The sequence below is a fragment of the Papilio machaon genome, chromosome 3 (assembly GCF_912999745.1).
Source record: "Papilio machaon chromosome 3, ilPapMach1.1, whole genome shotgun sequence".
In the NCBI taxonomy this organism is placed as follows: Eukaryota; Metazoa; Arthropoda; class Insecta; order Lepidoptera; family Papilionidae; genus Papilio; species Papilio machaon.
Window position 1 is genome coordinate 7,065,096 of NC_059988.1, and position 140,601 is coordinate 7,205,696.

The 140,601-nt window shown below is 32.9% G+C and overlaps 12 protein-coding genes across 18 annotated transcripts; 10 read left to right on the plus strand and 2 right to left on the minus strand.

Moving 5' to 3' along the window:
• The first annotated feature begins 912 nt into the window (after positions 1-912).
• On the plus strand, positions 913-2,268 carry LOC106719573. The gene is made up of 2 exons (XM_014513935.2): positions 913-1,029; positions 1,859-2,268. The coding sequence occupies exons 1-2, from the start codon at positions 990-992 to the stop codon at positions 2,266-2,268; spliced, it is 450 nt and encodes a 149-aa protein (XP_014369421.2). The 5' UTR covers positions 913-989.
• Positions 2,269-2,532: 264 nt separating this feature from the next.
• Positions 2,533-6,578, plus strand: LOC106719696 (ATP synthase subunit g, mitochondrial-like). The gene is made up of 4 exons (XM_045686639.1): positions 2,533-2,602; positions 4,448-4,531; positions 4,743-4,846; positions 6,408-6,578. Exons 1-4 carry the CDS (start codon positions 2,533-2,535, stop codon positions 6,576-6,578), a joined length of 429 nt encoding a protein of 142 aa, XP_045542595.1.
• A 659-nt stretch (positions 6,579-7,237) lies between these two features.
• On the plus strand, positions 7,238-16,335 carry LOC106719670 (carbohydrate sulfotransferase 4). Its single transcript, XM_045686451.1, has 5 exons — positions 7,238-7,986; positions 9,316-9,495; positions 14,703-14,919; positions 15,720-15,897; positions 16,139-16,335. The coding sequence occupies exons 1-4, from the start codon at positions 7,265-7,267 to the stop codon at positions 15,828-15,830; spliced, it is 1,230 nt and encodes a 409-aa protein (XP_045542407.1). The 5' UTR covers positions 7,238-7,264; the 3' UTR covers positions 15,831-15,897; positions 16,139-16,335.
• A 5,626-nt stretch (positions 16,336-21,961) lies between these two features.
• Positions 21,962-22,639, minus strand: LOC106719697. Its single transcript, XM_045686640.1, has 3 exons — positions 22,575-22,639; positions 22,377-22,480; positions 21,962-22,140 (listed from the first exon to the last, which is right to left on the minus strand). The coding sequence occupies exons 1-3, from the start codon at positions 22,595-22,597 to the stop codon at positions 21,962-21,964; spliced, it is 306 nt and encodes a 101-aa protein (XP_045542596.1). The 5' UTR covers positions 22,598-22,639.
• A 1,514-nt stretch (positions 22,640-24,153) lies between these two features.
• On the plus strand, positions 24,154-40,991 carry LOC106719646 (kynurenine formamidase). 6 transcript variants are annotated; one of them, XM_014514028.2, is made up of 5 exons: positions 24,154-24,363; positions 37,123-37,255; positions 37,700-37,801; positions 39,408-39,621; positions 40,449-40,989. In XM_014514028.2, exons 2-5 carry the CDS (start codon positions 37,138-37,140, stop codon positions 40,906-40,908), a joined length of 894 nt encoding a protein of 297 aa, XP_014369514.2. In that variant the 5' UTR covers positions 24,154-24,363; positions 37,123-37,137; the 3' UTR covers positions 40,909-40,989. The 6 variants fall into 6 exon arrangements, with proteins under 6 accessions (XP_014369514.2, XP_014369513.2, XP_014369516.2 ...); XM_014514027.2 differs by lacking the exon at positions 24,154-24,363 and adding an exon at positions 30,517-30,565 and having other exon boundaries at positions 40,449-40,990; XM_014514030.2 differs by lacking the exon at positions 24,154-24,363 and adding an exon at positions 31,770-31,791.
• Positions 40,992-47,009: 6,018 nt separating this feature from the next.
• On the plus strand, positions 47,010-70,370 carry LOC106719693. Its single transcript, XM_014514090.2, has 3 exons — positions 47,010-47,201; positions 68,192-68,963; positions 70,085-70,370. Exons 1-3 carry the CDS (start codon positions 47,193-47,195, stop codon positions 70,291-70,293), a joined length of 990 nt encoding a protein of 329 aa, XP_014369576.2. The 5' UTR covers positions 47,010-47,192; the 3' UTR covers positions 70,294-70,370.
• A 1,423-nt stretch (positions 70,371-71,793) lies between these two features.
• On the plus strand, positions 71,794-76,832 carry LOC106719616 (probable maleylacetoacetate isomerase 1). Of its 2 annotated transcripts, XM_014513991.2 has the most exons (5): positions 71,794-71,888; positions 72,991-73,174; positions 75,200-75,318; positions 75,589-75,806; positions 76,699-76,832. In XM_014513991.2, exons 1-5 carry the CDS (start codon positions 71,883-71,885, stop codon positions 76,820-76,822), a joined length of 651 nt encoding a protein of 216 aa, XP_014369477.2. In that variant the 5' UTR covers positions 71,794-71,882; the 3' UTR covers positions 76,823-76,832. The 2 variants fall into 2 exon arrangements, with proteins under 2 accessions (XP_014369477.2, XP_045542333.1); XM_045686377.1 differs by lacking the exons at positions 71,794-71,888; positions 72,991-73,174 and adding an exon at positions 73,727-74,570.
• Positions 76,833-80,448: 3,616 nt separating this feature from the next.
• LOC106719595 (collagen alpha-1(III) chain) lies at positions 80,449-90,667 on the plus strand. Its single transcript, XM_045686641.1, has 30 exons — positions 80,449-80,711; positions 81,023-81,241; positions 82,444-82,603; positions 82,852-83,014; positions 83,129-83,504; positions 83,635-83,741; positions 83,810-83,941; positions 84,103-84,300; positions 84,376-84,450; positions 84,621-84,731; positions 84,824-85,084; positions 85,215-85,412; positions 85,487-85,603; positions 85,719-85,809; positions 85,930-86,027; positions 86,191-86,352; positions 86,577-86,621; positions 86,706-86,912; positions 87,125-87,376; positions 87,594-87,774; positions 87,883-88,025; positions 88,115-88,331; positions 88,478-88,638; positions 88,772-89,041; positions 89,118-89,279; positions 89,389-89,604; positions 89,708-89,966; positions 90,077-90,226; positions 90,315-90,481; positions 90,659-90,667. Exons 1-30 carry the CDS (start codon positions 80,645-80,647, stop codon positions 90,665-90,667), a joined length of 4,974 nt encoding a protein of 1,657 aa, XP_045542597.1. The 5' UTR covers positions 80,449-80,644.
• A 19-nt stretch (positions 90,668-90,686) lies between these two features.
• LOC123723507 (collagen alpha-2(I) chain-like) lies at positions 90,687-91,614 on the plus strand. Its single transcript, XM_045686306.1, has 3 exons — positions 90,687-90,799; positions 90,884-90,986; positions 91,393-91,614. Exons 1-3 carry the CDS (start codon positions 90,786-90,788, stop codon positions 91,528-91,530), a joined length of 255 nt encoding a protein of 84 aa, XP_045542262.1. The 5' UTR covers positions 90,687-90,785; the 3' UTR covers positions 91,531-91,614.
• A 2,069-nt stretch (positions 91,615-93,683) lies between these two features.
• LOC106719596 lies at positions 93,684-102,058 on the minus strand. The gene is made up of 7 exons (XM_014513958.2): positions 101,760-102,058; positions 100,190-101,675; positions 97,634-97,793; positions 97,191-97,453; positions 96,919-97,102; positions 94,618-96,739; positions 93,684-94,113 (listed from the first exon to the last, which is right to left on the minus strand). Exons 1-7 carry the CDS (start codon positions 101,826-101,828, stop codon positions 94,105-94,107), a joined length of 4,293 nt encoding a protein of 1,430 aa, XP_014369444.2. The 5' UTR covers positions 101,829-102,058; the 3' UTR covers positions 93,684-94,104.
• Positions 102,059-102,379: 321 nt separating this feature from the next.
• Positions 102,380-104,580, plus strand: LOC106719631 (NEDD8-conjugating enzyme Ubc12). Its single transcript, XM_045686474.1, has 4 exons — positions 102,380-102,594; positions 102,685-102,818; positions 103,641-103,808; positions 104,276-104,580. Exons 1-4 carry the CDS (start codon positions 102,486-102,488, stop codon positions 104,414-104,416), a joined length of 552 nt encoding a protein of 183 aa, XP_045542430.1. The 5' UTR covers positions 102,380-102,485; the 3' UTR covers positions 104,417-104,580.
• Positions 104,581-105,092: 512 nt separating this feature from the next.
• On the plus strand, positions 105,093-128,724 carry LOC106719629 (2-oxoglutarate-dependent dioxygenase htyE). Its single transcript, XM_045686403.1, has 6 exons — positions 105,093-105,878; positions 124,698-124,819; positions 125,636-125,770; positions 126,463-126,616; positions 127,554-127,765; positions 128,215-128,724. The coding sequence occupies exons 1-6, from the start codon at positions 105,809-105,811 to the stop codon at positions 128,557-128,559; spliced, it is 1,038 nt and encodes a 345-aa protein (XP_045542359.1). The 5' UTR covers positions 105,093-105,808; the 3' UTR covers positions 128,560-128,724.
• Positions 128,725-140,601: the final 11,877 nt, after the last annotated feature.

The window sequence follows — 140,601 nt, forward strand, 5'->3', positions numbered from 1 at the left end:
TATTCGTAGACGTTTACGTACTGTTATCTAGAATATCCATATGTGTTTTTAATACTATTATATGAAACATGGACGCTAAATACAAACAAAATATTGAATAAACAATGTTCTTTTTTTACGGCTACTGCGCGGGCCAAATCAATCCAATCTTAGCATAAATATAAATTCATATTGAAACAGGTTCAACAATCAAGGTATGTTCAAAGATGTAATGTCGTCGACCGAAAATTTGGTAAAAATGCATTAAAACATATCGTTTGTAAAATGCCGCACGTAGTTAGGTAGGTACTTATTTTATTGTTGGAAATGATTTCGAGTTAACAGTTACTTAAGGTTTTTTTTTTAATGATAAAACGGATTCCAAACCATTTCGGGAAAAAGATGGTTCAACCATGCATGCCTTGGTTGGGGGCACTGCCGCGCCAACAGGTATTAACATTGCTTACAATATTGAGTTTAAGAATGTAGCGAAAGATAATGATTATCTTCTCATAGTTACATCTGATTCTTTCTCAATATTTTATTTTTTTATCTATGGTTAAAATTACAAAATTCTTCAAAGACTATAATTTTGGCGCCAAACTTTAAACGTCATTAAATTGCATACAAATAATTTTTTTTTGTTTAAATTCCTGCAAGCCCTCGTTTGGCACTGACTTAACATTGTTTCAAATCGAGTTTGTAACGGGATTACAAATTCCAATCTTTTAAACATGCTGGTGGAATTCTTAAAGAGATATTCATGTTTTTTTTTTTATTATTAAAGTAAAAGATATTCACGAAATGAAAATTCTTTCAGCAGTATTTAAACAATTATAATAAAACCTTAATTTGTTTTTTTTTAAATCCATGACATTAAAACACATCTAGATAATATTATTTGAAGTAAAGAAAATGTCATAATTATTGACAAAGTAAAAACAATTATTTTTACATCTTTTTTAAATCAAAGACTTCTAAGGAATTAGAATTAAAGAATTTTCGAATAAATGGCAAGAATTACAAGAATAGCGTTAGACTTCGCATTGAGTACGTATTTTTGTAGTATTTAATATTTTATTTGATGAACAATCCAAACGAACTAAAGAAATACTGCAACAGCGAAAAGCAATCTTATAAGACCCAAGAATTCCATAAACATGTCATATTTACAGAAATCTAAAGTGATAATTTCAATAAGAATGTAATAAATTAAGTTAGACGACTAATTGTGAGAGAAATGTATTGGTATCGTATGTCTTTTTGAATCAAACAAGGATTTAAAAAGAAACTGCAGCAAATGAAATCATAGTATAATGTATTCCTACAAACCTGTACTAAAAATCGCTATATCTATATAAATCGTTGATCCGTTTGTTACAGTTTCTATTAAAACTATTCGACCAGCAGTAACTAGATTATGGAGAGGATCAAAAAGTTATATCCTTGAAACATCAGTCAAACGTCTCGTAGACAATAATTTAGTGACAAGGGCTGAATATGCGCTCCATGACGTCACAGAGAATTTACAAACAAAATTAACTACACTTCGAGATAACCAGCTACCTAAAGAAATCGAATATCTCGAAAAAGAATTACAAAAAGCGAAGGAGAAAATGAAAAATGATAAAGTATGTTAGGCCACAGTTGCTTTTTGAGATTTTAATATATTTTAGGCTAGTCAGTTACTAGTACTAGTAATACATTACTCGTTAAGCTTTTTTTAATTAAGTTTGTAAGTACACGAACTCCTCAACAACATACAAAACGTAAACTAGCACACATTTCACCCGTCGACAAAGTTATTGTATCACGCATGCCACGCTGTCAGTTACTGTAGCTTTGACCGATAATACTTACAAATTCTATACAATTTTAGTAACTGCTAAAGCCGTCAAGCCTGCCATTGGTACAGCGTGGCAATATGCAAAAATAGAAATGGCACCGCCGTTAACTGTTGCATATTTTGCCGGACGAGGTGGTCGTAAAATAGAAGAGCTTGCATCCAAAACAGCAAATAACTTAATCGCTAGCTTAGAAACTATGATACGTGATATGGAAGCAGAAAAATTAAGGCAAATAAAACTTAAGGAGGAAGCTGTGAAAGCGGCACAAGAGAAATTAAAAGAAGAAGCCAGGATTGCAAAAGAAAAGGCTGAAAAAGCTCTGTCAAAATCAAAGGTAATTAAAAAAAGAGCGATAAAAGTTGATACCAAGCCAAAGGTTAAAAAAGAAAGAAGAGGAAAATCAAAAGGTGAAAAGGGGCCCAAACGAAGAGGCAAAATGTGAAAATCAAACAATCATACTTACTAATTCATATTTGAATAATTTGTTGAGTATATGAGTGTTATTGGTGACATTTAAATTTTGATTGATAAAGTATTATTTTAAGACGTGTGTATTATATGCATCTGATTCTTGTCAGGTCCCTTATTCGAATGAATAAAAATAAATTCTTGTCCGTATTGAATGTGTTTTATTTATTGGTCGATAAGTATTATTTCTATATAGGGTAGTCTCGCCACTTTTGTTGGGACCGTCGGTAGATATAATATGAGCTGGTACAAAGGGCTGCGGATGAGTGACAAAAATGGAAGCCATAGAAATCTCACCCAAGGCGCTGGTAGAGCTGAAACCATTATTGAGATGATACAAAAGTTGTCTACTCTCTATCATTAAACGAAATATCAAAAATAATTTCAGAACAATGTACAATATATAATATTACTAGCTTTTACCCGCGACTCCGTCCGCGCGGAATAAAAAATAGAAAACGGGGTAAAAATTATCCTATGTCCGTTTCCTGGTTCTAAGCTACCTGCCCACCAATTTTCAGTCAAATCGATTCAGCCGTTCTTGAGTTATAAATAATGTAACTAACACGACTTTCTTTTATATATATAGATATCTTAGTACAGGCCGTTTAACTGTTTCTCATCGCCACTATCTCTGAAATAAAATAATCTTAATTTAATGACAATTACCGTCAGTGTCAACATTTGCTAAACTGTATTAAATTGTTTAATAAAACTTTCGCGACTGTTCGTTATTCTTTAAATTGTATAGAAAATGAATATTTCAAAGGTGACAAATAATCTAAAGCGTAAGTAATTCAAATTTAATTTCGAGGTGTAAATTTGGATATAACCTAAATTCACAGGTGGGCACAGTTAATCGAAAAGTTAACTTCGTTAATCGTTAATTCGTTAATTAAAAAATTAACTTCGTTAATCGTTAAAGCGTTAAATTCTCGAAAATTTAACGCAAGTTAAAGTTAATCGTTAACAGTTAACCATACCAAAATTATACACACTAATTTCACACTTATTGTGGCGACACTTGTTTAAAATAGTAATTTGATTGTATATTCTATAACACATTTGTATTAGAGACAAGTATGAATGCATTATAGTATATTTCATTACGAGTGTGGAAAGCCTGTCATTGCAAAGAGTTCCGACAAATGTCTACCCGAGCCGAGGCGCAGCAGAAGGTGAGGGTTGACAGTCGGAACAAGTGGTAATGACAGTTCCGCATGTGTACTAAACAACTATTTTTAATACAGTTGCGAAAAAATAAAGCAATTTAATATAATAATAAAAACACAATAAACTCAACAAACTAAAATGTTTGAAAAATGGTGCCAACCGTAAAAGAATACAAACAGAGATTTTTTTTTGTTTTCTTCACCCATTCTGGGTAGGCAAAGGGAACTATGCCTATGAAATGAAATTTAATGAGATGAAATAAAATGAAACCAACCTAATTCATTGAATCAAATCATTAAATCTGATATTGTAACACATTAGAAGCTTCTTTTTAGAAATTATTTGCTTATTTGCATGAATCATAAAAACTTTTTTGATTTTTTTTGTGAAAACTTCGTGGTTGGTTTTTTCTTTTTAATAGACATTATATTGACAGTTGGGAAAGAGAACGCACGAGTAAAAAAGTGTTTTAATACAGTTGCTCAAAAAGTGGCGTATTGCAGGGACGAAGAGCGTTCGAAATGTGGGCTATTACATACTCTTGCTTTTATATACTCGTAATGAAATATACTATTTTGAACCTTCTTTTAATTTTGTCCTGTTGGTCACGTCTTTCCCGGACGCTCTGACGCATCACACTTGCACGCGAACTTCACATATATCAATTATCAACTCGTTCTTTCACCATTCGAGTCGCCGACAGTCGCTCAACATAGTTGAACTTACGAGCGTGGCGTGGCGCGTAATTTAAACAAAATGACAGCACGTCTCCAAGTTTCTAATTTAACGATTAACGGACTTTTATTAACGGAAGTTGAGTTTAACGGAAGTTAACAAAAGCGTTAACACTTTTTGCAGTTAACTTAAAAGTTAATCCGTTAAGCAAAATGTTAACTTCGTTAATTAACGATTAACGGATTAACGAGTTAATGCCCAGCTCTGCCTAAATTAATCTACAATACTTGTTACGTTTTTAACAGGCGTGAGATTATTGCAAACTGTAGCTGGTCCATATGAGTTAACTCTGAACAAGAATAAAGAGAGATTGTCGAAGATCATTTTAGGTAAAAATTACTTTTGATTTTTTGCACTATCAATGATATCCATGTTACTTCTCATAATCCAAAAAAATGTTTTAATCCCTCTCACTTTACCTGAAAAAAAAAAGAAAAATATTTCTTAAAATTCAGTCTTAATGATACCACAATTACAGAACTTTTGTAACAATTTTCTTGCCAAATTTCACAATGAGAGTGTTTATTTTTACACCTACAGAGAAATCAAATCGGGTGATGCAGTCAGACTTGGCAGATAAAATGAGAATTGCTAGGCGTTATTTTACTTTAGAAATGAGTCCGCCCTCGAGGTATGAGTTAAAGGTAATTTTTGTAACCCAAAAAAACATACCCTGATGTTAGTGGGGCGACAATAGACACATATGTAAGTAAATAATACAAATTCCATATGTACCACAATGATATGTACTTAGGCTAAGAGAAAAATACAATAAGAATCACGTGATAGTTTTTTTTTAATTTAAAAGCAACAGTCATCAAGTTTAGGCATCATCGCCGCAATGCAGTGTATTTATTGATCGTTGATGCTTACTTAGATATGAAACACATGTACATTTACAGCCTCCTGCAATAGACATCGTATTTAGTCGTGTATGACTTCTTCAATGCACCATATATTTACCTTGTATTGTCATTGGTAAATACTATTTAAAGGTAAAATTGATTTCCGCCTTTTTTCTAATTACTAGCAGTCGGCCGCGACTCCGTCTATGCGGAATTACAAAGAAAACGTAATGTTGCCTATGTGTTCTAGACTATGCTCTACATCTATGCTAAATTTTACCGAGATCCGTTGAGCCGGTTTAGAGATACCTTATAACAAACAAACATCCATCCATCTAAATATTCGCCACTACCACTACCATACCAATATTACTAATATTATAAATGCGAATTTCTAGATGGATAGATAAATGTTTGTTTGAAGGTATCTCCAAAACGGCTCAACGGATCTTGATGAAATTTGGCACAGACTTAGAACAAAGCGAAGAATACATTTTTTTTAATTACGCGCGGACGGAGTTGCGGGCGACAGCTAGTATTATATAATATACAATATATATATAATATTATATAATATATTATATAATATAATATATTATATAATATTATTATATAATATACAATCGATCAATCACGTCAATTTAAAATTTTTGCGGCATCGAGAGATCATTTTTTTGACTCGTCTTTTTGTTGATTTACAAAAATTTTAATGAGTTTTCACATGTTATTGAATGATAATTATGAAAATGTTAAAAAAAATAATGAAAGGGTTACTTCATCATCTATTCACCCTGAAGTATAATCCCTAGGGGTAATAGATATCCAAGTATTCCTCTTATGAAATAATATTATAAGGTCAACGTATTGTCATCTTTACTATCAGTTATAAAAGTGGTTATTTTTTAAACGATAAATCTTTTACAATGAACGACAACTCGCGGCTCTGTTTTCTCATGATGTTAATCTTCTTAATAATAAGTGTTGTCGCCGCGATTGTACAAAATTACAAAGGTTGTTAGAATTTTCACACTGAGAATACTTGGACATCTATAACCCCTTTTTTTTTTTTTTTTTTTTTTTTAACGTCAGGAAATGCATTTACGCACCCCTACGCCGGGCTGTGCAATAGCGTAGGGAGTGTGGGACTCGCCGGCCTCAGAAGGCGACCGGAATACCCACTAAAACCTGACTGCCCTCCGACGCATTATGGCGGGGCCACGGGAACGCGTGAGCTTACTTCCGTGACCCCGCCTGCGACATCTATAACCCCTAAGAGTTATATTTAACGGCGAATTGATGGACTAACCATAAAGAAATAACCATGAGACGGGTTTAAATATTAATTGTATTTACTTTTCAGACTTTGCAAGAAGATATAAACCTGGTAAGAGAGTTTATTCAAAATAAATGCTTCAAATATTTGACCGTTAAGCAAGCTTTCCTATTGTTTTTGGTGTGCACCGAAGTAGGTTTATGGTTCTTCATGGGAGAAACCATTGGTAAAATGCATTTCGTTGGTTACAAAGTGTAAAATTACTGTTAAGACTACTGTAATAATACTTGAATAATAAAATGATGTCTTAGAATTATATTTTCAGGTTTCATTTTTTTGTACCGGTGTGTGTTTTCTGTTTCAATAAAAAAATGGACTACCAACTATTCAATGAATTGTTACCTTTACAAATAACTGAAATAAATCACAAAATTATTTTCTTATCTTGGCAAATCACAAACAGGCAGAGTATAGGATTCGCCGGTGACAAATCCATTGAAAGAAACGTTCTCTCGCAACACGAGATTTGATTTTATTTGAGTTTATAATAGTGTAAGATTTACAAAAAGTATGAAATATTTTGTAGTAGATTTTAGAAAATTATGTATTTATAGAATAACCGTGAAGTGTTTGTAAATTATTGTCTTTTAAATTTAATTTCTGAACGAATAGTAAATAAATGTGACAGTACCATGACAGCTGCTAAAGTTGAGTTTGACATTGACACATAAACGTCATTCCAGCAAGATGGTAGTGAAGGTGCAATGCTAAGGGGTGCAATGCGGTGTTTCCGCGGAAACGTTAGGACGAAAATCATGATTGTGAAACATAAAAAAACTTTATAAAAATGACGTTAAATGTGTGTTGTTAGTATTTGTGTTTAAAAAATACTCTGTCTTTAATATTCCTTGCTGTTTTAAAATTTAATAATTTTTTTGTTAGTAATGTTGCGGCGAGTAAATTTTTATTCAATATGTATCGCGTTTGGTCTCAGTGTTCTATTAATTCTTGCTGGAAGTCGATATACAGATAACACAAATTACCGTCCGTCCTCTGAAAATAGAAGAAATATTAAAAATATTCAGAAAGTTGAAGATGGGGAAGAGTTACTCCAGCCACTACCAACGAATCCAGACGACGGTTCTCCAGATATTGAAAAAATTATTGAAAAAACAAGGTCAAAAATTAAATTTGAGTTGTGGAATTATAACTACACTGCATCTGGAGTTAATAATCTTGAAAATCTTCTAATGGAATCTGGCGGCCGACCAATAAGAAGTCTAATAATTTCCACTTGGAGATCAGGCACAACCTTTCTCGGTGAGATTTTAAATGCAATGCCGGGAAATTTTTATCATTATGAGCCGCTTTTGAAATATAAAATTATACAAATAAGGGGTCCTCCACATGCTGATAAAGCTTTAAAAACAATAAAAAATATGCTTAGGTGTAATTTTGATGGAATGGAAGATTATTTCGAGTATGGAAAAGGGCATTTGCACCAATTTAGTCACAACGGTAGATTATGGGACCACTGTAAATATAAGAAAGAATTGTGTTTTGATTCTGAATTTACTGCAAGATTTTGTAAGCAGTTCCCCTTCCAAAGTATGAAAGTTGTTCGTGTCAGATTACGTCTTATTCAAGAGATATTGCAGGATAAAGAGTGAGTATTGTTCAAAAGACCATAAATTTTAAAATATGTAGTTACCTATTATTAATCACACTGGTCTATGCATAAAAACTCTGTCTACTTTTTCACACTTCATAATTTTAATACACTTTAAGGTTAAAATTCAACAAAAAAAGCTCAAATTTTATCTATTTTCCTTTCAATAAAAACAACATTAAAAGTCTCAAATAACATCCTTTTATTTAACATCCTTTTATATTTGAAACAATTGTTGCACAAAGTCTACACTTCAAGTTCACACTTTAGCCTAAAATTAATTCTTATTTGTTTTAGACCGATTGAAGTTATAAGAACTTTCTACTTAAAACAGTACATAACATTGGCTTGTGCACTAAAGATTAATATTTAGAAAATAAATATTATACAACACTTATTAAAATACTAGCTTTCGCCCACAACTCTGTCTGCGGAATTAAAAAAAACTTAGTAGCCTATGTGTTCTTCCAGACTGAGTTCTACATCTATACCAATTCTTAAATTCACACATGAGTATTATAGATATTTAAAATATGACAGTTTGTTAAGTGTAAAATGATAAAACATGTCTGAACCAATTGAATATAAAAGAAAAAAATGTATGAAATAACAGAAATGCTTGTTCCCCATCCACCTAAGTTTTCAATATTGAACACTAGCTTTTGCGGAATAAAAAATAGAAAACGGGGTAAAAATTATCCTATGTCCGTTTTCTGGTTCTAAGCTACCTGCCCACCAATTTTCAGTCAAATCGATTCAGCCGTTCTTGAGTTATAAATAGTGTAACTAACACGACATTCTTTTATATATATAGATTATCCCTTTTTAAAGAAAAAGCCAACAATTCATTTAAGTCTTGACTTAACCTTTGTATCAGATATACCTGATTAATACATCAAATTATAATTCTACCACTAAAACTCAAGTTTACAGGCACAGCGGATTAACTCCAACACATCTTTGATTTAATTGATTCTTAGTGGACACTTACTGTCGCTCGCTGCTCCGTTCGTGTGTGTATAAAGTTAATTAGTAAGCTATGTGTTCTTTCATTGAGATACCTTCTAACATCCATCCATCCATCAATAGTAAGAATAATATTAATAAGATGTATCAGTTGATTATGATAGTTGATTTATAGACTGACAAACTTTCTGACCTGGAAGGCATAACTGGAATAAAATTACTAAAGCTCTTTAGTCAAAAAATGTATCACAAGATAGCCTAGGTTTTATACATTTTATGATTTCTGAATACTAACCAGTGTCTCTTACTGGGCCAGATATTTTTGTCGTACTGTATATTAATTTGCATATAATTTTACAGGCTTAATGTAAAAGTGATATTGTTAATCCGTGACCCGCGCGGGGTGATGCAGTCGCGGCAGCACCGCAACTTCTGTCAGCCGGCGCCCGATTGTTGGCAGCCGGAGTTACTTTGTGCAGACATGATCAGCGACTATGTTGCTGCAGGCAGGCTGCTGAACCAGTACCCAGACAGACTCATGTGAGTTGTTTCATATTATTTTGTAATCGTACTTTATAAGACACGATGTTCTTGTTAGCGCAATTAAAGAAAGAAAAAAAATGGAACTAATAATTAGAAAGGAGACAGACATCGTGTCGTATAAAGACGTCAGAGTGGCAGTCAGTACATCAATGAAAAATACTGCACCGATAAGGAAAGGACAGAACAGGACTATTGAAATGACTGGTTTACCAAATGCCTGTAAGTCAGTCCCCTGAACAGGCTTCTAGATGCTTCTGATTTTATATAAGAAGAACCACGCATCAAACCTTTAAATTCTAACATAAGTGGGAATACGAAAAACTGGGGTTTTCCTTTTCTTCTCTCTGTATCTGTTTGGCCAAAACAAAGGTTTGCTTGCATCTTGGTGTTGTCGCGAAATTGATCCGAGCGAAACCGACCATTCATAGCTAGTTTGAAAGAGGAAACAAAATACTTCTTAGTAACTCATCAAATTTTATGCAGCATGTCATATTGTCCGTAATTAACCGTAATTTGTGTCACTCTACACTTGACAGACAATTTAGCAAAGAACAAGTTATTTGATACTGTGTTTTATTAAACTCACTACGTTTTAATTTCATGTGAACTATTTTGACTGAAACAAAAGTAAAACGTCTAAAATATTTAAACAATTTTTAATCGAAGAACCATTTAGGTGAAAAAGTTAAATACTAGTTTTTGCCCGCTCGTCCGCGCGGAATTAAAAAAACCTAAAAGTACCTTACCTAAGTAAACTGTGTGCAAAATTTCATCAAGATCCGTTTAACCGTTTGGGAGTTACCTGCTAATAAACATCCGTCCGTAAAAAACTTACTCGTTTATAATATTAGTAAAATGAATAGCGGATTCAGAACAATAGTAAGAAAATACACGCTAAATGTATTTATTCATCGTATAATCATGTCTTGGTATGGCGATGTGGTATCTTACTGTAATTCAATGATTCAATTTTTTTTCTTAACAATTCCACATTTATACGTCATCTGGAGCGTATATTTCACAGCTTGCCAATTATTTTTATATAGTAACTAGCATATGTCCGCTTCTTCGTTAGCGAGGAATAAAAAAAGGAATAGCCTCTGCGTTGTTCCCAATAATCTATCACTGTTCCAATTTTCATCCAGATTCGTTTACCCGTTTTGTAATTGCTTAAAACTTTCGCATCTACAATATTAGTAAGATAGTAATTTAATTGTATAAGTGTATAAACGGTGAAAGTAAGTTCTGTAAAGCTTTTAATTTTATTAATTTAAAAATGTAATTTGCAAGCTAACTGGTACGTGAAAGTGTGCATATAAGTAGGCTCTAAATGCCGTTCACTTGTCCGGTTACCAACCTCCGATTCAAGACTCGTTAAGACAGACAGACATTGAGTTGACATATAAAATGATATTTTTTATATTGTAACGAAAAAAGCAATGTAACATATAGTTAACATTATTTAATTGTGTAAATCAGTGATTTCCAAAGTTTCCCAGACGGAGGCGTACCATGGCTGGAATTAATTAGAGAGTTTTAACATGTATATTTTGAAGAAGATCTACGATAAAAAAGTTTGAAAATCTATGGTGCGATTGAACGAGGGTAGTAGTTATTCTCTTAGAACGTGTGCGCTAAAAATGGAGGGAATAAAAATAAACTGATACATCGTACGCATGGTTGCGTTTACCGGATATAAAGTTTATATAGTGTTAATCCAGTTTATAACCTTGATTCATATGATATGGATATGTTAACCTCAACTATGTTGTTCCTGTCTCGTTTACTTGTAGGTAACAAAAAAATTATAGGCGTTTTTAATAAAGAATACATTTCATTGAACATCATTTTTCAAGAAACATAAAAATCTTTTGCTGATCCAAAATAGTGCTTTGAAAAATACCATAATCTGGTATATAATTAAAACAGTCATAATTTATATAATCTTACTTCTTATTTCTTATCACACTAATATTATAAATGGGAATGTTTAGATGGATGGATGTTTGTTTTAAGGTATCTCCGGAACGGCTCAACAGATATTGATGAAATTTGGCACAGATATAGAACATAGTCTGGAAGAAAACATAGGCTAAAAGGCTAAGCCTTCTATTCAAAAATTGCAGTAAGTTTTTTTTTGTAAAAAAATATCAGTTCAGTGGTACAATTCCCCCAATATTTAAAGTACAATTAAAGTGCGGCTTACTGCCGCACTCAGAGGCTTTTAAATGTTATTTGAACACTCGCTTAGTGTAGATTTCTCATATCAAATTTTAAGAGTCCCATAAGAGTTAATACAATTTTTTTTCAAATGCGAATTCAACAATACATTTTGACAGTTAACATTGCTTATTCTGACTACCCACTTAGCTAGCTATATGTTCGTGAAAGCTTTTTGTAATACTTTACATCTAGATTAATTAAAAATCTAGGTCAATGTCGTTATAAGAAAAGAAAGCAATCACGGATATGTATTTTTCAAGTCTATTGTAGTTAGTGGGGAAAAAAATGAAACACTTGATTGGCGCTGGCTGATGAAAACTCATTGTGAACAACTGTATTCATGAATTTTAAATTAAATCTACCATACGGTACTCAAAAAAAAAAAAACAATTTAATGAAATTTGGACAACAAGTGACATTTGATTAAAATAAACAATTATATTAATATATTTGTATAAACCGACTAGCTGTCGCCCGCGACTCCGTCCACGTGGAATTAAAAAAAAACTTAATAAGTAGCCTATGTGTTCTTCCAGATTATGTTCTACATCTGTGCCAAATTTCATCAAGATCCGTTAAACCGTTTCGGAGATACCTTCAAAAAAACATACATCCATCCATCTAAACATTCGCATTTATAATATTAGTAAGATTGAATTTTTAACGACTGAACTATGAATCTAGATGAAAACCAATTGGCCTAATTAAAATGCAACCAATTAAATTATTACTCATTTGTGCCTTTTCATAAAAAGTTCTTTCATAAAATGTTCATATTAAAATAATATCGTAATTACAAATAAATGCTTTAATAGGTTACGTAATTGATCATTCAATCTATATTTGTTTGGTATTATTTCATATTCGATTGCACAAGATGATACAAGCATTACGCAAACAAATTTTATGAATAACTCCGTTGTAAATTTAATTTTAATTTTTTAATCAATATTTCTAATTTATAAACAGTCGTCTATTGAATAACAGAAATATCTGAACAGCACAATACAAATGGTTCGACAATTTGTTATAAAACCGTACATGCCCACAAAATTACAGCTCCTATGGAGATACTTTACTGTATATAATACACGATCGTAAATGGGTAGCGAATTTAATTCTTTGTCTGTAGATAAAACGCATAACGTTGCACAATGTTACATGTGTTAAAACATTCCTCGCTACTCAGTTATATCTTAAAATACATAGAAAGTAATAGATTTTATCTTTCGTTTTTGTTCGATTCGGATAAGAGTTTGACATATGAAGTTAGTAGAAAATATTACAGCGCTCACTTCAGCGCGTAAGTTACGGTTTGCACGTAACAGAACACCACAAGTAAAGTGCGTCGACCTCGACTGGGAATTGGCAGTCGTGCTACTTATCAATTGGCTGCACCACGAATGGCTAAACCATCTGAATCGTTTGTCTAAATAAAAAATGAAAAAGTGTGTCACGACATACAAGTAGGGTCTATTTTAAGTAAATTTTATTAAATTTGAGCTTAGTAGGTAAGCTTTACATAAATAGAACTTTGTTTATCAACGCTGTATTTACTGGATATATATTTAAACAAATTCGTGTAAATAAAAAAAAGCTTAGAGGGTTCTTTGCAGGACCAAAGTACACCGTATTCGTTTATGTTATGTAATTTGTAAACAATATCACCTTCGCCGTGTTTAAATCCCTTTCAACATTTTGCCAAGTTCTACGGTTAGCTTGCCGCAAATATTGTAGGTAAAAAAAATAATTAATTCTTTTGCCCCATGTTTGGACCATAGCCAAGAAATAAAATGCTCGCGCCAAAATACTGCAATGTTTAATTATTGTTATTTACATAGAAGTATTTCTAAAACAACATACATGATCGTGTCCGTAGAGAATAACATGACTTGCGTGTTAATATTTCACAATATTATAGCAACACGTTGTCTCCGTTTAATTTATATTTTTCAACCTTTACCTTTTTAAATTATACATTCAATGTACGTAAGTCAATTACACTTTTTTGTGTTTAGCGTAGCTCACCTATTCGTAAGCGTAAAAACTTTGTTACACAACCACTACAACAATTTAGTTGGCCTTGCAAGTAAGACCTCTAGAACATTCGTACCGGTTTAAATATGATAATAACTAGTAAAATACAATAATTATATCCAATTAAACAATTTCTCACAATATGATTAACTTTAAATATTAAATACTAGCAGTTGCACTCGGCTTCGTCCGCGCGGAGTAAAAAAACTTATTAATAAATATAGTCTGATACACACAATAGGTAGGAGTCACAAATGTGACCAGCTGTGACGAGGGCGGAGGAGGTTCAAAAATCGTGTGACGTAATTAATGGGCCCTTAGCCAAAAAGTTAAATATCAAAAGGTTCAGAATGTGTCATGGTCACCCTACCCGCTAACTGGGTTAAGTCTACTTGTGAATATTGCAAATTCCTCAAATATTTCCACAATGGCTGGCGCTCGCAGCACTCCTCATACTTCTTTTGTTAAACTCTTGTCGACAAGCGAAACCTTGTTAAAACTTTCGAGGTATTTTATAGGTACCATAATATATATTTTACAACAACTTATTTACTGCTAGGTGTATGTAATATCAATTTAAACTCTAAAATACTATTAATAAATCATTGTGTTACATCTTTGATGGCTGAGATGACAATATATATATGTATCTACTACACTTTATACTTATATATATGTGTTAATAAAATTGGATTATTTGAATGTAATATCAAAAAAACACATAGTTCGTTACGAAAAACCAATATTAAAATATTTGTTTATTTAACGCGTAATCTCCGGAACAACTGGATCGATTTTGACGGGAAGTTAGCTGATGCACGCGGGAATATTATATGCAACTTTTTTTTTATTCTGCACTGACGAAGTGGCGGGCGACCGCTAGTATTGCATGTAATTGTTTTGACTCTCAAACGTACTTTAAGAAGTCCTGTACATATTTCCAGGGTTTTGCGTTACGAGGATCTAGCGTTGAATCCAAACGCGACCACGTACAAACTGTTCAAGTTCCTTGGCTTGAGCGTGACGCCGTCGGTAACAGAGTTCCTACGATCTCACACCAGTGTGGAAGTAGCCGGCGTCAGTTCGACCTTCCGAGTCTCGAGAGATGTGCCTTTCAGGTGGAAGAATGTCCTCAAGTTTGATTACGTTGAAGATATACAGGTGAGTCAGAAAACTGTATACTTGCAAAGAAATAATATTTTAAATAAAGTCTTACAATAGATTTATTTTTAAACATCTTCCAGTGTTATATTTTTTTATATTTATAAATTTTATAACCGTTCCAATGATATTGTATCTGTTATTTTGTAATCTCTTAATCAGGTAGAACTGTTTGACTTCCTAAAGTCATTAGACAGTCTGGGGGCTAGACAAAGTAACACTCGATAACTGAAGTCGCTAATCGAAAAGTGAAAAATGTATGGAAGTGACAATAACTTTCAATATGTCACGTATTTTTCCTCATTTTGACACATTGTTGTATTCTACTAGTGAAAGGAAATCAAATGTTACATCGACTAGATCAGGGATCCCCAAAACTATTTTGGACAAGTGAACCCTTTTCCAAATTGCATTGTTACCTCAGAGCCTCTTGGCCAAATTAAGTACTTTTAAGATCAATTATTATTATTCATTCTGACTTAGGTCAATAGAAGAAGACAGAGTAAGAATTAGCAATGCTTTTAATGCGTGCAGCGCTTTGCGTAGTCCACGCATTGATGATGATTGAAAAACACTGTCTTGTCTGGACGACCACGCGTGGAGACAGGTTATAAAATAATGTTTAATTATTATTGTACTAGGTATTGTTAAGTACAAAGTGTAACCGTAGGTTTCTGAGACCAAAATCCCCTTTTAAAACATATTCTTATCTTTATTTTGTCAATAATTATGACAGGGATGACGATATGTTTTATACAGATTTTGTTCTCAAAAACCAACGGTAAATCGTTCGTTTTCAGATAACGTGTAAAGAAGCAATGAGCCTGTGGGGTTATAAAATGGCGCACAACACATCTCATATGCTCAGCAAAGATTTCTATCCTATCGAATCATACTCACTCGTGCAATGAAACATTCTGTGATACATATTGGTCTCAAAATATTCACGCGATGGAGTGTCCATACAAATAATAACGCGTAAGTGATTTTCTTTTTAATTTTTTTTTCTGTTTTTAATCCGTATTCCGTTTATTAGCCACACATACTTCTAGACTTTTGTCAGAAATCATTGTATTACCATTGTTATCCAATTGTTTTTGCATCACCACGTATTCTCACTGAATAAATACTTGTAAAAAAAATTTAAATCCCCTCGTTCTTTTTCTTGAAGTTATTTATCGTGTTTTTAAATTTATTATACGTTTTCTTTTTTTTTCAGATTTTTATATCTTCGCATAGCACAAATCGCATGTTGGCGACATATTAAATTTCATAATTTTTAAGTACATTTGACAACATTTTTTTACAAAATAATCTATGACATCGAATTATATTCATAATTGTAACATTATACTCAACGAAACTATAATTATGTTATCGTAGCTATAATACAAATTAGATTTTAATTTTATTCTTACAGAACATTAATATCGAAGTATAACTCATTTCAATAACTACCCACTGTTAAAAAAATCATAAAAGGGTAAATTAATAAGACAAATCAGTATTGACAGTTCTTTTTAAACTATGTTATAAAATAATGGAATAAGATCTAAATAATGTATTGAAAATTGTTTTGATCTCTGCCATTATTTCACTTAAGAATCTAAAGAAAAACATCGTATTTGTTCTATTCATTGAATGTTTTTATACTATGGCAAGGGGATGTAGAGTTAAAAAGAGTAGGTTGTGTGAAAAGTGTTATATCAAATCGTAAAAGATGGACCATTATTATTAAGGTTGAAATCCCTTGAATAAAGTTAGATGTTTTTTAAATGGATGAATCTCATTAGTTGGTCGTAATGTATGGAATGTTCAAGCGATTTTGATCTTTAAAGTCTTCGCGTTTTAGTTGATAAGCTTAGGTACGAATACTTAATAATTTAGCACTCACGGAATTGACGAATTGTTGATGCTTCCAATATAGACAACACGTTTTTATAGTTTAGATATATACTCATTGCACTGGTTATATACATGCATATACATATATATACATATATATAAATATTTAATATACAAATATCATTACTTTGGCTATCCATAATTTTAGGAGCCGACTGTACATGTATATTTGGCTTATAGTATACATTTTATGTAATAAATATGATATTACGATGTTTTTTTACAATATTAAATCGCCCAATATCAAATGAAATTGTAACACCAATACGCCAATATTATATACATTTTAACTAGTTATATTTGTAACAATTTGCCGAACATTTGCCCAAACTTGTGGAATATAACAAATGTTTGTATTACGTCATTGTATTGAATATTAGTTGGATCTCCGTCCATGAGGTAAATTGTAAGTGTGACACAAACAGTGACAATGTACCGATTCCTATCACAATGTTGTGAGGTCAACTGTTCAATATGTAACATACAACGTTTAGATTTTCGGATTTAAGAAAAAAGCGCATTGACTTAGTATTAGATCTGAGCTTTTCAACCATAAACCGTGGCTGGTTTGAAAAAAAAAAATACTTTCGAAATACAATTTAACAATATTCGGTGCAAAATCTTATTATTGAAAAAAAGTTATGTTATTTCACCTTAGTAAGTATTTGCTAAATCAATAATGTTGTACTTTTTAAATTATTACCATTCATTAAAATTTTAATTTTCGTATGGTCGCAGCCGCATTAAATTGTTTAGTGTCGTTTATTTCTCAATTATAATCGATTAAAATAAAATTGATATTCATATAGCATATCGTAAAGCCACAATAAAAATCGGCTGAAAAAAAGTATACGTCTATAAAAGTTGTCTGGCATTAGTCACTTTGTCATACATTTATATGATGAATGGCAGACCTCAAGGGAAAACCGACTTTATTTAATTAGGAATAAGGTCGCTATTATTCTAACAAACGAAACTATGAATGTAGTGAGAAGTCATAAAAGTGCACTTGATTGTAAGAAATTATTTAGAAAGAGGTAAAAGTTATTAAGAAAATTGTATCATTAATATTAGGCTTAAAAATGTGTGGTAGTCTTAACTTATGTGATTCTGATCATACTCGAATTGTTTGATGTCGTGATGATTTATTTTTGGCATTGTAAACTTTTTGATGTAATAATTTGTATTTTACATGTATTTATTCGCTTCAATATTTTAAATGTACTCATATTGGCTAGTTTATTTTTTTTATATTTACATGTGTCCTGTTGGGCGACTAATTTGTGACGTCATTTATATGTTAGTTTTAAAAAAGACAATTAACTGAACAAATCACTTTAAATATAACAAGATGAGATTTTTTTTAATGCGGTGGCTTAGATAAAATAATCAATTAAATGGACAGTAACTCATTGGAAAGTAGTATTTCCTGAATGTTGCCATCTCAAAATACACTTACATCTTAAATGGGTGAAATCGATTTAATCAAATTGTCCATTTCAATTCTTTTCATCAATTTTTAATTGTAATAAAATAATTAAAAAAAAATTGCGACTTCGGTGAGATGCAACTAAACCTTCATATTTATTAGTGGCAACATAAAAAAAGAATTAAATCTAACAAATTATAATTTATAATTAAAATCTACATGACATTTACTTTAATTGTTTAAGTATCAACTTAATAGATTTTATTTTTAATCTAGAATTTAATTAAACTCTCAAAGTTCTAACTCTTAAGAGGCAAATCTCTTAATAATATCTAGTTTAGTAAGTATTATGTTAAATATTATCTATTATTATGGCAATACATTAAAAATGTTGCCATATTCTGTATGGTAATATTTACTAAGTTTTTAATATGCTTACAAAATATACACTTAATGTCAATGAAAAGCCATCAATTACTATTTAAGATACAATGCTTCCTGATAGATCTGACAATATATTATTCAGTTATGCCTTAAAATACTGGTAGTGATATAGTTAAGAATATATTATAAACTGCATGTTAGTTAATATACATATATACATGATAGTTTTTATTTGTATTAAATTGTATTGACCTTCTATTATAAAAATTAAAAAGAATTTTCTGGAAGGATTAATTTTAAAATACATAATCTGTACAATTTTTTCAAGGTTATGTCAAAATATAAACGTCAGTCTGACATTTGAGTGTCAAAATTTGACAGCGATTGTGTTATTTTTTCTTTGTTGTATAAAAGATGCTATTAGCTTCATCAAGGAAACCTAAAGAAATGACAAAATGTTTTAAACAGTTAAAATTTTCAGATTATTGGAAATTCGTCATAATTGTGTTGACATTTTGATCAAACATGGCCGCTGAGACTGGCTGGAAAAAATGTAGATTTTCTATCATATCATTAGCATATCATAAGATAAATACAACTAACATATTATATTTGCTTATGCTTGTAAAAACATACGAGATGATTTTTTTTAATTTTAATATTCTGATTTTATAAATATTATTTCATTTTTTATTTTATTTTATAATACTATTTTTTTGGATTTATTTTTTATACGTAAAGTTAAATTCTTTATATGTCAATTAATAAACACAATTTGTAACATGTAATAATTTTATTTAATGTATGACTAATACTCGTAAAAAATGTGAGTATTAAAATAATTTAAAGATGACTCACCAGGGTTCCTTCTTCAGTATATTTTTACTACATTATAAAGCAATATAATCGGTTTACTTATCATAGGTTTCTGAGACCAAATTCTTAGTTTAAAACATTGTTATTTCTGTTTTGTCAAAGATAATGATAGGAATGTTGATATGTTTTATATAGAGATTTTGGTCTCAGAAACCAACGGTTATTAATAAATAACAGTAAGTAGAGTTGATTAAATTATAAGCATTTAAGAAAGTGCTAGAAGTATTAAAACTGAGTTGTATTAAAATTAACTTTATTTTTTATTAACACTTGTATAAAAATCTTGATTTTTTTTTATTTTTCTTTTCCATTATCTAATTTTTTGTACACAATATTTTTTTGTCATATTTATCACTCAATTTTTTGGAGATGGTAAATATGTAACAAGTGTTACAACAGTGGAAGACAACGGTTAAAATATCTTGTTCTTTCTCACTTCTGTTGACTTTTGTACAATGTTTTACTCAATTTTTTATCACTTGACTCAGAAGAGGGTAATGTTTTTTATTGTGTAATTTTGTTTTAATGTATGTGGATTTGTGTGTATTAGTGATGTAACGAATATTCGCATTCGCATTCGCATTCGCCAATATTCGCATATTTTTCGATATTCGCATTCGCATTCCTATTCGCAAAAAACGATGCGAATATTTAGCGAATGTATTTAACAAACAAAAAGGAAATTATTATATGGTTGCATATGAAATGATAACACAACTGATAAGATTTATATATTTTTATTTAACCATACTTGAATTAAAAAAAAATATTATGGAACAGTCTTGGTAAGCAACTAAATTAGAAACACTTTCTCTTTTGTTCTTGTTAGTCTAATTAAAATATTAACAAAATCACAACTTAACTCCACCACAGAAAAAATAATGAATGTCCATGCCTTACATATATATTTTGAAAAAATCTAATTCTAAATTCAAGTATCTTTTGTGAAAACAGAACTTCAGAGATCCAATCAAATCTAAGTATAATATTAATTTATAACCTTTTTGGCTTTAATTATATATTTTTCCATCCCACTATATATTTTCTAAGAATTAAATATGATAATGAAATATAAACTTAAAAAATCAAATAATGAATACTTGACTATTTGTAAATAAGCTTTTTACAAAAACAAAAATATTTATTTCTATTTAAAATTGGGTTAAATTTGGGAAATGCAATAACACCAAAATAACCTCAAATCAAAACAATACTTTTCGAATGAACTTTCTGTGACTAACTTCGTTCATTCAACCTGTATCGGCTCGGCTATGTTCAATTTAAACATGGCCGACACGAAATGTCAAAATTTTGCGCGCGCTTTATTTGAAATTTAACATTCGCATTCGCATTCGCGAATATTGAAGATGAATATTCGCATTCGCATTCGCATTCGCGAATGTGAAAAATCCAACATTCGTTACATCACTAGTGTGTATGTAAAATCCTATAAGATGTTTTGCCTAGAGCCTAAACAGCTAGACCCTTTTTGACGACTGAAGTGTTTTCAGTTTCAGTTTGTATTTTTCTCCAGAGAGATATAGGCAAATATTACATCACCACAAAACACATATTTTGGTAGTTGTTGAAAATATTTTAGATTTTTTTACATTCTTATCTTTTTTTTATATCACTGACTAAGAAAAAGTAACTTATAACATTATTTTGTTTAATTCGAATTATAAAAAAAAATCTTTGTTTTAAAATACTGACAATAGATATCTCATTCATTGGAGTCTCATGCAGTCTAGTTTTCTTTTTCTAGTTTAGGTTAGGTTATTTCAAATTATTTTATGGTATACTCATGTATTTGGAAATTATTTTTATTTAATAAAATTCGTATCATCCTATATAGTTATATGCATGTAGTATTAGGCATTCAGGAATTGTAAAACGTCCTATATATCGCAAAGGCGGGAAAATGAAGCAATAATTAAAGAAATAATTTGCGTAAAGCCATTTTATATTTACAAAAGGTTGTAGCGTTTAAGGGTAGCCTTATTAGTGTTAAAGAGGATTTAAGGGATTTGATTATCTGTAGACGACTATAGGACGGCCAGTTGATATTACATACATTGTATTATATTTTTCATTTGAAATTAAATAAAGTTACAAATCTAGGTTGAGAAGATGATTTTTATTTACTAAAATCCTTTTTTTTTTTTTTTGCTCCATTAATAGTTTTACTGCTTTGATACAATAATAGTAATGGAGAGAAAAACTGCCTTTTACTCACTTTAAAAAAAAAAAATCCAGCTGAGGATCCATTTGGCTCATCAATAAAGAATACTTTTTTTATAACGTTTAAAAATAACAGATTACAGCCAACTCTTGATGCTGACGCTACCTACTTAGAGCTTTAAGTTCTTATTCCCATTTAGTACGAGGCGTAAAGCAAACCTTTCTATACTTCGACCCAGCAGAATTACTGCTAAGTACTTACAATATCTACATTCCAACGCCACTTGTAATATCTTCGAATGGGTATTGCTCAATATCCGCCAAGTCCCAGAACCTATCGATGATATCCGCACGATTTATAATGGACGATCCATTCGGATTACTGTTGAAGTTAACTATATAATTCCTTATCACCGGCGATGTGTCAGGTTCCACCAGAATTATACCTGTGAATAAAAATAGTGATTCTGTGTCTAGTTTCTCAAATTCAAGAAATTAAGTAGCATGGGGTTCATCAAGAGTAGCAAAATTTTGTATTATGGAAAAGGGAAAGAATAAAAAATTTGGCAATCACCACTAATATTTAACTTGTAATGTTAAATGCTCTATAACTCCTGAACTAATTTCAAGACATCTGTCACATTTAAAATACTCATATAGTTTAGTATAGATAATGACTAACCAAGTGCCCACAAGATAAGTATAATTATGAAAATCAATGTCCCAATAACTCCAATTATATTCAACATCAGCATTATATAAACTCGTTTGGAAATTCTAGGTTCACTGTAACAATACAAAAATATTTAAACTAGAAAACACAATGTCCAAATTGAAAATTAAGGTTTAAAAATGAGATACAAAATAAATTAACAGTTACCTTATTAGAATATTTTGATCCATAGGTAAACGTTATTATTAATAGGCTTATAATGAATTTTAACCCGTATAAAGGCTTTCAATTAACAACAGATAACTTAAAAGTGTAATTTAATGATATGAACATGTGTCACAAATGACATTTTATATTTATTTTTCTACTAAAGGTATCTAAAGATTTATAATAAAATATTTTTGATCAATCGAACTATATATTCGTACACAATAATTTAAGTTTTAATGACAATGACGTCTTAACGACAAGTTTCTGCAATTACAAGTTACAAAACATTTTATGCGTCATTTCATTTCAATTATTTCTTTAATTATTTTGTTCAATTATTTCAAATTTGATGTCAATTATTTCTCTTTTGTCGAAGATTAGTAAGAATATAATAAACGGTTCAAGAAATTCGCAATCACATTGGAGCATTGAATTATTATCTTTTTTCCTCAGTATATCGTCTTCGTGTGTTTGCTAACTTGGAAGATAAGGGTCAGTATTTATTACTAACTTATTCCTTACATTCCTTATTCCTTTTTTTATCGTACAACATAATGTATGATTGTTGTACAATGCACATCGTTGTCATGGGTTCAATGACCAGCTTGCTTTGTGATTTATCTTCAATTGATTACTCATTGCATAGCATTTTAAATAAAATACACAATGTATTTCTGCCTACTAGTTGTCAGGTATTACGGAGATAACATAGAAGTCGCTTTAAATTGCATACTTTTTTTTTTATAAGAGAAGGGGGCAAACGAGCAGCGGGAACACCAAGGTGTTCATCGACGCCCATGGACTTCTGCAATACCAGAGGAATCGCAAATGCGTTGCCGGCCTTTGAGATGGTGATACGCTCGCTTCTTGAAGGACCCTAAGTCGTACTGGTTTGGAAATACCGCCGAGGACAGACTTACGATTTTACTTAAATATACGGCAAAGTTGTATAAGTAAATTTAGTGCTAAAAACATTAAAATAATAATTTTTACATTCTTTTTAAAACCTATTTTCCCTTCCCTAGTTCCACTAACTGAAGTTAATTATTTGAACATTAAAAGTATGTTTTTGTAACAAAAACAACAGCTATTTCCTTTTGAGCAACCTACTTTTGAAGTAAAAAAATACGTACATGCAAAAACCCACGTAAACAGTAAGTTATTTCAAATTAAACTTTCATACCTTTCTATTTAAGTTTTATTTCATTATGCGTACCCTAAACCCTAACTTTGATAACATTGTTAAGAAATAACGACTCTCATTTTGCAGATATCGAAATTCATGTTCATCGGGCCCTTAATAAAATGCTGCTGTCATATTACCGAATTTAGCTGTGAGTTTAGCCGTTGTTTAAATGCCGCAAGATTGTTTTTTTTTCTTATATCTTAAACTTTTATATCTACGTACGGAAGACAAAGCAAAATGAAAAATGATCTTTTCATCTACCTAACCGCGAAGTAATATTGATAAAAATGCATCCTGTTCACAAGATGCAAACACAGATGCACCTTTATCATTTACCGCTGAACCGGCCGGTGTTTATCATTAACCAGTTCAAGTTAAAATTAGATATGCGTGGTTGTTAAAGTGTCGCTCAGTTTGTGCGCTGGTCGCGGGCGTGGTGGCGTGCTGTGTCTCACGTTGACAGATCGAGCGCTAGTGTGCATTGCGCATGCGGGGAACGCGTCATCGCCTTTGTTTACAAACAACTTTACATTATCTGACCTGACCTTAAACAATTTAAGATTTTTTTATTGAAATCGGAGGAGAATCACAACATAATCGGTGAGTCTAAATTTATTTTGTGCTTCAAGTTAACAGAAAAAAATGTACGTTTAAATATATGTTAAAGTTGTCAAAATTACTTAGATGATTATAATCTATTTTTCTTTATTTTTTAATTTGGCATCACGCTGTTATTATATTCTATTGTGAGATCACTAGTGTATGATAATTTGATTTTTATCGCCAATCCTGACATATTAATATTATACTGCCTAAAATACCTACGCAGATTTGTAGTTTAGGTGTTACCAATGGTTATTTGGTTTATTTTATTTATTATAATTTTACATCGCCCATAAAATTACGCAATTATGTACAATCGGTAATCAAATATCACTAAATTCCTAATAAATAATGAAATACATAGCAAGTTATTCATTATTTTTAGAAGCATTGTACATATTTATACATACGAGTATAAATCATAAATAAGTATATGAATGTAACGAAATACAAAAAAAAAGTTTATTTATATTATGGTCAACATACGCTCATTAATTACTAAGATTAGCTTGACGTATTTATAACAAAAATATCATCTAATTTTAACATTAATAATTATTATAAAAGATTTATGTTTTACATATCGCAATTAATTAATTAATTACTATATAAAGGTTATTTATATATTACAGGCTGTAAGTAACTTAAAATTACCGTTTAAATATAACTTGTTTCAACTTTCTCGTGGTTACTGGTTGTTTGACCAGTTTTGTTGCCTTGTTTGTACCGCTGCACAGATTGTAAATAGTATAAAAAGGTTCGATATAAAGTTTGCCGGTTCATCTAAAATAAAATACGAAAAGGAAGTTCAGAATTTGATCATTAACATGTACCTTATTCCTTTTAATTATAAGATCTAAATAAGTTATGACAACTATGTAACCTTTCTTAAAAAATCTTTTGTCCACGATGTTTTTAATGATATAATATTTTGAATCATTAACGTCAGTCGAATCAAAAACGGGTTAATTTCAGTTTATTTGATGTAAAAACTTAACAATGAATTTCAACTGTCGTAACAACTGTTTAAAAACATTATCTTTATCTCTTTTTTTATAAGAAGAAAATGAGTGGGATGATATTTTTGTTACAACTATTATGTTAGTGGAAACTGACAGTTACACCGGACGTCTGATTTACGGACGGTTACATTACTATACGCATCTAAACCTCTTAAAAAGTTCATTAATAAAACAATCTATATTTGTTTGCAATGGCTGGTTTTAATTTTAAATATAGTTATAATAAAAGAAGAAAAAAATGTAAGGACAAGTTCTCACAAAATTTACAACCTGTCATGATTTCGATTACATAAATATAACATTTAAGAGGAAAAAAGTATACATTTTCATTTGCATAAATATTTTGGTGTTTGTTAAATTTACTGAGATTAAGATTTATGAATGACATAAATATACATATTCTAAACAGGTAGATTCAGAGCCCATATTGTAAAATAGTACCTAGTACGAATTTATATTAACTTATTTTCATAGATTTCTTACCGACTTTTGAACATTGTCCTAAGGAATTATTTCAATCTAGATAGAACAAGAAAGTCTTGTTAGTTCAGCTATTTATAACTCAAGAACAGCTGAACCGATTTGACTGAATATTGATAGGAAGGTACCTTAGAACTAGAAGACGGACATAGGATACTTTTTACACCGTTTCCGAATGACGTGACATAAAAAGTTTTGTTTTTAATTCAGCGCGGACGGAATCGTGGGCAAAAGCCAGTTAAATATAATGATTTTCAAATCTACGATGGAAATTGATACGTGATCTGATATTTAAAAAAAAATAAATTAATATATCATATCCAATTCAAATTATATATTTACTCGTATTAGAATTTGGAATACAATTTATAGAATGTACGTATTAATCCCTCGCCATGTAATGTTGATTGAAAATATAAGATTATGCGGATTGAAATTACAAAATTTCCATTAGCGTAGGACTGATCAGACTCCTTATATACTTACATAGAAACCGGTCGTTCGTGCGGCAGTAAATTTATTTCAATATTTTAATGAATATCATTCTTGTTAAGGTATTATCGTTTCGGAATATTTTTTATAATTTCAGTGAGTGTCAAACTAAAATTTGAACTTGAATAGTACTCTTTTAACATAGTTAAATTAAGTGATTTGATAAAAAAAACTAATTAATGTTTTTAGTAAGTGTTTTGTTTTATAAAAAATTGAGAATTATAATAATATTTTATGACTATAATTTGATATCACGAGCGCACTGTTAGGATGGCGTCCGTGGGTCCTTTTTACATAAAAAGAAAACGCACTTTACTAACTGCTAATTATCGGAATAACGGAATCGACTTATGAATTAAAAAGATTGGACTGTTCGCGGTATTACCGCGAGTTGGACAATCAATACTTTAAGTGTTATCAATGACGTTCTGGGGGCTACTGCAGACTTGACATTTATGTAACAAAAAATATTAATCTAATATATAAAATTCTCGTGTCACAGTTTTCGTTCCCGTACTCCTCCGAAACGGCTTGACCGATTCTCATGAAATTTTGTGAGCATATTCAGTAGGTCTGAGAATCGGCCAACATCTATTTTTCATTTTGTTTTTTTTTTTTAACTGCGTGCGGACGGAGTCGCGGGCGACAGCTAGTATCAATATAAAATTAAAATTAGATTTTTACTTAATTCAGAAGAATTCTCATTTAAAAAATGTCGGTCCTAGATTGAAATATACATCGCTTTATGATTCTTCATTGTAAAGACATTGCTGAACATAACAATGATTAGGAATTTTATCGCTAGTAGCAGAGCTGGGCATTAACTCGTTAATCCGTTAATCGTTAATTAACGAAGTTAACATTTTGCTTAACGGATTAACTTTTAAGTTAACTTCAAAAAGTGTTAACGCTTTTGTTAACTTCCGTTAAACTCAACTTCCGTTAATAAAAGTCCGTTAATCGTTAAATTAGAAACTTGTAGACGTGCTGTCATTTTGTTTAAATTACGCAACACGCCACCCTCGTAAGTTCAGCTATGTTGGGCGACTGACGGCAACTCGAATGGTTAACGAACGAGTTGATAATTGATATATGTGAAGTTCAAGCGAAGAAGTCAGAGCGTTCGGGAAAGACGTGACCAACAGGACAAAATCAAAAGAAGGTTCGAAATAGTATATTTCATTACGAGTATATAAAAGCACGAGTATGTAATAGCCCACATTCAAAACGCTCTTCGTCCCTGCAATACGCCACTTTTTGAGCAACTGTATTAAAACACTTTTTTACTCATGCTTATTCTTTGGCTTTTCCAAACTCGTGCGTTCTCTTTCCCAACTGTCAAATTATTGTCTGTTAAAAAGAAAAACCAACCATCAAGTTCTTACAAAAAAAAAATTATTGATGTTTTATGATTCATGCAAATGTTTCTAAAAAGAAGCTACTAATTTGTTACAATATGAGATTTAGTGATTTGATTCAATGAATTAGGTTAGGTTTCATTTTATTTCATCTCATTAAATTTCATTTTCACTTCATATCAATAAAAATAATCTACTGAAGACTTAGCTGTTTGGGCATAGTCCCCTTTGCCTACCCAGAATGGGTGAAGAAAACAAAAAAAATCTCTGCTTGTATTCTTTTACGGTTGGCGCCATTTTCCAAACAGTTTAGTTAGATGAGTTTATTGTGTTTTTATTATTCTATTAAATTGCTTCCTTTTTTAGCAACTGTATCAAAAATAGTTATTTAGTACACGTGCGAAACTGTCATTACAATTTGTTCCAACTGTCAACCCTCACCTTCGGCTCGGGTAGACATTTGTCGGAACATTTGCAATGACAGGCTTTCCGCACCCGTAATGAAATATACTATAATGCATTAATACTTGTCTCTAATAATAATGTGTTATAGAATTTATAGTCAAATTACTATTTTAAATAAGTGTCGCCACATAGGTGTGAAATTAGTATGTATAATTTTGGTATGGTTAACTGTTAACGATTAACTTTAACTTGCGTTAAATTTTCGAGAATGTAACGCTTTAACGATTAACGAAGTTAATTTTTTAATTAACGAATTAACGATTAACGAAGTTAACTTTTCGATTAACTGTGCCCACCTGTGGCTAGTAGATATAAATCAGACGGTTTCAAATAATGCCTTAGAATGTATCTTTATACGAAATATGAAGGTCGATTTTTTAGATGTTTGACCTTGAGTCTATTTTAATGTTTACACCGAGACACTCTAATAATCTAATACATGCTCTAGTATAGGTACAAATAGAATAAAACAGTGTGCATATTAATCTTTTTTAATTTATCATTAAATACATTTGTATATATTTATGTACGAAAAAGTATTTATTTAGTGTGTCATCTAAATCTTTTGGCCTTTGATAACTTATTCATATGAATTTCAAATTATTTTTATAAGAGAAAACTAAATTTCTATATTTTTTCTATAAGTTTTACTATTAAAAAAAACATTCAAAAGTGATTACAATGGAATTAAAAGGACCGTTGAGATTTATTAGTTATAACCGACCATCTTTGTTACCGATATGGCGTTGTTTATAAGTCCGCGGTTCACAACCGATATAAAAAATACTTCTACATAATACTAGTGTATTGTGTATTTCCTTTATCGTATTTCACAGTGAAAACAATTAAACGACAATAACAAAATTACTTTATTAGCGATATTTAATTTGTGTTTTAAAGGTAATTAAAATCGTGTACAATTGAAAAGTTGTAATCAAAGTTAAATTTTGAAAAACACCATAACTTGTTTATTTAATTTTATTCAACTTTAAACCGATATTAAATTGTTATTTTTTTTATTCCTCAATATATTGTTATGTTACTTAGTTATGTTGTTATTCCTCTGGTTTCCAATTAAATGTTTAAAAAGTAAATTAATTGATTATTATACAATTATCAAACATAAATAATATGATACCATTAAACAGAAAAAAAATATTGTTCACAACATGAACTTAATCTGGAATTACACAATTAAATTATCAACACTGTTTATACCATGACTATAAATAATATATATATATATATAAAATTAAGCGTTACGACAATGCGAGAATTTAAGTCTGCATGTTGATAATGAAATCGATTAAAATCCATGCTACTTCAGAAATAAAACCTACTAGCTGTCGCCCGCGACTCCTTCCGCGCGGATTTAAAAAACAAACTCAATAGCCTATGTATTCTTCTAGATTATGTTCTAATTATGTGCATTTCATCCAGATCTGTTGAGACATCCCGAAGATACCTCCTAACAAACATCCATCTAAACATTCGCATTTATACTATTAGTAAAATGTAAATCTATAGTTCGTATCAATTAATACTTACTTTTAAAGAGTAAGTGCGTACTGTTTTTTCTAGCTTTTTCAACCTCTTTACTATAAATGGTTATCACAAATTCACAAGTTTCAAATAGTTGCCATTACGTTATTAAGCTTTGTTTTGTTCTGCCGAAAGTGCGAACTAACTACGTTTTAAAAAATATAATATACGATCCTTCGTATATTATATTTTGTACTGCTGTACAACTTTATAACTCGTTACCTTCATCCATTAAAATATAAAGTTCATATAATCAATTTAAATAAAAGCTAGCTCAATACATTTTAGATTGTTGTTAAAAGGAAAATTGACAACTAAAACGGCGACCATATTGTATTATGTTTGTGGGACGTAGTTGTATTTCCAAGGTTAACACGTTGTATTATAAATAAATAAATAAACAATATGTATATTGTGCGATATTGTTCCCATGTAAGTGACTTTTTCTTTGTCTTTTTTTAGAATAAATTCTTTAAACCTAAACCTAACATAGCGTGTCTTTATACTAGGTTAATAGCGGTGACATATTTTATTTTCCAATAAACAACAATTTGTAACAATTAAAATTGTAAATCTATCGATTATTATAACTTTGTACAGGTTTTTCCAACAATTAACTATACAGTACTAGGAAAAATCTTATAGTTTAAGTTATTTCGAAATTGTTTACAATACTTTATTCAAAGTCAGTTGATCGAAGGTTGTGAAGCGTAGAGACTGGATATTGAGAAGATATTGTGCTATCAAGTTATACAGGTGTAAAGTTACTAAGCTAAAAACACTTTATATGAATACGTAATATTGTAGAAAAATTTGCATATACTTTATACTATGGCATCTGTAAGTATTTTTAAATATTTCTATGTAAATTATATTCTTCACCTTCCTCCAAGTTATTGGGTACTTAGTGCACTCAGACCAAATCTCTACACGTAGTGTATGCAATTTATGCTAGTTATTATAGATTTGTTACAAAGATGGAAGTCACTTTAATAATATTTATAATAATTATTTTATTTCTAATTAACAATACGTTTTTGAAGCAAATAGATAATTTACTGGTAGAATAATCCGCCAAAGAAATAACTGTACATTATTTTTTATGTATCACAATGTTACTCGTTATGTAATAAGATAAATCTTAAATTAATTTGCGAGGTGACGTTATTCTTAAAAATAAGAGAAACATTATATCATATTTGCACACTTTTTTAAACAAACAAAACACAGATAATGTTCTGTGATAACATTCTGTTATATAATTACTCAATCATTGTAAAAGACGAATATATCTCCTTACTTTTTTAGGTTCAAGCTAAAATACTAAATGATCAGCCACTTTGAAATACATCAAAACTGTTGTGGTAATTAATTATTTATCAACCACTAAAAAACTATATGCGGTCAGTTACAAGATGGTAAAAATAATTAATGTTATATCAACTTAATTACTCTAAAAATGTATTATTTGTTAATGTATTGGTTGAAATCTTCGTTTCGCTTTGTTCATTTTTTCTTATTTTTTAGTTAACAGTAAGTACAACAAATTAGTTTATTTATTGACTAGTTTTCCTGCGCGGTTTAAAAAAACGTAATACATAGCCTGTGTGTTCTTACAGACTGTACATCTGTGCCAAATTTCATCAAGATCCGTTCAACCGTTCCTAAGATACCTTCAAACAAACATCCATCCATCTATTCTTTGCATTTATAATATAAGTAAGATTTGAAATTTAAGTTAACGTTTTATACAACGAACTGTCACTAACTTATTTTGTACGGAGACGAGACGGTATGAGTATTAAAGATAACTAACGTTGATACTGGGGCTTGGCGGTGATTATTTATAACGTTATGCGGACTTGTTTAATTATACACATATTTTAAATAGAAAAATGTCAATATAAAAAAGTAATAGTGCAAGTTGACGTCGTAAATTTAAATTATATAAGTAATAATACAATTGATGTGTTTTAAAATAGCTGTTTTTAAATATCATCGTTCTTATTCTTGTTGTTCATTTAGTATCTTTGTAGAGGTCGAATACCATCTGAGGTCAACGTTTGGTAACTATCAAATTCTTGCTTCTTTTTTTTAAATAAGTCGCAAGCCGATAATGTGATTGTGTCCTTCGAAGTTTTTTTTACGTTATATAAGTTTATTTTTTGTTATTAGTATGTTAGTAGTGATGTGTTAATATTTATAAGCTTTGCATTTTATATTCTGGGTTCAATTCTCAGTCGAAACAATAATTTTGGATTTGGTAAATTCTGTTGGTAAGTAATTAATGTACTATTTATTACTATTTTCCAGTAAGTCGATGATCCAATTTAATCTTGAAAGGTCGAAGAATCTATTGATCGTTTATTTGCACCAATTCAGAACGAAATTACGATAAACATAAGTAAGAAAAAAAAACTTTAAAACCTAACCTTAAATATAGAACGTATAAAATAGAATAATAATAAGGTTTTCATTACACTTAACATAATCTGAAGATTTTAGTCAAAGATGGCAAATGGGATTTCTTTTTCATCGTTTTCTAATGATTTTTCGTCGGAACTCTATAATTCGTTTTTCATTGAAGATAAATGAGGTTAACGTGTCAATCAATGTAAAGGTGTGACCACACTAGTTCGCAATAATACTTCTTACTAATATTATAAATGCGAATGTTTAGATGGATGGATGGATGGATGTTTGTCAGAAAGTATCTCCGGAATCATATCCGAAAGTATATCCGAAATCAACGGATGTTGATGAAATTTTACATGGATGCGGAACATAGTCTGGACACATAGGCTACTTATAAAGTTTTATTTTTAATTCCGCACGGACGGAGTTGCAAGCGACAGCTATTATTTATAGTTAAAAAGCATCCCTCAATTATTCTAATAGTGCATATCTTATAAAAATTTATACTGATTGCGTTTACTTTGAACTTTTTATATTATGTTATGTTTTATTTTTAGTCATTGAATGCTCCGTTACATCGATCGTCTGCATCGAACCATCAGATCTCAAATTGTTTCGCTTTAAATTTAATAAAAATTCCAATGCAATGTTTCTTAATTGTCTGGTTTTTTAGTGAAAATGGGTCTTGCAATCGGACAGAAATTATTTTAATATGTCACTTTCAATATTTAAACCTTTTAGACAAACCAAATATTACGTAACAGTCTAGTGTAACCGCACCCTATAAAGACGAATATTCTTTTCGATTATTAAACGGACTCTCATAATTGAATCAGTAATGAAAAGTCGCTTTGCTATTTATTAATCAATCAAGTGATAATGACGGAGAAGAATTTTAATTCTTATTTGATTAACATTCAATTTAATACTGCTCTAATTTTTAGTTACATTTAGATCATAACGTACCAAAAAAAACATATTTAATCACACTAAAGTGACATCACAAAGTGAGAATCGATCAGCTGGTCGATTCGAAAATTTTTCCTTTCTAACCGGACTACCAAATGTTGTTATATCATATCTATTAAATAATATTTTCACAGGTTTGAAATCATTTTATCTTTCTTTCTGAACGTCGATATTTGTATCGACGACAACAAAAGCAATCTCGTTACAATGACGGTTTAATTTTGCGAAATCCTTGTGGAAACTTACAATTTACAAAGCCTTAAGCATCGTAAGCGTGTTCCTATTTATTTAGGAATTTTTTTCTAAGCTTTATAAAAAACATATATATCAAGAAGTTGCCTCGAATAAATAGCAACAATCTATGCAAAAGGCATTATAAGTTTATTTATAAAAGAAAAACAAATTTTCTAAATAAGTAGAAAAATGCAAGCATAATTATGTATTGGATAATTTTGTATTGTTGAAATATTGCTTGTATTTATAACTTAGATAAAATATCTTACTTCTTACTAATATTATAAATGCGCTTGAATGGGTGGATGTTTGGTTGAATGTGTATCCAGAACGGCTCAACGGATCTCGTTGAAATTTGGCATAGATTTAGATCACAATCTGGAATAAAATAGGCTAATATGTTTTTTTAATTTCGCGCAGACGGAGTCACGGGTGAAGGTTAGTTGTAATATAAAAGATGAATGTTTATAATCTAATATGATTTGTTGAAGCTATTATAGACACGATAATGTAATAAAATAAAGAATTATGTATTAAAAATATTATTCAAGATGTTATGAATTAGGTACGTCTACGTTATTGTGGAAGTATACATATTTTCTACTAGAATATAGCAGAATATTGCATCGATACATAAACTTGTGACCCATTTTTAACTACGGTTCATATTGACTAATGTTGAAGATACTTTATTATGTAGGCTCCTTGTACTCTATAAAAACACTGACTAAATAAAAAAAAAATTATTTTGAACTGAATTAATTCACAAAACATTCCGTTGCATACAACATAGTTAATTTTAATTTTCTTATCTATATTGATATTTTGTGACTTTCACAAGTGCATTTCGCTCAAAGATAGTTATGTTTGTATGTCAATATGTACTGGTTTTACAGCATTAATGCGGTTTTACGACCTCGTTAACGACAATGTTGTAATGGACTAGATAACAACTCTACTGCAAAACAATATTCATACTGTACGAGCGACTAGTTTTTGTCCGCGATTTCGTCCGTGAGAAATTAAAAAAAAACATCAGGATGAATAGTAGTAGTACTATGTGTTATTTGAGACTATATTCTATACCCGCGTCAAATTTCATTAAGATATATCGAACCTTTTCAGAGTTATCGAGTAAATATGAGAATCAAAGTATCCTTCGGGAACTGTATACATTTTCGCAATCATAACCTATGTGTTTTTTCCAGACTGCGTTCTACATCTATACCAAATTTCATCGAGATCCGTTTAGCTGTTCTGGAGATATACGTAGTAACAAACATTCATTCAAACATTCGCATTTATAATATTAGTAAGATAGTTTGTGATCTAAAGAAATTATTTTTCAATTTAGGCAAAAGGTAAAATATTATTAAAAAGTTATATCATCGCCGACGGAGATAAGGCAAAATTCTTATTTTTTACTCTTAGGGCTGCGACGAAAATATATGTAGTAGAGTTTTTGTTAAACATTAGATTAAAAATTTATAATAATCCTACAACAATAATAGCTAAATAATCTTTGCCTAATCTTGTAGATTTACAATTCCACCGCAAAAATCGCAAGATCATATAACAAAAAAAAATAACTTAAGCGCAATTTCTTCTTTGACTATGAAAATATAAATAAATCAATTAATTATTAGGTAGATATGAAGTAGGTACCATAAGAATATTTCGGCAACATTATTATAAAATATGGTAGTAAAATATTTAAAGTATTTCCGACCCAATAAATTTGGTAGTGAGTGTATAGACAGTGTCTCTGTCTTAAAAAAATCTTTGTACTATAAATACTAAATTATTATTACTAGATAACAATATCAAATTCAACGCGCGATCGTAAATTCTATAGATTTGAAAGACACTGATAGCCTTTGGTTATATAATTCTAAATTTATAATGTTTTATCTAGACCCAAATACTAGAGTTTCACAAATAAATCAAATATAAAGACGTTGAGAGACGGTTATTTTCGTAAAAAAAGATGTACATTAATTCTAATTTGTTAAACAGGTTTAACTTTATTTAATATATCTTATTAATTACCAAAGATGTTTGACAAATAATTATAATTAAATATAAACAGCTTGTTATTATCAGGCCTAATTTAAAATGCAAAGCCAAGTAATTTTGCTGTGTGTGTAACTGCTGATTTGTTAGTATTCGTATTTCTGCATTGAAGCACGCGTTATGTTCATTTTTAGTGGAACAGTGCATTTGATACGCATGATTTGTCTGTCCGTCTGAGTTATAGTAAAAAAAAAAAAACATTAATTAAACTCATAACATCATCATAATATAAAGATTAGATTAGCTTTACCCGTCAAACAGTTTTAAACAACGGAGATATTTTTATGGACTGTAAAGAAATACTTTAGTTTTTATCTTATCTGTGGTGTGTTAAGTGTTGTTGTGGAAAAAAGTAACGGAATATTCACAAGAAAAAAATATATTTACAATGGTAAAAAGCAATACGGGATCAATTTTATTGAAGTTGTTTACGAAGTGGATCAGTGATCCTAACACATCGACAACCGCCGAGAGCAATAAGGTTTGAAGTCAGAATTTATTAAATCTGTTTATAAAAACTTGACCCTTACGCTAGTTTCACACAAAGATCGGATAGTACGGCAGAGCAGTGGACATTATAGTACTGCGATTGTTATAAAGCTTAAATGGAATGGAAAGATTTTACTTTACCGTAGGCCGAAACATACTAACATAGTCATCCCTTTTATTCACATTAAGAAAACTGAGATATAATACTATCGCCTACTATATCTCTATGGGTGGTTACACAGATCGTTTTCCTACGATACAGTCACGGTACATCTCTGTAGCTTCCATATATGTGGATACCGCCTTTCTTTAGTTGACTTTAGTGACATAATCTAGAAGATAAAATATTCAACGGAATTTACGTATAGTGCGCCAGTGAATCAACAGAGGTGAACAAGGTTGAATTTATTTGTTCCAATAGATACTACAAACACTAAAGTATAAAGCGAAAGAAACAATAAATTCACCTAATTACTGAACGGTTTTGTCACATATTACCTGTTCTAAATCACGTACGCACTTCGTCTACAAAATTGCAAGGCCATATGCAAACAATTTGCTGATTCGATATCAATACATTGGTAAGAATATGCAGAACATAAAAAGTGATGTTTGCATTTCACGATAACGTTGAATATACAAGTACAGAGTTTTGCACTAAGTGTATTGTAAACCATTCGCCATACAAATGTAAGTTTCGTATTCGAATGCCACAAATAATTTTCTGGAAGAAAAAATTTACAGATTTTATTGTTCAGATTTATTTCAGTCATTTAGGCAGTGCCTCAGTGTAGATGTTTAATAATAATCTACACAACACATTACACACAAACTATTGCCGTATTCGATTTCCGAATACGTTTTTCGTATTCGAAAACCCGAATGAAAGCAATCAATATGAAATAGTTACGCACACATTAGCTTTTCCAAATGGAATAAAATCTGTACGTACGTTTCGAAAGCACAAAAAAGAACGTTTGCGCTAGTCCCGCCGAATTCCCTATTACGGAAAACGTATTCGGAAATCGAATACGGAAATTGTGTGTGTGCTGCCGGCCTTAATGACGACCCAATACGAAAGCTAAGGCGAAGGCTGTTTATACGGAATTAAAAAACATCTAATTAAGGACAACAACTTTTTGTAATTGATGTACTCCTACAAAATAATTCTTAATTATTCTCAATGAGTGTCAATTGAATGTGTTTCATTGTTGCAGGTGTCAAACGCCAACATGTCTGTGATAACAGATTCCATAGACCTGGAGAGAGAATACTCTCCCAGCAGATGGTCGACGAGGTTCGCGACCGCCGGAGAAGTTTTACAACATCACGTGCAATTTGTCATAGCTGGTAATACTTATTGTTATTTAAATATTACGCAATCACAACAGCTATTAATAAATCAGATTGTACAAAATAAAAATAAAAAGTATGTGAGTTATTAGCACGATAGCATCAGGTGCGGTGGGGGAAAGTGTGTTCAAGTGTGGGCCACGGCCCACTTCACTTTTTGCCTTCCATATAAATAAAAATGTTTAAGTTTTTAAATTTTGATGTGGACATAATAATTGTTCTACTACCCTGGAAATATTCACAAATAATATAAAACTGCTAAAACTCTTAAGATCACTAAATAGAATGCCTGCTTCTTTTTAACTATGAGATTTATATTTGTTGCGTAATTTATCCGCAGATCTTTTTCTCTCACATTAATGTCGAAATTGACACTGTAATTTACGTCAAAGGAAACTGGAGACGATGAGCGATGACAAATAAATGTTTGTTTCGTTCCAGCGAGCGACAAAGCCACCAATAATGTGCCACATAAATTGGAAATAGAATACGGCTCTACTCCAGGACAAAAATTGGACATATTGGGAACAGATCTTCCAGACGGTGAGTTCATTTAAAATACTCTATTCTAATTATATGTACCCGATTGACAGGTACGTAATAATTTTTATTTGCATCAGTTCTGTTGCGACCCCCAATAGCGAAGGCTAGGCGGCTACAAGGAGTTGAGTTGAAGGGGTCATTAGATTTATCTTTTTCAACGGAGTATCGTGACTGATTGTCAGTTGGATGTATTGCTTTTTAGATTAATTACTAGATCATGCATGTGATCTTCAGAATAAGTGTGATAAAACTACGCGAAACAGCGATCTCTACAGACCAAGAAAGAAAGTTATGAGTGTTTTTTTTTTATCCATAAAGTGCATTTTAATAAACTTCAATAATAAAAATGATTTATGCATCTCTTTATACATTTATCAGAATTTATAAATTTGTCTTCAATTACCTCTACATTTGGATTTCGTTATCTCGGAGGGACTTTTAGTGCCAAATTATGTCAACGTCCTTTTTTATATTTTTATAAATAACACGTTGAAGAACTTTCCTTTGCTCAATAAGTGGTATTTAGACCTTTTCTTAAAGCCTTGTACTTTCGAAAAATTCGTGTAAGCTACTAGGGTTTTAAATAAAGATTGTATTAATTTCAACACACTTTTTTTAATTCACCATCATCTGTATACGTCCCCACCGAGAGGCTTGGAACCTACCCCAAGTTAAGGGTGACTAGGTCATAATCAACCACGCTGGCACAGTGCCGGTTAGTTGACTTCACACATATCATTAAATTTCTTCGTCGTTTTCGTTCACAAGTCACCTTGGCAAAGCCTCCAATTTAATCTTTTAAATGAAAGTACTTAAACATCTTTATCAAATTTTAAAAGATAAAGCGTACTTAGATCGATAGCCAGATGCGAATTTTTTAACCTTTAAATTGAAAACACATTTAACTTGTTAATTCGGATTACAGATTAAGCGATAATTTGTTAAAATTTATCAGGTGTTTTTATTAAGTAATAGGACCAACGCAGCCTTCTTCTCTTTCACTCTGCTACAGAGGGTATCGCTAAATAATTTTATACGTTAAGGGGTCGCAATGTATGAAGGGTCAAAAATCATTGCTTTAAAACAGCAAACGTAATTAAGACCTTAGTGATCGTTGTGGTCTCATTACGCGTATTTACAACTCGTAATAGATGATTGATAGATCAATAATAATGACATTAAATAAATATTTTGTTAAGAGATTGTTTTGATAGTACTAACCTACAGTTATCTTTGTCGTTTATATAAACAATGTTATTCTAAAACATCTGTCCTAGGACAAATCTCAAAGATAACATCTATATTGGCTCATTAAATTTAATAACAATCTTTGTTTATTTTCATACAATTACATGAGAATAAATTACTGATTTTAAACACCAACTTACATAAGGATGATTTTTTTTGTCCAACCGACAGACAGTAAACTTAACCATTCCGGTGATTAAGTTTTTATTGGATCACCATACCTAGTTCTAATATGTATCATATTGAATAGAAAAACAGGACTGAAATTAAGCATCCGGCACCTCAAGCAACGCTAAAAAAGTATTACTTGTTTCCACTAATACTGACTAATTAGTACTGCTACTAATATGTTTTGCAGATTCTCCGATCCTGGTATACATTCACGGTGGATACTGGCAGGAGTTATCCAGGGAGTTATCGCGCTATCCCGCTGAGCCGCTGCACCGCTCTCGCATCAAGACCATAGTGGTGGGATACGATCTTTGTCCCGCTTATACACTGCCCGAGATCGTACATCAGATAGAGAACGCTGCAAGATTTGTATTCGAGTATGCAGAGAAAATGGGTTCGAGGTACTGCTTACAATTGTTAAATACTAGGGTAACAGAATGATAAAGTAGCTATATAATAATTCATATGGAATCTTAGTAGAAACTTCCAGAAAGCCCTATCTTTGGGTTATTTTTTTATAACAATTGACGCGACAGCATCAACTGGATTCCACTTTTTGCTTTGTCACTGATTTGTGCACAATAAAAACTGCGTAGGTACAGACAAAAAGCGAAAGGTCTGTTCTCCGTGTTTAGTATGTAATTGTCCTTCACAGAAATACTGGTATTCGTAAAAAGCAAACCGGAACTGTATGGTTTACTATATTAATATAACTTAATATTAATATAATATTTGTATATGGCACTTACCTTCAATAATAGTAATTTGTCGGTAGATTTATTAACTTTATACTCATTAAATTAAATACTTTTCATGGTCAGTTCTTGCTTATTAAATTCCAAAATTTTTGTACTCTAAAATATTATATGGTCTAGGTCATTAAAATTGAAATATAGCCACAAAACACAGCTCTAGTCCGGATAAACTTTGCTTAAATTAAGTACCGGAAAATTAGGTTGACCTGATTAACCATTATGTTTAAAAGGTTGTTAGCGTTTGACATTTCACTATAGAAATCGAAAAGATTCATTAGCATTTAGAATCTTTTAGACAGGGACTAATTAAGTTAACGTTTTGGCGTTACGTTTTCTTTAACCTAGAAATACATTTACAGCCCAATAAAAATAATGCATCAGTGAAACGAGAATAAATAAAAAAACTACAACTATTATAAAAATATCACAAAATACCAACATATATATAATAAAAATATGTTTCGTCTTTCCAGAGGTGTGTACTTCGCGGGTCATTCAGCGGGTGCACATTTGGTCGCCAAATTATTGAGTAACGCTGACTTCTTTGAGAATAATCCTGGTGTTCATCGTCTGCAAGGCGCTTTTCTTATATCTGGCGTATACGATCTTCGGGAACTCGTCCACACATCGGTTAACGATGCTGTACAACTTCCCGAAGAATGGGCGGTACCTTTATCACCGTTATTCGATTGTTTCACACATCTACAAGCGAGAAGAACAAGAATCTACATCTTAGCTGCACAAAACGACAGTCCGACATTTAAAAAGCAATCTAGAGAGTTCTACGAGTTACTCCATAATACATGTTTGATGCAAAATATGTATTTAGAAATCAAAGATGATCTAGATCATTTCGACATTGTCGAATGTCTCGCTGAAAATGATAATTATCTTAAAAATTTAATGGTACATGATGTACGGAAACATTTGTAAACTGTTTGAATCCCACTGCTTTCCAATATAATTAAGTTCAATATCCATTATGTATAGTTTCTTAAAAGACATAGGTTAGAAAAGATTTTTTTTAATCTAAAACATAAGAAAAACTTTATTTAAAACCAAATATTTTCTATGTTTTTTTAATAAAAGTTATATTTTGTAACATTTTAAATATTTTGTCTTTTCGGTCACTTTTTAATCTGATCCAGGAATTTAAAACACTTTATTCTTAACTAAGATAGGTTTAGAATTAAAATATTTTGATGTATGAGTAACAAACCAGAAATTCTGTTAGAGTAAAACTAAAATGTAACATATTTGTATATGTAATATTTTGGAACGTTATCAAATAAATTAGTCGATGTAATAATGTCAAAATATTTAAGTCCTGTTTTCTTTTATCTTTTAGTGATCCTGATAATTACACATTAATACAATACCAAATTAACTAAATGTAAATAATACAGAAACCTAAACATGAAGCTATATCTTTAACCTGAAATCAATTTAAATTGTAATCAAAATAAATCTTTTTGCAAAAGTAATTCGTTCAAAGTAAACACCTTCCATTAATAACCTTTCCGTTTGATAATGATCATCGACCGCAAACAAACGAGACCAATAATTGGAATGTCTACGCGACTGTTGAAATCAAATAACATGAATAAATAATTCAACCATAAATTAAAAAATACAACGATAAAAAGCAATCTTCTAGATGTCTATTTAATTTATGTACATACTAGCCGCCTCCCGCGACTCTGTCCACGCGGCACTAAAAACAAACTTAATAAGTAGCCTATGTGTTCTTCCAGACTATTCTACAACTGTGCACAAATTTCATCAAGATCCATTGAACCGATCCGGAGATACCTCAAAACAAACGATCATCCATCCATCCATCCATCTAAACATAAAAACAACATAAAATAAAAATGCGAATCATCTATATATATAAAAGAAAGTCGTGTTAGTTACACCATTTATAACTCAAGAACGGCTGAATCGATTTGACTGAAAATTGGTGGGCACGTAGCTTAGAACCAGGAAACGGACATAGTATAATTTTTACCCCGTTTTCTATTTTTTTTTTTATTCCGCGCGGACGGAGTCGCGGGAAAAAGCTAGTCTATATATATAAAAGAAAGTTGTGTTAGTTACACCATTTATAACTCAAGAACGGCTGAATCGATTTGACTGAAAATTGGTGGGCAGGTAGCTTAGAACCAGGAAACGGACATAGGATAATTTTTACCCCGTTTTCTATTATTATTTTTTTTATTCCGCGCGGGCGGAGTCGCGGGTAAAAGCTAGTTTATAATATTAGTAAGATATCCCATATTGAACAGAAACGTGTTCGAGCTTGGTTAAATAAGGGATGGAGAGGTCTCAGAGCGGGTTGGATGACTTCATGTACATATTTGAATTTCTTCGCAGATTTGTGCAGGTTGTATCACGATGTTTTCCTTCGCCGTAAGAACGTCGGATAAATGTACATATCTGTGAAATACGAAAATCCTAAAACGTGGCGAGGATCAAACTCTTATGTTATGAAGAGTCTTTAAGAATAAATAAACATTAATAATGCAAGGCGTGAGTCTAAAACAATATATGTCGCTTTTTGCTGCCTTTTGTTTTACAAGAACGATTGGTTTTGATACAAATGTCTTTGAATGGTCCAAAGATATCAAGTGACAAAAATAAAGCTTCAAATGTCAATTTCACGGACAGGATATTATACCCATATCAAAAACAAAGTAGTTTCGTTTCACCAAAATCAAAAGCACATAATATGTTGAAGCACAAGGCAAATCTTTATTTAAAACCGTGTTATTCTTGACATTTTCCGACCCTAATTTATCATGGAAGCTTTCTTCTAACTTCAACTTTTTGCTGCAAGAAATTATTGCTGTATTTAACGTCTTGTAATTAAATGAGTATATCAAAATTTTGTAAATAAACATTATTTTTTCTATTTTTTTTAAAGAGAAGAGAACAACGAGGTTATCATTGACGCTCGTGTACCAGACGCTACGGACCCGCAACAAAAATGGCTTCATTTTTAATAGCTTCGTGAATGAAGTAGTTGGAAGGTTATAGTTACTATAAAATTATACATTAAGGTCATCCTATCACCGTTACAGTTTTGGTGTCTTTTTGTCTAAGCGTTATCAAAGGAAAATCCCTCACTGTAATCTATAGAGTGGAATAATTTGAACCCAAGCTCTCAAGTTGACATGCATGCCCCTAATTAGAGGTTGAACGGACGTCGCGTGAATTCGACTAGCACTCAACATCTTATGTCTACGTCGTTTGAGCCTATTTAGTTAAGAGACCGGGAAATAAAAATACAAAGACATACTTAACTAGATGCATTCTAATGATCCGATTCTTTCGGTTGATATACTTGTACTATTTATAACCGACTCATTCAGGAGAGTAAATATTTATTTAATATATAATATAACTGGGTTTGTATATAAGTAAATTCCAATGTGACCGCCTGAAGCCTAAACAAATGACTGAATCGTATTTTACAAGAGGTGTCGTCGAATTTGAATTTGACTGGTATTCTTACCACACCTTAGACAAAGGGTATTCGCTCCGAAGCTAACTTTAACTAACTCTAACTAAAAGCTTAGCACTAACTTTCGATAAGACACGTGATTGTCACGTGTTAGTTCTATACATTTTTGAAATTCGTTATGGAATCGCTTTGTAGCGAATGCGCTTTTTGTATATTTTATTCTTAATAGCAACCTAACGAATACCTATTATAGGGATAATGGAAAGGTTTCCTCTAAATCACTCTATTGGTAAATAGCATGAAAATTCTTTCTTTACCTCTGATTTTACATAAAATCATATTTAGTCGACTTTTAATACTTTTTTACAGCCTGTAAAAATGTAATAAAACAAAAGCATAATTCTCATTTCATCGTCTTCGTGATTTATACGTTTAATAATCAATGACCCAAAAACAAAATGGGCATAGACATTCATAAATTTCAACGACGTGATCCACATTTTCCGTAGCAATTAATTCTCTGAGGTATTCATTTTGCACCACCGTTAATTTAATCAATGGCAATTAAATGAGAATAAGGGGCAATTCCACTGTTTATTATAGTACGAAAATGTTAAGTTACACGATTAATTTGTAATTTTAAATAAAAAAAATAAATGCAATTTTTTTAAGTAGTTTAATGTCGGACATCTAGTTTATTTATTTTGTTACGTTTTATATTTTTTCTTTCAAAAATATTTCGTATATTCATGTGTCAAAACCGTTCAATACAGGAACGACCACGCCATACTTTTATTTACTTGTCCCAGTTTCCGTGATCATAACGAAAGATTTTCCAATATACCCTATCCGCATCTTTACGTGCACACGGCGCGCTCAATAAATCCGTTCGCAGGCCGAATCCCGATAGTCACTTCTTGGGATTTAGGAACACATTTGTACAACCAACTCTATAGACAAAAATTAAGCTTTGTATATTTTCTCAATGCATTCTTTAACTACTCTAAAGATTGTGATGAAACTTTCGTGGGATGTTCTGAATACGACAGAGAAGGGTTTGGCCCAAAAAAAATAAAGTCTATCAGGATTAATTCAACATTGCTCGCACTTTGATATTGTTTCGGACTTAATTTGCAACTCATATCGGGTTATGGTATGTAAATGAGAACGTTGCAGAATGAACAAATTCTATTACCTCTGTTTATAACGAATGAAATATAAAGGCTAGTTGTAAAAATTATTGAGGTCATAAAGTATAACATGATATAAAACGCATCTGGCCCCGATCCTTACTGCCGACCTGACAGCCTCAATAAAACCACGCCAATAAACCCACGGCTGCTGTGATTTTATAATTTTATTTGATTCATAATACATGTGTACGTGATGGAAAATATTAATCTATACGTAGTTTTAAATGTATAGATCTAAACTTTGTCAACAAAATCTTACAGCTAAGGTTCACAAATAGTAAAATTTTCTCACAATCTTATACAACAATATATGTTACAACAATTCTCAAAGGCAAAGGATGTTACAATAAGCATGTTTTCCTTTCGAACTGAAAGAGTGACGCCACCTATCCTCCACTAAGTTAAACTTAGTAAAGATGGATAGAGATGGCAAAAATCTCAGCAGCAAGAAAATTGGATGTCGCATTGATGACGTATCAATAACATCAGCTATGCCGATGACATGGTGCTGCCGAGCCCAACAATCAGGGCAATAAGGGACTTACTGGCTTGTGAGTACGCTCTGACGCATGGCCTAATATATAATGTGGCAAAAAGTGAATACTTGGTCTTTGGGGCAGGTGGTGGTAAATATCCTGTGGTGGACGTACCTGTAATTAAACAATGGTACAGAACGCGTCTATCAGTTTAAATATCTAGGTAACTATGTGACTGCCGACCTTATGGATCAAGTGGATATAGAAAAGGAAACGTAGGGCGCTGGCAGTCCGATGTAATATGGTGGCGCGAAGGTTTGCTCGTTGTAGCAAGTAACAGTAACGCTTTTAAAGCTTATTGTCAAGTGCTCTGTTCTGTTCTGTTCTGTTCTCTTATCTTCTCTTTTCTTCTCTTCTCTCCTCTTCTCTTCTCTCATCATTTCATTTAATTTCATTTCATTTCATTTCATTTCATTTCATTTCATTTCATTTCATTTCATTTCATTTCATTTCATTTCATTTCATTTCATTTCATTTCATTTCATTTCATTTCATTTCATTTCATTTCATTTCATTTCATTTCATTTCATTTCATTTCATTTCATTCCATTTCATTCCATTTCATTCCATTTCATTCCATTCCATTCCATTCCATTCCATTTAATTCCATTTCATTCCATTCCATTCCATTCCATTCCATTCCATTCCGTTACGTTCCGTTCCATTCCGTTCCATTCCATTTCATTTCAATTCATTTCATTTTGTCAATCAATTAACAGCGTCGCTTTGTCAATTCTCGCGTTCTAGCGTCAAAATTCTGTATTGCACACCTTTATGATGAAGCATTCTAACCAATGCTACCAAATTATATATTGAACGTACATAATTACATTGATAAATTATATAAGTAAATAATTCCCAAACTATTCTACAATACTGAACCAATATTACAGTTAATTCATTTTATATATTATGTATCAAAGATATCGTATCATCTATGAAATGGAATAATCCGTCCCCTAGTTCAATACAACGTACAACCGAATACAATTTTGATGTGAATAGTCAACCATAATAACACAACATTGAATACTAACCAAATAGTAAAGGCCACAAATAAACCGACTTAAACAAGATTACATTTTTATTTGACATTTATACTATATTAATTAATTAAATTACTCAATTTCTAACGATATTAATGAAAAATTTTTACTAATTCTACTTTTCAGGATTTGTAAGCTTATATTTATATTTTCGTGTTGTGAATTAAATGTATACAAAACAAACAGAAATTTTAAATATACATGCACAGCAATTAAAAACTTTAATTAATCTGTATTTATTTTATATAGTTTAAATTTACATTTCATTTAAATTTACAAGTTGTTGGTAAGAAAGATTAAAAGACAAATAATTCATGGATAAAATTACTATTTTATATATAAAAAGAAAAAATGACTGACTGATTTGTTTACACACAATCTAAGCTCATCATAGGCTTAGGACTTGAACATTTACAGAGATTTTTGATACTGCGAGCATTAAGAAAGGATCCAAAAGACATCTAAAGAATCTAAAGTGGGATGAAAGTTTGTATGGGAAAATATTTTTTTTTCCGTACAATTATCTGAAAATTAACATAAACAATTTTCAGTAGCAATAATTAAGTATCAAGTATTTGTTCTTCAAGCGGACGGCGGCGCGGGCAACAGCTAGTATTCAAACGTGCTCTATCTATACTCGAATAAACAAGTTTACATAGCGTGCGTAAGTAGCGAAGTTTTTGTGTACGCAACTCAAAGTTGGGCAGTGCAAGTAACGCTAGCTTGGGGCGGGCGGCTATAACATCAGACCGCCTTGCGCCGTCGACCAGGCTGCACACGCGCACACCATGTGAGCAAAGTGACGCGATCGCTAAAATGTCGCTTAACTAACATATAAAAGAAAAAATCCTACCCAATTCAAAGGCTCTAAAGCAATACGTAGTGCTTAGAAGTAGTTTAAGCAACTTAAAAAAATAAATATTAATAGTATCTTATTTTTCGCTTAGTTTCCGCACGCGTTGCTGTCGCGTCTGCGATGCTAAAGGTAAGTTTTAAATACAATTTAATTTACCTGTAATTTATTTATTTTTTTATGAAACTTCTACCTTTTTAAATATTAAAATTAAAAAAAAAACAGAGTAGCCGCAACAATCGTAATAAATACATAAAAAATTATAAAACGTTTGCACAATTCGTAGTAGCGATTAAAATTTACATAGAGTTTACACAGCCAACTAGTATTAGATAGTTGGTAATTAAAAAAAAACAGTTAAAGAAAACTGGGAATAAAAATTTGGTCATGACTGTACTCTTTGTCTTTAACTAATTAAATATAAATAATTACACGAATTAAACAAAGGTATTATTTTACAAACATAATTGCACAAATTAGAGATTGTGGAATCAAAAAACATAAAACTGCTGTGAAAGTGAAGCATAAAGAAGCGTTAATTTAACATTAAATTTATTTTAGTTAATTAACTTGAATAAATTATAAAGGTAGACTTTAACTCTTTTAATCGAAATTTTCTTTTTAAATATTAAAACGAACTTTTTTCTGCCTGAGAAAGTTTATTCTTAGTCATAAAAAAACTTCATTCTCTATTTACCAAGTACTATCGACCCTTGGATAATTTTAACACGTCCCTAAAAGGCTTAAAGCAACCTTAAATAAACGACCTTACCCTTTAAGGGTAATAAAGCAATCAGAATCTGTCAATTCCTGAAGAGTCGAAACGTCAATCATCAGTGTGTTGGCGCGAACTACGTGAAGCCTACGGATTTTTGATTAGGGAAACGACACTTCTTCAACAAACGGCAGACCTAAGACGTGTCAATGCAATCTACAGACAATAATTGGTTCATTTACCCTAATTCATTTAAGGCCATAATTACCTCTGGGTCGTTTTAATATAGCAATTACTATTGGAAATAATTTACTACGTAATACTTCTTTAAACCATTTCAATCAAGATTAAAACATTGATCTAGTGATATTTTAACCTGCAACCTCGTAATCGGATGTCCCTACAAGAACTATTTCAGGGTATTTAATAGATTTAGAAATCATTGTATTTTTCTCTCGGTCTAAATACATTTTTAGTCAAACAGGTAGAAGGGTAATATTTAACACAAATTTATATGTTTTTGGCCAATTTAGCATAACTGAGGTTATAGTGTTGCCACATACTCAACCAAGTATATTAACCTCATCTAGCGATAACACAAATTGCCCGCCAACTCGCGGTTGCACTGTCATATGCTAGATTTAGATTTCACTATATTGGTATAAGTACCATTAATTTAATTATTAACTCAATTGGTATCACAATTTAAGGCCGTCGTCCGGTTATTTTAATTAAAAACTAGTACATTGTTGTAATTAATTTACTCATATTTATTGTAACCAGTCGGAATTAGCTTGAAACTTGTACTAGAATATAGTTTACAATAGAAGTCGCATGAGAATCGATTCCACGGCCGCAAAATGTGTTGTCCGTACTATTAACCATTAGGTGTTTGTGAAACCTTAAACATTTAATGAATCAAATTTTAGAAGTAGCTGAAAAATTATTTCTAATCCTTAATATGAATATTGCTTCGAGCAAACATACAAATGTTGATATTTATTTATATAGATGAACAAATACTATTTCATTTTTGTAATCATCGTTCTATAAAGAAATCTGCTTTAAAAGTAGAGTAACAAGGAATTATTTAAAATTAAATGATAATGAAACGAGTCATATCAATTTAGTGTCAAAGCAATAAAGTAGGAAGTAATTTATTATAAGAAATTGATTAAAACAATTCTCGTTAAGTTGCTAAAAGTCACATTAACAATTTCGCTAGTTAACTAGTGAAATTTTCTTTCGTATTTCAATTTCACAAAAAAGTTATAATTACTGTACATTACGTTTATAAAGAATTTTGATTAAATGTTGCACAAAAGACACATTTAGGCACATTAAAGTAATTTTTCGTCAGCCATGGAAGGTTACATTGTAGACATGCCTCAGCAAATGTAATTACTTCTACGACGCTGACTCACACGGCCAACGTTGCCTTTAATTACACATTTAAAAATGTCACCGACACGCGTTCTTCAGTTAAATAAACTTGCATTCCTTACGACGTGTAAAAAGAAATGTTGTACTTTAACAATTCTTCCTTCTTTTATTTTATTCTTCTTTCTAAAGTTATTTTTTTAATCTGTTACACGCATTCATCGTTTTTTGTGTACTTAAGGTACATTTTATATGTTTGGTGTATTTTAGAAGTAATTTTGAAATATTTAGCTTATATTATATTTAATTTTAAGAAATTCCTCCCAAGTAGGGTTGGCGACAGGCAGGCGGCCGGCCGTAAAAACTTAAGCCAAAACTTAAGGTTTATAAAACCTTGTGTGCCGACCCCAGGGAGATGATGAAACCAATGACTAGTAATGTAAATACTATTAATAAATATTTTTCCAAAGTCAATGTATTAAAATTATTATTTGTAGATTAAAAAAACTGGCTGCTTTAATCGAATATATTTAAAAAAAAAAAAAACAGTTTATACAGAGAACATTATTTACACAATTAAAAAAATCCGTTATTTTATTACCCTTTTAATTTGACCTTTGTTAAACTTGTATTTACCGTGCTACTTAACTTAGGGTAAAATAATTGTTATGTCCCGCATAAATTATAAACCCAAAATACAACTCTCTTTTGCTTCATTAACATCATAGCATTAAAAGTTGTTTCAAGTTAAGCCATTTTAAGGTAAGAATATAAAGAACATTTTAAAATCCGTGTCCGGTCTTCAGCTCTATAATAAATTAATAAGTGGATAATCCATTTAGCAATTTCCGAACCTTCTAAATCTAAGAAATAGGCTAATTAAAAATTATAATATATTTCAAACTTCGTATACTACAAGTCTTGCGATAAATTTGCATAGGTCGTAGCTCCATCTAGTGGCGAGGTGCTACCTTTGTCGCCTATTCCTCTTAAAAACCTTTCACCCCCTTCAGTTATTGGTTCTATGAGCTATTAAGCTGACGCATAACCGCTCCTTGTTGACCCCTTTTTATATCCTACTAAACGATGAAACGATCAAACAATACGGTTTTTTGCGTACCCTTAAGGGATAATGTTTGCATACCCACACATGAAAGAGCCATTAGTTTCTTTACTGCTATTTAATATGACCCTTAGTTTTTCCGTTGTTTTCCGAATAGATTTTGTGGTTAGAATCAACGATTAACTTATTAAAACTTTCGTAAGACATTATACTAAACTTATTAAAAACCATGGCTTCTCTCACGTATACTTCGGTGTAGGTACCGACTAGTTCCAGACCCGTCGGGGGTCCTTCGTCAGGATAATCCACTCAGAATTAACGGACTATATTCGCAGTGGCGTTACGCCGGTCACTAGTTGCCGTGATTTTTAATTATTTCAAAATTAACGATGTTTTTGCTTGGATTTGTCGGAAATTGTCAAACGTGAAAATAAACTTTCGCACATTTTTTTTTACATTGCCTTTTTCTGTCCGTAGAAAAATGTTCATAGGTGTATTTCTGGCAGTTAAGATTTCCAAACAGGTTTTTTTTAAGTTTAGCGTACAAAAAAGAGAGATTTTTAATTTTATTTAAAATAAAAATAATTACAGACAGCACTTACTTAAATTCCATCATTCCCTTCCACACTCGTCTGTGGAAAGGCTCTTCGCCATTATTTCCGAGTACCCTCACTTCATTAACAGACATAAACTTAAGCACTCTTCGCACATAGACATTCTCACCTTAATGAATAAACGTTTAATTTATTTCATCTTTTTCTAAATTCAACATCAATTCAAACTATTATGTATATTTCCACTTACGAATGAATTAAAAACTATAATATGATAATATCTTGTATTTAACTAATAAAACGAAAGTTTTTAAAGATAAAACTAAATTATTAATGTTTTATAAAACTAAACTAAATTAAAGAAAAATGAACATTTAGAACATTGCTGATAAACCAGAATAAAAAATCTCAGAGACCTTCGTAGACATCCGTAGACTGTCGTAGATTTTCGTAGCCTTTTATACGTAACAAAACGTGACAACAACGCATAAACAAGATTTTTTTGCTTTTTTATTTTTATACAATGTAAGGATATCCCATTTTTATAATCAGATTTACATCGCCTAACAGAAAAGTCCCTTTCGTTAAATTTCAGTAAAATCTACGTATCACATATACAAGATCACGAGAGAATAAGAACATTTTTACACATTTACTGTTTCGGAAAGTAACGACTTACATATAGCAAGAAAGTTATGAATTGTTGCTTGGTTTTGTTACATTATTACATACTGGATTGTAGTAAGTGCAATAATAGCGTCGTTATACGATTGATCTCAGTCTAGTGTTTATTTGGTTTGCTTTAAAATAGAACCCCACCGTTAAATTAATATTCAAACATTTAACTATTGAGATATGAGAGCTATAAGATTCATAATTGTGTTAATAACACAAAAGAGATGCATTAAAGTTATCCCGGCTTCCTAAGTGCGTATAATTAAATCGTAAATTAATTTGAGTGTTCTCTTTAACAGCAATTATACTATCTACTTAAATATAAAACGACAGACGAAATACAACTAAGATGATATTAAAACGTAGAAGTGAATACATTTATAGTTCTTGTCCGCTACTTCTTCCGCGCAGATTTTGAAAAATCTAGTAATATTAGCCTATGTCACCCCAGTGGTAGTGTAGCTTCTCAATAGTAAAAGAAATTTTTAAATCAGTCCAGTAGTTTATCTTTTCAATGCAAAAATCAAATCTTTCCTCTTTATATTATTAATACAGATAATAAATTTGTACGCTTTTAATTTAAAAAAAAATGTATTGTATTGTAATGTATTGTGCTAGAAACGGTTAATTAAAGATATTATTTTGATACGAGTTTTATAGGCCACTCTAAGCCTATTATATAAATCTAGGTTATCTAATATAAAACATCACAAATAAATTAAAAAAAAAACCTTTCAATTCATATTCTTTCCGATAGTACTCTAAATGCCACAATATTAATATAAAACTGGCCGTAAAATCCGCTCTCATCGATAGATTGGAACGTAAAATAATAAAAAAATAAACTGAGTTCAAATAGGCCTCTTAAAAGTCCAAGCCGAGAAACGAGACGGCGAGCACAAATAAGTTAGATTGTCCGATGAGATTTTCCGACGTCTGATTGAGTGAGAGATTGCGTCTAACTGCATTTGTATGAAGATGCCCTCAACCGCGACATTTATAAATATAACCGACCTCGTCTATATTTATAAAAGAAAAAGCTAAGTATCAACACACAACTATGGGACTATATTTTTAAAATTTTGTATAGAAAATTATATTATCTCCTGGAGGAGTGCTCAGAAAGGATCTTTCCAAATTCATCCCCTGAAGTTCTTAATTAGGCTAAGAAAATTTACAATTTTTTTCCTTGGCAGTATCAGCCACTTGAAAATTTATTAAAACTATTTTTATACAAATAATTATCGCGACGTCACGGGCGACAGATAGTGTAGCTATGAATTTTTTATTGGCTACTTAGTTTACCATGATGCAGCATGCGAAGGAAATTTTATATTTCTCGTCCTACTTTACATTTACGATGTGTATTATGACCCTGGTTATGGTTTAGTAAAAGATAATTGCCTCTAAAAATGATCACTTATTTCTTTCCTGTAAGCGATTTATATATCATACAGAATGGTTTTTACCTTTATGGTGCAAAATTATACACCTAAGGTGCCGCGTAAAATGCTTAATGCGATAAAATGAGGGCGACAGTAAAATTACCCACAACGACTGACATGTATAACTGTGGATTTAGTTTATTTTTGGAGACAAGATATAAGGTATTTAAAAATATAAATATGAATAAACAACAACCAAAGACTAAGCATAGATCGTAGACTTTCTATTAAAGAACCAGAATATAGTTAAAAAACAGACGAATGAAAATAACAAATGTAAAATATTTTTTTTTTAATCGGCATAGATGTAACTAATAATTTCCGGTTATTGAGGCACCAGTTAGTCTCGCAGGTGTGTGTGGCGGTTGTAACGACATTTAAAGGAGCTCGTAGGCCGATCGACTATTGATTATGTAGTGATGCATTAAAATTTCACAGCTGGTCGAATGGTCACCGAGCGAACTATATCGATTTCACCATCATTGAAGAAATACCGAACGCATTTAACGTAGGACTTTAGCTACACCTTTTTTCAAGAAATAAATACAAAAATTACTGGACCCTTTCATTTTTTACTAGTTTGCCCTTACCTTATCGCCACATAAAATAGGTTCCAAAGTGAAACAAAGCGTCGACGCCAAAAATTCAAAACAAATGAATTTCTTGTTCACCGGCGCGGCGTAGCAAAGTTAAATTGAGCGTTTGTGAAATATAGATTTCTACTATACGAAATATTTAAGTTGACAACTTTATAAAGTTCGAAATGAAATTTAAAATTTAAGTTATATTTAATTTGCAGAAACTCTTTTTGGAACCTACTCACTACTGTTACGTAGTGTGTGTCAATTTTTCCTTAACATGTTTAAAGTTATTTTTGATTTGTTGTCATTTAACAAAAGAAAGAGCCATTCAATAGTAAACTAAATAAGCTCTTGAACTATTATTCATCAAAAAGAAGATGGAAACCGAAATCAGAAAACTTATTACTTACAAGAAAAACAGAAACTGTACTTTTCATTCCTTTTTTGATCATATTTGACAAAGGACTCTTATTGATTTTCCATTACCACTAGTCTTATTTTTTTAAGAACGATAGCTTCCAGTCCATTTTTAATTTTATTGTTTTAATATTGAGATCATTAGAGTCTAAAAAAAAGATACCATCTCCTCATTATCATCACGTGGCCTTAACCCATTGACGTGGGGTCAGCGCACAAGGTTTTATGAACCCTAAAGTTTTGGCTTAATTTTTTTTTTCGGCCGGCCGCCTGCCTTTCCCCAATCCTACGTGAGAGGAATATCTTATATTGAAATATAATATAAACTAAATATTTACCAAAAATTAAAAAAGATACCATCTATTAGATGCCTTCTGTATGTAAATATGCTATTATAGCTCATTTCAGATGAACGCGATTAATATTGCAGTTTTGTGTCCAAATGTTAATAGACATTGTAGTCACGAGCTAGACATATTGTTCTGACGACTAAGGGTCGTTGTAACGCGTACACCTTTGTTATAAATCTCATATCTTACTAATATGGCAGCAAATATTATTTTTTCCACTAAAAAAAAAACACTAAACATGAATATTTATCCTTCAAAATGTCTATAATACTATGCATTTAAATAAGAATGATCTTTATCTGTCAAGATCTGTTAATAAGGGCATTAACCAATGACACACTTAGTACAGTTTAATAGTCACATAAGCAATACATAAATAACCGTTAAAAGAGTGTATGTGGCAGGTTCCAATCCTAATTGGGCCAATCAACTTACCGATCAATCGGCCCAGTGGAAGACACTCAGTGTGGCAGTAAGTTTAGTTTTCGATATTCTTTAATTACATTCAAATGTATTAAAGCCGTTAAATTCCTTTTTTAAATATTCAACAAATGTTCGTTCAGTAATGTAAAATCGCTGTAATCCCGTTTCAAAGATACAATTCAGTTGTTTGTGTCAAGCGATTGCGTTGTTAAGTAAATATTACAAATATTTAAGTAGATCCATTTAGATATCAAAGGAAATCAATTTTCTTTTACTAAAGATTCAAGTACAATTTCCGCCTGTCTCTTTTTTTTCCAAAAAGCTACAGTTTATTAAAAAATCTTAACGGAGCTTTTTCGGATAAGCTCTGACCCCGGCTACGGCTTACGGACAATGACACTCTGCAACACGCAAAGTTTATTTTAAGCTTAAAAACGTTTGCAACGTTTTCATATCTCTTCTATAAATACTGCACAATCTTTATTATCAAAAATTCTATTTACTGTTGAGTTATACATTGTCAGTAATGAAATGGTGGATAGTGAGAACTTGTTTATAATGTTGTGCTAACAAATCTAATCAAAACTGGGCACGCTCAAATATTTCTTCATCGGTAATTCAATTTCTAATAAAATTATTATCAAATTAATTCTATATTTCTGACATAAAGATGTTGATATAATTAATTATGATTCAGTCAGTCTAGATCTGTTTTTCAAAATAATTTTAATGTTTTAAAACACCGTACACAATTTTGTATAAATATTGTAGTAAATGAAACATTGGACAAAAAGAACTTTACCTATTTACAAATATTCTGATAATATGTAAGCAGATAACTAGTTGGTCGAAGTTGCTTACAAGAGAAGATAGAATTGGCTACGTGTCTTATCTTAGTGGGCGAGAATCTGCGGCGTAGAATAGACAGGATCCTTCAAACTTATTCTGATGCCAAGTTTTAACAAGACAAGGCAGGGGCGTGTCAATAAGTAACATTTTTGTACTTATATATATAATATTGCTAACAGAAATGCCTTTATTTAACGAAAAGTTAACATAAATTAAGAGTTCAATGTTCAATATTGGCTAGATCTCAGTTACATGTGTTATGTTCACTTACATCTTACAATTGCTTCATTCTTTAGAAGCAATTTTTTTTTTTTACCTTTTAATTATTTGCCAAAATGCTTAAATTTTACGGTAAAATGAAGCTTTTAATGAAGCACATCAAGCTTTTTATTATTAGAAAGAAATATTAAAAATTTATATTTCGCCAACATCTTGTTACAAACAAGAAGCCATTTTTTATTATTTACATTTGCATTAAGCAAACACATTATAGATAAGCTAGATTAACTAACCACAACATCAAATTAACTACAACCACTAGTTATGGAATATTAAAATAAACAACATAGGAACGCACAAACCAGAAGACCCATTTACACGAGGCAAGTTACTTGCCTTACTTATATTTAAAGCAACCAGTAAATAAATGGTACGCGTAATACAAGTCTGTGTTTACTCAAGAAAAACTTGTAAACAATAATTTTCTTAACATTGTATTGCTGGTTTTCTTTAATTTTTAAATTTTAAATTACCATTAAATTCTGGATTCTTCGGATTTTTTTGGAATCTAATGAATATTAATAATTTAAGTGGATTCAAATAATCCGATTAAATTCAAATGAGCCTAATGTTGCGCATAATTTTACAATATTACAACAGATTGCCTCTGAAAAGAACGGCGTTTACTAAACGTTTATTTTTATATTCTAATTTTATATTATAATAAAAAATATGACATTATAAAGGATTCTTTGACTTTCAAAAAACGCCTATTCTACAAAATACCTTTTATTTCCTAATTTTCGACGTTCAATATGCCTAAAAACTAACAAATATAACTTGAAATCTTTTAATATGGCGGAAATTGAGAATTACATCACTTGTTTTTATTACAAAACACCTAAACAAAAAGGTTAAAAAAATATAACTTTCCGAAAGTTATAACAAAGCAATCAAACTTTCAGAACAATTCATCCTAGACTTTACTTTTTTCACGTCACTCATAAATTCAGCAGGGACTTGCTTTCTTGCTGATATTGTTTTAACTGTTACATGCTTTGTTTTTTTTAACTGATTACATAAAATCAGCCTAACGGGAAACATTCGTAAAAATGATAATTCGTTACGTACGTACGTACGTTCACTAATCTACTATGCAACATATCATAATTTTATTTTTATTTTAAAATCTACGTCGTAGTTTAGCTTTCTAAATTATATAAACATCCTAAACTTAATTTAGATTAAAAAATAATTATCTTAGTCCTGTTGCCCGCGACTTCGTCCGCGCGGAATTAAAAAAAAAACATTATAAGTAGCCTATGTGTCCTTCTAGACTATGATCTGTATGAAATTTGGCATATATGCCAAGATCCGTAGAGTCGCTCAGGAGATACCATCAAACAAACATCCATCCATCCAAACATTCGTATTTATATTAGTAAGATAAAGATTAACGCGTTTCTTTTGTCAACTTCATTTCCAACTCAAAACAATAAAGGTGCGTTACTTGTGTTGTTAGGCTTTAGCATTTTGGTTTCGAAAACTTTGTTGGAATTAACAAAGTAAGAAAGGGTTTGGTAGCATTGCAATAAGTAATATGTAAATACATCAAATTTATAAAATGATCAATACAAAAAACCCAAAACATTTTTTTACTTCAGGCTGGTTTCGTACACAAGCATCCTATCAATATCTGTTCTGAATTTTTAAATATACATTTCTAACCAGAAGTCCATTCATTCATTGCAAATAAGTTTATTGCATTAAAAACTTGGAACAAATAAACTCCCATTTTGATTTCAATTCTAACGCAAGGTTAACAAATATATGTCGCTTATTTTATTTAATTCTCAAGTGCGCCAGTACTTTATCCCTCTCGACTTATTTGATACTCAAATCGTTCTTAAACAGTCTCTGAAACATGTCAATTTATTTATCAAACACCTGAAACACGGTCTTTACGATTAATATTTAACAAACACCTGAGATTTGTCAATTGTTTTATTAACTTAATCTGTTGTCATATTTTCTTTTATTGTCTCTAACTTAAAAGAAAAAAGATGTCATCAAATCAATAAAGATTACAAAAGAACAGTTGACGCCTCAAAAACTTATGAGTTTCAAAGATACAAAATGTTAGCTAGAATATTTTTTCAGATTAGTGTTTTTATTATCATTTGTTTTAAAATTTAAGCAGTACCTTGTATTAAAATTAATACTAAAATATCTGGCGTAAAGTGCACCTAAATTCTCATACTAATGTTATAGATTCGAAAATTTAGATGGATGAATGTTTATTTCAAGGTATCTCCAGAACGGCTACATAGATCTCGCTGAAATTTCGTATAGATGTAGTACACATAGTACACACACATTTTTGCTATCTCTATTTTATTTTACTAAAATAGAGATAGCAAAAATGTAAAATGATAGATAGTAGTGGCCGCGTGGGTAGGCCTCCTGCAAGATGGACCGATGACCTGGTCAAGGTTGCGGGAGTGCACTGGATGCGGGCGGCACAGGACCGAGCATTGTGGCAATCGATGGAGGAGGCCTACGTCCAGCAGTGGACAAACTCAGGCTGATAATGATGATGATGATGATTTCAGTAGTGAAAACAAGGCAACTTCCAATAGCTATAAACTATACTTTTTACTATATTTAACATGAGAAACAACTATCAAATAGTTTCAAACCTCGGAAGACAAATTTCAAGCTCCCATAGAATATATTCTATTCTGCTTCATCGAGTGTTATGACATAGAAAAATAGAGGACGCGCCTACTTTTATCTTAAAATGGCTGTCGATGATAAAAATAAGCTTATTTTTAATATTAGCTAGTAGATAGAAAATACATGAAATGCGAGAGAATTGTTAAAGGAGTGAACTTCACAATACTTCTCGATTTATCTATTCTAATATTTGAATTATAAAGACAACATTTAATTACTAACTAATATTAAGTAAATTCTTTAATAATCAAGCCGATTTCAATATTTGTTTTACCATTAAAAATGTACCTTTCAGTTTTTTGCAAATACTTTAGCTAGTATAAAGTAACCTTTTAAGAAATATTCAATTTAATATTTTTCGAAATATAATCGACAATGAAAGGACGAGAGCAAATTGGATATTTAGTACTATCACTTCCTATAATCTCGGGTACTTTAACAAAATTGGCTAAAGGTCAGCCGGAGTGTCGATTTCACCGCCTTACATGTTAACATTTACAAAAGGGTGCTAGAATTGGTTAAAGACATTATTACCCAAGATAAGATGTTGGTCCTACCAAATATCAATGAAAGCTTTTCAAAGGCTTTGAGTAAATTAAATTTGTTGACTAATGTTTAGGTGTCAGCCAGTTAAATGTAATATACATTTTGTAGAACGATAATAGACAGAACATCGAACACAATTTATTACTATACGAAAAATATCGTACATTTTGTACCGTTTAAATTGATTTCAGAATGTTATTTATTCAATTACAAAACAAACGTTAAAAAACGTAATAAGTAGCCTATGAGTTCTTCCAAACTATGTTCTACACTTGTGCCAAATTTCATCAAGATCCATTGAGCCGTTCCGGAGTTACCTTCAAACAAACATCCATCCATCCAGCCATCTAAATTCTAAACATTCGCATTTATAATATTAGTAAGATTAGAAGGATAAGATAGTAAGATAGTAAGATGTAGGAACCGTATTTCATGAAAGATTTTAGTACTATTGAAAAAATTCTATCCATGTTATGCATATTTTCAATCTAATCTTAAACTATATAATCTTAATCCTAATATAAGATCGTGCTAAAAAAATGAGATCATTATAAAAAAGAAACCAGTAAATCATGTTTTCAGTTAGGGTTTCGTGTTACCGCCATATTACTTACTGAACGATAAATCGTCATATCCGACACCTATTATTTACTGTGATAACTATTTAAATAAAATAACAAGGATTATGTTATCGATTCCGACTGTCATTAGATACAGGTTACTTAAAAAAAAAGAAAAACAAAGACGAATTCATAAAATTTAATTGATAAAAAAATTAAAAATATATTCCTAAATAAGCGAACTATATGAAATTATTTACTAAGAAAATATTCTTGTAGTTCACCAAGAAATTTCATCTGTTTTCTTTTAGCATGTTCTGCTGACTGTACCATAATAATAGCGTCCTCGATAGCACTCATTTAATCCCCATGGAAATCTCAAGGCATTGGCTTATCTTCTATCATTGATTACTGTTATAAAACTGTGTCATCGTATTTGCAATTTTGAATTACATATAAAAGAGAAAAATGTAGAAGAAATAAAAGTCCAAAGTTCTGAAAATTGTATAAGTAAAATAATTATAAATTAATTCTTCAAAGTTGTTTTTGATTAGTTACCACGGAAAAGCCAGTATGATTTACCTTTGGAAACTTAGTTCTGAAACATTAAAATTATAACAATCCTTTAACTTCGAGACAATACATTTTTAATATATAAAAATAAAAACAAATAGGTTTTTAATGACTTGATATTACTCGTGTTTTGCCTCTAACAAATGAACCGCGTTTGGAATGTAGGTTAATGATACAATATAAATTATTGGAATACAAGTCGTGGTGGCGATTTGCTGCTTGTATTTTAAGAGCTACTTTTAAAAGCCATGACAATTTTTGGCTTTAATGAACTAAAAAAAATTAAATTATCATAAATAATCTTTTCCTTAGTACATCACAGTTAAGTAAATTTAAAATAATTAAGAAATAATCTTTCAGTAAATCAAAGTTTAGTAAAAGTAAATTATATTCTACATTTGCTAAACACATTTCTTATCGTCACTTCTGGCGTCGTATGTCGCTTCATCAATCATTCATACTTTAAATTCTCGCACTGTTGTGCATAAATCTCGGAATATCAAAGTCTTAAGTTGTTTTAATATCCAATTTAGAAAACGTAATTGCTTACTTATTTGGGAAGCCGCAGCTATTTATAAATTTAATATTGACATGGCACTAATTATAAAAGTTTCTTAAGTCATTTAAAAGCTAAATAAACAATAAAGTACAGAATGCCGAAATGAAATAAATAATTTCAGCTGGTAATCAAAGCCAAAGCATTTATGCAAAATAAAGAAATAACGTATTTACTTGCGTAAATAACCCCGTAATTTGCCTTCAAGTAGAATCAATATCCAGTCCCCTTTTAAAAATAGCTATGATCCACACAAATAAAAATATCTCGCACATTTTCCTTTAAATGACACAGTTAAATGAAAATGAATGACATGACAAGGCGCAGTGTTCCAAACGAACGAACTCATTTAAAGCCCGCTATACACGTTGGTCGAGGCTTGCTGAGAGATGGTGAATACCAACGTATAGACAATTGCTAGCTATTTCTCGGCGTCGCTCGCACCAACATTTGCGCGCTCAAGCACAAGCACAAGCGCTGACTTGTACAGAGCTAATTTGGCGTAGTTTGTCATGACTCGCAGGCGCTCGCGACTTGCCTAACTTCGAAGCGGTGTCGGTTTTTCTGCACAAATTAAATGCCCTCGCACGCGCTTGTCCAATGGTGTCTTCACGTTTGTCCGTGCGCCAGTACAAATTAATCACTTGTCTAAATTGGCACTTAAATAGATTTGCCAAACACATAGACAGTAAGTAGCACTTAATGTGTATTAATTTGCCTAAGCTCGTGTTGGCCTTCACTCGGCAAGCTTTGGCAAACGTGTATATCTGGCTTAACAAACGCTTGTAATCCTCGATGTTTGGTCAAAATAATTAAAACAAATTATTTTGTACCATAATATTAATTTTATTCTTTACGAGACAACTTTATGACTCCAATTGATCAATTTTTGAGATTAACTGTTATTAGTGTTCTTTTAACTAATGTTACCCGTAAAATTATATGTCGATCGATTTCATAACTGATATATAATATTATTAGAACTTATAAATCATTATTTCAGAAAAATCTAACTTGAATGACAGAATATGTGATCCTTAACAAAACGTAACAAGATAAAGAATTGGACATCATTAGTAAATGTATAATGCCAACCAAACTTTATGCAGGCTCGGAATATCGTAGCGAACGTTGTATAGACCACATTTCAGTAATGGTATTGGCGGGAAGTAAAGAAACCGGGGGTGGAGCAGCCGTGAGTTGCGCTTTTCACCTTTCGTACTTTCGGGCTTGACTCCTTCGATAATATGTACTCAAACCTACGAGCCGGTATAAAGTTTGAATGTAATAATACATACTTTATACGGATCATTAATTTCGATCGCGAACTTCCTAATAAGGTTAACTGCTACGCAAAGTGATCTACATTAGTCACGCACGCAACATTGTTCTATCCCACTGTTGAATTAACTTCGTTATCTAAAGCTTTGTTAATAACAATGCGTTTAACTCCTAGCGGATCAACTATGACTTCAACGATTGAACATTAAGTGGAAAAAAGTATGAACCGACGATTATTCACATTACGAAACCCAAATAATAAGAATTTATATTCCAATTTTTTTTTTGCTTTCTTTAAAGTCGGTTACGAAATAAACGCTATGTTGCTGTTGAATCCCATAGTTTTTCTGTCATTTATTCTATAATACTGATTATTAAGTAAATAATATGTTTATTTAACACTAAATACTTATAAGGGCTATATTTTCTTTATATGAAAGTCTTAAGTTAAAAATCAATTAGTTGTTAAGAACTTAGATATAATTTAGTCTAAGTTAAACTATAAACAAGTAGTTTATGCCTCTAAGCTCACACTCTTAGAGCAATAACAACCTAACTATATCAGAGGCTGAATAATGCCCGTAATATATCATCACATCTAATCCCAGTTAAGGACGGTTTCCACTGCGAGCCACCTGAGTTACGGGATTATTGAGTTGAAATTTATATTAAAGTAAGACTAGATGACTAATATGTGATTTAATGAAAATTGTATTTTAATACTATTTGTTAAAATTAAATGTAGAACACTTGTTACAATATATAAATCTTAAATACATTTTTAAAACATTCCCGGCGATACTCGTGTGCATTCCAAAACATTTCAGTAATAAAAAATAGCATCATATTTGAAAAAGGATAATAACGAGTTACTACAATTAATTGGCAGCTAATAAAAACCATTAAAAAACATGTACGAGTACAATATTAGTTTGCAAACTTTAAATATTAAAAACACATTTTCTTATTTAAGTTCATAAAATTCTTAAAAATCCAATATTGAGTTTGCGTGAAAAATTTGAAATCGACCGTAAAATTAAATAACTACCCGTCGCTCGTAAGAATATTCTATCACCTAATTAAGCCTTCATGCAGCTTCAAATACAATGGTATTTGTTACAATAAATGTACTATATTATCGAAAAAACAGGTTAAAAAGTATTAATATTTTATGACCCCGAATATATTCTATTTAAGAATTGGTACTTTTTTTAATACTAGTACCTACTTATGTACAAGAAGAAATACAATGCTTATAGTCTTACTAACATTATACGAAAGTTTATATGGATATGATATGATAGATGGATGTTTGTTAGAAGATATCTCCAGAACGGTTCAACGGTTCTTTTGAAATTTGGCACACATGTAGAATATAGTCTGAAAGAACACGTAGGTTACGTACCTACTAAGTTTTTTTTAATACCGGCGGGCGAAGTCGCGGGCAATAGCTATTTGGTCGTAAAACTGCTCGAATATCCTATAAAACTTTAAACATAATTTAATTAAAACATTTTCATCCTTCTCACTCTCTTTGAAAAAAAAAACAGATATAACGATATGTTTAACCACTTCGGCGTAGCACCTAATCTGTTTACTTCAGCAACTTTTAATCCGTTATTTGAGTTAAATTAGTTTACCTCTCATTAAGAATACAGACTGTGTGCGAAACATCAGCTGCAACTGAAACTTCTAAGTGTTTAATTTAATATTATTTAAAGTTTAAGACGAATTTAAACTTGTACTTATCGACGCAATATGTTCACAACAAATACAAACTTTGCATACGAGTATACCATCACTTTCGAACTCATATAAACTTAATGTAAATTTGATTTCACTTTCAATATTTATTTACGATCAAATAAAAGACAAGAATGTATAACCATGCTACTTATGAAAAATAGAATTTTGTGGGAAATTTAGTTTAATAAAGAAATAAAAATAGGTATTAATTGATTCGTATTGGATGATAAACTGTTCTGAAGACAAACTACGTACATATATACCTTATAAAACGTTTTGGTTACTATTTGAGAATAAAGATCAATGAAAAATTAACTTTATTTACTTCACTTTATATTGAATTTGTGGTTAACTAAATACGCTTTGCAATGTACTTTATACAAAAAAGTTAAGACTTGTGCCCTTTTCAAAGCTGATTTCGTTTCAAAGGCGACAAAGTGTCGCCGACAAAATCGAATCTCAAGCATCGTATTGGTCGGTTCAAAGTTTTCGAACAAATGGCGGCGTACTTAAAACCTCTTAGGGCGCCATTAAAACATAAACGCGCTTGCTTTTCGCTATAATGTCAACTGCAGCTTTCGAACATTAAAAAGTTTTTCTTTTGACTCATTAGTACAAATTAAATGAATAGAAATAGTAACTTTATATGGTTCTATTTTCGCGTCCTAATAGTAGTAAATTTACAAAAGAAAGATTTGCCTGCGGTAACTCTATAAAATACATTGTAAGCTTCTAAGTACGAATTCAAAATATATTTCACATGAAAAATAATAAATACATCTTGTCGTTTCCTCTGAAGCGTCTGTCGTGCCTTGCAGTCGAGCGTAAAATAAATAAGATTAAAGGCAGACAGCGTGATTTTGTTCGTCTACCATTACCAATGGTAGACGAACAAAATCACGCTCAGATGAACGGCAATCAATTATCACTTCAGTAACCTACACGACGTGCTGTGAATATAATTTTAAGGGAACTATTTATAAAAATATTTTGATTATATTTTATACATTGACACAAAATATCTACTTAACTATCTAAGGCTAATTAGCCCACCAGTTTGTTATATTATGCCCGATTTACATTATGCCAGTACGCTAGAATAGCACCACTGTCTGGCAGGGACTGTATGGCCTACTGGCGCCAGTTACTTTTTGTATACGAGTCGTATGGTAGCCAAATGTAAAACAAGTTGAAGTTACCTGAAGATCACACAGTCCAAAGTAAAACGTTATTGTGCCAAAAAAAATCCTTTTATATTTTCATAAATGTCATAACGCGGCATATGAATCAAATCGTACCGAAAACGAGTAACAAATTCAAACTCCGAGTCACTAATAAGTCTCAAATATATCACAAGAACAATGGGAACTAGTAACCGCAGTAAGTTACCTTAACGACTGCGGCGGCGGTTTAATTAAATGTAACGAACAGGTACATCCTAATAAATAAGTTTATAGAACTTGTTGAGGTATTTCATTTATTACTAGAGATAAACTATATGTTGTTAGTTATGTATTATTGATATTTAAAATCTCCAAAATTTACCCAGTATGAAATACTAATATATAATATAAAATATAAAAATTATCAAACTTACTTTATCATTTCTTGGTATGGTTGCTTATTGTCTATAACTGACTTTCACTCATCATCATCTCCCTGGCCTTTTCGGCACTCAAGGTTTTTATAAAACCTTAAAGTTTTGGCTTAAGTTTTCACAGCCGGCCGCCTGCCTGGTGCCAACCCTACTTGTAAATGACTTTCACTGTTCCTAGAATATCAATTTGCCTTCCTTCCTTGAAATTACAAGATTAATCTTACTAATATTATAAATGCGAATGTTTAGATGGATGGATAGATGGACGGATGTTTGTTAGAGGGTATATAAGGAACGGCTAAACGGATCTTGATGAAATTTGGCACAAATGTAGAACATTGTCTGGAAGAACACATAGGCTACTTTTTAAGTATTTTTAATTCCACCTGGACGGAGTTGCGGGCGACAGCTAGTAAATAAATAATGTGAAAATTTCATTTAAAGAGAAATTACTTATTAGTTATTTTTCTGCAAGATATTTTTACTTCTTTATATAACATAACTCAGTACTCGTGTATTGGACGTGGCTTTGACATTACTGACAATCAAATTATAACAGAAATAGATTCAAATTTCAAAACGAATGATATTTTGATTAAAACCACAACAATCTGTTTAGGAATCTGTCATAAAGTAAATCTAAGTTATTCCAGGCTTAAGGAAATGAAATACTTTGGCGCAAAACATGTTATGTTATGTTTGTGCCATAGTAACACTTATTCCCTTTGTAGTGTTATACAGTTTCACTCGTATAACGACCCGAGGGAAAAATAACGTTTGTACTCAAAGTGAAAGAAACAAATGCGTACAAGTGTGGAAGACATTCAAAGTAATTTTACAACTCTTTATTTTTGCTCAATTTATACGTGCATTAAATAACTTTAGATAAATCTGTAAATAACTAAGTTTCATCATCATCAACCCACAGTACCCACTCGAGGATTGTCGGGGTTCGAAGCCTACCTTAAGTAATGTGACTAGGCCACATTCAACCACACTGGCCCAGTGCGGTTTATTTGATTTCACAAATATCTTTGAATTCCTTCGCCGATATGTGCAGGTTGCATCAAGATATGTAATCGAAGAACGGCGGAACGGAAGTACATGGCCGCATTCGAACCCAGGGCCTGCATATTACAAGATTCATCAATTAATCATCGCTAGGTATAAACTATTCTGAACAACGCGAAACTTATAAAGAATCCTTCAAAGGGAAGAATTTTCATTTATTCGACATCCAAATGGAATGTTTTAATCAAACTCTTCAGTCTTCATGTCATGTCTTTATACGGTTTGATACATGCATGATATGTGCAGCAATGAATAGATCGTCTAATTCTACAATAACATGTACAAAGGATTTGGTCATCCTTGTTGAATTTATTAAATATTTTATCCACTTACTAGTATATTGCACATACCAAAGTATCACAAAGCAAATACTACAATATACATACAAAATACTACAACTCCTTGATATTTGCCGCTTTTGTGGTTCACCTAAAGGGTGAGTAAGTAGAAAAGTGGTCAGTTTATAATTAAGCTATTGAACCCTTATTTTATCCAACTGACTCAATAGGGTAATGTTTTCGTGCGTATTTTTTTAACCGATTAACTCAGAATAATGTTATTCGCGCGTATGTATGTGAGTTTTATGTACATATATTTAATTTACCTTCTATAGCCTAAGCTATTGAAGCTATTTTGAAGACTTAGCTGTCATCAAGTTCATATTCTTTTAGTATTTTTTTTTTTGAGTTTTCATTTATGTGCTTTGTATTTTGTTAAAACGAAGTATTCTCTTATTATATTCAAAAATAGAAAATCATCAAATTGCAGACTGTTCTAAATGCTGTTTTCATAGGCCATTTTTCTTGTGGGCAGGCGACAGCAGTCGTTAATAATGAACCTTACAAAGGTCATTAATAACTCTCACTACAGTACAATTGGAACGTCAAGACGCCTCGTGTACGACGTACAAACAGACCAAACGATAAACGTAATTACTCGTACAATAGAATAATAATATTACTAATGATAGTATAAATATATATAGGCACAAGGGAATTTTAAGTAAAGGTCTGTAGCGGACTTTAATTGAAAAACCTCGAAATGCCTAAAATTTTGGTAAAGATTATGTTAAATTATTAGACAAGTCAAGGCTCAAATGTTCCAGCTTTTGCTAAGAATCTAGAAGTTACAAGCTCATCATTAATTCCTTTTGCTGTTTTTCGACACAAACGTATATTAACATATACAGTCAAAACCGTTTATAGCGACACCGTTTAGAACAACATACCGGTTAAATTGACCAAAATCAAAGGTCCTGGCTGAATGTTATTACATATCTTTCCTATTAATACCTGTCACCGGTTGTTACAACTATCGGTTTTTACGACTCAATATGAGTAGTCCCTTCGATGTCGTTATAACAGATTTTGACTGTAGTCACTTAGTTTACAAGTACAATTAATAAATAACTTTACCCAATACACATACTTCCATTGTGAAACTAAATGAAAGTGATACAAAGTGAACAAAGCCGCTTTAAAGTTATTAACGTCGGTGTTGTTCAATAATTTTACACAGATTAAAATTTTCTTTCACTGTACATGTTTAAGCTTTAAGAGGCCCGTGGAATATTAATTCTAGTTTATTAATAAAGCTGCAAATTTTTTAATGTTTAACATTTTAACATTAACACGTTAATTTAACTAAAATATTAAGTCTTGTTTGGGTAGAATTCTTGATTATTGCGATGCCTTAAAATTAAATTTTATTTTTTATCTATAAATCAATTCAATTTATTGTGATTTTTCTTTATATTATCACACAAATAATGTTCATTTGTTTCAGATGGGCCGATCTATGCTTCCTATATTAATACTAACAACGGTAGCACTCTCTTCGAGCGATGTTCTTCCAATATTATTTAACAAAGACTACATACAGCTGTATAACGTAGACACCCAGGATGACAATACATATAATGATAGATATCAACATAGTGATACAACCAATGATATAATACATAACAAAAGAACATCGCAAGATTACTTAGCTCTACCAAACAAAGAAATAAAGGCGATGTACCCCGATATCTATAATAGAGACATAAAAGATAACAGCGATAGTGCAAACAAAGAGCAAAACTATGACGACGAAGGATTCCGGAAAGAACAGTGGCATAATTATCCAAGACAATTGGATCGACTCCACAGTACACGTTACAAAGAAGTAGAAGCCGATAAACTAAAGTCTGAAAAAGACGACGCCCAAACTATAAATGGCGACATTGACGATTTAACAACTGACGAAATCATATTTGATACTGGAGATGGCAACCGTAATATTTATGACACTATAATAGCAGCAACTAACCCATTTTTAATTCTGAAAGTACAACTAAGTTACTTACGAGATGATAATAAAAAGGAAAATAATGAAGATTTCAACCTTCCACAATTTCTTTCTGATTACAATGAAGAGAGGAAAGAAACGGATTATAACAAAGCTCTTTCGGTAGTTCCTGAACCTGTCGCTAACGTTGTAAAAGTAAAAAGAGAAAAACCTCTCAAAAATAAAAATAATGAAATTTCCGATGAAGAATTATTTGTAACTGAAAATGGTAAGTCAATTCTTTTTAAATATTACGTTCAATTTTGTTATATTAAAATCAATTACGTAGCACTAAATACTAAGCAAAATATTTCTCACAACTATCACTTTGAAATCAACACATCAAAAAGAAAGAGCTACACAATTCGTCTGTATATTTTTGGAACGAAGTTCCTTATCGCGCGTTGTGAAAGGGGGCTAGACGGAAAAAAGACAATATTACGATAATATTGTCTTTTAAAATATACGATAAGATAATATACGAAAATTCATAGAAATAAAATGTACTTCTTGTGAAGACTTAAGTTTTTTATTCATAGAATAAACATTGGTTCCTTCACTAATTAATTGAAAGGAACTTCGTTCCATCCGAGTGTCCCTTGACACCCCTCAAGTTTTTTAAATGATTTTAAATGTCTCTGTTGTGCAACACGCACAATTTTGATCATCATATACTAATAATGCAAGTTGCATAATTAAATGAGGCCCTGAACAGGATCTAAATATCCATAAATAAAGCTATCAAATAATAATGTTGCGTGATGACATCAGTAATAGTGTCACTAATGTAATAGACAGTTAATATGTACATCAAATGGAATTTATCGTTCCATGTTACTTATATGATTCGAAAGAAAATTATATCAGCGCCGTCTCTAAATTGACTACAATTCAATTGAATATTTTCAATACACGAAATTGCAAACAAATTGGCAATCGTATATATTATATATAATATTTAAATCTTGTAACATTCATATAAGTTCAAAATTAGGTAACGTCATTTCTATGATACTATTTGTCTACTTATTTTTTTTAAAGAAGGTTAATAAAGTATGAGAAATGAAATACCTCAATGTCATTTAATTTCTCATACTTACTAATAAACAATTTTAGGATAAGCATAAGAAAGGAGTAAATTCAGATATGACGGTTAATAGGAAATGATGAAAGAGTAGGCATACTATGTTAACTCATGCCATTTTCAACTCTCCGGAGAGTAAACTTCGGAGGACAAGATGATTATGACTAATCGTTTACACTAAGGGACTTATTAAGTGACTTATTGCTAACTTATTTAGATTACTTTTGTGGCAGTAAAAAATTATAACCACTATTAACATTATTCAGGTAACTCGGATAGGCGGACGGTTAAAAAGCGTATATTCTCACTATGGAGCCGACTACAGAGTCTATCTCACAGGGGACACGAACTGCACCACAGGCGACATCTGCACGCGTTCTACGGATCTCCAGATAGCAATAGAAACGGTATCGTAACCGCACAGACAAGAGCCACGTTTGTACGACCACCGGGCTCACCACTACGATGGGGCTAATCACATGTAGTCACAAGTAAAACTTAATTATAAACACCCGACACAAAGAAATCAAGAAGTACATAATAGCTAACGTTGAAGGCCATATAGAAATCTTCATTTAATATAGCTTTGAATTATCTCAAAGACATCTATGGAACGGAAAATTCACACCAAAATTGATACAGAACCATATGGTTAAGTTGGCACGTCGAGCAATAGAGATCTGTTATTATCGATGTGCCAAATAAAATTACAAGTACTTAATTTCGTTACATAGATAATGTCGGACAACGTTATTTATAATATTTTTTTTTTGTGTCGGGAGTTAAAAAAGGAACAATAATACTAACGTTACTCGCTATCCCAATAAATTTAATAAAACAGTACAATAATTTTGACCAATTTCAATACACTCAATGTAGATCCTATTAAGTCATGTTAATTTTAGGCAATAATAAAATTAATAATGCTAAAATTAGTCATAAAAAAGTATTATTAGTAGTATCTTTGTATTTGGAAAGCGTTTTATTGTATACAGTTATGGATGATTTATTGTCCGTTATTAAGAAAGTATGATAAATGTTTCCTGATATTATTTTAAGTCTAGTAAATAACATCTGGATTAAATATGATTGATAATAATTTGTTTTATGAAAAAAGCAATAAACAGAAAGGCTAAGAAAGGTATTTTAAGAAAAATAACGTACTTGTATATCATTCACGAGATCGTAGATGTTTAACCTAATAACAAAACCGAAACAAGGACAAAGAATAAACAAACTTAAAATATAATTTAAATTAAATACGAAAATATATATGATTTTATATATAATTTTTCATAAAAATTGTCATTCATTTAATGTATTATTTTATTCAGTTTATCTAAATTTTTATTGTTTCAAGAAATACCTACGCGATATTCATTTTACTTTTTTTATTCATAAAATGTTTTAGTGCGACTATTCAAACCTCAACAGATTTCACAATGTTTCTAATAAGTACTCATTTTATTCTTTAGTTTCGCTTCTACGATCTAGTTATTAAATGATATCCAAATAATCTTTTTACACAAACACAACACAAACTTACGAATATCGAAGTGATATACAAGATGAAATTAAAATTGTGTGTATGTTGTAATTCTTGCTGTAGGTATATTGTAATTTATAACAATATAACAGGCATAGATACTTAACGCTTTCCTAATCTGGTTTATGTCTTAATAATTAGTGGTATCTGCATGAATTAGTCAGTTACTGTATTGTTAGAAGTATAGCAGTAAATATATTTTAGAGTTTTATGTCCTAATATGTTATGTAAATAAACGAAATGTATATCAGCATCATGGCGTATTTTTATTCCTTTCCATCATTTCTGTTTATAATTTACTTTTTAGAAAAAGCGCCATCTCTTGTCACGACGATACATTGCAATGACTACACAAAAGACAAACAAGTTTATGTTTATCAGCAAATTGTATCAGCGTCAGTAACACCTGACAGTTACAAAATTGTTTTTAGTAAATAAATGAATAAATCAATTTATAGTAGTGACTACTGTGATAAATTTCATTTTAGTTTACATTACACTACATTTTTTAAGGAACAATGGTGGTAAGTACTCTTAAATTTATAAAGTAGTATAAATATATCTACGTTTAAACCAAATTATACAAAATAAGATACATGTTATTAAAATTGATACAGTGCTTGTCAATCGTAAAGGTTAATGTCTGTTAATACATCAACTTGGCGGTGTTTTTATTATTATCTAAACAAAACAAAATGCTGCATATTATATATTCTAACCTAACTTTTTAGTTTAATTTACCTACGTTTCTTTTTATTCGATTGATATTATATTAATTTAATTACTGTAATCACACATAATATTAATCTACTCGTATTTCAATTGCTAATTAAGTGAAAAGTTTAGATATAGGTAAGTAGGTATATAACAACTGATTATTCAATTTATGTTTTTTTTTTCCAAAATAAAAAAGAAAACATTATATTTCATTTAAAGTGAACTAAATATGCCTACCAGTATAACTTGTAAAACCATCCAGCCAGTATTTTTTAGTTTTAAATTGAATTTTGTTGCCAAGCTACAATAAAAATTAATGCCTGACAAATACTAAGAATAACAATTTAATTAAAAAAAACCTTCAAGTTTAATTATCAATCCTACCCAAGACGGTACAGCCGTACAAACGATAAGACTTGAGTAAGCACAATTGAAAACCGCAAATGGTCAACCGCTAACTTTGTTCGAAAGCATTTTCGTGTCGCTTAAAGGTGGTTTCTTCCCGAGACAATAACGATCTCGCCCTTTTATAGATTTTTTTGTTGTTACCTCTTTTAAATAAGCTTTCTATAACTGTAAACGTAGACTGACGTAAAACGACTACTTGTCGATGTTTGACTGCTAAGCAAATGAAGAAAGAAGATATTGACGGCCTAAGAGTGTGCAGAAGGCTTAGTTCTAGTCCTCTTCCCCTTTCCTTTCAGAAAATAGGAAAAGAACTTGGTATTTAGGGGGGGGGGGGCTATATCCTCTCTCCATTGAAGGTAGGCGACGTATCAGCAACCCTGCAACTTGTACCAGATTTCAATAAGTCACTTCAATTTCGGGAAATCAGGAGTCCCCTTGTTCGTTTGCCATCTTATTCTATAAATAAAAAAGTTAAGCAAGTTTCCACTAATTTAACACCAGGCTGAACGAGCCGTATTGTACGCGTACTGGCTATCCTCATGTTCGTGGCGAGTTCGCGCTGCCCTACACCTCAAGCGTATACCATACGACGAGAAGACTGTAGACATCGTGCGAGAGCAGAGTCATCTCACGGACCAGTATCGCGCCATCAACCCCTCGCAGAAGGTTCCCGCCCTTGTTATTGGTAAGATAATAAAATTGTCTATCTAGTTATTCAGTATTGATTTTCGATTCCCACAAGCGAATTAAAGAGACAATTACTCCTCTGTGTACACGACTTAGCGACGTTAACAGTTTGCGAAACTCGAACGACCCAAAATGGCTTATAACATGATTTATTTTGTTTTTATTAGCTGGCAATATAAGCTTTGTTTTTTTTAAATATTGACCATTTAAAATACAAAAATAAATAAGTAAATAAATAATGATATTCATAACATTTCTGTGTACAACCTTATCACATCAATTTATTATGACGTCACATATTCACAAATAACTTCTTTGTGGTTCGAAACGTGTAAACATGCCCTCAGGGCAAGTAATTCCCCAAGCCCTATTATATCACGAATATTAAATGTTCTAAAGCAAAAACAACTGACGACAAAATATGATTTAATGTAAAATGTATGAAAACAATATTGGCTGTTATTTGGCTTTGATATTTTTTCGTAAAATACTTACAATAAATATGAAGGTTATTAAATCGCTAAATTCTTATGTTCACATCTCGATAAAAGCTTTGATGTATACTTTAAGATAACATTCTCGGACTATGTTCCGGAATTTTCGATCAACGCTGTGTATCCCATAATGCCTTCCTTTACCATGAACTTTTGTCCGAATTACGTTCGCTTCCTTGTAACGTGTGACCTCCTAACTTCGGAAGCATATCGTCAAATGATACGGAGTGAAAGAGCACTCTACAAAATCCAATTTTTTCCCCGACACAGTCCCCCTTCACGGCGATAACTTGAATTGGGAAACCAATCCGATTTAAATTGATTGGAAATTCACAATCACGCCGTGAACTTTGATTTTCGCTTTGAATAACAATGTCGTCTCGGCATTATTGAGTGGGCTATCATTTTGAAGTGTTTGCTGAATTGGTTTCAGGTTCTTTGTTAATACCGCACGCAAAACCCCTCATAAATTTCCATTACTCATTCAATTTAATGCCGCTTTTTTCTTAGAGATAAATTTTTCATAACCAACTATGCCATTGAATTGACACTACGGTATTGCACAATAGATAACACATAAACTCAGACTCGAGGAAAGGCACAAAATGTCAATCACCAATTTTTTTATACCCTACCAGTAGATATAATAGCACTATGTCATTTATTATTTAACACGTGCAGTAATTAGGGTATAACAAAAGGTCGTCTGGTATTGCGTGATTTAGTACTGCTGACGTCATTGTCGTCATCGAGTCACAATGGGCCATAGTCGCAGCGCCTACGGGTCACAATGAACCATCATCGCATCGCCCATCGGTAGTACAATGGTCCGTATGATAAGCGCCACTCCACGCTCGCTATTAACAACGTCATTAGCAGTCCCATTTCAACTGAAATTCAGTAAGTACAAACTAACGCACATTTTTGACTGAGATGTCTGAAATCACAATACAAAAGGGATACTTGATGAGATTTTGACGTTCTTTTTACGCTATGTCCCTTCTTGCTTTGAAGTAACGCTTATAAAAGGAACTTCGTAGTATTTTTGCGTCTTTTTTGGTTGATTACAGATACGTCTTAACAAAAGTATATTGTGTTATGTTATGCTCGGTCAAATTCGTATTATACGGTTTACGGTTTGAAATTTGGTAAAAGATAACCTTAAATATACTTTTATGCTTACATTCCAAAGCCATCTATCTCTCAGACAATCGTGTTTGATTTGAATGGACGTCGCCAATACGCCAAATGGATCGGTCAATAACTCCAGCGTTTAACGAACATGTCGCCACTTAATGAATCGTAGAAAAAGCCACGCTGAATTGTTCGCTATTTAGGTCACCGATTGTACAATGAATTGTAATAACTTTACATTTTTCAGTACATGTCTACTTCGTGTTTATCTTGATTTCTGACATTTCATAATGATAGACGTAAAAAATCTGCAATTTAATATTTACACTTATTTTAGTATATTTATAACATACTTATGATGCGTTCTAATATTAATTTACATTTAAAAATATCAGATGGAGCAACTATTGTGGAGTCAATGGCAATTCTTCAATATTTGGAAGATACGCGACCGGATCCAACACTGACACCTAAAACTCCTTTACTAAGAGCTAGGATGACGGAAATATGCGAGGTTTGGTTAACTTACTTTATCCACTTCGATAAGTCTTCAAAGTAAAAAAATCTAGCTATAGGTTTCATCTTCTTTAATTGGCGAGGTCGTAAAGTTATGTTTTATCTCTCTTATAAACTTATTAATCTGTAATGCAGATAAATTACTTAAAATCCGATTCATTACATAAAAGGCTAAACTTTAATAAAGATTCAGTCTTCTAGAAAACCTATTGTTGTATTGTTTATAGATGTTTGTTTTAATATTAACGCACAGACTTCTGTTCCTTAGACTATAGTATCGGGGATCCAACCGCTACAAAACATAGGACTAAGAAGTCACTTCGATAGCAAGGAGAAGTTCCAGTCCTTCGCAAAGTACTGGACGGAGCGAGGTCTTAGGACAGTCGAGGATCAGCTACAATCGACCGCTGGCAAGTACTGTGTTAGAGATCAGCTGACTATGGCCGACCTGTGTCTTGTGCCGCAAGTCTATAATGGTGTGAACAGGTAATTCGTATTTTCTTAATTATTTAATACGAGTAATTTATTTCTCTTTATTTTTGAATATAAAAGAAACCCATGTTCTATCACAAATTCATCAAAATAAATCATAATCTTTGATTCATCCACGCATTAACTGATTAGAGCAAGAGGTCTTTTACCATTAATGGTCTCGTTAGTAGTAGGTTTCTCATATTAAATCGAATGATTTCTCTAAACGACTATTAGTAAGTGTCAATAACATTTTACAAGAAGGTAACTTGTCCTCAACATTACGTAGTGAGAATTTGATTATTCTACACCCTCCGACAATCTTTGGCAAGCTTTCGCAATGTATGTTATGTTCGTAATTTAATAAAGTACTCCATATCCTCGAGGGAAATTTACGAAGGAATTTTATTAATATGCATTAAAAGATATCAAGTTTCAATTTGAGATATCGACAGCCAGGAAATGACCACAATAAAACTTCTACATGATACACATATTATTTGTGGATAAAATACAACGTTATTTTTAACCTTCAACATGTACAAATTTATATATTTTTTATATTACAAGGTGGCAAACGAGCAAGCGGCCACAATAATTCGCCGAAATGGCGAACGACCGTTGGTCATAGACATCCGCAATTGCAGATGCGTTGCCTATCCTCAATCGAAGGAGGAGACGCACAATAAGAGAATATTTAACCTTCCTATGCATCTCCTCCTCCATCAAATCCACCTCTTCCCATCCTTTTCTTATTAGAAAATGGTGAGAAGGAAAAGAGGAATAAAATTGGGCCTCCGGCACCACACTCATCAAACGAAACGCTGAATTGCTTCCATTTCACGCCCGTCTTCTGTGATACGTAATCTTTGCTATCTCAAATTATTTTTTTAATATATATTTTCAGGTACGCTATAGAATTGAACAAATACCCGATACTTCACAAAATCTACAAAAGTCTGTTAGAGGAAGATATTTTCAAGAAAACTCATCCAGATGTTGTAAAATCTGAAATAGTAATAGAAAAATAAATAATAATATATTCACAGTATTTTATTTGCAGAAATTTTTCATATCCTTGCAAACATGCTGATTACATTATCAAAACATTTAACTATTGTGGGACTAACACTAATATTTACAATAAGCGCCTTCGTATCGTCATCATCAATTATCTCAAAATTTATAGTATGAGATTTTGGTGTACTTTACGCCTATGTAGATTTTGTCTAGCGCTACAGAAATTTTAATATAAATTTTATCGATAACGATACGATGGCGTTTGTCACAAATATTCGTACTAGGCGCACTGAACAACAAATTCTGTATTTAATTAGAATGTTCACATTGTAAAACGAAAAACGTTTGGCATTTTGAGTCAATACGGAATTGGTTTGTGCAAGCCGTCTACCTCTAGCTAATCCTCCTCTGACTTACCAACTTCTTTTTACTTTATTACAAATTAAAACGTAACGGTAACGAAACCCGTACATTCAATTCGGTAAGTAGTTTATGACCACAACAGAATTATATAGTACATACTTGCATAAGGTGATATGATGGTGATCAATCGAAACTGATGTAGTAAGTACCCTTTGCTTTGTACAGTTAAAAGCAAGGGGTAAAAGTAAAAAATTAAAGATAAAGTAAGTACTAGCACATGCTAAATACTGCATTCTTGTAAGCAAAATCAGTAAGTCAAATTTAAAGTGAGCTTAATTTTTTATGATACTCGCTAGTGGATATACAAAACAAGACGAAACAAAAGTCGAACTGTTCGAATACAAATAGCGAGTTTATGTTTATTCGGCTGGCACAAACTAGATCGTTTTAGGTCCGTTAGTCGGCGTGTCAAGGTTGACCTAGTTTTAGGTAACTACGTGCTTAACATCCTAACACTTTGTTATTGTAATTGATTTAGCCGGCAAGATGGTGCGAACTAACGATCCAAGTTCGCCACTTCCACGCAACTTGCGCCTACCCTCTGATAACATTTAGCAATTCTGTGCAATTAGCTCCACTAAGACAGTATCCATTAAGGAAGGTCAGAATATATATAGTGGTGTAGACTGTAAGTTCCAAAACACGGTAAAAATAAGTTTCAATGTTCAGTTTTGTAATCATTTGGGTGTAAACCAGCTTTAGCCTAATGCCCGCTATACACATTGGCCGAGGCTTGCCGAGTTAAAGCGAATACCAACGAATAGACAGCACCTTTACCTTGCGTGCTATCACTCGCACCAACGTTTGCACGCTCAAGCATATGCACAAGCGCCAAAGTGTGCAGGGCTCATTTGGCGTAGCTTGTCACTTGTCTACATTGGCCACTTGCATAGACTTGCCAACTTGTCTATACGACAGTAGCACTTAACTTTGCCCTCACTCGTGTTGGCCTCCTCTCGGCAAGCTACGGTCAATGTAAATAGCTAGCTTAACGAAAGTAAGCTTGTGAATTTTACAGTCTTACTCGTAATAAGTGGACCTTAAACATACATCCATACACTAACTTTGGTGACATAAATTCTTATCAGTTAAATGTATGTATGGATTTTATGTTTATTGAAGCAGTAAGTTCTGTGAGCTTATGTTTTTATTTTAATAAAACAATTTCACAATTCCATCATTTAATAATAAACGCGCAATAATTTATTTGGAACGGGAGCAATCTCGCCCGTGCTCGTAATGAAAACGAATGTGTTTATGACTTGTGTGATGCGTGGAATTAGATACGTCCAGCATTTAGAAATCTGGCGTGGACAACATTTTCATAAATTAATTCTAGCAACGCTTCAGTGAAGACTTGAATTGTAGAAAATTTAATATCAAAATATAAAAATGTAAAAAAACATAGAGTTCAAGTTATTCACATTTTTGATTTAGATACGGACAAGTTTGACTAAAATGGCTGTACAAAATAAACACTAAGTTTAAAAATTAGCATTTGTGAATTTGTGTGATCTATAAAGTAATGATTTTGTCTTTAAAATAGTAGTGACCAAGCAGGAAACATTATAAAAGAATTATTCAAACTTTCGTGAGACATTATCACTAACTTATATAGAAACGGCTAAAACACTCACGTATATATATCCGGTGTCGTCACCGACTAGTTTCGAGCCCTACGGGGGCTCTTCATCAGGGTGAGTGGGATTGGTATTATTTCGCGGACGCGGCCCGTCGCTCACTCACCCTCACTCACTCACGTGACGACACCGGATATATATACGTGAGTGTTTTAGCCGTTTCTATATATTAGGTCCTTACATATGAAATTGGCGTTTTTCGTACTGGCCACTTTAATCACGAATGTCTCCTCTTTGGTAAGGAATTCGAAATTCAAATTTGTAGAGCTATAGACTCATGTATTTGTGGTTCGATGACCGTCATTAATTTGTTTTTTTTCTTCTGTTTTTTTCTGTTTGCGTCACTCATTTTACAAAATGGAAAACTTAAAATATCGCATTATTTACGAGTACGAGTTCCGCCGTGGCACTAGTGCTGCGGAAACGACTCGAAGGGTGAATGATGTGTATGGCGGTCGTGTTGCAAAAGAAAACACAGTTCGTTTTTGGTTCCAACGTTTTCGTTCTGGAAATTTCGATCTGCAGAACAAGCCCCGTGGACGGCCTGAGACTCAAGTTGATAATGAAGAGTTGAAGGCTATTATGGAAGCGGATCCATCGCAAACCACGTCCGAGTTAGCTGCAGGCTGCGATGTTAGTGATAAAACTGTTTTAATTCACTTGAAGCAAATTGGAAAGATTAAAAAGCTTGAAAGGTGGGTACCTCACGAATTGACTGAAGCAAACCGGCAAACGCGCGTCGACTGTTGCGTTACATTACTAAACCGGCACAATAATGAAGGTATTTTAAACCGAATCATTACCTGTGATGAAAAATGGGTTCTTTACGATAATCGGAAGCGCTCAGCGCAATGGTTGGATCCTGGCCAGCCAGCCAAATCCTGCCCCAAGCGAAAATTAACCCCAAAAAAGTTACTTGTAAGCGTTTGGTGGACTAGTGCCGGTATTGTTCATTACAGTTTTCTCAAATCTGGCCAGACTATTACGGCTGATGTCTATTGTCAGCAATTGCAAACCATGATGGAAAAGCTAGTGGCTAAACAACCTAGGCTGGTCAATCGCTCCACGCCACTGCTGCTTCACGACAACGCTAGACCACACACTGCGCAACAGACGGCTACTAAATTAGAAGAGCTTCAATTGGAAAGTCTAAGACATCCTCCGTACTCCCCGGACCTTGCTCCAACAGATTACCATTTTTTTCGAAATTTGGATAACTTCTTGCAAGGGAAAAAATTCAATTCCGATGGGGCAGTCCAAATCGCCTTCAAAGATTTTATTGATTCCCGACCGACTGTTTTTTTTTAGTAAAGGGATCAATGAACTACCTATGAGATGGCAAAAGTGCATAGAAAATAATGGTTCATACTTTGATTAATTAAATATATTATATTAAAAAATATTCGACTTTTTGTTCCTTCCATACAAAACGCCAATTTCATATGTAAGGACCTAATAAGTTAATTATAAAAGAATTTAAACCCTAAAGACTTGAAAAATGTTTGTTATCCCTGAACACTTATTGCTCTTGATTATTTTGACACCAATACAATCGACATGCTAATTTGCGAAGTGTTCTCTAAGATTGGGTATCTACTCTTCGGCAGTGTGTCGACGTTTCTCAGAGACGGCGACATGTGCCTCAAGCATTTTATCGTCCAGTTGCTGTGAAACAACTCAACTTCAGCCTATAACCGACGTCGCTTTTGCGACGGACGGTATGGACCCTACAGTAAATAGAATCCCGCCTAAATATTTATTTAGGCCGCTATGGCTCTTAAGATGAGAGGATTCATACTTCTATTGTTTTTCATATTCAGCACCAGTAAAGGGGACGGTGAGTGAAACCTGTTTATTCAATTTAACATTTCTATTTTCGTATTTGATATACGCGTGTTCGCGCATACTTTATGGAATCAATCAATTGCTAGTACTTTGTTTTAGACAGGCTTAACTACATAGTATTAACATACATAACTTTTCTGCCATTTTTACTGGTAATCTATTTCGATTAAAAATTATTAGCAACTTAGAATTTCAAAACTTTTAAAAAGTACACATACAAGACATTTTCCCACGTTATCACGAATCATTTTTCGTTTTTTATACGCTCGGTTACTTTTGTTATTTGATAATTGTGATCGACAGATGACGTAGAATTCTTCGACGTGCTCTCCGTGGTCGGAGATGAGCTGCCAGAGGGCGTAACGCGTGTGGCAGGACGTTGTCAGTCGACCGCCACCAGGCCTGAAGAATACTCAGCGTTCCGACTAAATGAGAACGCGACTTTACACCAACTGGCTGCTGGGATGTTCTACAACACATTTCCTGAAGACTTCTCTATTATAGCCACTGTACGACTGCCAGGTAAATAAACAATAAGATATATTATCAAAACTTAAATAAAAATTATGATATGACGGCTGATAGAGTTGTATGGAGGAGTAGTACATACTGTGCCGACCCTCCATAGGGATAAGAGATAAATAAAAATAACTGTTTTTGGTGGTAAATAACCTTTATAGTTACCAAAAAAACTTATTGGCACAGTGCCTATAAAAGTTTATAAGCTAACTACGCCCATTTTTAAAATGGTGACATTTCGAAACAGGATTAATCAATTGATGGAGATGTATCGGATATGCTTCGATTCCATTAATTATTCTAGGAACTGGGTCATTGGCAATCCTTTAGCATTAATTAAAGACTTGTGTTTACTCTTCGTCGTAATTACTTCATGACCGCTATCAGATTGCTAAACGTCTAATCCAATCTATCGACTTCAACAATCACATGAAGAAAAAAGAAACAACATCTTTGTGTAAGGAAAGAAAAATAAAAGAAACAAGTGAAATTAAGAAATATGGTATTTTATACTAGAATCAGAAGTATATTTCTATTTTATGCCAGTGTTATCTACGTCTGTGATAACTTCTAGTCCTAGCCGGCCTGTTATTAGAACTTTTGCCGCCACTTTTGGTCGCAGGTTTATACTATAATAGCTGTCGCCCTCAAAATAAAACTTAATTAGCCCATGTGTTGTTCCAGACTATGTTCTACATCTATACCAAATTTAATCAAGATCCATGCAACTGTTATGGAGATACCTTGTAACAAACAAACATTCATCCGCCCATTCATCTAAACATTTACATCTATATATATAAAAGAAAGTCGTGTTAGTTACACTATTTATAACTCAAGAACGGCTGAATCGATTTGACTGAAAATTGGTGGGCAAGTAGCTTAGAACCAGGAAACGGACATAGGATAATTTTTACCCCGTTTTCTATTTTTTATTCCGCGCGGACGGAGTCGCGGGTAAAAGCTAGTCTATATATATAAAAGAAAGTCGTGTTAGTTACACTATTTATAACTCAAGAACGGCTGAATCGATTTGACTGAAAATTGGCGGGCAAGTAGCTTAGAACCAGGAAACGGACATATGATAATTTTTAACCCGTTTTCTATTTTTTATTCCGCACGGACGGAGTCGCGGGTAAAAGCTAGTTTATAATATTAGTAAGATTTAAAGTTCCAAGATCTATTTATGCATTTGATATATGTAGGCACGGATCAAAATCCACTGTTCGTGCTGTACTCGGACGCGGGAGACGAACAACTGCAGCTTGTGGTGGGCGAACTAGTGGAGTTGTACTACGAGGATACTCGCGGCGACCCGCCCGACCACGAACTGCTCACCTATCGGGTCAATATCGCTGATGGCAAGTAAGTTACAAACATTAGATAGCGTTTACAGCTGAAAATACCGGAGTTGGTATAACTGGGATACGAATTATATATACTCGTAGGAACATAGTTTAGAAATTCTATTGTGGCCAATGAGAAGCAATTTCTTAGGGTAACTAGAAATAGTTTTGCGGCCGAATTAATTGCTGTGCGATTAATTTGTGTAGATAAACCCCTAACTGATTATGCAGATTTTTTAAATTAAAAATATAAATTAACTAAATCAGGTGGCATCGAATTGGTCTAAGCATAAAAGGCGATTCAGCAACTTTGTTAGTGGATTGCGAGATAAGAGAATCACTTCCACTGGACCGAAAGCCGGGCAGCACCTTTAATCTAGCTGGGGCACTCGTCGTTGGCACACAGGTTACACCGGACCAATATTATGAGGTAAGTTTATGTGTCTATAAATGGTGTGAAATGTAGTGTCAGTTAAAGGCCCAATTTTCAGTTCTTTGTATACTCGAATCTTCTATTGTCGGATTAATCGTAATTTATCTACAGGGTGATATCGAGCTCTTACAATTTGCAAACAAACCAGATGTAGCTTATGACCTCTGTGTTGCCATAGCACCAGATTGTGATGGCTATGGATCACAGTATGCCGGAGTAGCATCTACAGGCAATGTAAACAGATTCGGCAACATTAACACTAATGGAGGTTATACATACACCCCAACTCCTGATTTGGACTTAGTACGACTACCAACTGATGAGTACGATGGAACTATATACGAACCAGTTGAAGAAAATCGATCATTAGATCTAAGGAATGGATCAAATGAATTGTGGTCGACAGCAACAAGGGATCTTTCAACTTCAAAACCTTTTTGGCCAATACCCGATACTTATGCACAATATGCAACATCAACAGATGCTGGTGAGTTATATTCTATGGGTAGGAAAAGGTTGTTGTTCAAGTAACAACTTCTTTTTAAACAGATAAACAAAATTTCAATTTTTAGATCTTCCATAGTAACTTAAGTTATTAACAATTGTGTTTTTTTTAGACGAAAACAGTATCTTTGGAAGATTTACTGATGTTGATGATTTTAACTCTACACCATTGAATAACATAGACTTCCCGACCGATATTGTAGCAGTAACTACACCAAGAGTAAGTGTAATCCTAAATCAGTCTTATGAAGTTTAGAAATTTCATACTAAAAATTATTTTTTTTTCAGCCGATACGACAGAATAATTATAATAATTTCTTAACACAAAATGCTACTCTCATTACAACCGAAGCTTCGTACTCTGCAATGACGACTACAGAAGATTCAGACTGGCTCACTCATCCACCAGAAGTATACGAAGTAAGATTTTAATGTTATTTTCATATAATCTAGATGCGTTGTTATATTTCGTTAAATGAAATTAAATTTGTAAAACTTAAATAGAAGGACAAAAAAATAAGCATTAAATTATCATACACATAACGTTTAAGAATTAATTTGATTACTTTTTGTTGTTCTAGGGTAATTCATCAATTGTCTACTATCCCACCGACAATTACTATGACTATGGGGGGACAGGTGTGTACCTAGGACCCCGTGGTTATCCTGGACCTCCTGGTCCTCAAGGACCGAGAGGTCCAAAAGGTGAACCTGGCAGGCCTGGAGCGGAAGGTCAGCAAGGGTTCACGGGACCACCGGGACACGTTTTTGTTGTACCAGTAAGTTTTAAATCTAGTGTAATAATGTAACTTAATAAATATAGGAAATACAACTATTATTTATTTAATTTACAGCTGCATCAATCAAGTAATGACAAAGGCCCAGACGGACAAGCAGAAGCACTTCGACAAATGCTTACACAACACATGGTTTGTTCTATGATATTATTTGTATATGTTGCTGTTTGTGAATATTTCAATAATATCAATAATGTTTTAATAAAAATAAAAAGTAAGAAATAGTAGGTAAAGAGCCAATTTAGAAGAAATACAGATGTAACGGTATTGTTATTATTATTGTTCTGTTTTATAATTTAAAGACCGCAATGAGGGGCGTTGACGGTCCTATGGGACTCACTGGACCGCCCGGACCTGAAGGGGATATCGGTCCGGAAGGACCAAAGGGTGAACAAGGCGAACAGGGAGAACCGGTAAGATTTTAATTTAATTCCATACTTTTATTCTTATGTGATAAAACACTAGTTCTTAAGTTTCTATATTCATGATCTTTACGTCTTTAAAGGGACCGCCTGGTGTAAGAGGACCACAAGGACCTCCCGGTCGTATCGGAAGGCGAGGTCATGCTGGAAGAGATGGAGAAAGAGGATCACCCGGTGCACCTGGGCCTAAAGGTGAACAAGGCTATCCGGGGCTCGCGGGTATTCCGGGAGACAAAGGGGAACACGGCAACCCGGGACAACAAGGTGAAACCGGTGCACCGGGTCAAGACGGCCCGCCGGGAGATGACGGCCCACCGGGCCCACCTGGATTATCTGGAGAACTGGTAAATATTTTTTAATTTTTTTGTCCATAGCTCGTTTTCAACTCTACGCTTCCAATTTTAAAATAAAATCTGTTTTCATTATTTTTTCTTCTTAAATAAAGTCGAAAAGTGATATCTATTCTTGATTTAGGGACCTCGAGGTTTTATGGGGCCGAGAGGTTTTCCTGGCTTGATCGGCTACCCTGGCATTCCTGGTAATGAAGGGCCACAAGGAGCAAAGGGTACATCCGGACAGCCAGGACCCCCTGGTAATCCAGGACAACCGGGTTCAATAGGACCACCAGGGTCCACGGGCCCACAGGGACCTATTGGTGCACCTGGAATACAGGTTTGGAATTTTATTCAAAAAATCGGTCGAAACAGTACTCTTCAGGTAATAATAATAAATATTATTATTTACAGGGCCCGCAAGGGAAACCGGGAATATCAGGGCTTCCAGGTCCCGAAGGATCTCCTGGAACACCGGGCAGCCCTGGACAACAAGGATCTCCGGGTGAATCAGGGCCTCAAGGTTTGCAGGTAGATATTAAAATGGTTATAACTTTCCAAATGTGATAGGTAATAAATCAACTGCCATTTATCAACCGCTACACGAAATGGCGATGTTTTATTATTATATTTTCTTATATTATAGGGAATGCTAGGATTTCCAGGACCTCGAGGTCCTAAGGGTGATGACGGACCCCGAGGATTACAGGGAGATAAAGGCGACAAAGGAATACGAGGTATTAATATATTTATATGGATGTTTTATATGCCTTATATATAAATTATAAAATATTAGGACAAAAATGTATAAATTTGTATTTTCTTTTTGTAACATGGTTTTTATTTTTCTACTATAGGTCTTGAAGGTGAAAAAGGAGAAATAGGTCCGAAAGGCGAAAGGGGACAACCAGGAGAACCTGGTGCTCCCGGTATTGAAGGACCAGAAGGGCAAAAAGTAAGTGAATACATTTCAATAGTTTTGTAAAATAGCAACAATAATATAATAATAACAACAGTATTCTGTGAACAATTTACAATGAGCGTGTCAAGTTCAAAGAACAAGCTTCAAATGAAGAACTTTTTTGTTTGATAGGTAATAATATGATATATATTTGCAGGGGACGGAAGGACCTAGAGGTGAAACTGGATCGATTGGACCAGTTGGTGAAAAGGGAGCTACAGGACCACAAGGATTAGCTGGGTATCCCGGAACTCAGGGAGATAAAGGAGACAAGGGTGCATCGGGTAGGAGAGGCAGAAGGGGAGCAAAGGGAGTTGTGGTAATTGATAATTGCACACTAAATTGTATATTTATAGATTACATTTTATTTTCCCAGAATTATTCTGTAGTGAAAATTAGCGAAGTAAATAAAAAATTTATGAATATTTATAAATTCGTTAATTTGCAAAGATAAATAAACAGATTAGAACACGTTTAGGTAAACTAATATATCAAAACTCCCTATGCTGTAGTGCTCAATCCATAAATTTTTAAATTCTACAGGGTATGATCGGTATTCCAGGCGACAGAGGAGAAACTGGACCAAGAGTAAGCTCCGTTTAATTTAAATTGATTCTATAAATTCAAAAGATTTTCTCCTTATTTCATTGTCAATTTTCATTTTACTTACAGGGGTACAGAGGACCAAGAGGACGTCGGGGATCAGACGGCCCACCAGGGTCTAAGGGTGATACAGGACAGCCAGGGTCACCGGGACCTGCAGGCGAAAGAGGTCCACAAGGTCTTGAAGGTACTCGTGGCTTCCCAGGCGCTATGGGACCTCCAGGTTCGGATGGAAAATCTGGATTGCCGGGACCCCCAGGCGAACGTGGCCCAGTGGTAGGTCGATTCATTTTAAAACAAGGTTTAGCGGCAAAACACCATTTTGGAATATATATTTTTATAGTGTATATTCTTTATGTGTATTTGGGATAATCGTTCTATTTCATTTAATTGAAAATACCTTAACAACAGGGTAAGTAAAATTTATAAAAATCCTTAAAATAAGAAAAAAATAGTTTTTCCGTAACGTACTATTGTATACTTTTTAGGGTGACACTGGTAAACCAGGTTTGATGGGCCCTCCCGGAGCGGTAGGACCTCAAGGACCAAATGGGGAAATGGGACCACCAGGTCCTCAAGGAGCGTCTGGCATACCGGGGACACCGGGTGATATCGGTGCACCTGGTGAAATGGGGAAAGAAGGTCCACCCGGAATGCCGGGTCCTGAAGGAAAGCCCGGTCCAGTTGGTTCACCTGGTCCACCTGGACATCAAGGAGATCCTGGATTGCCTGGGGCACCGGTAAGTACATATAACCTTATCAACTGAGTGTCATAGGCAATTTTTGTGATATAAATAGTACCTTATGCTAAAGGCGATAAAAATATTTAGTATCTACGACATAGTCTAAAATAATGCAATAATTGACAAGAAATATTAAAAAGTCACTGAATCAATGATTAAAGTTCTGTGAAAACAATAAGGCAAGTATTTTAACAAATCTGATGATTTTTAATAGGGATCACTAGGTGCAAAAGGAGATGTGGGTCCACCGGGACCTGCTGGTATTAGGGGTGACAAGGGAGAGCAAGGCGAACCCGGCCGCGAAGGTCCGCAAGGCCCTATGGGACGAGAAGGTCCCCGAGGTTCTCCTGGATCGGGTGGACAAAAAGGAGAAATTGGTGAACCAGGACCGATTGGTATGTCATTTTTAATCTCAATACCATAGCCCCTTAGTCGTAGTCATGAATATTTCTTATTTTGTTATTATATACTGTACTATAACTATTGCAAAACTATTTTATTAGGTCCCATTGGACGTGATGGATTACCTGGCCCAAGAGGCCTGACGGGCGCGCCTGGCCCTGTGGGTCCGCCTGGAGAGGATGGGGACAAGGGTGAGGCCGGTCCACCTGGCGAAAAAGGTTTTAAGGGCGCAAACGGAGAACCGGTAAGAAGACCGTTTACTTATAGTACAAAATTATGTATCGTAATAAATATGACCGTTAGCTAAATCTACATTATTTTAAATATTAAAAGGGACCTCAAGGATCACCTGGCATTCAAGGCTTACGAGGGGAGACGGGTCCTGTGGGATTACCCGGAGAAAAGGGACAACAAGGCGATCCGGGTTCACCCGGAACTAATGGTGCGGATGGAGCTAGAGGCCCTCAAGGTCCCCCTGGTCTAACAGGACCTCAAGGTGAAAAGGGACAATCAGGAATTAAAGGAGACAAGGGAGACAACGGGCCTATCGGTAAACAAAGTTTATTATTAAATCTATTTTGTAAAGTGATCAAAAATTACTAGTTTCTGTTTAACGTCATGTGCTTCCTCTAGTGATCTAGTGCATGTGTCTATGCCATTTTCAATTCAAAGGCCTTTCTTATAAATTTATTGTAGGACCCACTGGTCCAGCGGGACTTACCGGTCCTCAGGGGCGACGAGGTGCGAAAGGAATTCAAGGAGAGCCCGGACCTCAAGGAGCGGAAGGTCAACGAGGTGAAATTGGTAACTCTGGTGCCCCCGGTCCACCAGGACCTCCAGGCCCTGAAGGAAAACAGGTGAACATAAAATATTTTTTAAATTCAGGCGACAAAAAGTGCATGTGATACCCTACGTATAGGTTACTTTATTTTTCCTATACCTAAATTCATTTCGTGCTTACAATACTAATTATTGTTTATCATTTTTAAGGGACCAAGAGGTGCTGTTGGACCAAAGGGCGAAGATGGGCCTCCAGGATTACAGGGTGAACCAGGACCGAAGGGGCCAACCGGATTAGAAGGACCTAAAGGGGACGCTGGCCCAGCAGGATACCCTGGAGAAAAAGGAGAGCCAGGGCCACAGGGAATCAAAGGGGAGCCGGGTGGTGAAGGTCCGGAAGGTAGCACAGGTCCACCCGGTGCCCCGGGACCAACTGGGCCAGTTGGGAAGCCTGGAGATACAGGATTACCTGGCAGCCCAGTTAGTAGATATTTTCTTTTGTTTTCTAAAATTTTCACGAAAGCAGCTTATTTTTATCAATTTCATTTTGTTGCAGGGAGCTGACGGACAGGCAGGTGTACAAGGGAGTCCAGGGATTCCGGGAGAGAAGGGCGACATGGGTCCGAAGGGAGCAGTAGGTGAACCGGGGCCTGTTGGACCACCAGGGCCGCCGGGAGTCGAAGGTCAACGAGGTATCAGAGGAATGCCCGGTGCAAATGTAAGAAAACGTTATGACATATAACTATAATGAAATAAAGTCTCTACCTACTGCAATATACGAAATTGAAAAATAAATTGTTTGTCAATGATCATATCTTCTTTTCTAGGGTGAAGTAGGTGCACCCGGTGTAATGGGGCCAGCAGGGCCTCCGGGAAAACCTGGTCCATCTGGTGCGCCTGGTATTAGAGGCGATAAAGGAAATAGAGGACCAAAAGGCCACACTGGTGAAACTGGAGCGATGGGTGTGAAAGGGGATCAGGGCGAACAAGGCGTTCAGGGACCTCCGGGTCCTATGGGTCCACCAGGACCTAAAGGAGATTTAGTAAGTTATTAAATTTAAAAAAGTATTTTCCTTTCTAGTCATGTTAATGAATTGCTGTTTAGTTACCTACAAAATCTCACATGATTAAATACTCGTCTTTAAGGGACCAATAGGTCCGCCGGGAGCTAAGGGTGACATCGGACCTATGGGCTTACCGGGCAGGGAAGGTCCTGTAGGTCCAAAGGGTCAAAGCGGCACGGATGGTAGGCCGGGTCTTCCAGGGCCGGCGGGTCCACCGGGGCCACCGGGACCACCTGCACCCGCACCACATCTACCACCAGAACTGTTCACGTCGTTCCGCCGACGCAGAAGTATCGACATCGATTCAATGGAATCCACGACTGCTGACGAACTCGAAGAAGGTAATTGGATACTATTGATATGGTTTAAGGCGTTGATTGATTTGTGTAGAAGAAATGGGGATTGCACATATTCGTTGAGTTAAAGCCACTTTCATGTTTATTGCCTGCAGATGAAGATATAGAATGGGCGCATGAAATTATGAGTGGTGTTGTTGCGGCGCGAACTGCTTTGGAATCGGTTAAGCGGCCGTGGGGAACACAATCTAATCCAGCACTGTCATGCAAAGATCTACGCAGCACACATACTAATTTAACTGATGGTAAGATTTACAGGTGCAAACACGCCAAAGTACACGATAAAATTTCTTGAGAGAAACAATCAGTTTTATTTAACCTTATAATTTCCAGGTTTTTACTGGATTGATGCAAGAGGCGGCGGCGGCAGCGGCCATCCGATACGAGTATATTGCAAGGACCACTACACTTGCGTATATCCTGATATCATGAATACAAACGAAATTTATACGACTTATGATTCAGCTCAGAAATTCTCACAAATTCATAATGGACATCGAGTTAGTATTTCAATATATATATTTTTTTTTTTTAATCTCAAGGGTAATAACTTTTGACGTATGACGCATTTTACTTTGGTTTTTTATTAACATCTATGGGATTACGAAATCAAGAACACAATTTAATTTTAGTAGCATATTTAAATATATAATATACTTTTTTCCAACGCTAACCAGCATAGCTAAAACTTTTCTTTTACAGATTACATATGAAAACGATGGAGCGGGATCTATTCAACTTCGTTTCTTAAAATTGTTATCTCACGGTGCGCGCCAAAACTTTACATATTCATGTCTGGACGCAATGGCTCCACAAAGGTAAACATTTTTTAATATTTATAATTATATTTATAATGTTCAGTAATTCCACATTAATCAAAACATTACTGTTTTTAACTCCAGGTCTGACATCCCGCCAGATTTGATTCGGACAAATGGTATTAAGTTGTATGGATTCAATTCGGCAGAATTCAAAGAACCGCAGCTAATAAAAGATGATTGTAAAGTAAGTCAAATTATTAAATGAATTATTAAATTTCTGAATTCTGAGCAGGCGCAATTCGCACGAAGTTAAGAACCGCCAAGATACTTGAAAACATTAATACTTGCAAAGTTTTTTTTAGCTTCAACGCCGATTCATTTTTTAATAAAAAAAACTCCTATTGGCATAAAACGTGTTGAACGCGATCTGAAACTGAATCATTCATAATTAATTAATTCTCAATCCCTCACTACATTTATTTACTTACTTAACCTAGTTGTCGCCCATTGGTTGAAATTCAACCATAATTCATCGTTAAAGATTTTTTAATAACTTTTCCCCATTAACTGTTTCTTTTACTATCATCCGTTCGCGCAATTTACAAAGTTTCGCTTCACGTATTTATATAATGATTAATCTTGTATTACAGGAAGGTAAAGGGGAGATTGTGCTAGAAATCAAGACATCTCGTATCGAACGTTTACCCATCAGCGACTTCCAGCCGCTGTCATATGTCGAAGCTTCACATCAGTTTTCATTTGTTGTTGGGCCGATTTGCTTCTCGTAGCCGGGTATTATTTCTCTGGGATAACGCAATTATGTACTTAAGTTGGACTTTTTTGTAAATATAGTACTTAAATAAATTTTGTGACGACTGAACCAGACTTTTAGTGCCAAATAAATACGAAATTATTATGTATATTAAATATCCGTACTTTCGTACCTATATTTTTGCGATAGTCAAAGCAAAAGGGCAAATAAGGGAATTTTACTCATTTTGCTACCGTAATTGTCTATCATCATTCAAAAACAATTTTGAATTTTAGGATTAAATAAACCTAACGAATAAAATATATTTTTCTGCCAGAGTGGGACATCTGTGACAGTTGTAAAAGTGTGTTTTATAAGTTTTTTGTTATAGGAGATAGAGAACTCAAAACAATCAAAAACACTAAACAAAATAATAATTAAATAGAAACGAATTAGTAAGGCTTAAAAGTCTTAAAAGTCATGCATGACTTTTAAGTCGTACTTTTGTATTGTAGAAATACATATTTATCTATTGTACAAAAAACTTAATTTTATTAGGTCCTTACATATGAAATTGGCGTTTTTCGTACTGGCCACTTTAATCACGAATTTCTCCTCTTTGGTAAGGAATTCCAAATTCAAATTTGTACAGCTATAGACTCATGTATTTGTGGTTCGATGACCGTCATTCATTTGTTTTTTTTTCTTCTGTTTTTTTCTGTATGCGTCACTCATTTTACAAAATGGAAAACTTAAAATATCGCATTATTTACGAGTACGAGTTCCGCCGTGGCACTAGTGCTGCGGAAACGACTCGAAGGGTGAATGATGTGTATGGCGGTCGTGTTGCAAAAGAAAACACAGTTCGTTTTTGGTTCCAACGTTTTCGTTCTGGAAATTTCGATCTGCAGAACAAGCCCCGTGGACGGCCTGAGACTCAAGTTGATAATGAAGAGTTGAAGGCTATTGTGGAAGCGGATCTATCGCAAACCACGTCCGAGTTAGCTGCAGGCTGCGATGTTAGTGATAAAACTGTTTTAATTCACTTGAAGCAAATTGGGAAGATTAAAAAGCTTGAAAGATGGGTACCTCACGAATTGACTGAAGCAAACTGGCAAATGCGCGTCGACTGTTGCGTTACATTACTAAACCGGCACAATAATGAAGGTATTTTAAACCGAATCATTACCTGTGATGAAAAATGGGTTCTTTACGATAATCGGAAGTGCTCAGCGCAATGGTTGGATCCTGGCCAGCCAGCCAAATCCTGCCCCAAGCGAAAATTAACCCCAAAAAAGTTACTTGTAAGCGTTTGGTGGACTAGTGCCGGTATTGTTCATTACAGTTTTCACAAATCTGGCCAGACTATTACGGCTGATGTCTATTGTCAGCAATTGCAAACCATGATGGAAAAGCTAGCGGCTAAACAACCTAGGCTGGTCAATCGCTCCACGCCACTGCTGCTTCACGACAACGCTAGACCACACACTGCGCAACAGACGGCTACTAAATTAGAAGAGCTTCAATTGGAAAGTCTAAGACATCCTCCGTACTCCCCGGACCTTGCTCCAACAGATTACCATTTTTTTCGAAATTTGGATAACTTCTTGCAAGGGAAAAAATTCAACTCCGATGGGGCAGTCCAAATCGCCTTCAAAGATTTTATTGATTCCCGTCCGACTGTTTTTTTTTAGTAAAGGGATCAATGAACTACCTATGAGATGGCAAAATTGCATAGAAAATAATGGTTCATACTTTGATTAATTAAATATATTATATTAAAAAATATTCGACTTTTTGTTCCTCCCATACAAAACGCCAATTTCATATGTAAGGACCTAATATTTATAAAAGAAAAAAATATCCTTATATTAATCAGAAACAGAAAAAACATGCTTAAGGATTAAAAAAATTGCATACATTTAAAATATGGCAAACGAAAAAAGGGTTTGGAAAAAAAGAAAAAAAAACAAATTGATTGAGTTTTGTTTTTATTCATATTTGTATAACTTCTGACTTCGTTTTTATACTTCTGTATGAATTGCTAAGAGCAGCAAGCAATGTATTGGTAAAATTTCCTTTCTAGAAGTTTAAATGAAGCATGCAATTTATAGTTACTTCTCTTACATAACTAAAAAAATTAAGATTTTTAAAATTAAATTGTGATTTAAAAACTTCTATAACCGACGTGCAATTTACCTTAGTTTTAAAGCCTATTACTTTCTTAAATCATGCTGTTTTTTAATGATTACATCTTTCTGTATATAAAATGTTGTACATAAAAAGATCAGTTTTATATTCTTTACTTTTCTTTGACAAAATGGTTTATGGTTCTGCGAAATCTTCTTCGTGGGATCCAGGTGATGATTTTCAGCAGCCACGCAAGCAAAACTGCATTGAGATATATGGGGTAGACTTGAATAAATTAGTACATTTGTGAGACAAAGACAAAGTACTGGGCATCAATTTATTGTCGCGCTTTAGGCATATTTCTTCAGATATATGTCCTGCTCTTTTCCTCAATTCATGCAATAGATTCATTCTTGGAGGTCACTAACATCAATCATGTGTTACGCCAAGCTAAAGAATCCACAATTTTTTTTCGGGTAGGTTAATCCGTCTGGAAATCGAAACACGGAAGGATTTTTCTGTAAATTTTCTTAACACTTAAGAGGATTAATTTATGAGATGTAAATGCAAATAAAAAACATCTGATTGACACCAAATGTATTAATAAAAGAGCCTACCTATTTACTTATAAATTCGTACAATTTTTGCATATTTTAAAAACATATATTTTAAAAAGGTTTTCCTCAGTTTTATAGATAGGCAAGTAAACGAAATAAAAGAGGAGAAAGCAATATGATCATTCAATACGTCTACTCTTAACATTTAGAATCTCACTAAATTATGCGAACCTACCTACTAAAAATTACAGACACGAATCATAATAATCACAATTAACCATTACGTCCGATTTATAACAAAATATTACCGTAAAAATAACTTTTCACGTAGGTGGATAGAATAATTTATGGAGCATCATTTCTACCATATTAAAAGTATCTTCTAAAGCCAGAGACTTTTGATCAGATGGAGAAAGGGGTTCATTTGAACTACTTACATTGTTATTTACCCCACTCGTCGAAGGTAGTGGTTCCTCTAGAGCGCATGGTGACGTATCTGTGTTATCGTCTATTGACTTTGGTTCTTCACCCACTTCCACTGTTATTGGTTCCACGTCCTCGTCAAACGTTGTGTGTTCTTCATTCATTGCGAGTGTTTTCTCATCTCCGCTGACTCTTTGATCCATTATCTTCCCTCTCGCTTCTCTTTTTGATTCTTGACTAGCTTCAAATGGTTTTGGTTCTTTATTTTGTTGATGTTTTTCTGGCTCCGTATTATCTTCCAGTAATAATGTTTCCCAACTTTTATCCAGTGTCATCGATTCTCGACTTGCTTCTAGTGTTATTCGTTCCCCACTTTCTTCAAATGTTTTTGTTTCACTATTGTCTTCCAGTAATACAGTTTCCCAGCTCTTATCCAGTGTCTTTGATTCCCTATTCACTTCCAGAGTTATAGGATCACAGTTTACTTTCGGTATTTCGGATTCCTGGTCATTTTCTATTACTCTTAGGTGACCACTTGATTCCTTTGTTTTTATTACTTGACTAGCTTCCAGTAGTATTAATTCTCTACTCTCTTGTGATTTTGATTTCGAAGTAGTTTTCGGTGTAGTTGTTTCTGCTTTCGTTCCAGGCACTCTTGATTCTTCACTTACTTCCAAAGTTATTGGTTCCTCACTAGTTTCTAGTCTTATCATATCCCCAGTGTTTTCTACCGTTGTTAGAACGTTATTGCAATCATTAGCATTTTCAAATAGGAGTGAATCATTTGAATTTTTATTCGATTGCTTTTCCTCTATAATAACATCTCCCAAATTTTTATCGAGCACAGTTATAGCAGATTTTTCTTGAGCACAGTTATCGCTAATATTTGTAATAGTGTCATCTCTATCAATGACATCGTCACAATTTTTTAAGTATACGTCTTTGTTATTGCTATTCTCTAAGCCGACTGAGTCTATAATTGTGTTTGTTTCTGTTTCAGTGGTCGATATGCTCTCATCATCTTTAGAAATTACTTCCTCACATTTGTTGGATTCTATATCATTGACAATAGTTTGTGTATTATTAATTACGCCTACAAATGTTTCTCCTATCGTTAGCGAATTATCTTGAAGATTGACACTTTTAGAACAACCTTCGTCTTCAGAATATGCTAAAAGTATGTTTTCAGATTCGTCCTCACTTGGTGTTATATCATTAATAGAAATTGTTTTTCTTTTATCGGGCTCTATATTTCGGTTAGTTTGAACTTTGCTTGACAAATCACACGCAACACCATTGTCAGATATCACTGTATCATTATTTTCAATAGACGTAATTTTATTTTCTTCAGACGTAGTTATTTCAGTCTCAGAACAACTGGAATTTCCTATACTTATAACATCATACGTCTCATAGTGTTCAGATTCACTATTTGAATCAAAGCTATCCGATATAGCTATAGGGGAATCGTCAAGGTCTGAAGAATCAGGCGAAGATGTTTCGTTTCCTGAATTTAGCTTCTCAAGAAGATTAAGTTCATCACCATAAAAGTCATCACATAGAAGATGTATATTCTCCTCTTCATTCAGGTTAGAGTCCAAATCGACAACTGTAGTTTTTGGGGAAACGTCAATGTCTTGTACAGTTTCGTCACTCATAATTTCTTCAACGTCCTCGGACAATATTTGTTCTTTCTGAAAATCATCTTCATTTATAACATCAAGTGCGCCTACAAAATTAGTAGTGATATTGATTTTTTCCACTAAATTTCGTCTGTCGTAATCGGTTTCCGTTTCCATTTTTTCCTCTATTTGTTTACTTTTCTCTACGTAAATAATATCTTGATCTTTTACATTTATAGTTTCTGTTTCATTTTCTTTACCCTCAATTGACAAAGATTCGGTTTCTGGACCATTCTCATTTTCTAAGCCCTGCTGTTCCTTGTTGTTTAAATTATTTTTCTTAGATTCTTTTTCATCTATAAGTCTTTGTAAGCGGTCTCTCCTTTTTTGACTATCCTCTAATGAATCACTATCATCATCGACCTCATCATCGCTTTCTACAGGTGAATTATCAGCGTCTTTCTCGTCGATTTCTGTGGGCTCTAAGTGTAATTGGTTCTGTTTCTGTGCATACCTGATAAAATAAGTAACATTGTTACTCTCCGAATCCTAATTTTTATTTTATTAGATAATTAAAAGCTACATTAATGATTTCGTATTTCAATGTAGACTTAGTGCCGTGGCAGTTGATAGTGACTATGGTCTTAATAGCAAATATGATCAGATAAAGGGAATTGATTACTGTTAACTTACTTATTAAAAAGTTCAGTCTCTTTTTTACAGGCTTTTTCCATATTTTCATCTAATTTCTTTTTTAGGGATTCATCCTTTTCAGCTGGATCAAGATCTTGTGAGATCCGAGAAACCGCCAGCCTCCATTCATTTTCCTGTCTCCGCCGTTGCAACTTTTTACCACATCTTGTAAAAAGATCGCGAGCTAAAATTAAAAGAAAAAAACATTCCAATGACAATAATTTCTGTTACAACATCCACATTACTGATATATAATTTTTAGTTATAAATACCTTCATCAATAATATCAGCCTCATTCCATCCGAGTTTATCTTCAGTATTAGCCTCTCTCACACATTTAATAACATCGTGAAAGTCAGGAAAAGGCAGTGTACTTCCTATTGGTACTTTTTTGTTAATCCACTTCTCTAGCTTTTTAGCAGGCCCTGGTGGCTGACCAGGTCGACATTCGATCACAATTCGAGGCTCCGTTAGCATTTTAGTATCGGTTAATTGGCATAATTTCGCATAAGTGCGCACAAATCTCTCTTTGTACCTGTAACAGCGTATTTCTCAGAAATAAATATAGTAATTATAAGTGCTTTCCAAACTTTATAGCGGCTCGCAATTTGGCAAAAGACGCTGCGCTTAAGACGACTTTTCACCCCTGTGTGGGCGCACATGCCACATGAAGTTTGAATCTTGTATTATTAAGACGCATTGAAAAAATAAATACCTGTCATTTAATAAATATACAGAATCTTCTTCATCATCGAAATCGACTTCCTGTTCGTCTAATTTGTTTATTGCCCGTTGGAGTTTCTTTAAAGTTTTCTCCAACTTACGAATTTGCCCTCGACGTTTTCGGTCATATTTATTATTATAGTCATCTAAATCTGAAAAATTAATAATATAAATTAATATAAGGTTAATAGATAAGCGCTTAGTGGAAATATGATAGAAAGTTATTATATAAACACATATTTATCTATATCACAAATATGAACATTAAAAAAGTATAAATTACAAAAACTATCAAATTCCGAAACGATTATATCATCACAGTCTAAAAGGGGTTGAGCATCTGTCTGCATCACTGGCTTTTCCCTGATGGAAATCGCGACAAGGACCTAATCAGATAGAATAGCCTAGTTGAAATTATTGTACTTGTTAATTCAAGATATTTTTATTTTCTTACTTACATAAGATCACTTCTTTACACAAGAAAACCGATTTTATCTATCTGGTATATAAATATGATACCTGTCTTAAACGGTATCTTTTTGGTAAAAAGCAAGTGATATAAATTCCAGTTTGATACCTCCATGCGTTCCTAAGAAAAAGTGCCTTGAAAGACAGACAGACAGACGGACAACATAATTATTCTATAAGGGTTCCGTTATTTCCTTTCGAGGTACGGAACCCTATAAAGTAAAAAAAAAAATTAACTGATCCTATAAAAATATTTTTTATCAAAATCGGACCACCAGGGGCGGAGATTCGCAGTAACACACATAAAAAAAAATTCAGTCGAATTGATAACCTCCTTCTTTTTGAAGTCGGCTAAAAATGGATGTGAGTGCTTTCTTAATATATGTAAAATATTAAACATTGTATATTATTACTCATGAATTATCTGATAGACATAAGCAGTAATGAACCATATAGCTTGTGTTACAACAAATTAACAAACTTAAAACAACATATAATTAATTCTTTTAAAAAAACGTTTTTCTGTATTAAATATATGCACAAAGTCCAAAAATAAATTTAATATTTTATCGTAATTTACAAATGTCTCATTAATTAAAAAAATTCACAAATTTCGTAAAAATGTAGATTTAAATTATTAGAAATTTTAAATAAAATGTTTTAGGATAATAAAATAATTTTGTGTACTTTCAATGTTGGGAAATAAAAACATATCTCTTAAGCAGCAAACTTTATTCACAAATTACTACAATACATAAATGTTCATAAAAATACACAAATGATGAATGGATTACTGAGAGTTTCCACTACCAAAAAAAAAAACATATTGTCTTAACTGTTTTTTTTTTTTTCAGAAAGAGAAATATATGACAATATTTATTTAAACAAGTATTTTGGCAGTGGAGATTCATGGTTATTAAAACAAAAACCATACCATCATGATTATTAATGAACACAAAGTATCTGAGCATACAAAGAATGTTGTTCTAAACACCAAAGATTTAAAGCATATTATTTTAAAACCTAATTTTATTAGTGATTAAAACAAATTATTAAATGATTTTACAAGTTACTTGAATAAAAAAAAAAACTGTACAAATAAAATATTTAAAACACTCACATCCATTACAAATAACATTAAAAAATACAGGGTGTTTTTTTGCAACAATATCAGCACACCTTTCTATCAAGCAACAACTGACTGGTAAATACTATATTGAGAAGTAAACAGAATACAAAAAACATGTGTTTTATGCAAATTTCCATAAATCACATGACAATATCAATCACCATCAATAAATCATACTATATATAATAGACAATAAATAAAATGTTTAGTCGGGGACATGTTTTTATATTATTATAGATTGACAAACTATATCTGACCTTGTGGACATGAGCTATAGTAAATTTTAACAGCTCATTAGTTAACCCCTTTTTCAATGTCAAAAAAGTGTCAATTTTTTAGTTGTACTGTAGCTGTCATATTATGTTTTGTCTTGTGTTAATTATTGTATGCCTAATCAGGATTAATATATTCAGAACTTACCATAACAGCATCTTTTCACTCACTGGGTCAGAAAAGTTTATCCAAACATACCCACACCCATTACTACTGAACACTACTACATATATACATATTACACATAACCATGAGTATCTATTTCCAATACAATAGTGCAACAAACACACTGACATCCGACTCATTGTCTTTAAAAAACAGAGATAGTAATATATTTTTATTTGAGCAGTGGAAGCTCAATTCAAATATTGAATACTATATTTGCAACTCAACTCAAAATGACACAAATATTTTGTCAAGAAATGTGCCATTTGGCACAAGTTAACTCTGACTAAATTTATAAATAATATAACTAAGTTTCGACTGCAAAAACGTTCAAAGAAAATTATACTGGTATCTCAGTTTTCTTCAAAGAGAATGAGTAGTAAGACAATATTTTATGCACGAAAAAGTTTCATTTGTGAAAACCATAAATGACATCAAAACCACACAAGCAAAATTAAAAATTCCTAGAAAATTTTACATCAATACATATGCATTATTATGTATACTATTTACCTTCTGGTTTTTCATCAACTGGGTTTTCATTCACTACAGGAGTTGCTTTTTTTCTTTTCCTGTGCAATTTTAATTCATCAACAATATCTTTAATATGCAAGTAAATTTTTGATGGTTCAGATTTTATTAATGTTATTTTCGTTGACACCATATCAAGAAATTGTTCTGATTCAACAAATTCTTTCGGTACTTGTCTACTATATGTTTTAATTCTTTTCTCAACAATTGTTCTCATATCTTCCGATTTGTCAATTTCAAGGCATAAATCCATAAATTGTTGAAATATTGAATGGAATTCACCAGAACTTTCATTACTAACATCCATAATATCTTTATCATTAGAATTATTTTTTTCTACTTCATTACTGTTCTCAGCTAAATTATCATTTTTTGGAGATACATCCTTTTGTGTGGTGTCATTAACTTCATCCAAATCAGCTGTTGATGTTACAGGTTTATCAACATTTATCCCACCATCTTTGTCTTTTGTTTCTTGTATAGCAGTTTCCAATGCAATTTCATCACTATCTTTAACTTCTTTAGGTTCACTTTCAATCACATTTCCACTATCTATTTCCATTGATACTTCATTACTTTTTTCTGCTTCAGGATAATCCAATTTTTTCTTACTATGTGGACTATTAGGCTTACCTGGTTCAGTGTCACTACCTAAGTCAGCTTGATTTGCAGATTTCTTTACAACTTTGACAGGGCTGTCGTCAATTGTTATAGATAATGTATCATTTATATTTTTAGCTCGTTCTAGTAAACAAGGCTTCACAGGACTATCTTCTATTGTAATTTCTATCATTTCTTTCACTTTAGGTTCACTATTGTTCTGTTCTTCAAGCTTGTTTTTTTCCAGTTGTTCTTCAGGCCGCATATACCACTGGGCCTGACTACTGTTATCCACAGAAGATGTATTTTCATCATCATCAAGTTCTACTGTAAGGATTTCACCTATGCAACTAGCAGGATATATTTTATTTATGGAATGTCCAAATGTATTATTTGAAAATTCTTTGTTGACCCTTATTTTGTTTTTTAACACTCCTGAATGGGATGTACTACTACCTCCATGAGTCTTTGTAACTGTAATGCTTGGAGGTAAACTACTAATTAACTTTGGTGATATTCCTTGCACTCTTGGCCTTTGAACTCCTGAATTCCAATGTCCCACTTTTAGTGGTTTACGAGGCAAGACTTTCAGTGGGTAAGAGTTCAGTTTGTTCTGAATTTGTAATGCTTTGTCAGTCTTCAAGTTTTGGCTAGGAGGCTGGGGTGTTAATCTATGTAAACATCTTCCGTTTGGCTTGCTTTGTCGAGCATTGATATTTGTACGTGACATTGTCACAATTGGTGTTTGATTGGGCGTTCTTGTAACCAATTTCCTAGACAGCTTGTTTTTATTACATGACACAGGGTTTATTGTGACGTCGCGGATTTTATTCGGAATATGAACCATAGCATTTGGAAGGGGTTTAATCTGCAATAAGAGTTTACAAATTTAACAAAAAGCAATAACAAACAAGAACATTTAACTGTTTGGTATCTATGTTGAACAACCTACTTTCTTGGCTGCCGGTGGCTCAGCCTCATCGTCTGAAGAACCCAACTCAATTACATCTTCAACTTCCATTTTTTAGTTCTAGATGCCGCACTTTAAACTGTACTTCCTAATACAAACAACTCTACACTCTTCATATTGTACTATATTCAAATATGCCAAATTTTAGCTTTAAAATAACACAAAAATCTAATGTAAACATACTCATTAATTCTAATACGGTAAAAGTTGAGTTAAGCAACAATAATATACCAAATCTACGATTAATTCAACTGAATTGAATTGAAATACGCACGAAACAACTCATTATCAACTTCAACATCAGTCAAAAACCAAATTTAATTTACCACAGATAACCAAATTTAACTACATATATAGAATATTAAGTATCATAGCGTGGCGTGACAATAAGTAATAGGGGACGCCACTATCGTTGTATTCCAAATGGAAATACAAAACATTGCATATTATTTAGATATTTAGTCAACTTAATTAATGCTCGCGAGATTCTTTTAATTTGTTTGTTTTTGCTTTAAATAATATTTTAAACATTAAATATGAATTAAATAGTATTTTAAAAACTTTTCTTAAACAACTAATTTTAATAGCAACATAATACATCTTTCAGTCAATTGAAAGCTGGAAGAATCGGAATCCATCAAGGTGTCAAAATATATCGTGTCTAGCAATAAATAAATTTCATAAAGTGTATATTGTAGGCGTAAGAAAATGATTAAACTATTTTCCTTAAAACAACAGAAAAAAGATGAAGAAGGGTCAGCAAGAGCAGGAGGTTCACAAAAAAAAGCCTCTGCAGCGCAATTACGGATCACGAAAGGTTCGATAAATTAAACATTATATTGTCTTTTTGTATAAAATGATTACATATTACTTAATATGTCAGTATTAAATAATGTTTTATTTTTAGATTTGAATGAATTAAATTTGCCTAAGACGTGCAGTACAGAATTTCCAGACCCAGATGATCTGCTAAATTTCAAGCTTATAATATGTCCAGATGAAGGTTTCTACAGAGGAGGGAGATTTGTATTTAGTTTTAAGGTAAAGTTGTTAATTAGCAATTCATTAAGTTTAGCTACAGTGCATAAATAATTGTAGACAGAGTAGGATTTGCCCTAAAGCCCAGTAGGCCCAATTCTAGAGTAGGTACATATAAGGGACGTTAATATGGTAAAATCACCCTTAACTGGGATAGGCTCCAAGCCTCTCGGTGGAAACATAGTATATGTGTTGATGATGTATTTGACAAAAAAAACATCTTGCATCTGCACTGTACTTCATGCGCATTATCTGTGTTAACAATTATTGTCATTGGACCATGAAAAAATAAGTCATGGTGCTGGTGCACACCACTGATTATAGCCATTTAAACTAAATTTATTGCAAAAATACATAACAGATAGCCAATTCTATATTGAGAAATACTTTGGTTACACACCTAATAGTTTGGACTTGAATTTATATTTTGTTCCCATCCAAAACTGAAATATTTCCACTATTAACAAACTGAACATTTTCACTAAACTCATAAATTACTAAATAGTAACAAAACACTTCACACATAACTAAATAACATACAGTACCCATATCAAATGATATCACTTAATTTTATTTCTCAATTTTTCATTATGAATTAACATAGTAGTAACCATGTCTGATTTTGTAGGTTTTTCTGTTTACATAACTGTTCTCGAATTGAAATGATATATAAATTTGTCATAGCAGAAAAAGGCATAGTCATGTTATTTTATATTGTAAAATATAGATAAACTGTGACTGTGACATATGTGGTATAGAATGCAAAATTGTGCAGTGATACAAAAATATCTTTAATTTAACTGTGAAATGAATTTGTTTGGACAGGTAGGTCCAAACTACCCTCATGAACCGCCCAAGGTTAAATGTGAAACAGCTGTCTACCATCCTAATATAGATTTAGAAGGCAATGTATGTCTCAATATACTAAGAGAAGACTGGAAACCTGTTCTTACTGTTAACTCAATAGTATACGGACTACAATATTTATTCCTAGTAAGTATTTTCGTAATTGGTTATGTAAACACATGTGTTATTATCACAAAAGGTATATACTCTGTTATGAATAAAGACTAATGTGTAAATTTTTAACTTTCTTTACAAAGTTTCAAGTACATAAGCTGCATAGTCCCTTTTTATTGCAGTAAAAAATAGCAGTAACACCTGTGTATTTTTTTTAGTGTATGTTGTTAACTAAAATAAAAATCGTCAAATTGCTGCTTTGGTTCATATACATAGGACCTATGGACCAGACTATACTTAATTTTATAAATGTAGTTTTTGAGTATGTACAAATCTAACAATTGCATCTAAAATTATTTTAATAGTTATTGTATAGGTACAAAGAAGATATTGTGTAATATTATGTATTAATATTTTATTGTGTCTTCAATATAATATTAGATAATATTTGATAAATATTTGGCATCAAACATACATTTACTATGTTTTATATTTTACAGGAACCAAACCCTGAAGATCCCCTAAATAAAGAAGCGGCAGATGAGCTACAGAGCAATCGAAGACTGTTTGAGCAACATGTACAGCGTGCCATGCGTGGTGGCTATGTCGGTGCCTCATACTTTGAAAGGTGTCTCAAATGAAACAAGTCCATCAATGTGAATCAATGCTCCGAACTCTACATAAATAAATTAATAATCTCATTTCATAATTGTAATTTATTGTGAATTCGATTTTTTTTTACAAATTCTAACGAAGTTCAATAATTGAAATCTAGATGGTGACACTTCATGCCTAAGTTTAAGAAATAAAGCAAATATTTTCTTTTATAAAGGATTACAATAGCTATTAAACTGAAATGCATGTGAAATAATTATGTTTCATTTATTTACTACTTGCTATTGATATCTTTTATTAAATTAACACAGACTTAACATACAGTATTTGCAATGTATTTTAGTTCAACCATTCTAAAAGGAAGAAAGCCAAAGATAGTAGATACTGCATACTGATACCATTTTTATAAAATTAAGCGAAAATATATAAAACGGCAATTAAACTTTTTTGTAATCGTAAAGTACGAAGAGCAACATTGTGCTAAGAATAACGGTATTGTGGTGAACACACCTTGATGCTATTGCAAGTAATTGGCAGCAGTGTACTTTGCTAGTATCTGCTGAACAGTACCTATAAAAAAAACTAAAATAAATTGCCCAAAATTTACTTTTCAAGTTTTGAATTTTACAATGAAAAAGGCAGAGATAGACGCTAGTGTGAAGTGAGCGGCGGTTTGTGGCGGGGAGCGGTGGCACCGCGTGACGTGAGTCAGAGTCAGTCTCGGCGAGTAGGGCACACGAACGCGGTGCTGCGGCAGTGTTCCTCCGGACGGCGAGTTGTTCGCATGTTTCCACGTTAACACGCTTTCTCCATTAGTGCATTCGAGGCAGAAAAGTGTCGACACAACCGAATGGTTGCGAAAGTTTGCGCGATGATATATAAGTGAGAGCCAGCATCGGACGTCAGGGTAACGCTCATCGCACACGGTGAGCCAGTTTATTCAACTAAAGACATTCGAAACTCGCCAGCTGTGAGGGACGGGGGGCGCCAGACGCCGTCGGGTCGTACACGCGGGACCAGCCATTCCTAACACATACTATACTTACTTTGAGAGAGAAACGGAAAGCAATTTTTAATGTGTCAAGTCAGTATAGCATATTGCTGCTACGTCAGATCGCAGAACGCCTCGAGCAAGAACTACAAGGTTATGCAAATGAGTTCTGAACGCTTCTATACCAGGGGTAATCTAAAGACCATTCATAACTTTAATAAACTTTAACAATTGCGTTCGTAGTACGGTGTTTAGTGTTTCTCTGTATCGTTTTCCTGTCTTTATATTATCGTTCGGTTTCGCGATCGCTAATTGCTAATTATCCGGAGTCGAGTGATAAGGAGTTTGAGTGAGTGGTTGCGGACGCCGGAGCACCAGTGCAGCGAGTGCAGTTCTACACGAGCGACAGCCACAGCCGACGCGGACGATGGCGGCTACGCAGGAGGAGACCTTGCTGTCACGCTGTGAAGTCCCTATCATCGACCTTGCACATATTGGTAAATATCTCAATAAATCATGTCATTATTATTGTTTTCTAGACTGCACAAAACATGGAGTTCTTTAAACCTAACGGTCGATCCTAATTCTACGGTTCGAAACCTTTATTAGTAAGCACAAAGGAACGGAAAGTCGTTTACCTGCGCGCATCCCCAATTATAGGTGGTTGAGCGAACCCGACAGATGTACAGCGGTCTATAATGTATTATTTAAGGCAGAAAGTACCTCATTTTGGTCCCAACAGAGTTCAGAAACTTACAAATCCACATAACATTATCAAAGACACTGACACCTGAATCTCTTGCGTAAATCCAGCAACAATTTTAAATGCACTTCATTATTTACCGTAAGTCTAGACGACTACGACAGCTAGTTATAAAGTCTGTCTGACCGTTAAAAACACTGTAGTGGTGATGAATATTACCGTTCATGTTTGTCTTTGTAGTGGAACAATACAAAATATTATTACACAAAATTGATATAGAACACGAAAAATTACAATTAATGTATTTATACTACATTCCATAAATCTTTTGTCTCGGTTCTCATCCACGGGAACGGATAGTTAAGCCGAGTTTAATATTTCAGGCTAATTACAAAACAAAAATATTCTACTACAAGTAGGTTCTTGTATTTTCTTTATATTTTCTACGCTTTTAGGAAGATATAAGGAAACAATAAATATAAAAATATTTTTAATAAACTTATCTACTGATTAAAAAATCACGTGAACATATCTTTTGATAAAATAATTCAATCAATCAAAAAGATTATGTTTTGATAAAAGCACATTTGTTAAAAATGTTTAAAAACAAACGCAATACATTTCAATATTAAGTATGTATTCATATCTCATAAATAACAAATCTACACTAAGTAACCAATAAGCAACTGAGTAAAAAAGTTAGTGTATTGAATAACAATATAACACGGGAGTAGAAATAAAAGAAGTTTAACTTTGAGGGCAATGGCCGACCGATCCTTTGTAGCTCCCGTTTTGAGAATGCAATTACACACTCCAGTCAATCTCACTCCTATTTAAGAAAAATATTCTTTACAATTTATAACCAAGGTAAATGACACCTCTTTAAACATAGTAAATTTAATCTACACCACAAAAAATGCTCGTGAAAGTATATTTATCCCAACAATTAATGTAATTTTTAACAGATTATTAACAAAATTATAAATCAATCGAAGCCACACACGTCACGGTCGCGAATTGCGATTCATTTGTGTTTTCCAATATTTGTCCTTGTTCTGTTCTTAGTAGGTAACAAAAAGGTTTATTGCACGTATTTGTATATTTACGACTAAAGATCTTTACGCCTGACTTGTTTCCATGAAATTAACATTAAGCTAGCATATCTCTGTTGTTTCATACGAAGATGTTAAGATTACTTTTTATAGACGCCAAGTATACGAGTACAATCACTTCTTATTACGTCGTCTATATCCACCAACAAGGTTAAATGTACATCTAAAAACAATGTTAATGTTTTTTTTCTTCAACTTTATATGGTGACGACATTACCTTCTGGCGTAAATTCTTATCAAGTCAACTATATGTATAAGATACCGGAATACTGTATTTCATCTTTCCTAAATCTTATCGTGTTTCCATTTATGATAAACTTATCCATAATAATTACATAACAAGTGATACATGTTGATACTAATAAAAGTGTTAAAATATAGTAACCAACGCTACCGGGCGAATTCGAGTTCTTCAAGAAGCGAAGGTACTCTTTTTCAGAGCCCCAACGCATCTGCAGTTCCTTTGCTGTTGCAGATATCCATGGGCGTCGTGATATCTTAACATTATGTGATCCAGTGCTCGGTTACCCTTTTATCATATAAAAAAATGCATTGGCGACATTTTACTTCCAATTGAACAACAATTCTACGTATCGTATTTCTTGAATATCGACTTCGTTACTCCATAGCTGATTATGTTCATAATTTCCTCCGGTACTAAGATATTCAAAAGACTTGCAAATGCAATAGTTCAAGGAAACTTTATAAAACGAACGAATACATAAAATATGGGTCAATATACCGATGACAAGTCCATGACTGTTCAATTAACGCTGTGCAGAACTCGTTGCGAAAGATAAACTATGACTGACTGTCTGTTAAAAAGGGAAAATGTACAGTTATTCGTATTTTCCATACATTTTTACGTCCTCTGATTCCCAGGCATAGCGATGACTCCGAATTCGATAACATGGGAACGTCCCCTTTCATATTAAAAACTAAAAATGTTGGTTATAGACGTATATATATTTATTATTTTAATCATTCATTAAAACTGTTCAATAAGTTACTTTATGTATACCGACTTGCCAGAATTTTCGTTTAAAATGTACGATAATTAATTAAAAGTATGAATAATATTTGACCGGAAACAAACGACTGGTTTTGTTACTACGTATACGAATATAATGGGTACAACTTGTAAACGACTATAATTACATGAAAATATGATGTGACGTCATTGTACAAATCATCGTCATTTTGTAATTTACGATGATTTCTCAATAGTGATTACGTACGACATTTGTAGGCATGAATATTATTGAAGTTTGTTATGCAAATAGCAACGTAAATTGCAATATAATAAATCCGTGTCCATAACTCTTGTAACCTGATGGTCTGTACTTAAGTTTTTATGGACGAGCTTATTTTGTGCGATAGCAAATAATTATATAACAGATTTAGTATGAGAGATATAGAAGAATCTGTGCGAATCAAGTAAAATCAAAATGTAAAGTGGCGACTACTTTCTGTTTTTATTCCAATCTCGTTAAACTTTAGTTATAAATAGCGGTCGATGTAACATAATCGTTGTGAATATAATTTAGTTGTAAACGTGTAGCACTAAAACGTTCTAATTAACCGTTGAAGATATATTTATAGGAACGATCATCGTCACTACAAAAAAATGTTTCGTGGCCGCCTCCGTCACCAGACAGAAACCGTAATATATGCCGTTGCTTCCGCGAAAATTACAAGTTTGTTTTTCGTTTTATCTCTTCGAGTCGTACTCAAATGTCCACGAAATCGGTTAGTCGGCCATCCGAGTTTAGGCTTACATGTTCTTTTGCCGAATGAAATGAGGAAGAAATTTTGTCAGACGTACTGACTCATTAAAACTCATCACTGTAATAATTTTTGACACACTTTCTATACTGCGAATTTTACATAAGAAACATGGAAAGTTGTTGATGGACAACAGACGATCTTGTATATTACAAACCAAGCTATCGCGGCTATATATATTCTTTGGCCAATTAAAAAAAAACTTTCCATTTTAGAATATAGATCAAGTGTACATAGAGTAAGATTATATTCCATTGAAATTAGTTTTGACTTTGTTGATGTTAAGATTTTTGCCAAAATCTCTTACTAATTTTGACATAATTGACTACTTCGATAACAAGGCGCTTTTCATAAATATAGCGTATATTTAAACTCGTTTTGGCGCGCAAATCAAAAAAAGTGGATTGCTGACATTTTAATTGTCTGATATGTGACGCTCCAATTAAAATGGCTTAGGTACTAAATACATTGATTAATATAAACATTTTTCGAGGGCTGCCGAAATTAAAAAAAAAAGAATGTCACTGGTGTTTTATGTATTGTTGTCATCATCATCAGCTCACTACGTCCCCACCGAGGTACTCGGAGCCTACCCTAAGTTATTGTTATAAAGGAAATTATTGAGATATTTATAAAAATTAAGGCCTCATCACGTTCCTTTACATCCTTAAAAATAATTTCCGATAAAGCAGTGACGTAAAATGAAGAACAAAACAAGTTTAATGATACCTTCATGGCATGATGTCTGTAACGTGCGTGGTAAATACCTCCTCGCATGCGAATCGGTTCAACCATATTTACGTAGTTGCTTTGCTATTCAACTTGATCTCAGTAATTACGCGATGATTGTATTCTAAGAAACCATTGCATGTAATCAAAAATGCTGGAATTATTCCGAAGTTTCCGCGTGCTATAACAGACATTATATTAATCCAGTCACTTTTAGTGCAGTTCTTTGCTTCTACTTTTTATTGAAAAAAAAGCTGTTATATTTATTGAATACCGCGATATTTATCTCTTCCTAACAGATCGGTGTGGGATTCAAATCTAAATCTGGGCACAAACAATCAAATAAAAAAAATTCCCTAATTTTCGCAACACATTTTGAAGCTAAATTCAAAATCTTCTAGTCATCTAGTTCTTTAAAAAAAATAAAAAAATGGGACCCATCTGCAAGCACTTCCTTTCGATTAAAATAATTTTTATCAAAATCGGACAACCAGGGGCGGAGCATCGCGGTAACACACATAAAAAAATACAGTCGAATTGATAACCTCCTTCTTTTTGAAGTCGGATAAAAATAAGTACTTGTACAATATTTTTTTGCAAAATGTCGAGTTTTAGTTCAGTCGAAATAAGTGTTCGTACTAATGTACAAAATACATACGTCCATAAACGAAATATGTTAATACTTTTTGTCACAGCACCTCAATTGGAGGTGGTAATTGTCCTCAGCGGTTCGTCCTACTGGCGGTCCATTGTGTTTCACAACAATCAAATGCCTCGCCATCTGTGTAAACCAAATTTGCGACGATTGTTCGCATTCTCTTATACGTCAAACGCACCTTATAAAGGACATCAAACTTGCTTAAATATATTTGTATATCGTACAAGTTGGTATCAGTGTTTGTACATACCATTTTTATAAGCTACCATTTTTAAATAAATACACTAAAATAAAAATGGTACCGATAAACATCTTATGATCTTACAGAAGCTGAAGAACCTTTTAAGAATAACTTATCTTTGGTTTCTGATAACAAAGTTCCTCTATAAAACATATTGTCATTCTTCTCATTATCTTTGAAAAAACATAGATAATAATATGTTTTATACAGGGATTTTGGTCTCAAAAGCAACGATTAATAAGTGCTAGTTACTGTCTTTTTTAATTCTTTAATGTTATAAATACAACACTGAAAACCACCACACATTGGCCATGGTTGTTGAATGTAGTCTTACTTTTATTCCAAGCCGAGGAATATGTTGAACTTTTCAATCATTACTATTGTGGCTATTTAGTAAATAAGACACGAATTGCTTTGATTATTACTTAATATATTAAATAATGTGACGTCACATTATATTATTCATAAAACATTGAAATGCAGTTGCGGTTCAAGTACATCTTTACAACTGTGTAATGGACATTGATCAGCATTTATCGATGTGTCCCAGCGTTTGTGCTGATTCAACACGTCACGTGTGCAATATGCGAACATGGAGAATACATTGCTTCAATATAAAATATTTTGTAATGATATCACGTGCTTCTTATTGCTTATTATACTCCTGATGAGTAGAAGTCTGTTTAAAGCATCTAAATACGAAAAATCCAAAAAAAAATCTCAAAACCGCGTTCTAGTTATTACCAGCAGAGATATTTACAAACCAATACGATAATATGGTCCTTCGAGCAAAAACCGCAGTATGTACCTAAAAAGGGCGGAAACGCATGGAAAGTTACTATGGCGTTTCAATGGTTCTTGGAGCAAGTAATTGGTAATGACGTTAGGTTTGCCAGTATTTATATTTTATTTCTTTCTATAAAAAGCTGGTTTAGGAAAGAATGTTTTTTGTTTGTTGCAAAATACCTGTAGCAGGTAATGTGATCTAAACGACCGGACTTTCCCGGGATTATGGTTTATGAGTTTATGGCATTTAATCTGTTTCAGAATTATGCAAGTAATCATTATTATTGGCTTATTATATCAATTATCGAGTAATTTCTATTTATTGTTATATCGAGTGATAATAACGTAATACTCTACCTTCATTTAACAAGAACAAAGGATGTGAAGTAATAATTAAAAGGCTTACATTGCGATGAATTGTAAAGTCATCCCTACTTGTAATTTTATCAAATTTCTACGCAGAACTTTTCTAATGATAAGATATAGAGTTCTTAAGTCTTAGAAAAGTTATCTAGACTCTGTATGTTTTTAAAATTAATTTTGATCTTGACTTCGATATATAATTTCTAGAAAGGCTTATTTTTACTTACTCATCAGTAGAATCAAACTTGGACTTAATACACACATTTATTAACATAGTTTTGTTATCACATACTAGCCTTATTACTAGGGTTGTCAACCTACAGAAATGCAGACTCAATAGAAAAAGAAAGTTGACAACGTTTGAGATCCTATTTTGAGTACGAAAAAAGATGATATCTTTTGATCCTTCATTTGTTTATCAACAAGACATGTCAAAACGGCCCAAGTATGGGCCATGCAACAAGCATTATTTGGGTCAAACCCGAAGAGGTGGCATCCCTACTTATTACTAAGAAGCCGTTTAAATTTAACCAATTCATTAGAAGATGATGATATGCGATTCAAGGAATTGGAACGAGAGAAGACTTATGGGTATTTTCCTGTCTACGTAGGTGATTTATGTATATTATATTCTGACGGACTTAAGCGTCGGATGATACACTTTATACTCGATTAAAACACATATCATTTCGTCTAAAAATATGTTTAAAAACCTGCTCACATGTGCTTTAAGAAAATTACCAACAACTAACGTCAAATTAAAAGCCTATGTTAAACGATGACTAATCTAAGCCTTAGTGCGCTGATACCCTTCATCCTGTGCCTAGTAAGACGAAGGACGAGACGAAGGGAAGAAGTAAGTGTAAAGCCTTTTTGATCAGCCTCGCACCAAGACAAGAAAAAACGTTATTTTCATAGACTTACAAAAATGTTGGATCAAGTTTCTACTTCGTGAATTAAAACGTTGTAAAAGATTACAAATTTGTCAATGCTTTTAGTTGTTCGTGCTAGGTTAACAATAAGGCTATGAAATGATCTACGTAATATTATATTGGTGTTGAAACTGACAATACTAGTTTGTGTTCCCGCAATCATGTACGCACTTCGCTATAAGAGTATTAGGTGCGTAGTACAACGCGCTTTTCTTGGTACTTAGGAAGCGGTCCGTGATCTGTGGACAAACAAGTTGGGTATCCGTTACAACTACCGCTCAGCCAGTTCTTGTACAAACATACTATTATCCATATAGATATCTACATACTGCATTCACGATTATTTTAAATTACTAGACAGAAGAGTAAATGTAAAAGTTTAGATGTAAGTTCAGACTACAAGAAACACATCAATAACATTACCGATTCTGAGTCAGTAGGGCAAAAAAAGGGCAAAAAAGTCGTTAAATTTTGCGTCTTAAAATATTTTATACTGCGTAAAAATACCTAATGGATTTTCCAACGTTCAATACATACCATAAAAAATTAAACCTTGACTTTATACGACAAAGAACTAAGAAATTTTATTTCGCAGCTATAATAAGACAATAATACCGAGTAAAACGTATTTTTTTTACGTTAATACAAGTACGTAAAATAAATTATTCCTTGCCAGTTTTAACAGATGTGGTTTACTAATTGTAAAAATAAAAATAATATCGTCGACTAAAATTGTTGCGTAAAAGATGATATTGATTTTTGTTTTTGTAATTACTTATTGTACCTGTTATTAGACACAAAATCCTTTTTAAAAAATTATTTTGTATCTGTGGAAAACAAACAACGAACAAAAAATCTTGCATAAGTGGATTTTGTCTTATCACATAGATAAAGACCAAAAATATTACCGATAACTACCAAAAATGAAATATCAAGAGATTATCAATAATATTTTACGCTCTCAAACCAAATCATACTTTTTAATAGAAAGAAACAAAACATTTCACACCTTAACCATAATATCTGTAGTTTCGAAACACAATTTCGTGTACTAAATTTATCATTGAGTACATATTATTGAGTTATTAAAGCCTTAACATTATCTTGATAACATTAAGCACTAGAATGATATGTAATGTACTTTGCCTTCGTGGAAGTGTGTCAAAATATCTTGAATTCTGCTATAATAAAAATCGATAAACCGAATAAATAAAAATATATTGGCAAATAAAAGAGCATCAAGTCAAGGGTAAGCTTATCTTAAAATGATGTTGGATTGTTTTTTAAAACAAAGTTACATACAACATACTAGCGGTTGCCCGCGACGAAGTCTGTGCTCTGTCTTAACTGGTTCAATAGTTTTGAAGCCTATTCAATGGAAAAAATAAACAAATAATTAAATCTTTCCTTTTTATATTATTATAAGTTATACGAGGGGAGGTCCAAAAGTTCGCGGAATGGAGGGGATGGAGTGGGGATAGGGTAGCTCGCTTAGTGTCATACTAATTGGGCACTCATAATTAGTATATATATAACATTTCAACCCTATAGTGCCATTCGTTTACGAGTACTCGCCTGCTGAACAAGTCAATCCGGAAGCAAACTGCAACTATGGAGAAAATTGAACATCGCGCTGTGATAAAATTCCTTACCAAGCAAGGAAAAAACGTTCAAACCATTTTAAATGAAATGGAAGCCGTTTATGGAGATCAGTGCCCTGGTAAAACAATGGTTTATAAGTGGCATGGTCTTTTTAAACATGGTCGAGATTCAATTGAAGACGACTCTCGCTCTGGGCGGCCAGCTGACGCCACCACATCAGACATCGTCGAAAAAGTCGAAAAACTTGTACTCGAAGACACACGTTTGAAGAAGAAACAATTATCTGCATTTGTTGGAGTATCAGATACAACTATTTTGCGTATCCTGCACGACCACCTGGGCATGACAAAAGTCAGTGCAAGATGGGTGCCGAGAATGCTCACGCCGCTTCAAAAACAGCAGCGCGTCGACGCGTCTAAGCACTTTTTGGAGTTGTGTGGAGACGAGCCCGTGCAGATTTTGGAGCGGATTGTTACTGGAGATGAAACATGGGTTCATCACTTTGAACCTGAGTCCAAACAGGAGTCCATGCAATGGCACAAAAAGGGTACACCACCTCCCAAAAAATTCAAGGTGTCAGAATCGGCGGGAAAGTTGATGGCCACTGTTTTTTGGGATTGTAAGGGAATATTACTCATTGATTATAAAGAAAAAGGTACCACTATAACCGGAGAATACTACGCACTCATATTAGAAAAGTTAAAGGAGTCAATTAAAGAAAAACGTCGAGGAAAATTGGCCAAGGGTGTGTTGCTTTTGCAAGACAACGCGCCGGTTCACAAGAGCCGAGTTGCCATGGCTGCTCTGCACACACATGGGTTCGAACCACTTGTTCACCCACCCTACAGTCCAGACCTGGCTCCTAGCGATTTTTATTTATTTCCAAATTTAAAAAAAGAGCTAAGGGGAAGGAAATTTTCCGACGATAATGAAGTGAAGGAGGCAATTTCGGCCCATTTTGAGGCCAAAGACAAAAAATATTTTTTCGATGGTTTAGAAAAATTTATTCATAGATCGAATAAATGTATTAGACTTAAGGGTGATTATATTGAAAAGGAAAAATAAATTTATTGTTATATTTCATTGACAACCCTTTCATTCCGCGAACTTTTGGACCTCCCCTCGTAGATACATTTCACATTAAAGTAACGTGTAAAAACTACAGTAGGTATCCTTTTTCTTACGTAGCACGTTTATCTTTTTGTAAAAATAGTTTTATCATTTACGATAAGGCATACGAGCTGGCAATGCTACTTTTTCATTCAGGAAATAAATGTATGAAGAATAATAAGGCATATAATTAGTTAAAAATATAGCTAAAAACAAATTTATACGTAAATACAATGTGTAAATAAGCACATAGAGTACAATACCTACTTTTGGTTGCAAAACCGTAACCTTACGTTTCGACTGCCAAACACCTGAACAAAACCATATTGTTATTTCAATATTTTTCTAGATGCATGACAGGGAAGGCAATATGTTGAACGATTATTTCGGCAGTCTATACCTACAGTGACGTCAGATGTGTTCTTGAATTTCCCGCGAAGACAGAGTTGTTCACGTGTTATCTTTTCCTTATTGTAACGACATTCACAGGGATGTCACAAGGAAGGTTTGCACGTATAACCATGGATACAGATTCAATGCTATTCTAGCTTGAATCATAATTAGTCTAACAGCTTAAGGTCTGTAAGTTTTGTCATTGTGTTTGATTAATAGGCGCTATACGAATGTATGGTAGAAATATTAATTTGAGCAATGTGTTTATTTTGTTAAAAAGTTAACATCAGTTCATGTAGGGAGTATAAAGCACGTGGTAATGTGTAAAGACATTAAATAGATTGAGTATAACAAAACGCAATCAATGCGTTTGTGTTTTTTCTACATGAGCACACGTTCTACGTTCACACGTGTTCGCGACGCTATCGTAAAATCGGTGCAAACTAAATATTTACAATCGCCTCTACTAACAACCCCGATATCGATTGCTATAGCAACTAAAAAACTATAGTCTAAGATCCCGCTGCAGGATTGGTGCGCTCATCGACTTTTTGTTTAAAACCAAATTTTTATGTTTATTTATAGTTAAGAGAATATATATTTACTAGGGTGCCTATCAAAATTTGGCCGCCATTATTTTTAAAAAAATTATTTTTAATTGATTTTTGGTAAAAAATTTCGTTTATTTATTTTTTTAATAAAATAACGTCTACATAACGGTAATTAATATCAAGATTCTAAAAAATCACGGTTGCCGTTGCGCACCTGGCCGCACCTCTTTGCAGCCAGGTGTAAACAGGTATGATTTCGATAAATTTATACGTTTATAACCTATTTTTATTAATTATATGTCAAATTAAAGCTAATTTTTTTCTATTAATTATCATATAAAGTTGCTTAATTAAATCTGGCCGCAAATAAGGGTTGCTGGCTGTTAAAGATAATAAATATTTAAGGTAGAGTGAAAGAGAGTTAGCGCGTAACATCATTTGTCAGACGAGGACAATTAAATACTTGAATAAAATCTAATAAAATTTTTGAATAATACTTTCGCAATAAAATTTTCTTTTACTTAAGTCACCTTGGTTTTATTTTTTTATTTTTTAAATTAATATTAAATATCGACGTTCTAATTAGCACATTATCTAACTCCTTTTTAGAGAATCTTTTATTTGTACGAAAAAAACAATTACTTCAAAATTTATTATCATTTAAAAAAACCATTTAAAATTATTTATATCTAATAGAGATATAATATTTAAGTTCGAATCATTCAAATAATTTGTAATTGGATTATTGCTTCATCAAAATGTTAAAAAAATCACCCTCTAAAAAATTCAGAGTTAGACAAATTCCTAACTAGACCGTCGATATATCAAATCAATATTAATTTTTTGTTGCAATTTTTAAATTTGTCATTTTGAAAAAAATTACATATTTTTTGGAGTATTTATTATAAGTCGTCTCTATTACTCCCCGGTGGTTGAGAACACTAACGTTCGACGCATGCGCAATGGCTTAAAAGCGTCGCACAGCCGGCAATCGCTGTCCTCGTCTGACAAATGATGTTACGCACTAACTCTCTTTCACTCTACCTTAAATATTTATTATCTTTAACAGCCAGCAACCCTTATTTGCGGCCAGATTTAATTAAGCAACTTTATATGATAATTAATAGAAAAAAATTAGCTTTAATTTGACATATAATTAATAAAAATAGGTTATAAACGTATAAATTTATCGAAATCATACCTGTTTACACCTGGCTGCAAAGAGGTGCGGCCAGGTGCGCAACGGCAACCGTGATTTTTTAGAATCTTGATATTAATTACCGTTATGTAGACGTTATTTTATTAAAAAAATAAATAAACGAAATTTTTTACCAAAAATCAATTAAAAATAATTTTTTTAAAAATAATGGCGGCCAAATTTTGATAGGCACCCTAGTAAATATATATTCTCTTAACTATAAATAAACATAAAAATTTGGTTTTAAACAAAAAGTCGATGAGCGCACCAATCCTGCAGCGGGATCTTAGACTACTACAATACCTTTTATGTTCTATTTGAGTGATAAAATACTGTTTATAAAAGAAGGTGAGAGACGAGTTTATTGGTATTATGATTAAACTTCATCAACGATGAAATGAATGCGTTGCTAAATAGTTCGAGAAATAATCTAAACTTAATTTTAAAAAACTCAAAAATCCGATTGACTTACAGTACATTTCTGAGACTTAAAGTATATTGTTATCTCTGTGTTGTAATAATGACGGACAGACAGATGATATGTTTTGTATAGAGATTTCTGTCTCAGTAATCACCGGTAAGTCTATACGGTACAGCGCCATCTTTTGGCTGCATTTTAATCGTTGTTGATTTAGCAATGCACAAGAAAAATTAAGTCGAGTGCAGTCGAACTCATTTATCATTAATTTAGAATTTTATTATTTACGTACATTGCATATATTTTGTGCATGCAATGCAAAATAACACTTAGGGTACGAAGACGAATCTAATGACATATCAGTCGTTTAGGCTCTGGACTCTAGGCCGTCACAATCGAATTTACATATATACAAACCCACATGCATAAAATAAAATAAAAAAACTTACATACGGGTGAGAAACATGAAACAGTATAAGAATAAAGTAAGAATTTCAGACTATTGAACCTTTGGAACTGATCCAACTAAAATTAATACCTGAGTGTCTGAGCTGGTGATTCTGAGCAAATTGACTTTATATTGAACACAGCCTTACTTATCAGAAAAAGCTTAAAATCATAACTACGTCCTATTTTTGTAAGGACACATTACAAAATAGTTACTTCTTCGATTTGTTCAAGAACTGCTGATGTATATAGCGTGGGAATACAATTTGCAACAGGTTCAAAAAGAAAAACATTTAAGGAATTCCATACCAAAACGCAACAACAATCTGATACTAGTTTTACTTGTCCGTTTTAATTTTAAATGTATTATGGTGACTCAACAGACAAAAATCAGATAATCTGAATGGTATTCACAAACTTGTTTATATTTCATACCAAACATTCGAAATGGTATATTTGTTCATTTAAACATAACAGTATTAAATAAGTTCCATATATCATAATAGCAAAGTATGTTTTATTAGTTTTCGTGTATCCTCTTTGTTAAAGAGACCTAGAAGTTTTAGTAGCTTAGTCCATTATTGGATGGTCTAAGCAAAGATGATAGCCATTTGATTTGATCGTGAGAATAATAAATCCCACGAAAATAAATATTATTGTTATCATATTTCAACACAATCGAAGTCCAACGGCTGTTCTATGTTCTAAATCTAAATAAAACTAGATATATAATATAAATATTAAAGTAAATCAATCGGTATAACTGTAAATCCTTGGCGAATACTTTCCGTGTTACCTATTGGCCTACTTTACCATCTTTGTGTTTGCCTTACTTTAAAAACGTTTAGCGATTTCGCACTGAATCATACAACGCTTCGAGAAAAAGTATTTACGAAATGAGAACATAAACTGTTAACATATCTATAGTGCACGCTTTGATTTTTATAGTAAAAATAACTTTAGTCATACTTAATTTAAATGAATTTTTTTATTAAATAAAACGATAATAATCATTCCATTTTTCGCAATTATTAAATTTAATTAAATAAAGTAATAAGAATAGACCGGATATGAAATATGTAATGGAATATGATCTTTCAGTCTTTAAATCGTGAATCTAACGACCTAGGCAATAGGTTATGACCTCATCCGCAAAGCCGCAAACAAAAAATACACAACAAAATGTTCCAGTGCTTACATTGTTGTGGTTTATTTATTCTTTTGTCTTGTTGGCTATTAAATATAATTAGATATTGTTACCTTTAAAATATAATAAATAATACATATTGAAAGACATTTAACTTGGTCACTTAGGTCTAGTGTACACCAACATAGCATACAAAATTATAGTAGCTTATTTTGGTTAAAACCAATATCCACTGACAACATTGCTAGTTGCCTTATTTAAATTATCCCAAGAGCAATATGCGTCAAAGTTTTTGTTACACACAGATCTTCATGCAAGAAAATAAAAACATGCAAATAAAAAAACTTCATACAATTATAATTCTTAACATTACGTCACGTCTGTTTTTGATGTATAAAAGTTAATTAAGGTTAGAGTCAGACGCTTCCGTAACAATCAGTGGACTTATAACGAGCTAAGCATGAAAAATGTAATTGTTTGCAATCACCCGAGACCGATTCGGCGAACGTATTCTAATTTAAACTGTTACCTAACTATGTAATTGCATAACTGCATTATTCGATACTGGTGTTAGGTTTCAAATACTTGTACACAATACATTATTAGATACCATTGTATTTACTTACAATAGTTTCAAATCTTGCGCTTGCGTTAGATGCTTAAAACGTTATGTGCATGCTCACTAACAAGTTCTCTTTCAAATTAAAATTGTAGTGACACCGAAAGTGTTAAATTTTATCGACTACTAAAATAATTTTCAACATGATAACCTTTCCTTTTTACCACAAAATCAACCTACTTTACCACGTCAATGAAGAAGTAACAACAAATGCTAACAAAACATCGACTTATCCATATAAATTCAACTATTACATACCATGTCAATTTAAGAGTACAGAAATGTCCTTCAAAATTAAAAAAAACCGCGATCTAAATATGGCAATAAATACTCGAGATAAGAAGTAACCTCGTTCCTATTTGAATTTGATATATATTTAACGAATTACAATGCGTACGTTACGCTACAATCAGTAGTGGAATCGTGTTATCATTACTGTTTGTCAAAATTAACCTCACTAAGCGGAAAAATGATATTATGAGGACTGTTAGAAGCGAGATTCAAGGTAACATCAGTTTTTAGTAATGGTAACCATTATTTTTTTATATCATAAGGTAGCAAGCGACAGCCTGATAAGCTGAATTAGCGAACCGACCGCTGAAATAGACATTCGCAATTGCAGATGCGTGTGTTGCCTATATTTAATCGACGGAGGAAGAGACTACGCGTCCCCACCTCGGATAAATCCCACCTCATTCCCATCCTTACCTTTATAAGAAAAGAGTGGGAAGGGGATAAAACTTATATGAAAAAATGTCGTTATCTCTATTTATACAAAGCGAATGAAAAAGACAACATGTTATTGTACAGGCGTCTGCGGTGTAAACTCATAGTAAAAATATTTTACAATAAGCGTGACTTCTGCTTTGAAATATTTTTTTTCTAATAATACAATTGTGTTTTATAATAAGAGAACAGTATTATAGTTTTCAAAAGCGAATACTTTATCGGTGTACAGCGACCTGTCCATGTGTCGTAAACGTGACATATTTAAACATTTTTAGGTTATGTTTGCTACCGTTTGATTTCTTTGTGGTGAATTTGACATTAATAGTCACGCACATATGTGATTATTAGACATTAGTATAAAAAGAAAAAAATATTTTATTCAAACTTACAAAAAATGAAAAAAGCAAATCGACACAGTAAACGAAAAGAGTCATTTTTAAAAAGATCATTGTCGCGATTAGTATTTATTTAGAGGCGGAACGTGTTAGGAATAATGAAGGTTTATCCTTGGCCTATGACCCACGCTACATGATTACCCAAGTACGAATCACATCCGTATAAAAAACCAGATGTTGACTAATTATCAATGCGTTGTCTTCGCAGTACATAAATAAAAGTTAATTGTTATTAACCGTCACACTCAAAGTCTTTTAATAGTAACATAATCATATTTTAAGTATAGATTTTATACAAATGTTTAGCCTAAGCCTCCCTTCGCGAACAATTCTCAGGGTTGTGTAGTAATTCTGTTAATATTTCCCGAGTACATAAAAATCAATCAGAACATGCAGTCTAGATGCTTTTGTACTGAGTTTATTGTTCCTTGAAGATAGTTTTTAAAACTATTTCTCGATCTCGATACAGTAATGAGTTAAACGCAATATGGCGAGCGTTCGTCCTAAATCCAATTATTGTAATAAAATTTAGGGCGCATGGTGTAGCATATCGCCGACCTACATTCCCAATCAAACAATATTTATACCAATGCATAGCGGTTTATAAACATCGACGGAAAATATCTTTAGTTGCAGCACTGTAGGTACTGCAAAAGCAATGCCCACTTCAAATTATTGTCTTCATTTTTAATTAATATTAACGTGATTTTCCTCTCAATAAAAAAGTTATAAATGTATTAATACATGCCACAGTTATATAAATACAATTTTAAATGTACACACAATGTTAATTGCAATGCGGCAAAGCTGGTGGAATATTTATTACTTGAAACAAAAAATGTATAATGTCTAATAAGCATTCCTTATTAGGTTATGGCGCCAGTGTTTCTATATTATGCGTCTATGAATGTCGTTATCTAAGCTAGCATTGCCACCTGTACTTAGCTAGTTATGGATTATATTTTGGCAAAACCTTGGCGTGTCTTAGCTTTTCCCGTTGGAGTTGACCCTGGTAGCTTTGTTAAAAAGGTTGTGGCATTCATTTTGTTGTTTAGTATAATAAAAGATTCTTCTTCAGTTGTATACAATACAATCTTACTAATATTATAAATGCGAAAGTTTAGATGGATAGATGGATGGATGTTTGTTAGAAGGTATCTCTAGAACGGCTTAATAGATATCGGTGAAATATCCATTAAGCCGTTCGAGACATAGGTTTAGAACATAATCTGCAAGAACACATAGGCTACTTATTTTTTTTTTTAATTCCGCACGGACGGTGTCTCGTTATATATGTTTATACAAATGAATCACGAGAATATAAAATAAAATGTTATATTTTTACCTATTGTGTGTTTTAATACAATTTGTCCGTCCCACGAGCAGAATTCAAAAAAGCTTTATTAATGTGAATTATGTCCTTAACGAACGAGTCCGTTAATAAATAAACGTTTTAGAATATACGACGTGTTTTCAGCAATTCTTCTATTTAACAAGCTGCTCTGTGACGTCAGCAACAAGGTAACAACTGGTTCTTTGTTATCGACTCGACAATTTCGAGTTTCTATTTGCTTTCGAAACGAAATGTTTATTTTAAGTATTTAAGTTTACTTAACATTACATACATATTAAAGCATCAGACAAAATCATTGTCTAAAAACTTTTTTTTTGGTATTTTGTACCTACTACATAAAAATTGTTAATGAGTTGTTTTGCCTCTTACTGAGGCCGCTAAAGAGTATTGGAGCAGAAGCAAACCCAATTTTGTTATTAAGTTGGGGACATTTGGTTTGTTAAAACCAGCCACTAGACTTATAGCATGAAACCAAATCTTAATCTTTAAAGTAAACTCTACGTTCCATTTTCGCGGTCGCTTCGCTTTCGCACTGTACGCTACAGGCCTTTAACCTCATGAAACCGACACAGACAAAAGTGAGCGGCAACTCAACATATATATATATTTCAGTGTTAACTTTCGACTGACATTCACACCTTTATCATGAAAGTTATTCTGAAACAATGATCTTAGGATAGTGAAAGGTTAACTGCCACATTCAGAGTAGCTTAAGTTTTAATAAAACAATCTTAGTGTAGATTTCGTAGCGCAAAATTACAAAAAAGCCTAAGTTACTCTGCAGAAGTACTCATTTTATTGTAAACTAGCTTTTACCCGCGACTCCGTCCGCGCGGAATAAAAAATAGATAACGGGGTGAAAATTATCCTATGTCCTTTTCCTGGTTCTAAACTACCTGCCTACCAATTTTCAGTCAAATCGATTCAGCCGTTCTTGAGTTATAAATAGTGTAACTAACACGACTTTCTTTTATATATATAGATATAAATAGAATATGTACACTACATTTAGCGACTACGTAACGACTTTCAATGAGACATTAAGTTATTAAAGTAAGATTAAAATCATGTCTTCTATATGGACCTTATAGCGGGGGTATTAACCCTTGAGGCAAAAATAACCGTCTATTTCTGTTCAAAAGTGGTATGTACAGTCATTACTGCGTTTTCATTTCAACGCATATATACACAGTATAATGCATAACACAGAGTAAATCAATTATTATTAAAATGCCACATTATCTTTAGTAACACAGGTTATGTTTATCAATGTTTTAAATGTGAAAAGCTGGAATTGGCGGCAAAATTTTCAAAACAATGAATAACATAACGTTAGTGTTACCATAGGAAAGAGTCAATTACTAGGCGTCTTGTCAATTGATTAGACTACTCTTCATGTAATCAGAAAATCGACTCATTTGCTTGACGTTTCAGTGTTGCCATAAACATTACTTTTATTTTGTTTGGAAAAATCATGTAACAGCTCAACAAACATGCTCACATCCACTGTTTACATTTGCCTTGATCGTAGTTGCGAAGCGTTGCAAAAAAAGACAACAATTTTGAAATAACTTGCGGGTACCGGCAGCGGAATACATTTATGTCACAGAACCGTGTCACGGCCAGACCTTCAGCTGACGATTAACGTACAAACATACATACATACATACGTTAGTAATCCATATTTTATTCATGTATGTACTTGTACTGTTTGTACTCTCTGATCCTAACGCATTGTAGACTATGCACTCGAATAACATCGTTATCACTTCTCAGTAAAGCATAAATTCCTATAAAGCATTGATTAAACAATAGTTTACTAGTAAAACCGACGTATGAAAGTTGCCCTTACGATACGACGTAGAGATAAGTTATGAATAAGTCGTTTTGTCACTACACTGAAATTATAATTTCACTATTTGTCAATCTCTATCTAATTCTTACATTTCAGGAAAGGCTCTCCTAATATTTCTCTACCAAAACATTATTGTCTAGGTATATTCTTGTAGGTTTATCGGTTAATACAAATAAGTATTGTTTGCAGTTGCAGGCACCGATGGATGTCCCATGAAGTCTGTGGTGCGCCGCATCGGGCAACAACTGTTCGCGGCACTTAGCGGCAAGGGACTCGCTATGCTTGTCAACCATGGCATCGCTGATGAGAAGGTGCGTCCCAAATTATAATTTTAATTTTCAGCCTAAAATTACAGCAAAAACGGACGACACAGCTTGATTCGGCAAATACAGCAACATCAATTTCGAATTATGTTTTCAAAGCCAACAAGAGTAAAACCATAAACCATGTTCTTTGTCAGCTAAATTGAGTAATATGAGTTATTCCTTACCCAACATCATAGTCTACAAGCTCACTATTATATTTCTATAGAAAAATAAAAGAATATCCTTAATCTGCAACCACTCATGCATACATAGGATTAAATTTTGACTACCTTTTTTTTATTAGTAACATGCAAGAGTGAAATTCTTGCCCAATAAATGTTATAGGCCCCAAAAACAAACCGGCAATATGACTGTAATGGTTTTTTCAATTTTCAAAATTCTTTTTGTACTTTCTTTTAATTGTGTTTTAATTATTTTCTTAATGTTTTGATAGGAATTTTAATGCAAAATGTAGATAACAGTCAAGTCCATATAGTTACAATGATATCAAACTTGTTGCGACATGAATAACGAAATACCAGTTTTTCGAAAAAAATATTACAGTTGTATAAAAATTATCATTTAAATTGAATGAGTCACGATGACGTATAAGGTCGTTAACCTGTTTGTTTTTTCGATTTGTGCCATCGAATAAAAGGGGCGGGAAAAACCTTATGTGTAATACTACCCTTATTACAATAAACAAAATTAACTATTTTATTCTTTTACACTGCTAAATTGTCTATACTACATATAGTTAAGCATCTGTTTTTTAAGAGCAGAAAAGGGATGACAATATGTGATTCTTTTCTCGTATTTCAGTTAAAGGCCGTGTATGCGGACTTGGACAACCTGTGCGCGCTGCCTGAGGGTTGTAAGGCGCAGTACCTGCGCAACCCCGTCAGCAACCACGGGTATGTCCAACCCGGGATGGAGCAGTTCGATACCACTAAACAGGTAACAACAATTTCATAGCCTTAAAGTAATACTAAAGATTAAATTACATTTAAAATGTTTACCAGATATTATGACCGATAACGACAAATAAATACGTCCCATGATGAAAACTGTTTATGGCTTTATTGGTTTTTTTTCCTACACATTGGAGTATAAGGAGTATAATGGAGTCCAAGATTAGACTAGTCTAATTTAACTGACAATGTTGCTAACTCGGCTCTTTCTACATCCTGTTTGTATATAAACATAAATTAGAATTGGATACAACGTTCAGCACTAAAAGTTCTAGATAAGTGCTCTGAGAACGCTAAAGCATTTCACAAACTGGTCTGTAACCACGTCTAGTTTTAGCTGATACGGCACTGACACCCTACGTAACCAGTTCTGATAACTCGCGCAGTTTCCAACTATTCAATTTGCCATCTACTCATATCTTTTAATAAGCAAATAATGTCTATTAACTGTCGAAGTCACTAATCGATCTCATTTTAGCTTGTCCGCGGAATTTTTAAGTAATACATATTTCCATTGAGTTCAAATTTAAACGATCTAAAGATGGCAATAGCAAGGGAAATTATATAATGTTTGGAGTGCAATCGAATAATTCTTGTACTCCGTTTCATACAAAATAATTAAAATACACGTTGCTCTGTGTCGTTTTATGTAATATGTTGCAATTTATTTGTCTTCAGGAGTTGCGTCACTCGTACAATATAACATCGCTGTCAGCGGCGGCGTTCCCCGCGCAGGAGGACGTGCCACAGTTCCCGCAGCACGCTGTGCCGCTCGCACACGACCTCACCAACCTGTCGCGTGTGCTGCTGCAAGCGCTCTCGTATGCATTCGGTGAGAAAATCTTTTTATACGGAAACCTAATTATTTCATAGGCGTATTCGAGATATCTATTGCGACTATTATTTGAAAGATTATTTTTGTAATTACCACACTGATAGGAGTATAATGTTTTTCGCACTTATGTTAGTTTGTTTTTATAAATGTGGGTTGGTAATGTAATAGGTAGGGTGTGTAATGGGTGGTATGTAATAGGTAAAGTCTTTTTGTGTGTTCTTTTGATTAAGGTTAGATTATTTATTTTTTATCAAAATCTAATATATAAAATTCTCGTGTCACAGTTTTCGTTCCCGTACTCCTCCGAAACGACTTGACCGATTCTCATGAAATTTTGTGAGCATATTCAGTAGGTCTGAAAAGCGGCCAACATCTATTTTTCATTTTTTTTTTACTGCGCGCGGACGGAGTTGCGGGCGACAGCTAGTCTTACGATAAATATACATCGTCGTTAATTATGAGAAAATATGAGAGATTTGTCTCAATATACAGTCATCTTTATTTGTCTTCAACACATTGTAAATATCAACAAGACGTTTATATGACTTGAGTGACTCATTCACTTATTACTATTCGGTTTTCAACATTGAGAAATTGCTCTCTCTATCTGAATTACTTAGTGATTCATTTATATGATTCAAGTATATATTTCTTTTTACTTTAAACTTGACTTCATATAACAATATTATCATAATAATTAATAATAAACTTTGCCTATTTAAAACAATATTATCTATAATAAAATACTTCTTTATTTTTTCTTCGTATTATTATACATTTGTACATGTATATGAAGTGTGCCAACTTTGTTATATAGACAAAAAATTGTTAGTGTAATAACTGTCGTTTTCAATATAAGCAAATCCCAAACTAGGCTTTAATTTTTTATTCAAGCGATTAGCTAGTCTTTGTCATTAATTGTGATGTTGATCAGGTTTGCCGCCAGCGACACTGTTGGGTTGTCACGCGGGCATGTTGCGCAGCGAGGGCGGCAACGCGTCCAGCATGCGGCTGCTGTACTACCCACCAGTGCCGCCAGAGGACGACGAGCGCCACGAGCACCACGCGACTTACACACGCTGCGGCGCACACGCTGACTGCTGCACCTTCACACTGCTCGCACAGGACTCTGAGGGCGGTCTAGAGGTCAGTGTATTATGTTACATTTCGGGGTACATAAATGCGTACATACTTTCGGGGTTACAGCGTAAACGCTGTAACCCCGAAAGTATGAACTTTACAGGAGAGCCAAAAAATGATAACTCGTGAGCTGATACACCTACAAGCATGCGGTATTTAGCAATGTTGTGTAGTTTGTGCTAACCTATAATAAAATCACTATCGTTTGATAATGGTTGAAATTATTAACGTGTGAAAAACATATTCGCGATTTCAAGGGCTACAGCGTTTATGCTTTCCAGCGTCGATATATATATGCATGCATACAGGTCAGCATACACTGGCGAACGCACGCGAATGCGTACACTATGTACATCGTCGCATGAACATACGCAAAAGATAGCTCAAAAAAATCTGAGATATGTAAATACATACTCAACATTAAATATAATAAAATTTTCTGCATTGATTTACAGGTGAAGCTGAACGGTAGTGAGAAATGGCAGGCCGTAGGTCACCTACCCGGCGCGATCCTCGTGCAGACTGGCGAGCTGCTCGCCTCCTGGACAACCAACCTGCTGCCGGCGCTGGTGCACCGCGTCGTCGTGCCCTCGGGAGCGTACGCACGCGCCCGCGCCCGCCACTGCGTCGCCTTCTTCTGTCACCCCGACAACGATGCCACCCTGCCGAAGTTTCCTCAGCTTCCCATCCTAGCGCCGGCCCCTCCCCCGCCCGTCTTCACCCCGCATCTGACCCTGCACCACCGTCTGCTCAACGCCGCCCATCATCTGCAGAAGCGCTTCAGGGAGACGTACGCGTGACTAGCACGGGAACATGGCACCAAGGAGTACCACCACACTACCCTCTCCCGGCGACACACCACACATTGACTACCGACTAACGACTGGCTGCTTTGAAACTGACAATGTTTTTTTTTAAAAAAAAAACAAATACCAATTCACATTAAGAATATAAGTCCGTTCTAATTGTTAAAGTTCTAGTTTTTATTTTAAAAAAAAAACAATCGCACCAATTGAGAAGTTACACTTCAGCAATGTAAAAGATTTTTTTTCTCAGGCAATATCCATGACCAGTATGCATAGCTGGGCATTAACTCGTTAATCCGTTAATCGTTAATTAACGAAGTTAACATTTTGCTTAACGGATTAACTTTTAAGTTAACTTCAAAAAGTGTTAACGCTTTTGTTAACTTCCGTTAAACTCAACTTCCGTTAATAAAAGTCCGTTAATCGTTAAATTAGAAACTTGGAGACGTGCTGTCATTTTGTTTAAATTACGCGCCACGCCACGCTCGCAAGTTCAGCTATGTTGGGCGACTGTCCGCGACCCGAATGGTGAACGAACGAGTTGATAATTGATATATGTGAAGTTCGCGTGCAACTATGATGCATCAGAGCGTCCGGGAAAACGTGACCAACAGGACAAAATCAAAAGAAGGTTCGAAATAGTATATTTCATAACGAGTCTATAAAAGCACGAGTATGTAATAGCCCACATTCCGAACGCTCTTCGTCCCTGCAATACGCCACTTTTAGAGCAACTGTATTAAAAACACTTTTTTACTCGTGATGAATTAGGTTAGTTTCAATTTATTTCATCTCATTAAATTTCATTTTCATTTCATACCAATAAAAAAAATCTACCGAAGACTTCGCTGTTTGGGCATAGTTCCCTTTGCCTACCTACCTTTGGTGAAGAAAACAAAAAAAATCTCAGTTTGTATTCTTTAACGGTTGGCGCCATTTTCCAAACATTTTAGTTAGTTGAGTTTATTGGAACGAAATTCCTTATCGCGCGTTGTGAAAGGGGGGCTAGACGGAAAAAAATCTTACGAAAAGTTGTCACGACACTTTTTGCTATAGTAACCATGGCAACGACGTGACAATATATAACAAAAATTCGTAGAAATAAAAAGAACTTCTTGTGAAGACTTAAGTATTTTACTCATAGAATAAACATTGGTTCCTTCACTAATTAATCGAAAGAAACTTCGTTCCATCAGGGTGTCCCTTGACACCTCGCAAGTTTTTTGTGTTTTTATTATTATATTAAATTGCTTCATTTTTTCGGAACTGTATTAAAAATAGTTGTTTAGTACTTAGGCGGAACTGTCATTACAACTTGTGCCTACTGTCAACCCTCACCTTCGGCTGCGAATCGAGTGGGTAGACATTTGTCGGAATTCTTTGCAATGACAGGCTTTCCGCACTCGTAATGAAATATACTACTTGCATTGCATTGCATTCATACTTGTCTCTTATACTAATGTTTTATAGAATTAAGATTAATTTTTATATTAATAAAAATTAATTTTAATAATTAAAATAATCAAATAAATATTATAAATAAGTGTCGCCACCATAAGTGTGAAAGTAGTATGTATAATTTTGGTATGGTTAACTGTTAACGATTAACTTTAACTTGCGTTAAATTTGCGAGAATTTAACGCTTTAACGATTAACGAAGTTAAATTTTTAATTAACGAATTAACGATTAACGAAGTTAACTTTTCGATTAACTGTGCCCACCTGTGCCAGTATGTTTATAATTCAATGTCAGTTTCAAAGTAACTTCAGATGTAAACTGCATTTGTGAAAAGACGTTATAAATGACATTTTAAAGATAAAATAAGGTGATTCCGTAACAAAATATGTAGGTACTTGGATTAAATGTGTCAATTGAACATTTCATAATTTCTCAAAAATCATAACACTTTTCGAATTAGGTCCATTCAAAGTAAATTATGTCAATTGTATTAAAAAAGCTATTTATATAATTTTATAAACCTTACATGATTACAACACATTCAAGCCAAGTCTTAATAAAGGGATTTAAAAAAATGGCCACTGCATTACAAAAATATATTCATAATTTGTATATTTACAGATACAGTAATAATACAAATATCAAATAAATCGAATAAAAAAGTACATATGTAATAAAATTTTTATAGTTAATAACTATATTTGTCCATTTTCACATAGGTAAAAGCTTAAATAGGGTATCTGTGACTTAACGAAAAAGTTTACCATCACTAAATATTAAGTACAGAGAATTTTATTAATTTTAGACGTTTTTATACATTTTATAATGAAATGATCTTAAGACTGCTTTACAAAATAATACCTATACATGGCATTACGACCATATTACAAAAGCTGTTAATTAAAAAAAAAAAAAGTTACTTCCATAGAATTAAAGATAATTTTATAATTAGTAAACATGGTTACAATATTCATACTGAGATGGCTCTCTTGGTGTATTCCGTGTACTTATAATTCTTGCCTTTTAACAGAATAATTGATAAATTAAATTAAAGTAATCCCTTTTCCAATTCATTTTTTGTATGTTGCCCTCTATTTCATACAACTGGCAACATATTGGTTTCATAAGTAACCCATTTGTCAGTTTGTTTCTAACCTAAAACCATGTTCATATTGGTACGAGATTAAAAATCATTCCTAATTGGCATTTCACAAACTGTTTTGTGAAATTTATATTTTAGTAAAGGATTTGCTTAGCGCAATTTTCAATAGAACTAAATATTGTTATTTAATTTTGATTAATTACCGATAACATTCTCCTTGACCACATTTTGTAGCACAAACTGTAAATTTTAATGTTAATTTATAAAAACACTAATTGGTGGCTTTTTTCTATTTTGGATTCTGGATCAGGCATTTAAAAGTATAACATTCAATGTTGCTTTTCTTCAATGTAAAAACTTTTATTTGATGTTATTAAAAGAATACAAAAAATAGCAACACTTTTAGGCGTCAACTTTGATTTAATTTAATAATGACAGTTGATCTGTGAATTAATTAGTCCGAGGTTAGTGACAATAAGTGGAATTAAATAGCAATTAGCGAAGTGAGTTCTTTTGCTATTATTATATTCAGCTTGTTACTTAATCATATTTTCTTCCTTGTGTTCTTGCTTCTGCATTTTATATTTTTAGGTTATAATGTAATCAAATTATTTTTTTTATTTATTATTAGGGTCTCGTCTTCACGACTACTTATTACCTATATTAAGTAAATCGTGTGATAATTTTGTAGCTCAATTTAGTAATCGTACTTAAAGTATACGACGAATGTGTTCGAACATCGAAATTTTTCGTAAGCTGTACTTAAAATTTTCTTTTTTGTTTAAAATCACACCAAGTTTGTCCTGTTAATTTTACTCTAGTTAAAAAATCCAAAGATTTTTACACGTCCCGATGTTTTGTACTTAACCATTAAACATAGATACGAAATATTACTGTCACATTTACGAGTTTTTCGTCACAAAATAACAGATCCATTTTGACAGCTGTCAAAATCATGAAAAAAAAAAACAAGAGTTTATTACTATAAATCTATTCAACTTATCGTTATTATAATAAAAATGGATCTTTAATATTGTGATAGAAATAGAAGATTCTCACGTGAAATTGTGAAATATAAAAAGTTCATACAAAATTGTGCACAAAGTTTTTCTACAATTGTGTTCAAAAAAATACGTCCATCGCAGAGTGATCCATACTATCGTATTATTCATCGAGAACCGTACAATACCTCTGTCAAATATTATAGATATTATTACTTTTGGAATATTAAAACTGCAATTAATGTAAGAAATAAATAATTGTCTTCAACAATCATTGTTTTTTATTTCTCAAACCGATATCTATGAAATTCAACTAAAAAACATGAACATGGTGTTAAAGTGACAGGGAAATCGATCCATAACTTAAGGACTGATATTCAGACGTCCTTTTCAGATGATGTAGAGAGCTTTTTTCTCTGTGCAGGTCAAAAGAGAACATTAGTAGGGCTGCATAAAAATTGTACATATTTTAATTATAGTTGACGTCTACGATTGTTTTTCTTTATATACACACCGGCACAATTAGCGGAACAGAAAAAAAAGTGAGACTATAAGATAATAACGCATATATTTGACGAAAATGTAATTAGATACAAAATAACAAATTGATTAACATCTTTTAACAACGACTTTGGAAAGTCTTCGTCATTTTTTTATTGAAAAATAAAGAAATTTGAAATAAGTGAATTTTTTAGATGATTATGAACCATTACAAAAAAATAAAAAAGTAAGCATTAAATGATTTAACAATAAAATTAAAGCAAAATTAATAACGAGTGTTTCCCCCTCTTGCTCTGATTACGGTTTCCATTCGTCTGGGCATGCTACAGATTATGTTATCGATGATTTCTTGAGGCAACCGCTCCCACTCCTCAAGTAATGCGTTTCCAAGTTCATTCAGATTGTTGGGGGGTGGCATTCTGGATTTAACCCTTCTTTTTAGCAAGTCCCAGACATGCTCTATCGGATTCATATCGGGGGAATTTGCTGGCCACTGCATCACCGGTATACCTACGTGGCTAAGATATGCCTGTACCAATTGTGCACTATGAGCACGAGCATTATCTTGCATTAGAATAAAGTCGTCACCAATAAATGGGGCAAATGGTACAATATGTTCTTCTAATATGTCTCTGATGTATCGATCTGCTGTCATGGTCCTTCCTGTGACTATCACTAACTCCGTGCGAGCTCCCAAACATATCCCTCCCCAAACCATAATCGAGCCGCCAGCATAAGCCACTGTGTGTTCAAAATTAGACTGTATGTGGCGTTCTCCTTTGCGTCTCCATATTCGCTGTCTCCCATCGATCTGTTTTAAAAGAACTCTGCACTCATCAGTAAAGAGAACCTGCTGCCATTCGTTCAAATCCAATGACGATGTTCTCGCGCATAGCTTAAACGGTTTACGCGGTGACGTCTCTCAAGTTTTGGGCCTTTGGCAGGTATATACGACCCTAAACCAACTTCTTCAAAACTCCTGCGTACTGTACGCTCACTTACTCGTACTCTTCGAACGTCTTCCAGTTCATTTCGAGCTTGTACAGCCGTTAATCGCGTATTCCTACGAACTCCAAGTTGTAAAAAACTGTCATCTCGCCTCGATGTACATCTTTTTCTACCTTGACCCCTCCTCCTCACAAGAGAATTAGACGATCTGCATCGCTGGATGCTGCGATGAATCGTTGATACTGGTCGACGAAGCTTTGAGGCAATCGATCTGTAGGTATGGCCATTTCTTCTCATTTCATCAGCCCTAATGATTTCCAGTGATGTTAAGTCAGGCATAATAAAGAGCTTTTAATAAACAAAATTGCCTATAGAATAACAAATTTATAAAAAACCATTAAGTGCAATTTTTCAAAAAAATTACAATTACGTAGTTATTACTCGAACAAGTTGACAAAACGTATTGTTCGGGAAAATAAAAAATTAATGAAAAAAGTGTATGTCATCTAATTTTCTATTATCAAATTTGACAATAAATAAAAAAAAAATCATAACTGGCCAGTTCCTCAAGTAAAAGATTTTAAAATCCTGCTTTTTTTTGTGTTCCGTTAATTGTGCCGGTGTGTATATAAATTGGATATATTTATGAGTTGAACAACGTGAGATCCATATTACAACTTTTCAAATCTCTCCAGATAGAAATAAATAAACTATTTTTATTTCAATATATAGTAAAGTTTTCGTTATTACCCATATCCTGTTATAATACGAAAAACGTAACGATATTTTGAATAAAACCCAGGTCGCCTCTGTTCCAAACCTGTCGTGACTAGGTGAGCTCTGTTGGGGGGAACGCAGATTTACAAACGTCACTTGGACGAAACGTATTCCTATTTTAATTTCGCTGCGGTATAATCGCGTCGGCTATTTCTGAGTTTTTATTTTGGCGTAGTTCGCGTGTGGTCGAATCGAAGCCGCCATGATGTTTTGGCGGGAAGCACTACGTCACAGTGGTCTGCTAGATGCCGTCGGTGCAGCTACACAAATAAATATTAATAACCACAAAGAAAATTCATACAAGTTGCAAGAATTCATTTGGGAAGAAAGTAATGGTGAGTTTATAAAGAGTTTTTTTTTTTTAATTTGAACAAAAGACAAGAAATAATTTTTTATCATCTTCTGAAGGGCCATCGAAAATCTAGTGAAGTGGACAGTTTTTCATATACTTATTCAAAAAGAACACAGATAGCCAATTGTTCAACTTGCATTATCTCAGTTTTGGTTAGATTAGCTTAGATTAGATTCCTACCTGCTAGCTTTTTGCAAATTTAAAATAATTTGCTAATATTTATCTAATCAATGGAATCCTGTTGCCTTCATAGCTTTATTATACTAGGAGTTGCACGTAATTTTGTCCGCATGTAATCAAGAAAAAATTAGTAATAAATACAGCCTATGTCACCCGGGGATAGTGTAGCTTCTAGAGAAAGAATTTTTCAAATCGGTTTAATAGTTTTAGAGCCTATTTAATGCAGACAAACAAATAATTAAATCTTTCCACTTTACAATATTAGTATAGACTATTTAGTTACATGATAAGTAGAATAATTTTTACTTCATACACATATCCTGTTAGCATTATCTAGCAATAGATGCTTCACTTTATCTTGTGTCACAAAGTACAAGATTAAAGTCGATTTCATTCCAAATTTATTACGTTGTCATAGATATGTTTTAACAACAATATTGTTACATTCACTTTCACGCATTATCGACGTGATTATTTCTTATTATATTAGATTATTTTAGACTAAATCCTTTTACATAAACCCCGTTAGGACTAAATCTGTATTCTTAGACGACTCGTGTATTTCAAAAAACCTCCAAGAATTCCTAACTGACGGTACCGAAAATAGTAATTTTGGTGATATTCGCAAAGTCGTTTCTGTAATTTTCGTAAAACAAATTAGGTGCATTATGTCATTATTTTCTTGTTCTTAGTCATTATTAGCAACCAACCTACAAAAAATAGGTGTTAGTTAAGTACAATAAACTAAATAGCTAACTTGGTCGACTATGTCCTAGTCACCCTTAATTGGAGTCCGATCTCTTCGGCGGGAAATATATAATCTGACGTCTGTAATTTTAACCATGGCTAACACTAACAACTAAAAGTCGCGAGTGATGAATGATATATTACAAAACAAATTATTCTTGCTCAGTGTCTGTAGTGCCATAAAAATGATTGCCATGTTTATTTTGGCAAGTTTTCACCAGACAATGTTGTACGTTCAGTCGATAATGATAGCTGATAAGAGATAAGCATCATAATCCTGTCTGGGCGTACGTCACTTCAGTCACACTCTATACGCGTGATTGTATTGTTTCGCAAATAATTTTTTGCAAAAGAAAACAGCAACTTAACGATTTTGATCAAATAAAGGATTTTAGCTTTATCACAATTCCATAATAACAGTAAATGATCGCACTACTGACCACTCATGTAGAATTAAGTGATCTTATTTTTGTTCTTGTATTCTTGTAATAAATTGATGGCTCCTACGTATAGTGGCGGAACTGTGTAAAGCCCAATTTCATGTTGTTTCAATTACGGTGAATACATCAGGGGGATCGGTGAAGAATATAAAAATATATAAGAAATAACTTCAATATAAATAACATGGCATTTAAATACATGTTGCAAATTTTCATAAATACTGTAAAAATATTGTAAGAGATGACATAAAAACAGTTGTGTAATACAAAAAAGTGACATAAAAACAACCTTGAAATTGCTCTCCTGAAAAGATTTTTTTTTTCAATTTAGGCAGTTTACGTAATTATCATCGAAATGTTTTAACTTCAACATCCGAATTTAAATTAACGAAGGCTTTTTGGTTAGCAAATTGCTACAATTGTCTAGTCAAAATATTAGTGCGGGTTCACACACAAAGTTATACGTAAAACGCATTGCACAAATTGCACAACGAAATCTCGCTTCATGGTTGATTAATAAAAATATGCAATAATCAGTAGTTTTCATCGGGTATATCTGGAATAATAATTGATGAAGTATATCCAGCTATGTTTGCTCAAGTCGCAAACTAAATGATAGCCAGTTGCATCTGGCGTCGACTGCGCTCCAACTTGCGGCGATACATCGAATTTTTACTGTGGGTTTCCATTGTTGAAACACACGTTTAAAAACACCTTTAACAAAGATAGCCATTAGATAATGCAATGAAACAAAAAAAAAATGGAAAAAATGTAGAATCCACGCCATTCTTACACTACGTGAAAAAAGATAACGTGAAACATCTATTGCTCTATACTCAGAGCTGGGCATTAACTCGTTAATCCGTTAATCGTTAATTAACGAAGTTAACATTTTGCTTAACGGATTAACTTTTAAGTTAACTTCAAAAAGTGTTAACGCTTTTGTTAACTTCCGTTAAACTCAACTTCCGTTAATAAAAGTCCGTTAATCGTTAAATTAGAATCTTAGAGACGTGCTGTCATTTTTTTTAAATTACGTGCCGCGCCACGCTCGTAAGTTCAGCTATGTTGGGCGACTGTCGGCGACTCGAATGGTGAACGAACGAGTTGATAATTGATATATGTGAAGTTCGCGTGCAAGTGTGATGCATCAGAGCGTCCGGGAAAGACATGACCAACAGGACAAAATCAAAAGAAGGTTCGAAATAGTATATTTCATTACGAGTATGTCGAGTAAGCCCACATTCCGAACGGTCATCATCCCTGCAATACGCCACTTTTTGAGCAACTGTAATAAAACACTTTTTTACTCGTGCTTTTTCTTTAGCTTTTCCAAACTCGTGCATTCTCTTTCCCAACTGTCAAAATAATGTCTGTTAAAAAGAAAAACCAACCACGAAGTTTTTACAAAAAAATCATTGAAGTTTTTATGATTCATGCAAATATTTCTAAAAAGAAGCTCCTAATTTGTTACAATTTCAGATTTAATGATTTAATTCAATGTTTTAGGCTAGGTTTCATTTTATTTCATCTTATTAAATTTCATTTTCATTTCATATCAATAAAAATAATCTACTGAAGACTTGGCTGTTTGGGCATAGTTCCCTTAGCCTACCCAGAATGGGTGAAGAAAACAGAAAAAAAAATCTCTGTTTGTATTCTTTTACGGTTAGCGCCATTTTCCAAACATTTTAGTTAGTTGAGTTTATTGTGTTTTTATTATTCTATTAAATTGCTTCATTTTTTCGAAACTGTATCAAAAATAGTTGTTTAGTACAGAACAGTAGTAGTGCGAAACTGTCATTACAACTTGTTCCAACTGTCAACCCTCACCTTCGGCTGCGCCTGTGGTCGGGTAGACATTTGTCGGAACTCTTTGGAATGACAGGCTTTCCGCACTCGTAATGAAATATACTATAATGCATTCATACTTGTCTCTAATACTAATGTGTTATAGAATGTAGTCAAATTACTATTTTAAACAAGTGTCGCCACATAAGTGTGAAATTAGTATGAAAAATTTTGGTATGGTTAACTGTTAACGATTAACTTTAACTTGCGTTAAATTTTCGAGAATTTAACGCTTTAACGATTAACGAAGTTAATTTTTTAATTAACGAATTAACGATTAACGAAGTTAACTTTTCGATTAACTGTGCCCACCTGTGTCTATACTCTATAGTACTCATCGTGAGTTTCTACTTCCGAGTCCGGGTCCAAAAACATATTTGTAATAACTCTAATTATTTTTGAAAATCAATACGTTTTTATGACACGGTACCACACGCCACGCTTGTAAAATAAACAACTTTTATAAATTATGATATTCCTTATAGTAGGGGAGGCGAAACGGGTATTTCGGTATTTAATCGAGCGAGGCAGTTAAACATAAGAGAGGGATCTTGCACTCAATCGAGTACTCCCACCACACATAGAACTCTCCATGTAAAGCCTTGCTTTTTTACTTAATATTCTGACCGGATGTTCTAAAAGCGAGACTCTATATGGAGAGTTCTATATGCGATGGTAGCTCCTAATGGGTGCAAAGTACCTACCTTATGTTTAATTCCCACGCTCAAGTGATTCCCAAATTCCCCGCTACGCCTACCCTATTATATCATTCAAAATATAAACATTGAGAAGTAATATGTATGGTTCTATTAAACCTCTTCTGAACTCGTCTTTAAATTTGGTTCTTTACGAACGTAGTTTCTCATTGATCGGATACCTACTTCTTTTCTTTTCTTAGGTAGTATACGGTGATTGGAACAATCGCCAGCGTTTTTCCACAACTTTAAGTGGTAATCTTTTAAATTGTGATTTGTTTTTGCCTTTTGTTTTTTGCCTTTGTTATGCATAATACTAATCGACCCTTGAGAATTTGGTACAATAAATTACATTCTCTGCTCAAACAACAAAATAAATCCAGTATATATTCGCATATATGCGACGATTAATATAGAGAGAAAATGAAATGTTCTTGGTATCTTGATAAAGGTATCAAAGCCTAAAATTTATAAGTTTTTAATTTGTAATCTCTCACGTCTTTTTAATCTATTCCGGGTGCGGAGATAGCGATCGACGTACAGTTTTATCGAACTCATTTGACTTACATGTGACAGGGGGTCGACTATCGCTCTGTACGAGGTCACACCAAGCTTACATAAATTGGTAATTTTAACTATGTTTTAAAAAGTTGCACCAAAGTTGCCTATGAACTTAGACTTCGTATCTTCACAACGTTAGTTAATCATGTAAATGTATGAGATGAATTGTGATCGTTTTAATTATATTATACATATAATTATTCAACAAAGAAGGCAGAACTGAGTCGACTATAACTCGCTCGGTGATAAGAAAACCGGATAGAAGTGGTGCGCGAGCCGGCCGCAGGGGGCCGACAGACGCACACATGCTCGCGCTGTGCATACTCACACGCGCACAACCCCACTGATAACGTTTCTCGTCTCAAAATGATAAAATATAAATTAATATAACGCAATGACGCACAATTTTACACTGTTTGTCGGTGGAAAACAAATTGCACAACTGCTCGAAAATTTTAGTCCTTTCGGACAAATATCTCAGTGCACAGTACCTAACAGAATATCCAGATTTACACTTAAAAATAGGACGATACGATAAGTACTAGCTATCGAATATAAAAAAAAATCATCAAAATGCGTGAATAATTCCTGATAAAACTTTGTAAGCAGTCTTACCCCGGGTATATTTTGCTAGCTTCATATTACTTTAGACTGCTGCCCCACTCTAAGCATGGGCTCAGCTGGTTAAGCCGATTCATGTTTCACCTTCTTACACCGGTCTTCTACTAGTGACGACCGGATGGGGGAGCAATAAAAGCAATATAAGTTGTAAATTCAAAACAACCCATTCTTTTCATCTTTCTTGATAATGATCGACTTTTCATTCTTTATGTCTCTTACTAGATCTTCTAAGATTTACTTTTCTCTTCGGATAGCTCGAAAGGTTATGCAGTTTTAAACTCATTAGAATTACATATAGTTACAATACAAATATATTAATGAAGATGTTCAGTTTAAAAAATATAGTTAAAATAATGTGGCAATAATAAGATAGTCGTCTGTGAATTGCACTTTAGACCTATTGATAACGCTAAACTAGTTTAAACTTACTCTCAGTGACCAATAACACATTCTTTAAAATAAGAACATTGAGTTTTTTTTAGTATTTATATACTTTTACAAATAATTATTAGGACAATATAGTCTTTTACATATTTACTGGACAAAAACAGCATATGTTAATAAACTGCAGGAGGGTATATATGTGAATTCGAATCCTTAAGTTTTTTTTCGTAGATTTAATAAAAATGTACATACGCATGTGAGTTCGCGCCAGCAAACTCATTGTTAAAAACAATAGTCTCATTTACCTCTTTCAATCAACTGATGACACGTGTATTTTCAAGGGAAAATTTCGGCAATGTGAACTGTAGAATTTTCAAATTCCTCCTTCCTTTCTTTGTAACATTATTAATAGTTACT

Excerpts from the sequence above, each read along its gene's own strand:
- LOC106719631 (XM_045686474.1), top strand. The coding sequence starts at position 102,486 with ATGATTAAACTATTTTCCTTAAAACAACAGAAAAAAGATGAAGAAGGG. Across the intron at positions 102,819-103,640 it reads GATTTGTATTTAGTTTTAAG|GTAGGTCCAAACTACCCTCA; the intron begins GTAAAGTTGTTA and ends TTGTTTGGACAG. Across the intron at positions 103,809-104,275 it reads GACTACAATATTTATTCCTA|GAACCAAACCCTGAAGATCC; the intron begins GTAAGTATTTTC and ends TATATTTTACAG.
- LOC123723507 (XM_045686306.1), top strand. Across the intron at positions 90,987-91,392 it reads TAATAAAAGATGATTGTAAA|GAAGGTAAAGGGGAGATTGT; the intron begins GTAAGTCAAATT and ends CTTGTATTACAG.
- LOC106719670 (XM_045686451.1), top strand. The coding sequence starts at position 7,265 with ATGTTGCGGCGAGTAAATTTTTATTCAATATGTATCGCGTTTGGTCTC. Across the intron at positions 9,496-14,702 it reads CAGTACCCAGACAGACTCAT|GGTTTTGCGTTACGAGGATC; the intron begins GTGAGTTGTTTC and ends ACATATTTCCAG. Across the intron at positions 14,920-15,719 it reads ATTACGTTGAAGATATACAG|ATAACGTGTAAAGAAGCAAT; the intron begins GTGAGTCAGAAA and ends GTTCGTTTTCAG.
- LOC106719616 (XM_014513991.2), top strand. Across the intron at positions 75,319-75,588 it reads GGATGACGGAAATATGCGAG|ACTATAGTATCGGGGATCCA; the intron begins GTTTGGTTAACT and ends TCTGTTCCTTAG. Across the intron at positions 75,807-76,698 it reads GTCTATAATGGTGTGAACAG|GTACGCTATAGAATTGAACA; the intron begins GTAATTCGTATT and ends ATATATTTTCAG.
- LOC106719646 (XM_014514026.2), top strand. The coding sequence starts at position 35,805 with ATGGTAAAAAGCAATACGGGATCAATTTTATTGAAGTTGTTTACGAAG. Across the intron at positions 35,898-37,122 it reads CAACCGCCGAGAGCAATAAG|GTGTCAAACGCCAACATGTC; the intron begins GTTTGAAGTCAG and ends TCATTGTTGCAG. Across the intron at positions 39,622-40,448 it reads GCAGAGAAAATGGGTTCGAG|AGGTGTGTACTTCGCGGGTC; the intron begins GTACTGCTTACA and ends TCGTCTTTCCAG.
- LOC106719595 (XM_045686641.1), top strand. The coding sequence starts at position 80,645 with ATGGCTCTTAAGATGAGAGGATTCATACTTCTATTGTTTTTCATATTC. Across the intron at positions 81,242-82,443 it reads AGCCACTGTACGACTGCCAG|GCACGGATCAAAATCCACTG; the intron begins GTAAATAAACAA and ends TGATATATGTAG. Across the intron at positions 88,332-88,477 it reads GGGAGACAACGGGCCTATCG|GACCCACTGGTCCAGCGGGA; the intron begins GTAAACAAAGTT and ends AATTTATTGTAG.
- LOC106719573 (XM_014513935.2), top strand. The coding sequence starts at position 990 with ATGGCAAGAATTACAAGAATAGCGTTAGACTTCGCATTGA. Across the intron at positions 1,030-1,858 it reads AGCGTTAGACTTCGCATTGA|TAACTGCTAAAGCCGTCAAG; the intron begins GTACGTATTTTT and ends ATACAATTTTAG.
- LOC106719697 (XM_045686640.1), bottom strand. The coding sequence starts at position 22,597 with ATGGATCAAAATATTCTAATAAG. Across the intron at positions 22,481-22,574 it reads GATCAAAATATTCTAATAAG|TGAACCTAGAATTTCCAAAC; the intron begins GTAACTGTTAAT and ends GTATTGTTACAG. Across the intron at positions 22,141-22,376 it reads ACTTATCTTGTGGGCACTTG|GTATAATTCTGGTGGAACCT; the intron begins GTTAGTCATTAT and ends TTTTATTCACAG.
- LOC106719596 (XM_014513958.2), bottom strand. The coding sequence starts at position 101,828 with ATGGAAGTTGAAGATGTAATTGAGTTGGGTTCTTCAGACGATGAGGCT. Across the intron at positions 97,794-100,189 it reads AGTTGATGAAAAACCAGAAG|ATTTAGATGACTATAATAAT; the intron begins GTAAATAGTATA and ends TTAATTTTTCAG. Across the intron at positions 96,740-96,918 it reads GAGACTGAACTTTTTAATAA|GTATGCACAGAAACAGAACC; the intron begins GTAAGTTAACAG and ends TTATTTTATCAG.
- LOC106719629 (XM_045686403.1), top strand. The coding sequence starts at position 105,809 with ATGGCGGCTACGCAGGAGGAGACCTTGCTGTCACGCTGTGAAGTCCCT. Across the intron at positions 124,820-125,635 it reads ATGGCATCGCTGATGAGAAG|TTAAAGGCCGTGTATGCGGA; the intron begins GTGCGTCCCAAA and ends CTCGTATTTCAG. Across the intron at positions 125,771-126,462 it reads AGTTCGATACCACTAAACAG|GAGTTGCGTCACTCGTACAA; the intron begins GTAACAACAATT and ends ATTTGTCTTCAG.
- LOC106719693 (XM_014514090.2), top strand. Across the intron at positions 68,964-70,084 it reads ATTATTTGTAACTGAAAATG|GTAACTCGGATAGGCGGACG; the intron begins GTAAGTCAATTC and ends AACATTATTCAG.
- LOC106719696 (XM_045686639.1), top strand. The coding sequence starts at position 2,533 with ATGAGCTGGTACAAAGGGCTGCGGATGAGTGACAAAAATGGAAGCCAT. Across the intron at positions 2,603-4,447 it reads AAATCTCACCCAAGGCGCTG|GCGTGAGATTATTGCAAACT; the intron begins GTAGAGCTGAAA and ends CGTTTTTAACAG. Across the intron at positions 4,532-4,742 it reads ATTGTCGAAGATCATTTTAG|AGAAATCAAATCGGGTGATG; the intron begins GTAAAAATTACT and ends TTACACCTACAG.